The sequence below is a fragment of the Vipera ursinii genome (assembly GCF_947247035.1).
Source record: "Vipera ursinii genome assembly, chromosome: Z".
In the NCBI taxonomy this organism is placed as follows: domain Eukaryota; kingdom Metazoa; phylum Chordata; class Lepidosauria; order Squamata; family Viperidae; genus Vipera; species Vipera ursinii.
The window spans coordinates 83,666,185-83,810,363 of record NC_139517.1 but is presented as its reverse complement, the minus strand read 5'-3'; the positions used below and the strand labels follow the sequence as shown (position 1 = coordinate 83,810,363).

The window sequence follows — 144,179 nt, the reverse complement described above, 5'->3', positions numbered from 1 at the left end:
GCCCTGAGCTCTCTATAAAAGAAGTGTTTGGGGAGGGGCTGGTTGCTGAAAGCAACTTTTCCGCTTGAGAAGACAAGCTCTTGTGTTTTTGTTAACTGCGTAATTAAATCTTGGCAGAAGCCTTTTAGCCTTGGACGCTTTCCAGACTCTTCTTTTGATTAGGGGTGCGAGAAGAGGGCTGGTTCAGAACAGGATCGCTGTAGGACTATGTCAACCACAGCCGGTCTCAAGTGTGCCGTATGCTGACCTGTTAGCCAAACTAAAGATACATTTCAAGCCGAGGAGATCCGAACTCTTTTGGCGTCGTATTTTTGAAAAAAGGAACCAGAGACCGGGAGAATCAATTCAAAAATTCATTGCTGCCGTCAGGGAAGCCGCAGTACGATGCAAATACGACAATTTGGAAATACAAATTCGAGACCGAGTAGTACTGGGCTTGCGAGACGAGCAGCTGCAAAATAGAATAATCGCCAAACCCACCGGCGATTTGCAAGAAGTGCTAGACGAACTTTTAACATACGAATCCACCGGGTATCGCGACCCCCCCCCCCGTAGTAGCATGGCCGTGCCGGCCGAGATCAACCAAGAAGGCTTTGTGGACTGCGGGGAGGTGGACCAGCAATGGGAAGAAGACATCGCCGAAGTCTCCAGACGATTTGGGAAAATGGCGCCAAAACCATCCCGAAGTGAGGGGCCTGAATCAAACCGCCGTCACCAACCTGCAACACCGCAACGACAACAGATAGGGGCCCAACGACCATGGAGAGACTCCACAACGAGACCGCGCGACAATGACAACAGGTGCGGCAGCTGTGGGGGCAACCATCCCCACTCCTCTTGCCGATTTCGCACCGCCAGATGTAGAGCGTGTGGGAAGACCGGCCACATCCAGGCCATCTGCAGGAGTCGTGCACGCGACAACCGCCTTCATGAAGTCGATGTGTGGCCCGAAGGTAAGGTAACCCCTTACTATAGTGGCAAAGAGACCCCTAGACTGAGGGTTAAAATTCCAAACCGTGGGGAGGTTGCGCGTGTCAATCGCAGTAGGAAGGGAAAAAATAGCAATTTTCCAGAAGGAAAATTAAAAATCATAGTCCATTTGCAAGGGGTTCCTTGCAGAATGGAAATAGACTCAGGGGCTTCAGTGTCAATAATATCCAGTGAAACCCTTGAAAGGATTGAACAAATAAGTGGAAGGAAAATTCCACTTAGTTCAACAAAAATCCAATTAACCGATTTTCAAAAACCCCCAATAAAAATAAAAGGAAAGATTACCCTTAGCGTTAAATTTAAGGGGTTTAAGGGGTTTTTAGATTTAATAGTCACTGAGGGACAAAGGACTAGTCTAATTGGCCTTAACTGGTTCCCGGCCCTGGGCATTTGGATTGGGGGAATAAATTCAGTTATTAAAAATAAGACCCTCGAATCAGTCTGCAATGAATTTGCAGACGTATTCGATGGGTCTCTTGGTAAATACATAGGGCCCCCAATTAAATTTAATCTAGACCCGTCAGTTAAACCTATCAGGCTTAAGGCCCGAAGGGTGCCTTTCGCCCTGAAGCAAAAAATCGAGGCCGAGCTCGACAAGCTTGTAGGCCAAGGCGTCTTAGAACCAGTCGAGGGAGGTTTGTGGGAAACGCCGATCGTCACACCCCTCAAACCCAACGGGGATGTGAGGATCTGCGCTGACTACAAAGCCACCCTGAACCTCGGGATGAAAAAACATGCTTACCCGGTCCCGACGGTGAAGCAGGTCCTCGCCACGATACAGGATGGCGCCATGTTTGCCAAGCTAGACTTGGCGCATGCGTACTTGCAACTTACTGTCTCTGAAGAGGCTGCAGAAGCTCAGACGATAGTTACCCACAAGGGGGCGTTCCGAGTCCACAGACTGCAATTTGGTATTGCAGCAGCTCCAGGCATCTTTCAAGAAGTGATGGAGAGGACCTTAAAGGGCATACCTGGTGTATGCCCTTACTTTGATGATGTCTTGATAGCTGGAAAAAATGAAGAAATACTAGTAGAGCGGCTAGAACAGGTATTGGAAAGATTTAGGAGGGCTGGATTAAAACTAAAAAGGGAAAAATATTGCATTGGGGTTAAGTCCACTGATTTCTTGGGTTTCAGGATAGACAAAAATGGAATTCATCCTACCCCTGATAAAATCAAAGCAATTAAATTGGCTCCTGAACCAAGAAACAAGGCTGAACTACAAGCCTTCCTTGGCTTAGTAAACTTCTACCATACATTTGTGCCACACAAAGCTGCCATCGCAGAACCCCTCCATAGACTTTTAGATAAAAAGACCCCTTGGCAGTGGCTAAATAAACATAGAGTTAGTTTCCAAACTTTAAAGGACATTCTGTCCAGCCAGTCAACAGTAACCCATTTTATTGAAAATAAACCAATTTATTTAGCATGTGATGCTTCACCTTATGGTGTGGGGGCTGTTATCAGCCACTTAGACAACCAAGGTATACAAAAACCAATCGCATATTATTCCAGGACGCTAACCAAAGCAGAGCGGAATTATGCTCAGATAGACAGGGAAGCATTAGCAATCGTGGCAGGAGTAAAAAAGTTCCATGATTACCTTTATGGTAGGAACTTTACCATACTTACTGACCACAAACCCCTATTGGGACTGTTTACCACGGATAAACAGACACCCCAAATCATGTCACCCAGAATGCTGAGGTGGTCCATTTTCCTCTCAGCATATTCATTTTCTCTCCAATACAGACCGGGCAAGGACATGGGACATGCTGACGCCCTTAGCAGACTGCCATTAAATATCACGGAGGAAGACCCTGCCCCTGTGGGACAAATAATGTCCCTTCTGGACATTCCTGACTGGCCTTTAACCGCTAAAGATATAGCTGCGGCCACAAATAATGACCATACCCTAAAGAGAATTATGGCCTGGGTCCTGAGCGGGTGGCCAAATGCCAACCCTGATGCCAAGTACATTCCTTATTTTAGAAGAAAAGATGAATTGTCAGTTCATTTGGGATGCATACTGTGGGGAAACCGTGTGGTCATTCCAGAAATCCACAGACCCTCAATTTTATTAGAATTACATGAGGGGCACCCAGGAATTGTACGTATGAAGGCATTGGCTAGGAGCCACTTGTGGTGGCCAGGATTAGACAAAGACATTGAAGAATGCGTTTCTAATTGCTATTTGTGCCAACGTTCTAGGCCTGAGCAGCAACACACACGTACGCATAAGTGGGAGTTAGCCAAGAATCCTTGGTCCAGGATTCATATTGATTTTGCTGGACCTTTTCAAGGGTTAACCTTCCTGGTAGTAGTGGATAGTTTCTCTAGATGGCTAGAGGTGGTACCGGTCAGTTCATTAACCTCAGCTAAAACAATACAAGTATTAAGGGGCCTCTTTGCCACTCACGGGTTACCTGATGTAATTGTGTCAGATAATGGGCCCCAATTCACCTCTGTTGAATTCCAGGATTTCCTCAGGGCCAACTCGATTAAACACAAGACATCAGCACCCTTCCACCCGTCCACCAACGGCTTGGCTGAACGAAATGTGAGGACCACTAAAGACGCATTAAGGAGAATCATCCGTGGCGACTGGCACCAAAGACTGGCTGAATTCTTGCTGACCCAACATACGACCCCATGTACGGCTACCGGTAAAAGCCCAGCCGAAATGAGGTGGGGAAAGAGACTAACCACCAAATTGGACAGATTACACCCTGATAGACTTCTACCAAGTGCGGAACTGGACATGCCAAACAGATCATTCAAAGTGGGGGATTTAATCTGGGCCAGGAATTACGCACAAGGGGACAAATGGGTCCCAGGGGTGGTCACTGAAATATTGGGTCCCTTGTCTTACACTATTGAGGGGGAAGGGAATAGGATCAGCAAAAGACATATAGATCAGCTAAGAAAGAGAGCTATTGGCTGTACGCCAGTTGAAGGGGATAAAAGTATACACGGGGGAGACTTTGCATCAAGGCTTATTAATAACAACACGCCAGATAGTGGGGAAGCAGAAACGCAAAATAACCCGTCCACAGGTAACCAACAACAACATAGTCAAATTGACTGGGAAATCCCCCCTCTGAGTAGACCAGCAATAGCTGATCTTCATATACAACAACATCCACAAAGTGTTAACAGAGAAGCGGCAGAGCCAGTTAGCCAAGAGTCCAGGTCCACCAGAGTAAGCCAGCCAAGCAAACAATCAGAGAGGAATGACTCTAATATCCATAGCAATAGATACCCTTCAAGAGTCCATAGGCCACCCAAATATTTAAAGGATTATGTCCATAAGTAACATCAACTGGGGGGTAAGGGGTGTTGTGTCTGTAAATAGTTACAAACATGGAAAATACAGTAGTTGGTTGCAAAAAAGCAGGGTTTGAAGCGGGAGTTTTAGGTGCAATCATTGGTTAAAAGTAACAAGAAGCGGGAAAATAGTGTTTGATGATTGGTTACAGTTCAAACCGATATACTATAAAAGCTTGAAACATTTGACAGTTGTCAGTTGACTTATGTGTATTCAATAAACTCGTTCATTGTAAAATCACTCTGAGTCCGCGTCTATCAGAACCAAACAGAAACATTCTTCTTTTGAAACTGGCACAGGATTGCACTGTTCGTGTAGTTAGACTACAGCCTTGGAGACATTGCAGAGTAAGTGAATTTAAATCATGTCAACTAAATCTGAATGTGAATGTCTTCTTAAACTTTAATAGTTTAACAGGTTTTTTAAACATTAAACTTAAAAAATAAAATAAAATAAAACTGAAGAAAATTAACTTCCACCATAATCACATTGTTTTGTTTAGCTGTTCTATGAATTAAGAATTCTTTTTGTATTTGTATTTTTCCTTAATGATTGTATTGTTTTGTTTAGATTTATGTTTAGTTATACAGATAAAGGTGAAACTAAAATAAACAGCATATGTCAATATGTCACCTCAATAAAACAATGTATAAAAATGTCATAAAATACAATTCACAGGTACAGAATAAGTAGTACCTGGCTCAATAACAGTAACCAAGAGACGGATCTGGAAGACCTAGTGGACAACCACTTAAATAAGAGCCAGCAGTGTGCTGGAGCCATTAAAAAAAACTTAGGCTGCCTTAACAGAGGGATAGAATCAAGTTCACCTGAAGTGTTAGCACCATTTTATAATGCCTTTGTAAGATCACACCTGGAATAGTGCATCCAATTTTGGTCACTACAATATAAAAAGATGTGAAGATTCTAGAATGAGTGCAGAGAAGAGAACAATGATGATTAGAGGACTAAAGGTTAAAACATATGAAGAATGGTTGCAGGAACTGGGAATGTCTAGTTTAAGGAAGAGAAGGGATAGGGGAGTGTTCCAATATCTAAGGGGTTGCCATAAATAAGAGGGGTCAACCTGTTCTCCAAAGCACTGAAGGCAGGATGGAAACTAATCAAAGAGAGAAGCAACCTAGAACTAAGGAGAAATTTCCTGACAGTTAGAACAACTAATCAGTGGAACAACCTGCCTCTAGAAGTTGTGAATGCTCCAACACTGGAAGTTTTTAAGAAAAGATTGGACAACTGTTTGTCTGAAATGGTATATGATTTTCTGCTTGAGCAGAGGGTTGGACTGTTATTCTGTTATCTGTTAATTCAGAAAATGAGTACACGGGTTATACACAGGTTTGGCAGACAGCACCCACAGACGTGGTGGCTCAGTGGGTTAGGCCGCTGAGCTTGTCGATCAGAAGGTCGGCAGTTTGGCAGGTTGAATCCCGAGTGCCGCGTAACAGAGTGAACGCCTGTTACTCCTCCCAGCTTCTGCCAACCTAGCAGTTCGAAAGCACATAAAAATGCAAGTAGAAAAATAGGGATCACTACGGTGGGAAGGTAACAGCATTCCGTGCGCCTTTGGCATCTAGTCATGCCGGCCACATGACCACGGAGACGTCCTCGGACAAACGCTGGCTCTTTGGCTTTGAAACGGAGATGAGCACCGGCCCCTAGAGTTGGAAACGACTAGCACGCATGTGCAGGGGAACCTTTACCTTTACTTTTACCCACAGATAAAGGTGACATGATAGGAAATATTTGCAATAGATGCCTCTGAAACAATTCAATCATTTGTTATATATTAGCTTCTTAACACTTCCACTTGTTATTTTTACAAAGTAAATCAAAGCTGGGGCCAGGGAGTTTTCAGCTGTAACATACTTTACAGATGTAAGTGCATACAACTGAACAGGGAGAAACTAGTTTCCCAACTTGTTTTCTCGTGGTGTCTATGGATATTAACTAGTGAGCAGGTGTGGAAAAAGTCAATATGATAGCTATGAATATTCAAATGAAGTTCCATCTCATTGTTACATGTCTCTCATACATAGCACATGTAAAAAAGAGAGTAGAGAGCTTCTTCTGCATGTCACAATCACCCTCTTGTTTTTACTATTAACACAACTAATGGTTTTCTCTCCACCCTCTGCCTTGAAAATACCACCTAGACAATGAGGGCAGTGGGTGATAAATGAGTAAATTATGCCCTGGTATTGATGGGAAGGATTGTCCCAGATTCATGGGTATCTTTTTTTGAGAACAGTGTTCTGTGGACAAAAAAATGGCTCATCTCAGTTTTTAAGACTGTTGCTTCCCTTTGTACCACAAATGGACAATCCATGTATCATTTTTGGAAAGTTGGAAGCACCGCTGTGACAAAGACTCTTTGGGATTTTTGTCCCCACTTGTGCAGTTTTATGCCTTTAAATCTCAAGTCATGGCATATGGGAATGATCTTGGAAGATTGGGAGAAGAGATGCTGCCTGGGGAACAGTCAAATAAGGAACATAGTCCCCAGCTTCATAGTGGGCAGAGCAAAAGACTCTGCTGGAACCTTCTCTAAGGAATCAGACTGTTAAAGTAATGGTGGGAGAACTGTATTTTCAAATTTACAAGATCAATGTCAGCTTTAACAAATAAACTGGACAGGAAACATGACCAGATAATATAGCTTTACTGTAAAGTAGAATTAGCTTAACAGAATTTGCAAGTCTGAAGGTACAATTCTCCTTTTATCAGCTTTACTCAATAATTTAGGAAAGGTCTATCTATCCTGATCTCTTGATTCACCCATTATGCACTTGTGAACTATGTCACCTCATATCTGGCATTTCTCTAGGCAACAACTCTTCACCCCATTTCCCAAGGTCGTTTCCATTGCACTGCATTTTCCAGTGGCCAGGTAAACTTTGATACATTCAGTTAGTAATAAAGCTGTCAATCATTTAGCTTACCACAAGACTATTTTTTGTTCTGTTGCATAAGGTTAATACAATATCCTTTCTGAAATTTGCTGCTGCTGCTACTGCAGAATCTACAAATGGTATAAGACAGACATGTAAAACACAAGGCCTGGGGGCCGGATCCGGCCTGTGAAGTGGTTTCATGTGGCCTGCAAAGCCATCCTGGAAACAGTGAGGGAACGGCCCCCTCTGCCTTGGCCCTGGCCCAGAGACCCTCCTTCTGCCAGAGATCCTCAGATTTGTCCCACTCCTGCCCAGGCCCCCATAGGCACCCTTGATGCCAATGATGTAGAGCTGGCCATGCCCACCCAGTAGGCCATACACACTCTAGCCACGCCCACCCAGTAGGCCACGCCCACCCTGGCCATACCCGCCCGGCCCTCTGAGGGCAACCGCAATGCTGATGCGGCCCTCAATGAAATTGAGTTTGACACCCCTGGTATAAGAGATCTTGCCCAGCTTCATAAGGATTGGCAGGAGCACAAAATAGGGGCTGGATTTTAAATTAATCTGAAACAATTAACATAATTGTATTTAGAATGGAAAATGCAATCGCAAAATCAATTTTAGTATAGTATTTATTTTCAGTTTAGACAGATTTATAAGAAATAAACCTGCCCATCCATCTAGTTCTTAGTATGTGAGCTTTATTTGTTTAAAGTTTGTTCAGTGTTGTCACACATTTTATGCACTAACAAGGGTACACAATACCCCAACACTTAACAGTTGTGTTCTTTCATTTCAACCTGTTCTGGTTTGTGCTTAAATTGTAAGCCGGCCTGAGTCTTCGGAGAAGGGTGGGATATAAATGGGATTAAAATAAATAAAATAAATAAATGAACAGAATGCAAAGGCCCAGATAACAACCAGATGGCAGCAAAGAGAAAATTCTAACTCCTTGCTACTATCTAATGATCATCTAGATTCTTGAAGTACAAGACTGTAGCACTAGTTCAAAGGCAACAACTCAGGCAAATTTCTATGACCTCTAGCAAAATAACCACGTTAATCTGTAGTAGAATCAGAAAAAGACTTTTCAACACTGAACAGACTTTAAACAAATAAGTGCATTCTATAAAGTTCACATGCTAAGAACTAGACGGATGGGCAAATTTATTTATTATAAGCACATCTGTCTTAAAAATTAAGACAGACTTGCATGCAGAGCAGCAGGCAGTGGATAGCTCAGGCTGTATGCAATGACCCATTTTGAAAAACCACATTTCAGTTTTTGGCGGGGGGGGGGAGACAAGGAGCTCTGATTCCAGACCTCCCCTTTTTTCTCTCCTAACTAGCTGCTTGATGGATACAGCTTTTTGGTTCTCTCTCTCTCTCCCTCCCTCCCTCCCCCCCTCTTTAAAAAGACTGCCATTTCCTCTCTAGGAAATCTATCTTGCAACCTTGCAATGGCCTTCTGCCACCATGTACAGATCTTCCTTGGCTTCTTAGTTACCTGTGAATTTGATCACTATTAGTCAGTTGTACCATTGATTACAGAAGCCAGTGCTTTTATCTTTAAATAGGGATAGTTCGTTGCAATACACTTTCAATGAAATCTAGCAGGTAGACACATTTTAAATATTATAAAATTTCTTAATAACTATGGGTGACTCAGACCAAAAGCAATAGAGGCCAACTGGAAAATTAAACGTGTAATAATAAAGCCAAGTGAAGTAAGAGGGGACTCCATAGCCTCGTCCCAAGATGCTTTTTTCCTGACCAAAAGAGTTTGGCTTACTACACAAATTTTATCAGGGGGAAAAAGAGATGTTCTTGGCAGTTGAGATTACTTGGGCCTCACATGAAAAAGGTGAATACGTTGGAAGCTCTGCATGTTTTCTCTGTTGCAGAAATTTCACCTTTTATATTGAAATATCATGGGATGACAGTTGCTAAAAAAATAAATCCTAATTTGTTATAGGAAAATATTCTCAGGAAGCTGAGATATCTTATGCATTATGAGTGTCAGAGTATACTGACTGTCAGTATCCAGAAAAATTACTCTTCTAGAGACTAGAAATGTAACTCCTCAATAAATTCTGCTTAAGAATAGGTACCAGTAGAATAGATAGAGCTAATAGGCAATGTTTTGAAAGCTGAAATGTAAAAAAGCTTCAATACCTTGAATTCTTGGAAATCTTGTTTGCTGTGATCCTTAGATGTCCTTTTGAAATTCCCCCATGGAATAATGCTCAAACCCAGGCTGATTTCTTCCTGTTCTCTGGTTTCTCTGTCTTTGTAATGAGCTTTACTATACAGTGGTGTTAATTTTCAAATAATTAAGGTAAAGGTAAAGGTTCCCCCGCACATGCGTGCTAGTCGTTTCCAACTTTAGGGGCCGGTGCTCATCTCCGTTTCAAAGCCAAAGAGCCAGCGCTTGTCTGAGGACGTCTCTGTGGTCATGTGGCTGGCATGACTAGATGCCAAAGGCGCACGGAACGCTGTTACCTTCCCACCGTAGTGGTCCCTATTTTTCTACTTGCATTTTTACGTGCTTTCGAACTGCTAGGTTGGCAGAAGCTGTGACGAGTAACAGGCACTCACACTGTTACGCAGCACTCAGGATTCGACCCACCAAACTGCCGACCATCTGATCAACAAGCTCAGCAGCCTAACCCACTGAGCTACCACATCCCTTTGAGCCACCACATCCCTTTTCAAATAATTACCTGGCACTAAAATTGATAGACCCCTTCATGGATTACTGCCTTGTCGTGGCAAAGGGGCTTGCATAATTAAATGAAGCTATGAGCTATGCCGTGCAGGGCCACCCAAGATAGACAGGTCATAGCAGAGAGTTCTGACAAAACGTGACCCACTGGAGAAGGAAATGGCAACCCACTCCAGTATCTTTGCCATGAAAACCCTGTGGACAGTACCAAAAGGCAAAACGATATGATGCTGAAAGATGAGCCCCTCAGGTCGGAAGGTGCCCAATATGCTACTGGGGAAGAGCAGAGGGCTAGTACTAGTAGCGCCAGAAAGAATGAAGCGACTGGGCCAAAGCCGAAAGGACGCTCAGCAGTGGATGTGTCTGGTGGTGAAAGGAAAGTCTGATGCTGTAAAGATTTTTTCTCCATAGGAACCTGGAATGTAAGATCTATGAATCAAGGAAAGCTGGACGTGGTCAAACAAGAGATGACAAGACTGAACATCGACATCTTAGGTATCAGCAAACTAAAATGGACAGGAATGGGTGAATTTAATTCAGATGACCATCAGGTATACTACTGCGGGCAAGAATCCCTCAGAAGAAATGGAGTAGCCTTCATAATCAATAAAAGAGTAGGAAAAGCAATACTGGGATACAATCCTCAAAATGACAGAATGATCTCAGTTTGAATCCAAGGCAAACCATTCAATATCACAGTAGTCCAAGTCTATGCCCCAACCACCAGTGCTGAAGAGGATGAAATTGACCAGTTCTATGAAGCCCTACAGCAACTTATAGAACTAACACCAAAAAATGATGTTCTTATCATCATGGGGGATTGGAATGCTAAAGTAGGAAGCCAAAAGATAACCGGAATAACAGGCAAGTTTGGCCTTGGAGTACAAAATGAAGCAGGGCACAGGCTGATAGAATTTTGTCAAGAGAATACGATGGTGATAGGTAACACTCTTTTCCAACAACCCAAGAGACGGCTCTACACATGGACATCAGCAGATGGTCAACACAGAAATCAGATTGACTATGTGCTCTGCAGCGAAAGATGGAGAAGCTCTATACAGTCAGTAAAAACAAGACCAGGAGCTGACTGTGGCTCAGACCATGAGCTTCTCATTGCAAAGTTTAGGCTTAAACTGAAGAAAGTAGGGAAAAGCACTAGGCCACTCAGGTATGAATTAAACCATATCCCTGTTGAATATACAGTAGAGGTGACAAATAGTTTTAAGGAATTAGATCTGATAGACATAGTGCCTGAAGAACTATGGACAGAGGTTCGCAACTGTTCTGTACCAGCCTGCTACCGGCCCTGCAGAAAAGGCAGGGACAACCCCTTTACAAACGGCAAGAGGCTGGAATTACGCCTGCCAAATTTATAGCTACAAAAACAAACAAGACACGAACCAAGAAACAGGAGCTTTAAGAAACAGGAACTATCCAAGCGGTTGCCTTCAGCAAACCAGCCCTCCCCACACATTCCCCTTATATAGAGTTCAGAGCGTGGCTTCTCTCTGCCTCCTTCCGAGAAGCCCCATTGCCTTCCTCTGTTTACTCCTAATTGACTGCCTCCTGCGTCGGGCGTCCTTGAACAGGGCCAGGTGTGGGACATCTTCATCCACGCTGTCAGGCTCACACAGCTGGGTCTCCGTGGTGACCAAGTGGGAGGGGCCTGGCTGAGGGCTCTCATCAGCAAGATCTTCAACTCCCTCAGCAAGGTCTTCAACACCCCCCTCCTCCTCCTCTGAGTCGTCTGACCCAACTGCCGAACCCACAGGCTGACCCTGAATCACAACAGCAACATTGTACAAGAGGTATCAACTAAAACCATCCCAAAGAAAAAGAAATGCAAGAAAGCAAAATGGCTCTCTGAGGAAGCTTTGCAAATAGCTGAGGAAAGGAGGGAAGCGAAAGGCAAGGGAGAAAAAGAAAGATACACCCAATTGAATGCAGAATTCCAAAGAATAGCTAGAAGAGATAAGAATGCCTTCTTAAATGAACAGTGCAAAGAAATAGAAGAAAACAATAGAATAGGGAGGACCAGAGATCTTTTCAAGAAAATTGGAGAGATGAACGGAATGTTTAATGCAAAAATGGGCATGATAAAGGACCAAAATGGCAGGGACCTAACAGAAGCAGAAGAGATTAAGAAGAGGTGGCAAAATTACACAGAAGAACTATACAAGAATGAGCTTCACATCCCTGATAATCACAATGAGGTGGTCACTGACCTCGAGCCAGACATCCTAGAATGTGAAGTGAAGTGGGCCTTAGAAAAGCTGAGCAACAACAAAGCTAGTGGAGGTGACAGTATTCCAGCTGAGCTATTCAAAATCTTAAAAGACGATGCAGTAAAAGTGCTACACTCAATTTGCCAGCAAATTTGGAAAACTCAACAGTGGCCACAGGATTGGAAAAGATCAGTTTACATTCCAATTCCAAAGAAAGGCAGTGCCAAAGAATGTTCAAACTATCGCACCATCGCACTCATTTCTCATGCTAGTAAAGTTATGCTTAAAATCCTACAAGCTAGACTCCACCAGTATGTGGATCGAGAACTACCAGAAGTACAGGTAGGATTTCGAAGAGGCAGAGGAACTAAAGATTAAATTGCCAACCTACACTGGATCATGGAGAAAGCTAGGGAGTTCCAGAAAAACATCTACTTCTTCTTCATTGACTATGCTAAAGCCTTTGATTGTGTGGATCATAACAAACTGTGGCAAGTTCTTAAAGAGATGGGCGTACCAGACCATCTTATTTGTCTCTTGAGAAACTTATATGTGGGCCAAGAAGCAACAGTGAGAACTGGACACAGAACCACTGATTGGTTCAAAATTGGGAAAGGAGTCCAGCAAGGCTGTATACTGTCGCCCTGCCTATTTAACTTACAGTATATGCAGAGCACATCATGAGAAAGGCAGGGCTAAATGAATCAAAAGTTGGAATTAAGATTGCCGGAAGAAATATCAACAACCTAAGATATGCAGATGATACCACTCTAATGGCAGAAAGTGAAGAAGAACTAAAGAGCCTCTTGCTGTGGGTAAAGAAGGAGAGTGCAAAATTTGGGTTGAAACTTAACATTAAGAAAACCAAGATCGTGGCATCCGGCCCTCTCAATTTCTGGCAAATAGATGGGGAAGAAATGGAGGTAGTGACAGATTTTATTTTCCTGGGCTCCAAGATCACTGCAGATGGAGACTGTAGCCAAGAAATTAAAAGACGCTTGCTCCTGGGGAGGAAAGCCATGGCAAATCTAGACAGCACACTAAAAAGCAGAGACATCACCCTGTCAACAAAAGTGTGTATAGTCAAGGCTATGGTCTTCCTGGTTGCAATGTATGGCAGTGAAAGCTGGACCATAAAAAAGGCTGAGCGCCAAAGAATTGAGGCCTTTGAGCTATGGTGCTGGAGAAGACTCCTGCGAGTCCCTTGGACTGCAAGGTGATCAAACCGGTCAGTTCTAGAGGAGATGAACCCTGACTGGTCTTTAGAAGGCCAGATCCTGAAGCTAAAACTCAAATACTTTGGCCACCTAATGAGAAGGAAGGACTCACTGGAGAAGAGCCTAAAGCTGGGAAAGATTGAGGGCAATAGAAGAAGGGGACGACAGAGAATGAGGTGGCTGGATGGAGTCACTGAAGCAGTAGGCATGAGGTTAAAGGGACTCCAGAAGATGGTAGAGGACAGGAAGGCCTGGAGGAACATTGTCCATAGGGTCGCGATGGGTCGGACTCGACTTCGCAGCTAACAATAACAACTAGAATAGATTTGAAAGGGCAGTAGATAGGTACCATGCACATATCACACGTGCTTCTGATTTGTTGTGTCCAGATAATAATCCTGGCTTGGGTAGCTTCATTTGAGAGCCTTCAGCTAAGTCAAGTTAGAGAAGTTTATACTAAAACTTGGGAAAATAAAATACAAACTAATACAAACTAATATAAAGTAAGGAAGAAAAAAGAAAAGAAAGCAAAGAGAAGGCAAAAGGTGCAAGAAAAAAAGTTGAAAATTTTTATAAAATTTATCTCTTTAAGATCACAACACAATGTAAATTTCAACCCTTTTAACTCTAGAAATGCCTATGTCTGAAACATGGCTACTTTTCCCACAATACCTCAGAGAATAGGTTGCAATCAAACTAATCAATGTCCTTTCCAGAGCTTTAAAGATGATTTACATCACCAGGTTCTAGGCATATGAACCATCTTTTAAGAGTATGTCTGTCATTTGGGGGAGAAATGTTTCTCATTCAATTAATTAGTACTAAAGCAATGTTTCAGCAAAACTTTGGACCCAAATTCCTGGCACCCTTCCAAAAGAATTCCATTAACCATATCAAAGTTATCTGAGGAATATAAGATTAGCTTTGGTTGTTTTCACATAGTGCATTAAACCACAAACCAGCCAATCAAATTTAGCAGCCTAGGTGGTTAGTTTATAATTCAAAGCAAAGTATGAAGTCAGACAATGGGGTTAATTGAATAAAACATAAATAGGTTAATCATTTAAAATCTGTGCTTCAAATACAGCCATTCTCTGTTCTCAAAATCAGACTTGAAGCTGTATTAAATGAACATTAATAATAACCAGCATCACCCAAGGAACTTAGTCTTACATCTGTTTGTTAAGCTAATTGGAAATATTCATGACCTACCAAGTTTTATTCTTATTCTTGAGATTGAAAGTCTTGTCTTTTCAAGAGAGAAGTCACATTTGCAAAAAGATCAGCTGTGATTGTGGGATGGTAGTTGTTGTAGGTCAGTCTAGTCAAATGGAGAATCTTGATTTTCATCAATTCATTCAAGAGTAGCCAGAGGTCTCATACAGAGAAAGAGAACAGTACAAGATGTAGAAAAAGACAGAAACTGCTACAGAATTGTTGCATCTTCAATGTTCATCACAGAATATCTCTGTAAAGATCTCTTATTATCTATAAATAAGATGAATTTAACTATGTATAAATATATCTATCTAGTTAGTTAAATATAAAGATAGAAACTGCTACAGTATTGTAGCAAATATATTATATTATCTATAAAAAGATAAATATACAGATAAAGATAGAAATAGCTACAATATTATAGCAAAGCTGCCAATATTAAGTGAAGCAACAAGGCCATTTCTTACATTAATAAAATTATATGCCTATGGAAAAGAGATTTTGGAAGAATGGAACAATGAGAGGAAGAAAGAAGGTAGACACTTTCTAAGAAACTTGCAGACCAATTAAGGAACCTTGTGGTTGAATTGGGCTCATGGGCTAAGCAAGGCTTCTTCAGAGCAGGAATAAATCATACCATGCATCCAAGCATATTATGACACTGATTCGCAGCAAGTCTTTCAGGTTTAAGCTTGCTGCATTTTTCAGGAAGTTCTAACCACAATGTTACAATGCTCAATTTATGTACATAAATGTAGAAACTATTTGGGTGAGTATACCTGGATTTATCCTATATAAGATCTCTCCTCACATCAATTGAATATATATGATAATTGATTTTAATTTTCTAATTGTATCCACTATTTATCCTGTCACACAAAAAGTGGCACTATGATGCAACCTTCTGCATAACCATGAATGAAATAAGAGCTAAACATGATCACTGTTTTCCCCAATGCTTGGATAAATGTAAAATGATTCTTACTGTGAAAAAGCTAAAAAAAAATAAGGGCAATGATGAAGAGCTTTGCTGGTCATTTTAATGAAACGAGTACAGTAAAAGGTAAACTGTAGACTATAGAGGGTAAAGGGTAGTTCAGGATATTTAACAAAGAAATCCATGCAAGAACACTGTGTATTTTTCTTTGGGGTTTAACCTATGCATCCTCAATATGGTTATAAAAGTGATGTACAACCAAGTATTTGTGTGCACAAAGCCTGGTGGTGATAGAATAAAAAATTATCTGTATTGTGCCTTGAACATGATTACACTGATCCCATACCCTCCTACTTATGTTGCTTTTCTAGATATACAAAGAAAAAGTGCTTGGATTTCTTAGCCTCTTTTGTGTTTCACTCTGACAAGCAGTGCTTTTTTTGTAAAAGAAAAAGGTGCCGGAACTCACACATGTCATAGAACCCGCCTTGCTTACCCTACAAGGTTCCATCCAAAAAAGGTGCCGGAACTCCATTCTGAACGTTCTATGAGAAAAAAAGCCCTGCTGACAAGAGTTAAATAACACTGATAGTGGACACAATAGAAAATTGTTCCAATAACCTGTTTTGACATGTTAAAAGATGTTTTAAATCCTTTATTTTTGCTCCCTTTATATCAAATATAAAGATCAAATCAGCTTGGGAAATGTTTATGGATAGTAGTATGCATTTAACTTTATTTTCCCCATCATCCTTTCATGGGTTAAATCAAAAGTGTGCACAATCAATAAATTTGTATGGGCAGGGAAAAGGCCACGAGTTAAACTTAAGATTATGCAGGATACGTGTGAAAGACGTGGTCTTAAAATGCCCAACCTTAAATTATATTATGAAGCTGCTGCATTGTCAGGGATAAGTGATTGGATCAATTTGACACAAGGGAGATTATTAAATCTTGAAGGTCACGACTTGTTATTTGGCTGGCATGCATATTTACTGTATGATAAGAAGGTAGATAATGTGTTTAAAGTGCATATTTTAAGACAGGCATTGCTGAGAGTTTGGAAGAAGTATAGACATAAGTTAGACTACAAGATACTGTTGTGGGCAATTCCGAAACATGCAATAGAAAACATAAATGTTGGCTTCAAACATGATGTGACTACGTACAAGGAGATCTTAAGTTTGGAGAGGAATGTATGGTGTTTGAAGCCGTATAATCTTTTACGAGATGAGAAGATTGTTCAAACTTGGTTTCAATATGGTCAATTATGGGCCAGGTGGAAAGAAGACCAGAAAATTGGTTTCTCAATGACTGATGAAAATTTGGTAAAGCAAATTAGAAATCAGGGTCCAGCACATGTCAAACGGATATATCTTGCATTGATAGAAATTGACTCAGAAACAGAACTTGTTAAAGATTGTATGATAAAGTGGGCTCAGAATATTCAAGAAGTTATCACAATGGACACTTGAGAAAAGATCTGGGTGAGGAACGTAAAATTTACACAAGCTCAAAATTTAAGAGAAAACTTTTACAAAATGTTTTATAGGTGGCATTTAGATCCTAAAAAGCTTGCAAGTATGTATCCGAATTATCAACCTAAATGTTGGAGATGTGGTGGCGAAGATGCAACGTATTTTCATATATGGTGGACCTGTAAAAAGGTTAAGGCTTTTTGGATTAAAATCTGGTGGAATATGCAGAAGATTTTTAAGCAAAGGATAAAGTTTTGTCCGCAATTGTTCTTATTGGGCATAATTACAGATACTACTGTTGTGGACACCAAGTTGATGTTGAATTTAATTACAGCAGCAAGACTTTTAATAGGCCAATATTGGAAGAAGGAGGAACTCCCGACTATAGAAGAATGGACTCTTAAAGTTTCTGACCTGGCCGAAATGGCAAAGATTTCGGCTTATTTGAAAGATCATTCGCAACAACGTTATATTATGGAGTGGAAAAAGTGGACTGATTATATCCAGAACAAATATGGGACTAAAAAGTTTCACTTAGCATTTGAATAAGTTTTTTTTCTTTCTTTTTTCTTTTTTATATGTAATATTAGTATTGCTTGTAGTCATTTCATATGAGCTAGAGTGCGATAGACTTAATAGTTTATTGTTGATAGCATATGGTTGTTTATGATTGTTTTTTGCTTTTATACCTTGTATTTAGCTCTGGGAAGTCGGGGAGGGGGGAGGGGGGAAGGGGGGAGGGTTAGGGAGGGCTAGGAAGGGGTGGGCAGAGGGAGGGGGGAGGGATTGTTAAAGATAAAATGTATTGTAAAACTTTTCAATAAAAAAAGTGTGCACAATTTGGAGGAAGATCTAAACACCACACTTTGCTTTTGAGTAACATGCTAATAGTCACATTCAGAAAGTAGGTGAGTGAGAGCAAAGATAATTTAATTACAATTAAATCCAATATATTTGGTATAACATTAACTTTCAATTATGTATTAACTTTTGGAGAGGCCTCTGAGAGCCATCTCTAAAGCTGAAAAATCATATGTAACTTGTACCTGTATTTTTATTGATTGATTTATCTATCAATTTGTATTCTGCCTTTTTTACTCAAACGTACAAGGGTATATTATTAGCTTAAGTGGTGTGCTTCCAAATTCAATAATTTTTGATTCAGTGAATTTTTGACCCTTCTGTGAATTCAGAAAGACTAGGATATATGTGTAGTTGTTACTGCATCTTCTGACACTTGTAAACTGTGGTCCAAAGGTCAAAGCTAATGATCCAAAATGAGATGAAAAGCTTCAGCTCAATATGACATTTAAAGTGCAGAAAGTACTTTCATATATACTTTGGTGTACTGGGACTGCCACAGGTAGAGGCAACTTGATGATTAGCTGATACTTGTCTCACAAAGAAAGACTATTCACATTTTCCATTCTTGCTTTATTTTAGGGTATTTTGAAAAATTGACAGCAAGAATACCCAACCATCCAATACCTATCTGCAAATATGGTGACATTTTCCACCTTATAAATCAACTTTTTGATTAAAGTTAGTGAAATTTCAAATAAGTATCTCCTTTGATAACATTGAAATAACGTAACCACATTTTCTTCAATATTTTAAAGGCTAGAGCACTGATTGCACTACTCAGTACAAAAGGTTCCTCTCATCTATCCATTTGTGCCTAGCAAATCCCTGGGTGCAGAGATCTTCAATCCCTGAAGCTTCTTCTGGCAATAATCATGTTTTGAAATTGACCAAAGAACAAGGAACCACCTTAGCCACGTGTCCTCAGTGCCAATGCCAAAATCCACCTTAAATTAACAGCTAGTGCTAGCACTAAAACACAGATAAAAAGGATGTGTGCAAAATCGCAGTGTAACAGGAGCAAAGTTACAATTTTGTCACCTATTTGTTTCACTAATCTGAGGAAATAGAAGCTTCCATTAATGATATACAGCTCAAAGGGTAAGTATATGTTTGGTAAGTAAGTAAATAAACACACATCTACATCTACATACATACATACATGCATGTTGTTGTTGTTAGTTGGAAGTCGTGTCCAACCCATTGCGACCCCATGGACAACGCTTCTCCAGGCCTTCCTGTCCTCTACCATCTTCTGGAGTCCATTTAAGCTCACACCTACTGCTTCAGTGACTCCATCCAGCCACCTCATTCTCTGTCATCCCTTTCTCCTATTGCCCTCAACCATTCCCAGCATTAGGTTCTTCTCCAGTGAGTCCTTCCTTCTCACTAGGTGGCCAAAGTATTTGAGTTTCAACTTCAGGATCTGGCCTTCTAAAGAGCAGTCAGGGTTGATCTCCTCTAGGAATGACCGGTTTGAATGCCTTACAGTCCAAGGGACTCGCAGGAGTCTTCTCCAGCACCATAGCTCAAAGGCCTCAATTCTTTGGCATTCAGCCTTTCTTATGGTCCAACTTTCACAGCCATGCATTGTAAACATACATACATACATACATACATACATACATACATACATACAGGCAGTGCTTTTTTTGTATAAGAAAAAGGTGCCGGAACTCACACATGTCATACAACCCGCCTTGCCTACCCTACAAGGTTCCATCCAAAAAAGGTGCCGGAACTCCGTTCTGAGCATTCTATGAGAAAAAATGCCCTGCATACAGGTTCAACTGTTGAAAAAAATCAACTGGATCAATATTTTCATCCAAAGCAGTAGAACTGATCAACTGAATGCAGTTGAAGTCCTTTCAGGGCTTTAGGATTTCCTATTTATTGTTCTTCAATAAAGACTTCAACAAAGAAAAAGTGTACCATGATTTAAGACACCATGATAAAAAAAGTGGACTGGTAGAAGTTACATTCCTATAATTTGCTTGGCATCGGTTAACTGAATAGGCTTTATTAAATTAGCCCTGTTCTGGGTTTTCATGATTATAAGTATGATTTATGATCATGATTAACCATAAACCAAACACCTTACTTCTGAGTACATCTTACAAATCTAGCTAGACTTGTATAGTATTGCACTGCAAGAGAGCTATTCTGTTTAAGAGGGCATGTTTTCATTAATATACATAGTTTCAGAATTGTTTAATTTGCACTGTGTCCACTAGAATCACAATTCCATGGAAGGACTTAAATTCTTCCAAAGTATTTTCCTCTTTACAAGAATTCAATTTTTTTCATTGTAAAGAAACACTGAGAACATAATATTTATTTCCAATTCAAACCAATATAAATGTGTTGTGCAAATGGGCCTTAATGTGTTATAGTACAGCTAAACTGATAAACAAATATACTGCAAAAATTAAATGCCATTGATCATTTGTTACTATGTTAGGTATAGAGTAGACAGAACGAAGGATGAAGAAGCTGAAAGTTGATTTACAATGGCATATGCAGAGATAATAAGGAAATATGATAATTACCAATTCTGATCTGCATAAAATACTGATGCAGGAGTGAAACAACTTGGGGTTCATGTAACAGAGAATAATTATCCTGAACTTTGAATCTACATCTTATAGTAGTTTCTGAATATCTACAACTTCTGTGCCTTGAATAAACAGAAACTAGATTTCTAGTTCATGCATATAGATGAATTCATTTTTTTAGTTACTATACCAAAAATGAAACAACAAACAAACAAACAAAAACAAATAATATACAGCTGACTTGGATAGTTCTTAATACTGAAAGCTGTGATCAGTCTTTTGCAAACAGTGTCACCTGTTTGCTTCACTAATCTGCAGGAAATAGAAGCTTCCAAAAACATATAAATCAAAAACAAAGGAAAGTGTTAATATATAAGGAGGAAAAGAAATGGGACAATGCATTTTTACCGAATATAAAGGTAATAAAATTAAGATTTTTATACTGTTAATTCCAAATGCCTGCCAGATAATATCAACACAACTTCAGACCTATAGATTTATTTTATGTATTGTATCCTGCCTTTCATTCAGATACTTAAGGCAGCATATACCGTGTTTCCCCGAAAGTAAATCCTACTCCAAAAGTAAGCCCCATCTGATTTTTCGGGGGTGGGCCTAATATAAACCCTGTCCCAAAAGTAAGCCCTAGTGCAGGGCAGGGCAGGGCAACTCGGCCCAGATCTTCCACGTGACAGCTGGAGCACTCTCCGTGCCGCTGGCCTGCCAGGACCCTTCACCAGCGGCTGCCAGTGGAACCATACTGCCCACGCCTCCACCTTTGAGCTGCTGAGCACCAGCCTGCATGCCTACTTGGTGCTGCAGGAACTGGGCTAAAGGCTGAACCTGGAGCTCTTTGGGCCCTGGTGGGTGCTGCAGCTTTCATATCAGCTGGGCACTTTTGGCTCTACTGGCTGCTCCTGCTGGATTGCCTTCCACCTGGTTGGCTGCTGCCACCGTCAGTATGAGATGAGGCAAGGAAAGTGGCAGGGGGTGGAATTGCTTCCCTCTGCCTGCCAGACACCTGCTGAAGCCGCACAGGGCAAGGTTGCTGCCACCGCCACCGCCCAGATGCCCTCGCCTCCCCCAAGAGTTTTTTTTACTAACCTGCCTTTCAGATGCATTGCGTTTTTCCATTCGCTTCTCAGCCTTCACCACGTGTTTGTAGAACAGACAAAACAAACTTCAGACTTTCTTACTTCTCACGAGATCTCAAGAAGTTAGAAAGTCTGATTGAACTTTTTTTGTTGTTTTATCAGTAGTCCCACAAACACACGGCAAAGGCCGAGAAGCAAATAAAGAAACCCAATGCAGCTGAAAGGCAGGTTAATAAAAAAAACGCTTGGGGGTGGCAAGGGCATCTGAGCAGGGGGGGCGTGGCAACCTTACCCTGCACGACTTTGGCAGGTGCCTGGCAGGCGGAGGGAAGCAACTCCACCATTTCCCACCACCTGCCTTGCCTCCTTACCTCATGGTGGTGGTGGTAGCAGCCGGCCAGCTGGCTAGAAAGTGATCCGGTGGGAGCAGCTGGTAGAGGCCAAAAGTACCCAGCTGGCATTAAAGCTTCAGTTGCCGCCCTTAGCCCAGCGCCTGCAGCACCAAGAAGGCTTGCAGGCTGGCGCTCAGCAGCCCAAAGGCAGAGGTGTGGGTGGCGGGGTTCCACTGGTGGGCAGGCAGGCAGTGGGGCAGCACTCTGGATCTGGGCCGACTCACCCTGCACCAGGCTCAGTGCCCTTTCTGCCGCCGCCCACCATGGCTGCACCGGTACCATACCTGGTCCGCCACCACGCTCTCACTGCCGCGTTGCTTGTCCGCCCTGCCCAACCCCTGCGCACTCACTGGTACTAGTATCGGCAAAAAATAAGCCCTTCTTGAAAATAAAACCTAGTGCTTACTTCAAAGCCCAAAAGAAAGTAAAGAAAAGGTCTTACTTTCTGGGAAATATGGTATATTGTTTGCGCATTCTAATTTGGATAAAACTGTGGAATGGAATGGGCTGGGAGAGAAAGATGATCCAGACTCACCTAATAAGCTTCCAGGTTTGAAAGCAAACCAGAACCTGTGTCTCCCCACACCTAATCAAAACTTAACAATTGCATCACTTTTGGAGTTTTTCCTATTTTGTAAATAAAGCATGAAAAATTAATTGCCTTGTGTACAATGTTAAAGCTAGACTAGCTAGAAGCTGTTCATATAGTTTTCCATCTTGATTCATTGTTCATTATAGTCCTCTTTGGTCCTTTTTTCTCACCAGCAATTACACATCTAAAGGAAAAGCAATGTGGCCATTCTTTCAAGCTACTCCTTCATTTAGATATCTTCGTAGACAAGACGCCAAGCTTCAGAAATATGAAATATTTTCTCCTAATAATAAAAGTTCAAAATTACATAATATATCACCTGCTTCAGAACAGCATAAAGCTCTAAATTCAGAGGAAGCAGAGCTAAAGAACAAGGCAAAAGAGAGAGCATTTGCCAGTGTTTCCTGTTATCTTACGTAACAAAAGAGTATCCATCTAAAACATGTCCAGTGATCCAAAAGAATGTTTGAACTTTCCCATTACTATAGTCCCTAACCTAATAGGTAGAACTATGGGCTCACGGGGGAGGGATCCCAGAGATGGACTCTAGGCCAGCTCTGGAAAATGAGCCTGTCCCCACCACTTTTCTTCTAACCAGAATTTTATGAAAATTTGAGCAGGGCACAGGCCAATAGCATCTCCCATTTATATACTCTGGTAAAAGGTATCCAGAAATGTTATGTATTTAATATTACCAACAACTTGTTTTGATGTGTCATCCACTTCATTAAAGGATGCAAAGTATGATCAATATAAAGGTTTAAATGTAGAGAAAAGGAATGATAATCACATCACTCTCTTTATATATAATTTCAAAATGACTTCTTGTTCTTCTTTCCAATCCAACAGAATGTTGAAATGAAAGAGGCTCACGACATTGGTGTTGCTTTCTGTCAGCAAGATGTCTCTCCAAAAACTAAATGAAGGGGACTGAATTGGTATGGTGGGAAAAGCAAAAATAATAATAAAACACTCCAGAAAGAAATTCCTTCATACTTAGGAAAAAACACCTGGGCAGCTGCTAAGAAAGTTACCTACTGCTTCATTCTAAATCCTCCTTCCTGTTTTCTCCTTTCATAGAACATATGCAGTCTGTCTTGTCCTTCCCACAAATACAGAAATATAACACAAGGATAAAACAGACACCACACATAGCAGAGAAGAAATTACTGATGCTTCTTTGGCCATTACGGCTAAAGGAATTGGAAAGAATTTCAGAAGCCATGATCTGCAAGATTTTTCTACCTTGTTACAGGTAGTCCTTGACTTACAACTGGTCATTTACTGATTATTCAAAGTTATAGCCTACTTAAAAAGGAGGAGTTATGACCTGGATCCAAGTTCTGATAGCTGCCCTCCCACCAGTCAGTGATGTACTTTAGGTGTTCAGCATTTACTCTATGGTTGTTTGCGGAATCCAATGATCACAAGATTGTGTTTTATGATGGTTTGCCGAAAATCAGGACTTTTCAGCAAAACTTCACTCATAGTGAACAACTTAATGACCTCTACAAAAACATTGTAAACAGTCACTTTACCAATCCTTTTTACAATTGTTGCAACTTATGTTTGTAATGGGCAGGCTCCATTATGGCTGTAACTTGAGAACTACCTGTATTAATCCAGTGAAATCTTAGAATAAATTATGTAATTTGGCTGAGGACTCTTGCTGACTGTCCATTAGCATGATAACTCCAAATACAATAGTGGAGCAGATCTGGTGTGCTCACTGGTGGGATTCAAATATGTGAACTGTAATGTATTGGGCCTTGTTTTGCTGATTGTACCACGTGTGGTTTTGAATGCTGAAAGGTTGCTTAAGCAAGGAGCTGGCTAACGGCTCCCAGCTCCTCAGACAACCCGTCTCCAGCGCTGCCATTGGTTGCCTCTAGGGCAGCAATAGGTTGCTTTAAACCTATTGGCCACCACCTAGAGACCAGGGTATAAATAGCTGCATTCGCAGCCCTGTTTCCCAGTTCAGTTCCTGCAAGCAAATAAAGAATGTTCCTGACTGAACTCATTCGCCTCGTTTTGTCCCTCAAGCAACGAACCCAGTACACAACATGAACAACTGGTTCTCTGTGTGGATGCTGCTTCTGGAAATCCATTCTGGGCCTGGTAAACAAAAATTAGCTACCGGTTCTCCCAAACTGGTGTGAACTGGCTGAATCCCACCACTGGGTGTGTTGGGATAAATGAGCAATAGAAAGGTTGAGTTTTTTAAAAATGGGACAGATCCAGCTGGAGCTGAGGAAAAAAAATATTTTAAAGCCCAACAGAGTTCAACAGAAGAAGCAATTGGGCAGAAATTCAGTATGTTGCCAATTGCTCCATTATTTACCCCTCCCCCGTTAGTCAAGAAAACTAGAATGGAGCTGCTCTTAAGGAGTTGGGAAGAATTCCAGAAACCATTCTTGACATGCTATCCCTGCTATGTTTTTCTCTCTCAACTCCACAATCCTTTACCTATCCCAGGGGTAGGCAACCTTGGCTCTTTTATGACTCATAGACTTCAACTCCCAGAATTTCTGAGCCAGCCTACCCCTGACCCATCCCCATCCCAATTTATACATATCAATAAAATGTACATCCATATTGGAACTCTCTAATGCAGGGGTGTCAAACTTGCAACGTCACGTGACATGTTGTGACGTATCGTGATTTTTTGCCATTGCCAGCAATGGAATGGGCACAGCTTTGGCATGATGCATCCGGCCCATGGGCCACAGTTTGACACCCCTGCTCTAATGCTACCTCACAGACATTAGTGGAAATGAAAACATGTTTGTTTTCTTTTCCCTGAACCTGCCTTCTTCACTGTATAGACTGAACAGGGTTACTTCAGCTTGTTCATAAGGCTGACAGTATACAACAAGGAGATCCAAATGTATATCATAATAGTGTGTCACACATACACATTCATAATATGTATATATTAATCCAAAGGTCTTGACAGCTAAATAAACTTCAGTTTCTCAGATTTGCAATTTAGGATGGAATATACAGTAATTCCAATTTATGGACCTTTGAAGTAAAAAAAAAATTAAATCTACTTTGTAACTGTAATTATATTGGCAAACCTTTAGTTTAAAACAAGTGTCAAACTTGCATCGTTGCTGTGTATTGGAGGGTGTATTGTATTAAGAAATAGCTGAACAGATGACAGCTAAAAGAGGCTGTACATAACTGCCGTAAGGCGTGGCTCAGCTTTTGGCGGGAAAGCCTGATTAAAGTGATTGGCTGTCAGCTCAGCAGCCAGAGTATATAAAGGGCACAGGCAGCCCATTCTGTTGCTGGTTCTTCTCTACAAATAAAGAGCTGAATTCACTGCCTGGCGTCGTCTTGTGTGTATTAACCCACTACACTTCACTGGCGACAAGGATGGGATTCTGCTTCAGAAAGAGCTGATTTAACAAAGGGCCCGCATTACTCACTGGGGGAAGAGGCATCTTCCCCAGCTACCGAGTTTAAGGGCTATCCGAAGCAGGATCTGCAGGACCAGACCAACATGGCACAATTTGGCCAGATCCAGCCATTTGACCCAAGGTGTCCCAAGAGATGGGAATCACACCTGAGTCAGGTCGAGTTCTACCTACGGGTGAACAGAATCACGGAGGACAGTATGAAGGTAGCGGCTCTAATGTGCACAAGCGGCCCAGCCGTTCACAATCTGGCCATTGGACTGTGAGCGCCAACAGCCATTGGAGCTGTTACATACAATGACCTTGTGGAAAAACTGAACAGGCATTTCAACAGAAGAATGTCTGAGCTGACCTAGCGATTACATTTTGAAAAAAGGGATCAGCGGCTGGGCGAATCAGTGGCAGATTTTATCACGGGGGTGTGACAAGCCCCCCGCCTCTGTAAATTCACAAATTTAAAAGACAGGCTTCGCGACCAGGTCATTTTTGGCCTCCAGGACAAGCGGTTACAGCAGAAACTTTGCGCCAAGCCGAACCTGACCTTCCAGGAGGTCCAGGATGAGATTGTGGCCAGAGACTTGGATGATGGTGCAGATCAGAGCGACCCTAGACCCACCACTACCGAAGGGGCCATGCACCGAGTAAATGCTATGTACGATGGGAGCAAACATTGGGATGAGACAACCGACATCGACGTGGTTCACCAAGACCAGATGCCACAACAATGGCAAGGGCACAACAGCAAAAGGACCCAGAAGAAACCAACAACACCAAAGACACAACACAAATGAACCTGCTGCAGATGTGGCACGACCCACCCCAAGTGTGCAGGCTGTGGGGGAAATCACACCTGGCTCTTTGAGCTCTCTGGCCCAGGCTGAGAATTTTAATTTTAATTTTAATTTTAATTTTAATTTTAATTTTAATTTTAATTTTAATTTTAATTTTAATTTTAATTTTAATTTTAATTTTAATTTTAATTTTAATTTTAATTTTAATTTATTGGGGTTTTTACTTTTTTTCAGGGATTGATGTAATTTTTAAAATTGTTTTTAACTTTTGTATTTCTTGTTTTAAATACCCTGTAAATCGCCCTGAGTCCTTCGGGAAAGGGCGGTATATAAATCTAATAAAATAAATAAACAAATAAATTCTCTACGGCCAAATGTTGGGCCTTGCAGGGTCGTGCCGAGGAGTTTAGTCAACATTTGGTGGACAAAATCGCTCAGATTCCGGCCTGTCTGGACTCCGACTGGGGGGAGTCTGACGGGGGGAGACAAGCGGTCTTGGGAACATTATCTGGGAAGAATTTGACCCTGTGACTCCGGAAGAGGTGGACAGGATCATGGGGAGGCAATAAACACCACGTGTTTATTGGACCCGTGCCCCTCCTGGCTTGTGTATGCAGCTTGGGAGGAGACACGAGGCTGGCTCCAGGCAGTAATAACTGCTTCTTTGAGGGAGGGTAGCTTCCCTGCTGTCTTGAAGGAGGCAGTGGTGAGGCCCCTCCTCAAGAAGCCTGCCCTGGACCTGGCTATTTTGAACAACTATCATCCAGTCTCCAAAGCGAAGGTTGTTGAGAATGTGGTGGCACATTAGCTCCCTCTGTTCCTGGAGGAAGCGGATAATCTGGACCCCTACCAATCGGGTTTTAGGCCCCGGGTACAGCACAGAGACGGCATTGGTCGCACTGGTGAATGATCTCTGGCGGGCTCGGGACAGGGGTTGTTCCTCTGTCCTAGTCCTATTAGACCTCTCAGCGGCTTTTGATATCATTGACCATGGTATCTTACTGCGGCGCTTCAGGGGGTTGGGAGTGGGTGGCACTGTTTTACAGTGGTTCTCCTCCTACCTCCTGGGTCATTCGCAGTCGGTGTTGGCAGGGGGGCAGAGGTCGGCCTCGAGGCCTCTCATTTGTGGAGTCCCTCAGGGGTCGGTCCTCTCGCCCCTCCTGTTCAACATCTATATGAAGCCGCTGGGTGAGTTCATTTGTGGTTTTGGGGTGGGGTATCATCAGTATGCTGATGATACCCAACTTTTTATTTCCACCCCAAATCAACCCAGTGATGCCCTCGCTGTGATGTCCCGGTGCCTGGAGGCGGTGAGGGTCTGGATGGGGAAGAACAGGCTTCACCTTAATCCCGACAAGACCGAGTGGCTGTACATACTGGCATCTCAGGTTACCCAGTCTATTCCATCTTTAACTATGGGGGGTGAGGTGTTACCCCCCCCCATAGATAGGGCTCGCAACTTGGGTGTCCTCCTTGATTCACAGCTCAGTTTAGAAGATCATATAGGAGCTGTGACCAGGGGGGCTTTTGCCCAGGTTCGCCTGGTGTGCCAGTTGCGGCCCTATTTGGACCGAGATGCCCTACATACAGTCACTCATGCACTTGTGACCTCTCGGATTGACTACTGCAATGCTCTTTACATGGGGCTGCCCTTGAGGACCACTCGGAGGCTCCAACTGGTGCAGAATGCAGCCGCACGAGTGGTGATGGGGGTCTCCCGATACTCCCATATAACACCTCTGCTCCGCAAGCTGCACTGGCTTCCAGTTGCCCTCCGGGTGAGATTCAAGGTGCTGGTGATGACCTATAAAGCCCTAAATGGCATGGGTCCGGATTATTTACGTGAGCACCTTCTGCCGGCGTTAACTTCTCATTGTCCTGTGCACTCCCACAGAGAGGGCCTCCTCAGGGTGCCGTTGGCCAGGGAATGCCGACTGGCGGCCCCCAGGGGAAGAGCATTCTCTGTGGGCGCGCCTTCCCTCTGGAACCAGCTCCCTGTTGAGCTCCAGACGGCTCCTGACCTTTGCTAATTTCGCCGCAACCTGAAAACTTGGTTATTTGAACTTGCCGGCCTGGACTGAGGGATTGGAATTTTAAATTTTTAGAATGTGATTTACTTGGGTTAATTTAATTTAATTTATTTTTAACTTTGTATATTGTGTTTTAACTGCCCTGTACACCGCCCCGAGTCCTTCGGGAGAAGGGTGGTATATAAATCCAATAAAACAAACAAATAAATAAATAAATTTCAAAATATATAACACCGGGGATCACCGGCGACTCACCCCAAAAATCAAATTGGATATCTGTTTACAGGGGATTCCCTGAAAGATGGAACTGGACTCCGGTTCAGCGGTCTCAGTAATTTCAAATGAGACTTTTGAACACGTGTGCAACCAGAGTCAGCGGTGGGTCAAGTTGAGTCCTTCCGATATCAAATTAGCAGATTTCCAAAGCACTCCAATTAAAATTAAGGGGGAAGCCACATTGTCCGTGGGGTTCAAGGGGTTCCGGGGGCGTTTGGATGTCCTCGTAGTTGAAGGCCGAAGGACTAATTTAGTGGGGTTAGGGTTAGGGTTAGGGTTAGGGAAAGCCTGGTTAAAGTGATTGGCTGTCAGCTCAGCAGCCAGAGTATATAAAGGGCACAGGTAGACCATTCTGTTGCTGGTTCTTCTCTACAAATAAAGAGCTGAATTCACTGCCTGGTGTCATCTTGTGTGTGTTAACCCACTACACTTCAGTTGTCATGTGACGTGTCGCGACGTATAGCGACTTTTTCCCCATTGCCAGCATGGGGTGGGCGCGGTTTTGGTGTGATGCATCCAACCCAAAGGCCGGCAGTTTGACACCCCTGTTTTAAAAGATTCAATTATGAAGGAATACCCTACCTGAGGAAATACTATCGACAGAAATGAAGCATTTAAAAAACACACACATAGTGTAACTTCTTTTTATCATCTAGATCAGGCCTCTGCAACCTGTGGCCAATCAAGCTTATACTACTCGGGGGTTTTTAAGTAATAGATTTATGGCCACCACAGTCAGTTCCAGGGCTTCTGCCCTTCCATTAGCTGCAAAACAACCAATCCATGCTTTTCTCTGCAGCCTACAAGTATTTTTAATTTATCAACTTGGCTCTTTCCTCTTGACCAGACATGTCAAACACAAGGCCCGGGGGCCAGATCCGGCCCGCGAAGTGGTTTCATGCGGCCCGCAAAGCCATCCTGGAAACAGTGAGGGAATGGCCCCAACTGTCTTGGCCCTGGCCCAGAGACCCTCCTTCTGCCAGAGACCTTCAGATCTGTCCCACTCCTGCCCGGGCCCCCATAGGCACCCTTGATGCGAACCATGTAGAGCTGGCCATGCCCACCCAGTAGGCCATATTCACTCTAACCACGCCCACCCAGTAGGCCACGCCCACCCTGGCCACACCCACCCGGCCCCCTGAGGGCAACCGCAATGCTGATGTGGCCCTCAATGAAATTGAGTTTGACACCCCTGCTCTTGACAATTATGTAGGCCTAGAAGACAAGCTTTACTTTCTAGATATCCTGGATCACTGAGGCAAATTCAGATCTCTTTTTATATTATTTCCACCCTATTAAATTGGAAAAAAAATGAAATATAAATAAAGCAAAATTAAAATACATTTGTAATAATCTAATTTTATACATATTCACTAAGAAGGTAGTTTCACTAAGTTCCATGATATTTATATGCAAGTCAATGGAGCTCCAAACCCAAAAAATAAAGGAAGTACTTATTTAACCAGCAAACCAAACTTTGGAATAATGAATTTGAAAATCCTGTCCTGAAAATGAACAGCAAGTTGTTCTTAAATCAGTCTCTTTTGATCTTAAAAAGTGAGTAATATAATAGAAAAGAAGTGTGCAAAATGGATTGGCAACTATTTCTTGCTGCTGCAGATCGAATTGGGATTGGAAAATTAGCTCACATGCTTTGGGCTTTCCATCCCCATTGACATATTTAAGTCTGAAATTCACAATATATATTACAATACATATGAGATATCCCTTGTTTAAATATATGGCCTTTTTCAGAGACAGATTCGTCTTCTGGTTTAATAAGGGTAGGCTGAGGGAAACAGCTGGACTCCATATGAAAGAAATGTTGCAGTGAATCAAATTACACAACTGTTTAAAAGCCATTTGGACTGCTGACTTTTCTCCCTTTACTCTATCCACACAAGATATGTGAGCAATATTGCTTTTATTAACTATGTAGTGCCCCTCAGTTTTAAGGCAAATTCTAAAAGGCTGTTAGAAAAAAACCTCTAAGAGTGAGCAGTTTCACAGTAGAACCAATTACTAAAGAGACGATGGACTTCCCATAATTGAGTATGTTCACAGGAAGCAAGACGGCCATCTGTTTGAGAGGCTTTAAATCGGATTCTTACATTGAGAAAGGGGTTGAACTTAATGATCTAAATTATTCTTTCCAGTTCTAGGATTCTAGGATGCTAAAGAGGTGAAACTGAAAAATGTCGATGACTTGGTATGAGCACACTATATTTTCTGCATGTAAAAAAATTCCAACTTGCTTCAGTTTGGACTTCAGTGTTAAATAAGAATATTATGTCATTTATTTTACACAAACAGAAACCCGTAAAGAAAGAAAAAGACTGTCCAGCTGAATGCATCCACTCTATTGGATCTTGCTAGCATGCCTTTTGAATGGCCTTTCCTGTTCTAGGTTGAATTAATAGTGCAATCCTATTCATGTTGACTCAGAAATAAGTAGAAAGAAGGACAAAGCCAGTGCTTTCTTTCTTCACTAACAATAATGCTGAACCTGACAATATGTGAGAAATTTCAGCTATTTATATATCTAATTAATATACCATCCATAACTTGTCTCTTACAAATAGCATATCAGTGTAACAGTTTAAAGGGAAAAAAACAAATGAAGAATTTTTTTAAATTCCATTTATATCCCGCCCTTCTCCGAAGACTCAGGACGGCTTACAAGCTTAGCAGTAGCCTTCATTCTATGTATATGCCTGCTTATTAGGGCTTTCGCCCCCCCCCAAGCGGCATTATTACAAAGTCAACTTAATTGCCCCCAACAATCTGGGTCCTCATAGGTTTCTCAGTAATACATCTGAAAATAAGACTGATTTTGTTTCAGTCTGCTGCCAATTTCAGACATGTTCATAAAAATCCCAGAATAGGATCTATAACATTATAGTTCCCCATCATAAGTTAATGATGTTATTCAATGGGTTTCAACATTATGAATATATCTGAGAAGACAAGAGCCAAGTGAGAAACATGATATAATGTGGATGTTAATAAACATTTTACTAAGATGACATGTTTTTAACAGTTTAAACAATCAAGCACTATCATTTTCTAAAACACAATGGTGCCAGAATCTACAGATTGCCATCAACAACTCTGTTTAGATTGTGACTATAGTTTCTTAATGATAGCTCTCTATTGTTTGAAGTACCAGAAACTTAAATGGTTACGAATTGCTTTATTTAAAATAAGCAATAAAGTAAAAACAAGACCCTCACCACCACTACTACAAAGATAAAGTTAAAGTAGCAGATTAAGTTAGAGGAAAAGAGTATGCGTTCTAAGTGATACAGACATGGAAAAACAGAAACATGTACAAGTCAAATCCCCGGAGAAGATAGGTGAGAGCAGACTTATTGCCTGCAAAATTGGTGTGTGTGTGTGTGTGTGTGTGTGTGTGTGTGTGTGTGTGTGTGTGTGTGTAAAAAAGAGAGTAAAGGAAAAAGATAATTTTTAAATCTGACTCACTTTCCAATATTCTATTTTACTTGGACACTTCCTTCTCCCCTCAACTTTTATGCTCTCGTCCTTACAGGTAAAAAGAAAAGAAAAAACCCGACTGTTAGGAATGTGAGTGTGGGGTGGGAGCCTCTGCTCGTCTTCCCTGTCAGACACTTCTTTTAAAGCGCACATCTCTGATTTATTATTCATGCTGCTGTTGTCATTATCATTATTTTTAAAGTCCTCTGAAGAGTACCGTGTCAAGGTGTGGAGTATTACCCGTTTGCTCCAGGAAAGGGGAGATTCGCCTCACAAGCCTGGGGGGAGGGATACCTATCCCCCTTTCCCCGTTGCTCATCTGAAAATCTTCAGGGCGCAGTTTGAGAATAGAGACATGACCCAAGGGAAACACTCTTGGGATGGGGCAGCGGTGCCTCTTTAGATACTGACCCCCTGCCCATTGATAAGTAGTACGAGAGTTGTGTTTATGTGTGTGTATGTATGTGTGGTGTGTGTATATGTATAGAGTACTAGAGTACCGATTAGCTGGATGCCCTCCCTGCTTGGCGGGGGGGGGAAGGAGGGGGGGTTGAGCCAGGCAGGGAAGCCATTGCCTGTTTAATAGTTGCTGTTGCAGCACTTCCGCTTCTCTCCCTGCGAGAGACACACGAGTGGCCAGGCCCAGCCGCACCGAGGAGGAGCAGCCAGACACAAAGGGAGAGGTATGGGGAAGGGGCACCCCATCGCCACGACCAGACACAGCTCCCCTTTCCTGGGTCACGGCTTGGTCCGGACAAGCTCTGAGGGAAAAACGGGGGAAAGCGACCCGGTGGGGCTTTGTGGTTGCCCGGGGAAAGCGAGAGATGGGAGAACGACATGGGTTGGTAAAGGAGACCGGGGGGGGGGGGGAAGGGAGGAAGGGAAAGGATTTGGGGTGATCCTTTCTGGGACGGCCAGATATCGCCCCCAGCTCAGCTGTCCCTTCGGCTGAGCGGCAAGAGGCCGGAGTGGCAGGAGAAGTGCCTCGATGTGCAGCTCTTCTTCCACCATCACCCCCACCTCCTGCTTGTGAATGGAGGCGAAAGATGGGCTGGAGAGGAAGAAATTTGGTGGGGGAGAGGACTGAAGTGAAAGAAGGGGGTCTCCGGATTGAGAAGCGGGTAGCAGGAAATGGGAGGGGGTTTCAGCAGGCAGCGAAAAGATCTGGGGGCAGGGAGTCCCGTTGGAGAAGCTGTTTTAAATTGTAGAGATACCTAAATACCCCCACACACGCCTTTCAGAAATTCCTATCGCCCTTAACACACAAATGGTGGCCGAAAGCTACAAATCTCCCACCCCTACATGCACCTCATCTCTCTTCCGATCATCCCTTCCCCCCCCCCTTTAAATTAGTAGTCATGGGTAATACACTTCCTGAGAAGTATTGTATTCCTATTCCTCATCTCGGGGTTCTAAATTTCTTTACTAATCTCCTAAAATATCGCCCTACTACCTTTACTTTTGATCAGCCTTTCTTAGTACCGCCCTCTTTCCAAATGGTAATTTCTTCTTTCTGCCTAAGCTTGTAAATAAGGATTCCCTTGCTTTCCCACCAACATTTCTTAATGCTTAAGAGGCAGTGAATTAATGTTGGTAGTGGCTTCTCTATGTGCCTGTGTCTTGGGATTGGATGTTTGGGAGAGGGGTCTTGGTAAGTCTCACTCAAATAAAAAAACTGCAAGAGGAGACTTTTAAGGAAATTATTTCGTCTCAGTAACCCTGTTTTCCCTTCCTTCCTATGTCACCCTTATTTTCCTTATCTCCCCCTCCTTTCTAGAGATGGAACTAGCACTCAATGTTATTGAAGCAGAAGCAGAGGAGACTTATTTCTTTTTCCTCTTTTAATCTATATTTCTCTGCAATGGGAGAAGAAAATGTTTCCCAAGAGTTAGAATCTTGAGACTTGTATACACAGAGAAACAGACAGTCACATACACACATGCACACGCACACACACCACACACACATGCAGTGATCAGTAATTCTCAGTTTCCCTCCCTGTTCCTTGTGGTATTTCTTCTCCAGGTTTGGGTGGAGCTATAGTGGGGGGGAACTATGTCGGATGACGATTCAAGGGCTAGCACCAGCTCTTCTTCATCTTCATCCTCCAACCAACAGACTGAGAAAGAGACAAACACACCTAAGAAGAAAGAAAGTAAAGTCAGCATGAGTAAAAATTCCAAGCTCCTTTCCACCAGCGCAAAAAGGTGAGATTGTCTTTTATCTAGAACCTTTATTTGCTGCCTTTTAAAATGTGATTTTACTCTTTTCAATATCCCTGTTTAACTCCTCTTTGTGAAAGATAACAACTTTTTCCAAATCAGAATCACCATTCCTTTAAAGGTGGATTATTTTCCTGATAACTTTCTTCTTAGCATTTGTCTATATTACTGATATGGATGTGAGAAAAGTTAAAAGCATGTGACTTGAAACCAAGAGTGTAAATTCCTGCTGACTTACTACATAGTTCTTCACCTATTTGAAGAAAGGTCTTAACATAAGGAGTGTAAAGATTGTTTTATGTTTGGTTGCTGCTTTAACATAATCAGACTATATGACAAAATATTTGCTTTTTATGAAAGGGGGACTCTGCTTTTTATTATAATGTGCATTTCAATTAGCAATTTCTGTTTTTCAAATCAATTTGAATTCAGTACATATTTTAAGACTTTCATGTAAAATATGTTTTGCTTCAATAGCAAGACTTGTCAATGTCAATTACAACTGCAAATATTTGTATTATACCACGTTTGTGGTATGATCCTTCTTATGTATGTTTGCTCTGTGACAGGAATTTGAAGCAGTATATTCACCAAGTTGCCTAATAGATCTAGTTCTCTGTATCTTGTTTCTATTATTATGATAACAGAAACAATAAAAATAAAAGAAGCAGGTTTTCATTAGGAATTTATATAGAGAAGAATAGATCGGTGTCTTGTTTGGGGAGGGAAAAAGAAGGAATATTTCATGCCTCTTTGTGTATTGCCTTGCATTTAAGTGATAAAAATATTGATTAGGAAATATTAGGAAATGTTGACTAGCTCTGTTTTGTAAATCTGCAATTTTCTTTCCCTTCTGTTAATAGGGAAACATAAAAGCAGATCAAACTAACTCCACAAAATAATGAACCTTCGTTCTTTATTGTCATAGGATTCAAAAGGAATTAGCTGACATCACCTTAGATCCACCTCCCAACTGCAGGTATGTATTGATACTTCTACAAGTTATACATTACAAGTGTGGAAATTACAATGCCATCCTATATTTTCTTCCATGTCCTGTTACTAATATTTAAGTAAGAAATATCATCTGATGGCATTATACTATATTATCGACTTTCATCCAATTCATGCAGGATAGCAGGGAAAGGCAGAATACAAAGACATCATGTCTCATATTATTAGAGTCACAGTGCTCAATCAAATTGCTATATATAATTTTTTAAAAAGACCATTTTTCGTTCTGAACAATGACACTGAAAACCTTTGTTGAAGAATTGGACTGTGTAAAATGGTTCTTTATGGGCTTTAAAATTCAGGATGTGAGTTTCAGATGTGAATTTTGTTTTTGTTTTACTGAAAAATGGTTGCATATAAAGCACATTTCCTTTTTGTCACTTTTACTTTCATAAATATTTTTAATATTGTCTTCTTTATGACAGATTTGTGAATAAAGAGGAAATATCTCTTCTATCTCTGTGCACAAAAGTAATGTGTGTTACAGAATGTAATTTTAAGGTGATCAGGGTATACCTTAAGTCCCTGTGTTATCTGTAAATAGCATATCCTGGGGATGTTGTCTTTTATAAACCAGCTCTGAGTTGTCTTTTAAAAGATTTAAACATTTTTGGAAAGTGTCTGCTGTCGCTTAATTTATCTAGCCCTTTGCATTTAGTTAGGAAGTAGTAAAATCTTTTGTTTTGAATAAGAGGTTGAGTAGATTTTCTGACTATCTCACTCTGGCACAAGAACAGAAAATATTTCTCTGATTAGTGAGGGCTGTCATGCTATGGAAACTGCACACCATTTTAATTTATGGTGGTTGTAAACATCATCTATGCCAGGGGTGTCAAACTCATGACGTCACGCGACGTATCGGAGCTTTTTTCCCATTGCCGGCAATGGGGTGGGCACGGTTTTGTCGTGACACGTCCGGCCTGCGGGCCGGCAGTTTGACACCCCTAATCTATGCTCTGCATCCAATATTGAACCATCTTCTTTCTCTTTCCAGCCCACACTTTTTGAATAAAAGTTTGTACCGAGATCTTCATGGGATACTTTCAGTAGATAACTCTGTTTAAACAGCTCATGTTTGAATCTAGTATCTTTCACATCTCTATTTTGGCAAAATATAATGATAGTAAATGTGGCTCCTTTTTCTGGGAATCATACATTTTAAAACACATGAAAATATACTTGTTTTGCTCAAGACTTTTGAGGGACAGAGATTGGCTTATGCTACAAGCAATCTAGTGATCATAAGAGTCGTATATTTATGATTATGTAAGTAAATAAAAATGTATATTATTATGAATTTTTTTCTTTTTAAATTCATTGTTCACATCAAAGAAAAGTAGTTATTATTTATACTCATAATTGTTCAAAAGAATAAGAAAAGAAATACATTTTGCAGTAATTCTGTTTTCTGATAAAGTTCTTGAGTTTTGATATAATGTAGTATAGTACAGAAAGTGTTATCTTTTTTGCATTAAACATATTAAAATTCTTTTTTATATAAATATATAGAGCAATTTTCACCAAATAACTGTTCTAGCTAGCACAGATGTCATATTAAAATGATTGGCACAAGAAATGCAACAACTGATTTAAGTACGGTACCTAATGTATAGGCCGATACTGTTAAAATTATTGTACTTATGTAACATAGGAACCAAGCTATCAAGGCTATTTCTATTGTCTCTACATCCTCTACCACCACCTATCAATTCTCAAGTTGCTTTGATTATGAGTTGGAAATAATGCTTCAGTTTCTACTTAACATATGAGGAGTAGAAATATAATTGTGATATGAGTTGATATACTAAATAAGTAAATACAATTTAAATATTTTAAATTCTAGGCTTCAAGGTAGTTCATGGCATTCAGGTGTCCTTGTCCAGGGGTTCTGAAGACTTGGGGTTAGGATTGATAAGAAAGCACAAAAGATGGCAAGTTTGTAAATACTGTTTTAGGTGAAAACTATTTCACTCAATTACAGTTAATAAGCAGAGATGTCTTGGTATCTTAATGTTAATCGTGACGGGCAACTACTTTATTTTTCAGATATCCTTTTTTGTTTAAGAAGTCTGCCAACAGACCCATATTGTTATAACTTTCTTTTTTTTTAATTCAATCATTTGGCTTCAGGCCAAGGTGGAGCATTGTCAATGACAATCTGCTTATGTTTTGTGTAGATTGTGCTTGAAAAACTAAGATTTTCCAGCTTGATCTGAATATGTGTGGTGTAAGTTAATTGTCAGGCAGAAGCAATCAAATTCACATGTAGAGTTTAAATGGGCTACTTATTATATCCCGCATATAATACAGGAATGTCCCCAGACTGCATGCCTTCTCTTGGGAACAAATAGATAAAGACCCTGAAAGTTATGGGAGAGGGGGATTAAACCTAGATCTCTTGGATTCAAGGTTATATTCCCACTTGAGCGCTCCTTCTTGCCTGGCTGGCAGCTTCCTAACATTAATGTAATGAATAGTAATGTACTAGGTTTTGGGGGTAAATTGAAGAAAATTTAAGTAATTGTCATAAAAATGACCATTGATTATAAGCTACTTTGAATAGAATCTCAGTCCTTGATTTGTAAGAAATTTGTGTCCAAATGTGATGCTTAGAAAATGGTAACTAAAATTAAAGTTTTCTGGTGAAATAGTGCTGTATAGCTATTCTGGATTGTTGTTTTTTTTCATAACAGCTTTCTCTTCCATCTCCTTCATAACATGTGACCATCTTCATTGCCCTTAGACCTCCTCCTTTGTTCTATACCTGATAATAATCTTATGGCAACTCTTTCCTTTCACATGGCAATACTTTTCAAGTGATCAAGTTTCACCTCATTTTATGGTCTCTGTTTAAATCTTGGTTTGAAATGCTCCAGATGTTGACCAAGAGCTTTTCTTTATTGACCTGGTGCTCTTTGAGACCATGTATGGAAAAACTAGAAACTGTCCATACTATAGAGACTTGTGTACATAACTATTTCAGTGCAACATATTGAACAAGTATGTATCAAAAAAACTGATGTCTGAATAGCAAATCCAGTCACCCACTAGGCCAGGGCTTTTCAATCTTTTCACCCATTGTACCACTTTTAGGTTATGGCAACATCTGAGTACCACCAGTCGCCTACCAAGGTGTCAAAAACTTGATGACCAAAAAAAGGAAAAAACTGATGAAGTACAGGTAGTCCTCGACTTACAACTGTTCGAAGTTACAATGACACTGAAAAAAGTACCCCCCAAGCCACAGCCGAGCAAGACACCTTCCTGCCCGCCTTGCAGTGCTCTTCCTCCTGTCCGAGGTTTTCATTGTTGTGAACATTTCTGTTGAGGATTGGCAGCAGGGGTGGGGTAGGGGGGTGTTTGGTTTTTATTTCCCCCCTTCTGCTGGGTGGTTGCAGCAGGTTTTGGTCACTTCATATGACCCTGGGACATTGTGACTGTCATAAATATGAATCAGTTGCCAAGCATCTGAATGTAAATCACAAGACCCTGGGGATGCTGCAACATTCCAGCTGATTGGCACTTTTTTGGGCTCAGCAGAAACACCAGGATCAGCGCCAAGCTGCAACTGGAGCCTGGCACTGATCCTGGCGTTTCCACTGAGCCCTGACAGCCCTGCAGCTCCAGCCGTCTCTTGCTCAGGCTTGTGTGGTGCTGCCACGGATTCAGCTCATTCCCCTCCCCCACTACCACTTTTCTAGGATGGTCGCACCTGCCAGGTGCCAATGTACCACAGGTGGTATCCGTACCACTGGTTGAAAAGCCCTGCACAAGGCTTTCATAAACCTTAAAAAAATAGGATAAAATAGGTTTTCATAAAGGAGGTTTGTCTGTAATCTTTTAGTATTGACAAAAGCAGTATCTTTTTTAAAATGGTATTTGTTTTATTTAAATACAAATTTTCATTAATCTGGAGGAGTTATGTTCACCTTGCACACAGCTTTCTAACTTAGAACTGACAAGTCTTTCCATTAAAGGGTGATCTACATTTCTCTTGTCAATTTATGGATTTTAAAATAGTTTCATATGCAATGGCTTACATTTAGCTATAAAGAAATGATACTGTATATATGGAATATCAATAAATGTATGCTTAAATGTTCATTAATATGGAATTTGAGAGTTGTATAAATACAGATAGTCCTCAACCTATGACCACAATTGAGCCCAAAATTTGTTGCTAAGTGAGAAATTTGTTAAGTGAGTTTTGTTCCATGTTATGACTTTTCTTGCCACATTTGTTACGTGAATCACTGCAACTGTTAAATTAGTAACTTGATTATTAAACAAATCTGGTTCCCCCCCCCCCATTGACTTTGCTTGTCAGAAGTTTGCAAAGGGGTGGTCATATGACCCCGGGACACTGCAACCATCATAAATGTAAGTCAGTTGTCAGGCATCCAAATGTAAAGCATGTGATCACGGGGGATGCTACAGTGGTCATAAGTCAGAAAAATGGTCGTAAGTCACCTTTACAGTGTTGTCATAACTTCAAATGGCCTTTAAGTGAACAACTGTAAGTCAAGGACTACCTGTACGTTTGTAATGGAAAAGTAATGAATAACGCAAGTGAAGAGTTTTTTTCCTTAAGAACTCAGTGCAAATGGCTCTATAATCCAGTCAAAAAGACTAATAATTTGAAAGTGTAATATCTATCTGAATAAAAACCCAAATCTTTTTCAGCTGTTCTCCAGATTTTTATGAATAGTACCAACATTGTTCGCAGTTCATCAGGAAATTAAATTAAATAAATAAATAAAACAGGGGTCAAAATGCATAAATAAAGCTAACACTACAGTCTTCTTCCCTATGACCTGGGAATATATTCCCTTTCATGAGATTTTTCAGTTTCAGGGGATTCTGTTGTAAATATTAGTGAAATGCAGTGCTTTTTTTGTAAAAGAAAAAGGTGCCGGAACTCACACATGTCACACAACCCGCCTTGCCTACCCTACAAGGTTCCATCCCAAAAAGGTGCCGGAACTCCATTCTGAGCATTCAATGAGAAAAAAAGCCCTGGTGATATGTATTTTCATTTTTATAAAAAAACAGCTACAAATCTTTTAACCTAAAAATAACAAATACATATTTTCTTAAGATTTAATGTTCTGTCAGGAATTAATAAACACAGAGGAATGCATAGAATCTTCTGGCTTGTAAATTATGGAAATGAAGATGGAATTTCATTAAAATAACTAAAGCCTTTTTTTTACACAAGCTTCATCCCTTTCTTATTTGTGTGTGTGTTGTCATAAGGCACATATAAAGGAACTAGGCTTTGTGTTATATTGGTGTGATCCTGTTTTCGTCATTTGACCCACATGTCCTCTGAATAAAAGTCCTTCCATGGACACTGCAGATAATCAGTATTGAACTGTACTTTGCATTAGAATTAATCCAGTCCCAAAGCTTGATTTTTTTAAAAAAAAAATATAGATAGTCCACCGGTAGTGGAAGTGTGTGCAAATCCATGTTTTAAGAGTTGAGAATTTGAAATATAGTGGGGTTTTTTTTCCTGGGAATCATATATGAATATGTTTCCATTGGTAGCTAGTAAGCTGTTTTTTTAATTCTGCATGCATTAGGCAGGAATACTCTGTAGCTCTTAAGCCAGGATGAGCATTTTGGTTTTATTCTTTTGTTTGTTAGCTAGAAAGAGAAATTTGTGATAGCCAAGTTCATTTCATGTTTGCAATATTTTGGGTGTTGTTTTTTTATTAGTGACCATGTGCGGGTTATTCCCAGGAGAAGGGCGTTCTCTGTGGGTGCGCCTGCCCTATGGAACCAACTACCCATGGAACTTAGGACTGCCCCCGACCTTCACTCATTTCGCCAGGACCTGAAAACTTGGCTCTTTGATCTGTTTGGTCCAGACTGTGGGGTTGTTAATTTAACTGGGTTTTAGATTTACTCTTGGGGCTTGAATTTAATTTAATTTAATTGTTTTAATTGATTTTAATTTTTTGTATTTCATGGTTTTAACTGCCCTGTAAACCGCCCTGAGTCCTACGGGAATAAAATAAAATAAATAAATAAATAAATAAATAAATAAATAAATAAATAAATATACAGCACTGGAGGTTTTAAGAAGAGATTGGACAACATTTATCTGAAATAGTTTAGGATCTTCTGCTTGAGCAGGGAATTGAACTAGAAGATCTCCAAGGTTCTTTCCCACTCCGTTATTCTGTTATAATTGCTGTGTCCAGTTTGTACAAGTGTTTAGTCATTTCACATCTTAGCAGTTTCATATTGCTGCATGTATCTTCAGATTAAAAAGTGGGAAGAACCCTGTTAAGTTTATTATTGCTGTATATATTCTTTAGTGGTTTCTATTTTTCTAAAAGAAGAAACAATCCATATTCCAATTTTAAAAAGTGATAATTGCAGGAAAGAATGTTTTAGGAATTTTGGGAGTCCATGGTGATTTCTTCCTTGGTTCCTAAATTGGAAATTTCCTATTATGTAATCCCTGATAATTGTGAATTCTTCTGTACACTAAATGGCATATAGCACCATTTAGTGCTATACACTAAAACATCCACTTACTATAATATTGTATTATACACTTGGTAATTTTCAGCTTGTATATATACTTCATCCTTCAGATTATACTTACTTCAAGGAAAACCACCATTTTAGCACAAGTTATGCTTAAAACAGATTGGACGGATGCATATGGGTAACAGTTTATGTATTGGTGCCTTATATATATGTTTTATTGTGGTTCCGAATGATTAATTTCAAAATTAAAGCAAAATCCAGATAATCACAATGGCTGCATTTAATCAGTATGTATTTGTCTTCCTTGGATTTCCAGACATTTTTGGAACAGAAATATTGATAGAAAAACAAAGATAAATGTAAGTTCTGATGATAGAAAATTTAGCCAATGGAAACAATTAGCTACTTGATGTCTATCTTGTTTTCTAATTCAAGTATTGTTTTAAAATATTTCAATATTCACCTCAGAGTGTTTTATAGACTTGACAATTACATAAACGTAATATTAAACGTCCTTTTTCACTTGTCATCTTACTACTTTGCATTTGATATTTGAAAATATGAGTAATACAATATCATACTTTTTTCTGTAACCAGAATGGTGGGAAGTTTGAGGGTGAAAGTTCGTTCTATGAGCTTGTGGGTTGATTTCAAAATGTTTCATTACCAGGCTAGGTAACATCTTCAGCAGAATTTAGGGGATGTCAGTGTCAGAGCTGTTTATAAGGGCTTCATGTGTGAGTGTGTCATGTGAGGGTCTGTGATTGGTCTTGTGAAGGGTCAGGTGTGAGTCATCAGTGAGTCTTGTGATGGGTCTTGTAATGGGAAGATTACATCAGGTCAGGGGAATTGTGAGGTGAACTGCTGTTGGGAGGAGAGCTTGCATGGGTTGGTTGAGGGTCAGTGATGTCTCTGGTTGGCTGTGTGTTTGATTTGGATTCTGAGGGGTTCGTAGGCTGATTGTAGGTCAATCTGTCTGTTGATGGAATTGCTTGTGGAGTGCCAGGCTTCGATGAACTCACGAGCGTGGTGGGTGGTAGCATGGCTAATGATTTTTGTGTTGCTCTAATGAAACTGGTACTGTTTGGTGTAAATGTGGGTATAGATTAAGGATTTGGGATTATGGTGTTTGACTGCCAGCCGGTGTTTGTGGAGCCTGATTTTTATTTGACGTTATGTTTCTCCCATGTAGAATTGGTTGCAATGGTTACAATTGATTTTATAGATTACATTGTTTCTTTCATCCTTATTTTTGGTTCTTTATAAATATTGTTTAATATTATTTAGCTATCTTTATGATTTGCTGATTTTTCAAAAATAGGTCCATATTGTATACATTTCAGAGCTGATAATATATTTACATATTATTCAGTACAAAGAACCCTTTACACATGTATAAAAGCAGGAATTTTGGATTTTGAAAAAAGTAGGAATAATTTTTAGTGGTGTGCTGTGATTTTCCCATCTACTGTTCAAACTATTACCATTCCTTGATCTCTTTTGGAAATAATAATGTAATAATGCTCACCTTGAGATTAGGAAGTCATGGATTGAGGGCAATCATAGCTGACTTTCTAAAGCTAGGAAAGAAAGTCTAAGAGAGTCCAGTTTATGCAAGCAACATATAGTGCTGCACTTTTTGTATTGAAGTTCAAAGATGTAGCTCTTCTAAATTGGAACTTCCTAACTATAAATGCATTGTGTTGAAAAGAACACAGAAGTTTTAACAGTTGGTGACAGGAACTGAGGAGTAGCTATTTGCCTATTTGTTTGATTGTTTGTAGCCCACCTTTATTATGGTTAAAAATTACCAAGATTTAACTCTGGTTTAGAAGACGTGAATGATGTCTTACTTAAGTTTCCATTTCTATTATAGAAGAATATAAACCTAGTACATATAATTTTGCTTTGCTTTTTAAAAATGTGGAATGTAAATAGTGCTGTTCATAAAATCCCACAGAAAATGGTGGTAGATTTTTGATTGCAGAAAAGTAAACTAATTTTTCTAATATTTTTTTCTTTCTCTGTGTAATTCCCATGATAGGAAAGATTCTGTTACAATAAAAGTGAAAAAGCATTGTTCAGAGAAATTCTAGAAATAATAAAAATCTCCCACATGGATATTAGTATAAATTCTTGTTGAAATAAAAATTATGTTTTAGGTCCAGGCTGATAAACACAGAGACATAATTATTAAATATTTTGAGAAATTTTGAAATCTTGACTGTTTTGAAGATAAGTGGGTAGTTTGTTTTTAGAAAATTGTCATTTACACTCTAAATATGTCTTAAAATCTATTTCCTGATGAGTAAACTATTATGTACAAGATATCATATTTCAAGTAATCCTGAATTAATGCTTTTCAATATAGGGAGAAAGGACAATTTGTTCTAACTGTAACAATGGTTAGAAATAGATCAACTTAAAAGGACACTAAAATTGATGTAGCCATAAGTATAATCTTAAAATGTATACAATTAGTCATTTATTCAGTTGTTTATGATCTGTTTAATTAAACCGGTGTATGAGGACTACATATTGCTTATGTTTCCTAAAATCCAGGTGTAAAACAAATGCTTTTTTTCCATATACACAATAAAAATAAATATTTAGAACTTCCTTAATTTATTTCTTTTTTCATGCTATTCAAATCATAGACTTTTACAGCTAATAATCTTGATAAGTGGAAAACTTCAGAGATGGAAATAGCTTTTTTATTTTCACAATTAAGTAGAAATTCAAGTTTAAAACAGAAATTTCCTAGACTGTTTAGAAAACTGTTTTATTTGTCCTAAACTATGTTTTGGGTAAAAAAAAATATTGATTGAGTGGATTGTATTTATATCCAGTCTTCTGTTTTCTTTAGTACATGACAACTATTTGCTTGAAACCTGTTCAGTTTCCTAAACCCTTGCTTTTTTGTTTCCAGATCATAAATGCTTTTGTTATTCAAATCTATTGATTTGAGATCATCTAAGATAAACGCAGTGGCTCAGTGGGTTAGGACGCTGAGCTTGTCGATCAGAAGGTCGGCAGTTTGGCGGGTCGAATCCCGAGTGCCGCGTAACAGAGTGAGTGCCTGTTACTCGTCCCAGCTTCTGCCAACCTAGCAGTTCGAAAGCACGTAAAAATGCAAGTAGAAAAATAGGGACCACTACGGTGGGAAGGTAACAGCGTTCCGTGCACCTTTGGCGTCTAGTCATGCCGGCCACATGACCACGGAGACGTCCTTGGACAAGCGCTGGCTCTTCGGCTTTGAAACGGAGATGAGCACCGGCCCCTAGAGTCAGAAACGACTAGCACGCATGTGTGGGGGAACCTTTACCTTTAAGATAAACATTGATCTAGAGAAGTAAACAGTTTTGTTTTAGATCTGAAAATCCCTTTTACAAACCACTTTATGCATACTCACTTCTGTTTGGATATGTATGTCTCTCAGTTTGTGGTTACTGCTTCTGCTTTGAGAGAACCTTTTAATTGTTTTCTAGTTTTACTATTATTAAGTTGCTTACCTGTGAATCTTACATAAAGATTTATGTACTATATCAAATTATGCTTCTGAGGGAATGATGTTTTTTTAAGCCAACTCCTTGAGCAATTTGTAGTTTTGCTGCTATTCATTACTTCACATACAGTATGTGATATTGCTGTAAAGGAAAAACAAGTGAAAAAGAACAGGGAATGATGGGCCCAAGAGCCTAGAGGCAAGCAGAGTATTGTGTCATATTCTAATTTCATTTCTCTGTATTTCTTGTATATTAATTCCATTGACTGCTCTTTCCATCTTCCCTTCTCCATCTATTACAGTTGGTAAAATAATCCAGTTCATTGAAAGACCAGTTGCTTTGTCAGTTGTCTTCCCAGTAATTCATAGAAGAGAGATATAGAAGTTAGAAGCTAATAATTGTCATAAAATTTGCTATTTTATAAGAATTGTTTTGCCATTTGCTATTATCAAGATAGCCCATCAAATATAGTATAGGCAGGAAATTATAGTGTTATGAAATAAAATAAACTCATGCTTATTTTATTAAGATTAATGTTTTAAGATTGTTTTGATTTGGCCTGCTTATATGATGTGTAAGGAAACAAGATCCCAATATGTACCATTTTCTCATGGCTAACCTGAGTAACTATGTACTCAGTTCTGTATGCATAACTTCCTGCTCTTAGCTCCAAGTTGTAAAGATTTCTGGTTTCTAAATGGATATGACCCTGTAATTTTCTTGGCAGTAAGTAGAAATAGCTTGCCACTGTTCTTGGAATTTTTGACTTCCTTACTAGAGCCATAGGATTTCCCTATTCAGATACTAGTTTGAACCAACCATGATTAGTTTTTTGAGATTAGCCAAGGCTGACTAATTCTACCACCGACTATAATATACCCTGAAAGGGTACCCTAAATATAATATGTTCATCTTTGTTACAGATAAGATTCCTTTTCTCCTATATGTCATGTGAAAAATTTTATTGGGCAACTAACCCCAAAAGGGTTTTACTAAGTTTCAGGATTTCAGAGTTCTTTTGGAAAAAACTTTCCACTTTATATTCTGTTAATGTATGTTTATTTCTTTCACTATTAATCTTTTATTTTAAATTATTTTTAAATTAAATGGTCAGAAATGTTTCAGTGCAAAATACTGATCTTCATCTACTTGCTATCTTTATTTTCTGGAGGGCTGTTGACCACCTGTGGACCTAGACAATTTTGGAAAATAGAAATGGTAACTGTTGTCCACTGTTTTGCTTTGAAATGTTCCCATTCACCTGAAAATAAAAATGAATAGAAAGAAAATCTCTGAACACATTTTTATTGTCTAGCAAGAGGAGAGACAACACATTTATTTGCAGTAGAGTGCATGTGATTTCTAATGTCTGTGAAATTATATATGAAAATTAGTTTTCCTTACCAAGCATGTTACTACTACTGTTTAGAGTGGGGTATTCCTTCCTTCCTTCCTTCCTTCCTTCCTTCCTTCCTTCCTTCCTTCCTTCCTTCCTTCCTTCCTTCCTATCCTGCCTTTATTTTTACAAATACCTCAAGGTAGCAAACATATCCAACACACATACACACACAAACATATCTTCCTCCTTTTGTCCCCACAACAACCCTGTGAGGTGCATTGAGCTGAGACAAAGTTACTGGCCCAAGATCACCCAGCTTGGCTTTCATGGCGAAGGCATGACTAGAATTCACTGTCTCTGGTTTTCTAGCATGATGCCTTAACCAGTTGATCGAACTGGCTTTTCTTTTTTTTTAATCCTTAAGGAAGACGGACAAAGACAGTTTGGGGCACTTTTCTTGACACTCTTGGACACTTTGAATGTGGATGATATATTTTATAATTGATCATACTATTAATGTATGCTTGTCTGAGGTAGCAGGAAGAAACGTATAGATAATTCTCAATTTACAAACATAATTGTGGCCAGAAATTTTTTCACTTGAGTAAAATGGTTATTAAGTGAGTCATGCATTCTTTTACCACCTTTTTTGCCACAGTCATGCAAATTATGCAAATTACTGTGGTTGTTAAGTGAACGTGTTTGATAAGTAAATTCAGCTTTTCCCATCGACTTTGCTTGTCAGAAGCCAGGTGAGGAGATCAAAAAGACAGTCATGTGACCCTTGGATGTTGCAAGCATTGTAAATAAATGCTGGCTACCAAGTACCTGAATTTTGATCACATGACTGAGGGTACTGTGACAGTCATAAGTACAAGGACCAGTCGTAAGGTGTTTTTTTTTTTGGCACCATTGTAACTTTGAAAGGTTCTAAAGAAATGATTGTAGGTTGAGGACTACCTGTGCACAGTTACTCATTAGGTGTAGTTTTGACAATTTGGAAATTATATAATTATATAAGGATCTTTCTTGTGCTTCTTAGAATGTTGATAATTCAGCAAAATCTAGAACGAAACATCTCTATTTAAGATTAAACAATTCTGAGCCCAGGAAATTGTTTCAAAAGTTAGAATTGAACATTGGTCATATTCCCTACACACAAAAATCTCTGTTAATTGAAACTAACTTTATTTCAGTAATATAATTTAGGAACAGAACCAAAGTCCTTGCCAACCTAACAAATACATTAAGCTCTACTTTTCCCCCTTTAGTTCTCTATGATCCCATCCACTTAAAGTTTACTTCTGCTTTCTTCAGGGTAGTGTCTCCCATCATTGATTCCACTTGCACTTTTGCAATTGAAGGTAGCCCCTCCTGATTTGGCACACTTTCATAATTTTTAATTTCATTGAGCTAACATCACAGCAGGAGTGGGGGGGAAAAAGTGCCTTGTTACAAGATCTTTGGCTTTCACTGCGTTTGGGTCTTTGTGAACTGAAAATGTTTGTTTGTTTTTTGCAATTTGTTCATTTTCATATTCTTATAATTTATCTGCAGAGAGACATTATAGCTTTCCCATTTAACATCTGAATGAATATATTGTATGCAAGCCTGAACAAGTCCTATTAAAATAAACTATTTACAACTGTTATTATTCTGTTGTACTTTTAACTAACATATTTAGTTTGAACGATTATTGATAAATATAAATAATGCTAAAATAGATTGACTGCTAATGCCAGGTAAGTGCAATGTTTGATTCCCATGTACTCATATATACAGTTTGAAATAACAATTCATATGCTAAGGGCATTCCAAGCATAAAAACTATGTAAAAACTCACCTTATAATTAATGTTGCACCTGGAAGATTGTAAAAGTTCCTAACTACAATCCAGGAATATTTTAATTGTGTCCTGCTTTGCATGGAAACATCCACATTTATCTTCAGCCATTATTTCAGGAATCCAAAAATATAGAGTGTTTTTTCTATTCTTAATAAACTGAAATGAGAACTGCCTGCTGAAACTAGTTAATAAGTTTCATGACTAAAAAAAGAGATGAATTACATTGGTGGCAAATAATAAACTATGAGATTCACCTTTCACTCATAATAAAAAGAAGTATTGATCATTCGAACAAGCTGGCCTGGTCTGATGGGATGGGGTTGGGTTTTATAAATAGTTTTAATTGTAATATGTATTAATTTTAAGGGCATAATGTTTAATGGCTTTTTAATTTTTGTATAATATTTTTATTGTGTATTGCCCTGTTCACCGCCCTGAGTCCTTCGGGAGAAGGGCGGTATAGAAATCAAATTATTAAATTAAATTAAATTAAAATATTTTTTATTCTGACCTTAGATATGCAGATCCATTTTTTTATTTCTGACCTTAGCTATGCGCATATGTTTCTCTTTTGGAAATTTATCATTGACACTGGATGCAATATGGAGGAAACAAGCCTTCTGCTTGTCTGAATTGTTTCTCTTTTTAATCACTTAGCCTGCATGGATTTATGCTACCCATTGGATAGCATCACTTAAATTTTATGATGCATACCACTGTTAATCTTACTAAATAGTTCTATTACCCCTATTTTAAAAAATCTCTTGTTTCTAAACTGGGGCATATTATCAATTGTAGCTTAGCTTACTCCACGTTATTACTGATGTTGGCAAAATTAATCTGATCTGGGTTCTTAAAATGACGAGTGCTCAAGTCTGTGAAATTGTTAGGCTTGATTATAGATGTGTTACTAATTAGATGTGGTAAATTGTTTGTAGCTTTGTTCATCTGGTGACTAAAAAAATGAAATATGTATTAAAGAAATTCCAAGGTGTTTTATAATTACTTTTACCAATAGAATTCAAGTGGGCTTTTTAATACCTGGGCTGGCAGCTCTATACTTTATGCCTTTTTTTGTGTGTGTGTCGTTTAAGAATACATTTTATTCTTTGTACTTAATAGTCAATTTGTCAAGACTTTTTATCAGGTTGACTGATAAAATTCAGTCTAACTGGGTTCTTCAGTGCAACATTTTAGTAAGAGTTGCCTTGTGGAATCTATACATTGTAAAAGATTTGAACTCAAGATAATTTGGTGATTTATGGCTTCCTGAGAGATGTCAGTTAATTGGTTGCTGCAAATGATATTTTCTCTATTTTAATTGGTTTGCCTTTCCTGCTTACTAGGTATGGCTGGATCAGGCACCTGACTGAGTGGTAAACCATATCTTCCTCCATTGGTCCATTGATGGTCCATTTATTTGAATGTAAAGCTTCTAGGGAATCTCAGGCTCTCCTGCTATTGGTATGGTCTATAATTTCCTAGCTCCTAGTCAAATATATGATTTGTATTGAAGGGATAGATGGATAGAAATTACTTGAAATCCTGATACTTCTTTTTACATTTGTGTTCCTTAATTCTTTGATGCAACTGAGAGGCAGTTTGGTCTAAGGATTAAGATACTAGAACTGTGAGTTCTACTTCCACTTTAGCCATGAAAGCCAGCTGGGTGATCTTGGGCCAGTTACTCTCAGGTGAACTCAACTCACAGGGTTGTTGTTGTGGGAAAAAATAAGAAGGAGGTGTGTTCCCTTTGTTCACCATCTTGAGTTATTTGTGAACATAGTAAAGGCAGGAAATAATAAATAAAACTGGTACCTGTTTGCCCTTTATATATAATTCTGTTAATTTTGTAGACAAACTTTAGTTCTGTTTTGGGCAATGTGCAGTCTTTTAGTTCGTATAGAATTCTTTATGGTGTTCTTTATGATCTTTATGGTTTGTGGTCATTATGATGCCTAGTTTTGAAATGTTTGCTGGCATGCTCTGATGTCCTTTTTATATATGAAACTCTTATTGTAATAATAAGCCTGAGTTTGCAGACTACTGTCACTTTGTTTAATGATAGGGTACCAAGAAATTAGAGTGTTTGCTTTCTCAATTTTTACAGTAAATTGATACCTGGACAAGTGGAATTAAGGATTTAAAAACATGTTCAATTTGTTTTTCTTTTAAGATAACAAATGTGTGATCTTATTCTATTAAATAAGCGTGATAAACTAATTTTGAAGTTTCCAAGAAAGTACTTACAATGTCAAAGAGTTTGAAATCTTTGGTCTTGACTTTATTAAGGCTATTTTATGGATACTAGTATGAGGAATGTAATGACTTGAGTTTCAGTGAGTTTGTATAGTAAATGGTGATATGCTCAGATTCACTTCATTTCTTCGCTGATAAGATTAATTCACTTTATTTCAAATTGACATAATGCTAAGCATGCTGAGTTGGCTCATGGTTTTTATTTTTATTTTTTTTATTACCCATGTTTGTAAAATCAGTGAAGAGGCAGTGTGGCTTCTCAGGTTTTTAAAGTAAGAGTGAATTAGGAAATGTGTGACTTCAAAGTCACACTCCCTGGAGAATTCAGGGCTAAACTAAAGTTTGGTTTCCCTTTAGCCCAGGGGTCAGCAACCTGAAACAGTGAAAGAGCCACTTGGAACCGGTTTCCTCACAAAAGGAAAAACTGGGAGCCGCAAAAAATGTGTGCGCATGCGAGTACATGCGCGCATGTGCAGAACAGGGTTTGACTGAAGAGTGGAGCCAAGGCGAGATATGCACCTACCCTGCATATTTGAATTGATTGGTTGAACTTTTTTAGTCCCACTTTTTTTTTTTTTTTTTTTTGGACTGCACATGGCAGAGGACTGGGAGCCGCAGGAGACGGCTGAAAGAGCCGCATGTGGCTCCGGAGCCGCGGGTTGCAGACCTGTGCTTTAGCCATACTCAGTCTGGTGCCTTAAATGTATTCTTAGTGTTCATTACCTCCATTACTGCCAACATGGAAGCTGTAAGTTTGCAACAGAACACGTATACAATTTGAGATTTGTTTTTTTTTATGTAAAGCAATCAGCCATTATCTTATACTATGCTTCTGGGTTTTTTTCTCTCCCCATCCCCTGTTTTAAATAAAAGTGAGTCATTCAGTAACTATGTTTAGTGAGTTAAAAAACTTTCCCTAATGGGAAAATTTACTATGACAAAATTATTGTTTCTTTCTTGGATTTAAAAAATTTAAATGCAAGGAGTGAATAGCCTACTATACATATTTGGGTAGCACAGGGAGCTCTTTATAGTTGCAAAAATAAATCTTAACAGGATCTAACCTTTTTATAACTTCTAAGCCAGGTTGTATGTGTGTTTCTATGCTATATGTCTAAGCGACATATCTGATTGCTGAGTATCTGTAAGACTTCACTTTTAAATTATCATTATACTACCTTTCTGCCATCTTTTCTTAATTCAGATGCTTTGTCGACAATATGGCTATGATGTGTTGTGTTATTTTCAGATTGATTTGGTTTACCTGTTATGCTTATAATTAGAGCACTACCAGAGCTCATGGTAAGTGAACATTTGCCATGGCACTGGTATGGGGAAAAATGCATCTCTATCTATTTCTGTTTGCTGACTCTGCTACCTATTAGGTGGCATCCCTACCTATTAGTGAAATGATGCAAAAGCGACTAGACACCTACCATGAAAAATGAACAATTTTAAATTCCCATTTAGACAGGATAGGTTTTTAAATGGGGCAAAGGATGGATAAATTATTTCTTCAGTGACTCAAAATATTGTTTATCCCTTTTAATGTCCTTTCACCTCCATGCATTTTTATCTCTTTTTTAATATTCTGAAGGAATAGAATAGAATAGAATAGAATAGAATAGAATAGAATAGAATAGAATAGAATCTTTATTGTCACTTTAAAGGTACATCAATCAGCATTCATTAAAAAGAAATTGCATTCAGCTCTCAAAAAAATCATTACGCATATACCCACATACACATATATGACACAGAGAAACATCACAATCTAGTTCATATGTATACATGGTAAAAAAAGAATTCAATGAATTTACAAGAAGGATGGCATAAGGAACTAACTTGTTACAGAATCTAGTAGTACTGCTATAAATACTTTGAAACCTCCACCCAGAGGGGAACAACAGAAACAAACCATGAAGTGGGTGTGTGGAGACTGTAATAATGCTCCAAGCTCTAAGCACATAGTATTATAAGCAGTATCTTGAATAATGAGAAGCGAGCTTCCTATAATCATCTTAGCTGTCCTTACCACTCTCTGTATGGGCCTATATCTGAGGCACTGCTATCGCCAAACCAAACAGTGATACAGTTCATTAAAATGCTCTCAGTTGTGCCTCTGTAAAAAGTGGCCAGGACAGAAGGAAAAAGTTATGCTTTCCTCATCCAGGAAATGCAAACGCTGGTTTGCATGCTTCACTATGGATAGTGTATGAAGAGACAAAGTCGGAATGCTAGTTATCTGCACCCCTAGGTATTTAATACTATTGACCACCTCCACAGCTGCAGCCTTGATACAAAGTGGAGTATGACTATGCCAGCTCTTTCTAAAATCAATAATGATCTTTTTAAAAAATATTCAAAACCAGGTTATTTCACCAGTCCACCAAAACCTTTACCTCCTCTCTATAAGAATCTTCGTTATCATCCAAATGATTCATAGCAGATTTGGCACAGCAGTCATGGGTCATCAAGGTGAACAGTAATGGACTCAAAACACAGCCCTGTGGGGAGCTAGTACTCAAAAAGATGAAATTGGAAACTTTCTTTCCAACTCACACAAATTGAGGCCTATCAGTAAGGAAGTCAAGTTATGTTTCACCACTCTGGGGATCAAAGAATTTGTTCTTCCTTAGCAAAGTTTTTTTTTAAAGTTTGGTCATATAGAAAAAGAAATATATCTAAATACATCCTAGATACCAGTATTTAACTTCCTAAGAGCATAGTAGTGCACATATGTAATTTGATATATATACTGTAAATAAATAATGTTTTTGCACTAATAACTTCCCTTCAATTGTTTATAGGCAACCTATAAGGATTAATTTGGATGTTCTAGTAATTTATTCTTGGAAGTGATTAATGCTTCCTTAAAGAATGCTATGCATTACTCTATCAAAGTGGAATTGAATAAATTAAGATTTTTTGTTTTGACAATTAGTGTAAAAGAACTGACATTCTTAAGAAACAGGTATTAGTGGATTGGATAGTTAAAGAAAATAGAAATCTTTAAATCCTACTGCTTGCAGCATTTTTTTAAAAAACCTACTGGGAGACAATGCAGCTTGTGGCATAATGGTGTTATATGGATGTAATGAAAAATTATCAAAATTTTGAACCATCTGAAAATTCCAAATGCTGATCACACAGCTCCATACAAGGATATTGCATTAATCCAAGTGAAAGATGATTAAAGTATGATTCACTATAACAAAGTATCCTAATCCAGAAATGGATATAATTTGTACCCAAGATAAACCTATACAGAAAACCTCCCATCGTCACAGATGCCACCTGCTTTTCAAGCAGAAGCAAGAAACTAGGAGGATCCCCAGATTGTACATGAATTTTGAGGAAATTCACTCCCATGTAGAGTTAAAGGTGAAAAATTACAGAACCGGAAGGGCTTAAAAGACCACAGTGATTCCAGTCTTGCCAGGGTTAGAACAGAAGCCCCATCCAGACCCTCAGTATCTCCAGGTACTCGGAAACCATCTTCACAGTATTGCTTGGTTGATCCAGGGAGAAGATGTTGTGATCAGTCCGCATGAATATTGAACTCATACAATATGATTTGAATATTCATACAACATTACCTTCTGATGCACCAGCCAGAATATCTATTCACTATTTCTAACTTTACATAGCTATCTTTTTAGTCTGCTAATGGAGAAGTTTGTATAGTTCAGTAGCTTGGTGTTTTTCCAGGCCATTAAATGACAAAGGTTTTTCTTTTTCATGTCATCTTTAAGTTACTGTGTAACATGATTAAATCTATTGTGGTCATGAGTCAAGGACTACCTGTACTGAGATACTGCTGGAAAAATACCGTTCTTTCACCCCATTTATCACACAGATGCATGTAGAACTTCAACAAATATATATAGATGGTGAAGTTCTACGTGCATCTGGATGATAGAAGGGGTGAAAGATGGGCATTCTTCCAGTAGCATCTCAGTACAGGTAGTCCTCAACTTACAACTACAATTGAGCCTAATCTTTCTGTTCCTAAATGAGACATCTTTAAATGAATTTTGTGTCATTTTACTATCTTTCTTGCCACAATTGTTAAGTGAATCACTGCAGTCATTAAGTTAGTAACACGGTTGTTAAGTGAATGTGGCTTTCCCATTGACTTTACTTGTCAGAAGGTCACAAAAGGTGATCACATGACCCTGTGTTTGTCTGTGTCCGAATGATTATTTATGTATACATGTGTACCCCGAAGAACTATTGCCTTCTTTTTCTCATTTTTCTATCTTATCTTCTAAAAGAGGTTTCTATAAAAAATCTATTAAGTAGGAAAGGAAAAACAGCTGTACAGTACTTTTTTTATTCATAGTGCTAGGAATACTCGGAAAGTATTGTGCCAATATTATTCCATAATATTATTGCGGTTATTGATAGTTTTGACATTTCTATGTGCAAGAGAACGAATACAGTATAGGTTTTTAGTAGTGAAGAGTAAGAAAACATCAGAGAAGAATAGCATATTCCACAGAATGATTGTGCAAGTAGACACGGGGTCAGATCCTTTTCCTCAGGCTTTTATACGTTACAGCAGACATGTCAAACACAAGGCCCGGGGGCCGGATCCGGCCCGCAAAGTGGTTTTATGTGGCCCACGAAGCCATCCTGGAAACAGTGAGGGAATGGCCCCCACTGCCAAGGCCCTGGCCCAGAGACCCTCCTCCTGCCAGAGACCGTCAGATCTGTCCCACTCCTGCCCAGGCCCCCATGGGCACCCTTGATGCGAACGTTGTAGAGCTGGCCACGCCCACCCAGTAGGCCACACCCACCCTGGCCACGCCCACCCAGTAGGCCACACCCACCCTGGCCATACCCACCCGGCCCCTTGAGGGCAGCCACAATGCTGATGCGGCCCTCAATGAAATTGAGTTTGACACCCCTGCTTTACAGCATGTCCAGGACACATTGCTGTATTGAGCGCTGCTCTTGTGAGGATTCAGTAAGAATCTACACAATTAAAAGGACATGCATGTTGGCCATATTATATGGGATTAATAAGAATAGAAATCTATTTTGTTTTAAATATGCCAATTTATATATCAGTTCTTTAGGAAATTTAAATAGGATATTTCATATGAAATACTACAATATATTATGAATGTATTGGTTTATCAAATCCAAGATACTTCATTTAATTGTATATCAGACTTTCAACTTTAGTCAATTTTTCTAATTTATCAATGAAAGCTAGTCTTCAGAGTTAAACATTTGTTTTTGCATTTTATGTGTGTTATCTTGTGTTTCAGGTTATATTACTTGTTTTCAGTGCTTTCTTAAAGCAATTCCAAACTTTCCTTGGAAGCACATTATTACATTTGTTTTGCGATTTTCTCACATGTGATACCATTCTCAGGCAGATAATTATCATTTTTAAGCTGTCATATGGAAAGGGCACCAGGTTAGGGAGGCTAATTTATAAAATTCCATATGTTCCTTTCTAAATTGTTACTAGCCAGGAAGTGTCCATGCAAACTGTGTGCAAAATCCTATAAAAATCGCTTGTACAATGTTGAGCAAAATCCTAAAAATTAAAAACAAATTAGTGGAATTTAGGGAAACAGGAAATGTAACAGTTCACTAAAATACACTATGTGGGAGCCACTGTGTTCTGAAACAAATATGATGAAAACAGGTACTTTTTAGTGTGAGTAGCAGCTACCTCTAGAGGTTTCATTACATCGCACTTAACATTATGAAATTAATTGTCCAGAGCACACAAATATATAGGGTGAAGTAATAATTGTTTTTAAGAGATACTATTGTTGAAGTTCATTTACAGTTTTAAAATGTACAAATCCAATTCTGAGGAAGAGTGCATCTACTTGAATTGTGGGAAGTATTAAAAATATCAGAGAGAAACTTTAAAAGAGCAAAGGCAGAAACAGCAAAGATTGTGTAGCCTGTCTTTCCAGTTCTGTTTCGTTCTTTATAGTATCAGGGTCACACTTTATGTAAAAGTGGAACAGTTAAAACAGCGACCAAAGACCAAAGCATTTGATTTCTATAAGAGGTCAAGAGTTTGCAGTCATTTGATAGTAAATTTTCTATAATATGAACATTTGCTTTTCCTTCCTCAGACAAAAAAAGAAAATAGCTCCATTATTACCAATATATTTGACTGGGGTAGAAAAGAAGAAGAAAGAGAAAATGCTTTTACTATTAATTGTAAGAGGAATATTGACTCTGAACTCCGACATTGGCTAATCATCAGTCAAGTGTTCCTAATTGCATGTATATTCTTTTAAACTGGTTTCTTTTATAAATGTTGAAAGGAATTTATAAAGTTCCTTAACAAATTAACTTGTTATTTTAATATTTAACAGAGGTTTGTACTGCCCTGAAGGAGTTATTTTAAAATACTACCCTTGCTACAGAATGGTTTCTTGTCAATCTTTTTAGTCAATAGTCTAAGTCGGGATAAGGCAGTTAAATTCCATGTATAATTATTTGAAAGCTCTTAACTGAATTCAGTGGAGCATTGCCTACTAATCACTATTCTCTTTTTAATACTCAAATATTGAATTCAGACTAAAGAATATCAGATCAATGGGATGCAAAATAAACATGTGTGCATGCATTTTATTGAGTAGCATTGTATATAGCTTATTGTGGCACATTTTCTGTGTAGCCTTAAAATTTTGTGCCTCTCCGTATGTTTACCTTGTGCTAACATTAGTTAATTGGACTAATTTAATAGTGATATTTGTTAGTGATATATATCATAAATATATTGTGTCAAGATAGACCCATTTTCATATTTTAAATATAAAAGAGGAAGAGTGCTTAAATGTAGACCTAATTATATTTACTTGTATTTTGGATTGGGGCTAGTGTGTTATATAGTCTAAGTTTGCTTAATTTAGCTAAGACTGAAATCAATAGGATAAATTAAGATAAGAAAATAGCTTTTTCAATTTTATTTGTGTTAGTGTAATCTCTGTTAGTTGTCAACGCAGGCTGATTAAGATGCAAGTACACAATTGTTCAACAAGTTTATCATATCACTTCTTGTGACCAGAAGATGCATAGCAGTATACTTTCGAAAGGGATCTTTCTGCTGCTGGAAATTAAAACATCTCTGATATGCTTATCTTATTAAGCAAATAAAGAGATTGCATTTTCCCCAAAGGCTGTTTATTTTTAACAATTGACAGGGTTACATTGTATGTTACATTGTGGAATCATGCATCAGTTTTACAGAAATGCTAATTGATTAAAATGATAATAATAAATCACTGAGCATTAGTATTTTACTTTGAAATCCAGTGTCAGTAAAAACATTGGATCCAGCTGACCTTACCAAACTAGATAGACTTATATTTGGATTATTTATTTTAACATTTTTAGTAAAAAGTTGCTGAGAAATTTGTGATTTAGAATGGATTAATTTCTACAGCACACTGATTGTTGGAAGGGAACTTAGGACCTACAGAAAACATGGGCTGGCTGAAAGAAACCACATTCGAACAAAAAAGTTACCTTTCACAGGTTTGACTATCAAATTACTTTTTCTAGTGATCATGATGGATAAGGACAATATGATATGCATTTGCTTATTAATTCTTCAAGAACAGCTGAATCCCTTTTCTAAATTGTAACAATATTTCATATCTTCTGCTTCTCTTTTCGGAGATTTTAAATGCCACTACTTGAGCTCATTACTTCTATACAATTTCAGCATAACAATATTTTGTGTTATTTTTGTGAGTACATTATGTTTGAGTGTAAGAGTTTTTTGTCTCCTGATAGGATTCTGAGGAATGCACTGTTAACTGTATGTAAAAAAGTTCAATAAGCAATTGCTATATAAGTGCAAAATTTGTTTCTTACGCAATAAAATCAGCCAGAATGAATGACCAGAGAATCTACTTTTTATGAGTTACCATATCACAGAATCCACATCAGCTACATTTTAAAACCTCAGTTGTTGTCACCTTCTCTATGTTGCTTTAAGACATTTTCCCTGTGGCCAATTCATCAATTTAACTTAATCTTGACAATAAAGAACAACACGGCATTATGAAATGAAAATGGACAAAATGTTGTTCCACTCCATGTTCCATTGTACACTGGATTGATTGGTTTATTTCTTATCTGCTACTAAAGCACAGCAGTCTTAGAGTTTTGGGGTTATTTTTTGTATTTTGAGGGCTATTCTACTTGTGTGTTTGTTTTTATAGGGGATGAAGCTGCAGCTGTTGCTACAATTTATTTAACCAAAAAGTAGTAATGAAGAAAATGTTGCTTATCACTTTTTTTCTAGCAATATAGAAAAAGATTGTAATATAAAATGATCTTGACTCCTACATGACCGTACATTGATTTGCCAGTTTCTTTCCTTTAAATTAATGAAGCTTGAAATGTTTGACTACTAAAACAAAATATAATAAAAGCTCAAATATATTTACTCAATTCAAATGTAAGAAGAAATACCACTGATGAATAATAACACTTTTCCTAGTTCTAGCCTGTCAAAGAATTGTTAACTTGCGTTGTTGAAATCTTCCAAAAAGGGCATAAGACATGCAGTATCATTGACACATAGACCCAGGCTTTGGTCTGAACTTTCCAGTAAGCAGTTCCTTTTTTTGTTTTTTCCTTTAATTTCAGAGATTATACTTTCCTTTTAAATATTACTAGTTGAGCAGCAGAGAGAAAAATATAAACATTAAGCTTAACCCCCCCCCCCCAATGCTCATGTTTTCTAATCAAACAAATTAATAAAAGGCAATGGTAGGGACTTTCACCAATCTGTGGCTTGAGTATCTCATAATAAAAATATAAATATTAGATAATGCAATAATAACATAAAAATGCCATTTTAAAAAAAAGAAGATCAAGCCTCTTTTACGTCAGATTATTTTATGAGGGAACATGAAAGGAGAAGTGATAATTGAGTATTCAAAATAAAGACTATAATATTCATGCTTTATTACCTGCACATACAAATTCTGACTTAAACAATCTATACGTTAAGGAAATTAATGTATTAGAGAAATCAGAAAATCTTCCTAAAAGTTACAAGCTCTACACAGATCATGTAATAACTTTAAAGAAGTATAAGCTGTTCAACTCTCCCTCTCCCTCCCTCTCTCTTTACTATAATTGACACCTTTAGAGTTTTTTATAACATATGTAACAGTTTAATAATCATGTGGAAGTATATTTAACTTACTTATTAAGACTAAAGATTCTACATTTGTCTTTCCACAGGCTTGTCATTTATCTAGATCATTGATATAGACCTCCTAAATCATTGATATATACCTTCTTTAAAATGTTCATAAGTTGCATAAATGTCAGTTGGGAGTGGTGAAGCTAAGAAGCAATAATATATACTCTAACTCAAGGGTGTCAAACTGCCGGCCCATGGGCCGATTTCATCAAACCGAAGCCGCGCTTAGCCCATTGCTGGAAATGCAAAAAGGGTCCTGATACGTCACAACACATGATGTGGCTAGTTTGACACCCGTGCTCTAACTCCATACTAAAGTTGGGAAGTTGAGAAACTTCATCTCTCCTCTTCTCTATTTTCAGCCCTCTTGGAAGAGAGGAAGGGTTTTGAGTAGTTACTATATAGTTGATAATTGCATGAAAATTGCAGACAGAATATGTGTATATTATAAACCTTTACTAATTGGGTCTTTGTTATTTGTTGATTAATGCTATATTTCAAATAATATTTCTTTATTTTTATTTTTAATTGAAACTTAATGATGTTAACAAAAAACACATTTCCTTTTCCATTATTTTTCTCCATACATGCTTTTAATATTTTGCAGTGCTATTGTCTGCAGTGCTATTGCTATTTCCTATAGTTGATAGGAAAACTAAACTGACCTTTACCAAAGAGATTGGCATTTTAACAAAGTATTTTTAATGTGTTTCGTATCAATAGCCAACTCTTCCTTATAGATAAGGAATGATCTGAGGCAACCCTAAAGAAGCGCTTAAGAGACACATAAACATATGATTGGCCTATGTACCATCATATGTTCAGTTTCATCAGTTTCTTGGTTACTTCTGGTTTGTTGTTTTATTTTATTGTGTTGTAAACTTGTATATTACCTCTTAATGACCAAAATGAATTGCTTAGATTGGAGCAATCAAACTAGCACACACTGATAATTCTAATTGGGATACAACATTTTTCAGTAACACTTAGCAATATAATTTTTAAAGGAGAAAAATGAAAAATTCATGCAGAAAAATTCACGCATGTGATTAAGAATAATTAACTTCCTTTTTTTTACTATGAATTCCAGTTGACAGTTCTAGTTTGCACACTCTAATTCTAAATTGCTTTTTCAGAATTCTATCCTAGGAGAGCTTTCTAATGCAACTTGAGGTAATAATTGTATTTTAGCAGTGTAGTAATCCTGTTTAGATAATTCCTTAGACTCAGAGCTGAAAATATTCAATAGAGCTATTTGTAAATTTGCAGGTTAGCTGTGGTATTGTTTGTCTGAACAGATCATGTAAATCAAGTAACATTACAATAATAACATTTTCAAAACATCGAGTAAAGCATTTAAAAAGTATGTATCTAGCCCGTGTGCTGATTGAAATAATTGGTATTCTGAGGAGTAAAAAACTTCTTAAAGTATATTCCTAGGTTAATTTTGTTGAAATTTGGATAATATATTTTGCAGGAAAAAAGTTTCTAGTTGTCTCAACTTTATTCATAACATTTGCTATGGTTATCATCTCCATTTACCACTCCCACTTTTATTATTATTATTATAAAACTTTTATTCATAAAACATAAAACTCAGTCAACTGAACACTCAAATTGACTGGCACTAATGGTTGACACGGGCTGCTGCCAGCATCCTTGGTATCAACCAGGTATCTCCTTAAAATGTAAGATGTTCCGAGTAGCACAGTTTTTTGTAGCTTTGCTGGAGTTATTGCACAAAGTTGCAATTTCTTGATGTGTTTTGTAAAGTTTTTGGACATAGTTCCCAGTGCCCCGATGACAATGGGTATCACTGTTACGTGTTTCATCCATAATCGCTCAGTTTCGATGGCCAGGTCGCGGTATTTCGTAATTTTTTTCAGTTCTTTTTCTTCGACTCTGGCATCTCCTGGTACAGTGATATCAATCAGCTGTACACTTCAGTTCTCTACAACTGTGATATTTGGCATGTTGTGTTCCAAATGGCGATCTGTCTGTATTCGGAAGTCCCACAAGATCTTCACCCTCTCATTCTCGACAACTTTTTCCACCCTATGTTCCCACGACTTTTCGGACATAGGCAAGCCGTATTTTTTACACAATGCCCACTGGATTAGTTTAGCAACTCGGTCATGTCTAGCTTTGTAATCAGTTCGTGCAATTTTGCTGCGCTCACTTATTAAATGTGAAACAGTTTCAGCTTTGTTGTTGCAAAGTTGGCAATTTGGATTGTCAGTAGATTTTTGTATCTTCGCTTTCATGGCATTAGTTTGTAGTGCTTGTTCTTGAGCAGCCAGTATTAAGCCTTCTGTTTCTTTCTTGATGGTTCCCATCTTAAGCCATGCCCATGTCATATTATTATTACTATTATTGCTAAGTAAGTTTTTGATCTAATTGGTATCTGAATGGAGTTTTACATGTTAGTTTGTTACATCATGAAATGTAACTATAAATAATTTCTCAGTATTATTCGGCATTTGGCTTTTTGTTGCAATTCTAGGGGTGGCCTAACTTTTGTGCCCATCTGGGAGAAAATATATATTGCATCATCTATAACCTGAGAAAATAATTAACTGCTAATTAGGTACCTTAGAATCTAAAGTAGTAATTTTGCAACTTATTTCAATACGCTAATAAGCAAGGCTTCTGTTTCTAGTGCAATGTGTACATAGTTCAAGCAAAGCTGCTGAGGCAAATTGTCCTCTTGGGAATGTCATGCTATGTTTCAATTTTGAAGAGTTTTCTTCCCTTTCTCCCCTCAAATGAATATTGATGTATTTTCCCTCTTGAGTCTAACTTAGACCTTTTTTCTTGTAGTTTCACACATAAATGTAATTATTTCATTTCATGACTCATATGAAAATATCATGATCTATTACTGATAACCTTCACTGATAAAGTTTAGAATATAATAGAACAGAAAATGTGTTAGCAAACCCACTGTCAATACTCTTTAATGTGTTTTTTAAATCGGAACTATGACACCCACCTTTATATAGGAACGAAGACCTGCCGACGTTTGGGGAGGTTTGGGGAGGCGCCCAAACCTCCCTAAACGTCGGCAGGTCTGCGCGGAGGAAAGGAGACCTGGGGAGGTTTGGGGAGGTGCCCAAACCTCCCCAAACGTCGGCAGGAGGAACGGAGACCTGCCGACGTTTGGGGAGGTTTGGGGAGGCGCCCAAACCTCCCCAAACGTCGGCAGGTCTCCGTTCCTCCGCGCCCTGCCTGCCTGCTTCTTTCCGCTGCGGAAAGAAGCAGGCAGGCAGGGCGCGGAGGAACGGAGACCTGCCGACGTTTGGGGAGGTTTGGGGAGGTGCGCGCGCACCTCCCCAAACCTCCCCAAACTTCGGCAGGTCTTGGACGGCGGTGGCTTGGGAGAGGTGCGCGCGATCCCGGAAGCACCAAAGCCTCGGCCGCGCACAAGTCCTCGGTAAGTTTTTTTGTTGACTGGAGTGGGCTGAAAAATTCGGCTTATACTCAAGTATATACGGTAACCATTCATTTGCTCTTTGAGATTAGAACAAGTTTCTGTTAGATAGTGGGAAAGATAGTTATAAATAAATGGTTTATAGATCAAAGCTAAACATTCTGAAATTGTGATGGAAACATACAGGGATGTAGTATAAAAAGACAAGAAATATTTAATATTGCACAAGCTGTATAAGCATTTGAAATGTGGATTTACAGACAGCTGTTACATATAAGCTGGGTTGACAAGATCAGAAATGAGGAGGTGATAAGCTGCCTGGGAAAGCCAAGGGAAATCATCAAAACAGTTAAAAAAGAAAAGTTAGAATATTTCAGACATGTGATGCGACGTCCAGAAAAATACGGCATACTCCATTTAATCCTCCAGGGAAAGATTGAAGGCAAACGAGGTCCAGGCAGAAGAAGAACATCATGGCTTCAAAATCTAAGGGACTGGTTTGGACAAAACTCAGCAGCACTTTTTTATGTCGCTGCTGATAAAAACAGGGTTGCCAATATGATCGCCAATGTCCAATAATGGATATGGCACAAGAAGAAGAAAAAGAAGAAGCTGTATAAGCAAAGTAAGGAAGCAAAACTAAATGAATCCAAGATTCCTCCTTAACCTGCATTTTTTGTTAAATTTCCACTTCAATCTTCTCCCTAAATTGCTCTCTGTCTGCCTTGCTTTTATATCATTTTTTTTTACCTTCAGCATCACCACAGATAGCAGCTTTCTGTGAGACATAATCAATGTGGGCTGCTAGTTGTTGATCACTATCTTACAGTATTTGTCAGGACCCACCTCAATCCACATCTTAGGAAATAAGAACTCTTGGGTGCAAGTTTAGTCCAAAAGGAAAACGTTTACTAGGATGGAATCGATTGTGGCAATACAAGACAGAATCTAACAAAGTTACATTTCAATCCTATATAAAGCATTCCCATTTCAGTCCCTCCCCTCATCCATTTGGTCAGGCTCCCATCATTTGCTTAGGTGTCAGGCCCTTTCATGGGAAAGGGAACTCTCCTTGTTTTTATTGTTATTGCTTCTTCCTTTTTCAGTTGTAAATGAAGATGTGATCCAGATCCCCCTCTCCACCTCCCTCCCCCAGTTCAAACATTTCCCTGTTGTTTGAAGATCGCCTTAAGTAACCATCCTCTCCCCCCCCTTCGGAGAGATGGCAGAATCCCCAGAATAAGCACAATGTTCTACCTATACATTTATGAAATATGATATAAATGGATTCTGACAGTATTAATTTTATAATGAATATGTTTATAGGAATTGAGTTACTTTTCATAAATATTTAAGTCTTATTAAAGCTAAACACTGTCAACTTTTTTGTTTATGTTTAATTTGCAGTGCTGGCCCAAAAGGTGATAATATCTATGAATGGAGATCAACAATTTTAGGACCTCCAGGTTCAGTGTACGAGGGTGGTGTTTTCTTCCTGGACATCACATTTACACCAGAATATCCCTTCAAGCCTCCAAAGGTAAGAAATGCACCACATGGTCTATTTAGCTTTTAATGCATAACTTTATGCATCAACATTTTATATACTATTCAGTATAATTTAATTCCCCTTATTATTTAATATTTTTCCTTTCTACAAATGTAGCTCTTTACCTAATGGGTAAGCACTATAGGGATGCCTGAAGCATATACTATAATAATTGTGCAATGAGTTGCACTTGCAGAAATCTCTGTCTGGAGTAGTTAAGGATAGCTATTAAGATCATCATAGAATCATAAGTTGAAAGGGATCTTGGAAATCTTCTGCTGCAATCTTCTGCCCAGACCAGAAATCCTTATAACATGCCGGACAAAGGGCTGCCCAACCTTTGCTTGAAAACCTTCAATAGAGCACCCAGCATCCAGGAGGTAGACTGTCCCTTTGCTTAATAGCTGTCATATCCAGGAAATCCATCTGTATTTTGAACTTGAATTCTGAATGGATATAATAGATTGGGTAACCAGTTGTTATCAATATAAATGTTTCTGTTGATTGTACCTATGATAGTTCAGTATTGCTATAGTTTAAATTATAGATTTATAAAAAGAAATACTGTAAAAGCACAACTTTGTGGTTTTTACATAAATTATTTTTGTAAATATTGTCAAAATCATGAGTTTTGTTGGCTTTCAAATTGCAACCATCCATGGATTTAATTTTTTAAAAACATTTATACACTGGCTTTTCATCTGTTACGATCTACAAGGGAGTTTATTAAAAAATGGAAAATTAAATCACATAAAAGCATAATAGACTACCTAAGAACCAGCAATAATATCCTACCCAATAATCTAGAGTAAAAAGGATAGCAATTGCCTTTTTTTTATAAACATTACTTAATTTATTAGAGTTTTGCTTTCTGAGTCTTATTAATGAGATAATTAAGCATATGTCCCTAAAAAGGAGCTTCACAATGACATGCTAGCATCTTATCTAAATAAGCAGCAGACTCTTGTATGTCCTGATGCCCATGAAATTGAAAAGATTATAATGTATCAAAATGGAGCAACTGTCATTGATTATTATTCTTACCATTTACTTATCACATCATGCAGTCAATGAAATCAATCAAGTCATAGACCAGCATAGAGTGGCCTTCCCTAAAACCAACTTGCTTCTCTGCATGTATGTTGTCTTGTTTCAGCCAGTTCTGGAATTTCCATTGTTTTTGTAGAGTGTGATAATTGTATTGAGGGGACTGAAACCTATTACATCAGACAAAGTAAGGTTCAACCAAAAAAGAATTCTTGGAGAGCACAACATTAACATATTTGAGATAATAAGAATATCAGGTAATACAAAAGTTATTCTTTTCCTAGGCTAGAAAGACCATTGTATTTGTACCAAATACCTGGTTTTTCTTCTATTCGTATCTTATAGAAGTACCACTTTTATTTTTTTTTATTTTTTTTTAATTCCATTTATATCCCGCCCTTCTCCGAAGACTCAGGGCGGCTTACAAAGTTAGCAGTAGCCTTCATCCTATGTATATGCCTGCTTATTAGGGCTTTCACACACACCCCAAGTGGCATTATTACAAAGTCAGCTTAATTGCCCCCAACAATCTGGGTCCTCATTTTACCTACCTCGGAAGGATGGAAGGCTGAGTCAACCTTGAGCCTGGTGGGATGCGAACCTGCACTGATTGCAGGCAGCTGGTGTTACTTAAGGAGGCATCAGCCCACTGCTCCACCAAGGCTCTTTATTTTGCCCATTATGACCTAATATTTATTTAATGCAATCTTGTATGCTAATTTATCCAGTCTTATTTCAAAAGTTTTGTCATTTGAGGATCCATTTAAAGCAGACAAGAACTGTTTGATATTTTTGTTACAAAATAGAAGCAGTACCTTGTTATTCTTGAGTATCTTTTTATTCTTTTATTCAATTACTTTCAAATTCATGCATGGAATTATTGTGATAATTTGAATCATGTCCTTCATTTGTCAGAAACCAATGGATTTACAAGTTGCTTTATGGATTATAAAATCATTGTGTTTGTAAATTTTGTACCTCCTTAATTGTGATTGAAAATACATTTATGTAGTGAAATATCTTCAGAAAACAAAAACTAGGAATTTAGCTAAAATTGTAGGGCCCAGATGCTTTAGGGAACTCAATGGCACAGCATCTGAAATCTTCGTATCCTTAATAGATAGAGCAGATAAAGTGAAACCATTCAGATAAAAATATTATAAAAGTTACATAATATTCATAGTTACATAAAATGAAGTGGAATATTCAATTTTGCCAGAAAGTCCAGTTTTTTAAAAAAATGTAAAATTTATTCCTTATGATTTAAGGAAGAATTTAATACATTAGAAAATCTTATTTGATATCTGTTGGATCTCTGAAAGAAAGTTGTAAAAAGTGGAACATTAGATTTACTTGTGCTCATACTACAGAATATCAGAGAGCTCTTTAATTCATTTGATTTGTTTTTGTCCATCCACAATTCTGTTTTGGTTCAAAGTCGTGGCAAATGTTACCACAATTTTGATAATATAATGACATAAATGTAACATTAAATTATATTTCTAAAATAAGGAATTTGTAATTTTATTAAGAGCTTTAGTTCTTAGATAAATGTAAAGAAAATTATTGTTCTGATAAGGAATGGATTCCAGATATTAGTATGTTATATATTTTTCAAAAATCTTACTCTAAAAATTGAAAGATAAAGCAGTATATTTCTATATAATTTAGTTTTGAGAAGCTTAAGGATTCAATCTCATACTGGTACAAATGGATATTATGTGGATCTTTTTTAATTAGTTTTTTTCTTCCTTTCCGTTACGTTTAATTAGTACAACATATGTAGGGTTTTTTATTGTATTTGCTTTTTTATTGGTGATATTGCTATTGTACTTGTTAGTACAATAACATTTTTAAAACACTTACTTCTGTTGTTAGTATGATGATTCTGAAATTCTGATACTTTGTCTATAATGTTATAGGGGTTTTTTTCCAAGTAGCAAATTCTTGGCAATACCTTCTCCATAGAAAATAGATTTTCTTCCAGAGTCCTTTTACCTGAACTTTTTAAGAAAATAGAATCAGATTACTGAATTGTTTTCCCCTTTTAGAATCACCTCCAAGATTTCTAAAAGAGACTTTCTCTTTCTTATTCATGATATGCTTGATTAGTAAGACTAATTAATTTATCATTAATAACAGAAGAATGCCCAGCTAAAGATACATTTCCTTATTTTGTGCTTAAAGTTATCACTCCTACAGTATTACCATTTTAAAATCTTGGATGATAATGTCTGTTATTATTGGACCCTAAACTCTTTATTTTTCAGAAAGATTGTCAAAGGGATTTTATTTCAAACTTTTGATCACTAAAGTATTTTGGTGCCTATCAACTTTATGGTTTTGTGATTGTTTCTAACTAAAAACATAGGAAAAAACATAGAAATATTCATTTTGTATTGGCCTGTCTAGGTATGCTGTCTGAAGTTATGTAGATTGAAGCAGTTTACTGTTAATAAATAAATAACATTTAACCTAGTATTAGTAGTTGGGCTTTGTTTTGGTTTAATATTAAGCATTAGATTGACATTTGTATTCTTTTTTTCACTTTAACAAAACTCTTCAAATCTTCCTCATTCCTGGTTGTCAAATTGGTATTATCAGCATAACTGGGGTCGTTGATGCTTCTCTAGCTATTTTAAATTCCAATTTCCTGTAGTCAAATATTGTTCAAAAAGTGTTCTGCCTATAAGTTAAATATAGTGATAGTATACAACCATGGTACCCTCCATTTCTAACCCTAAACTATTTAGTTGTGCCATTATTTTATTCTATTATTCTTTTCTATTCTTCGTCATCATCTAAGTTCTTCAATAGGCAGATGATTGAATTCCCACTTTAAATGCTGTTCACAATTTGTTGTGTTCTATGGTCCATTTTTGTTTTATTGATTATTGAAAGGTTCTTTACATGTCTTTTTGGAATTGTCTTGCTTTTCCATCTGATGTTAGTGATGTGATCTTAAGAATCTTTGCAGCCTGGATCCTCAGGATGAGCACTGTTTCCTGCATTAGAAAAAGACATCAATTTTCTCTAATTCTGTTTTCTACTACACTGGCCATTGCCATTTATCACAGAACTTTGGAAAGCAATCCAAGGGGAAGAGAATCCAGCAAATTATTATCTCCCCATTTCCTTTTCCCAGGCTTCCTTTCTAGGAATTAGTCTGGATGCAATCATTTATTCAAAATGAATAATTGTTTTTACTAAATCAGACTTAAAACATTCTAGCTTTCTTCTTAAAAGTTATTGTTTTAATTATATTTCAGTATATTTTAATCTTTCCATAATAGTCCAATGAGGCTATTTACTTGGAATAAGATACTAATGAAAAACTTACCATGTTTCTCCAAAAGTAAGACCCACCCTGAAAATAAGCCCTAGCTTGATTTTTTGGGGTGGGGCTAATATAAACCCTACCCACAAATTAGCCCAGGGATGGGCGTGGCCAGTCTCCCTCTGGGCGAAAATTGTTTGGGCGCCCATGGGGCATTTGGGGCAGCTTCACCCCCTCCCTCACCTGCCACACCTCGTGGCAGCAGCACAGCATGGTAAGCCATGCAGCCTCCTGCTGTGAACAGCTGCGAATGGCCACTGAAGTGGGCCAGTGGCCACGTGGGCTCCTGCTTAATGGGGTGTTGGTGCCACCACCACGAGGTGAGGCAGGTGTCAGAAAAAAAATAAAACATCCTCTGAAAGTAGGACCTACTGCCTCTTGGAGGATGGATATATATATATATATATATATATATATATATATATATATATATATATATATATATATATATATATATATATAAAATTACTGGATCTTATTTTGGGGGAAACACAGTAGCTATCACTTCCATAAACATGAAAGTATGTACACTGTGCCATCAAATTACACTAAAGCTTTCTGATACAGAGTTTAGAAATCACAATAATATTCCATATTGCTGTAAATTGTTGCTTAGAAGAGATCATATACAGTAAGTTACTCTTTCAGAAACTTTTGTCTCATAATTCTCCTACTTCCTGAAGGAAATGTTTTTAGACTTTACCTATTTTTAACAATTAAAAAACAGAAGAGCAATAAAATTATTAACTGAGGAAAGTATTGGGTGCATGTCTTCTAAACTAGTTTTTGGTATTGAGGACATACCATTCTTTCAAGGTAAACTATCAAATATCATAAAGAAAATAACAATCTATCAACTATGTGGAATACTTGGAAATTCAGAAAAACTTTGTAGTAGACTCACATAACTACAGACACCACACCCCTACCCTCAACTCTATAGGGAATGACTAGTTGTGCTAACACAGTGCTTAAACAGGAGAATGGGCAAGTTTGGCAAATTGTGTAATAAGTCACAAACATTCTTGACTAATGTGTACCTCCTGTCATTCATAAATATTTTTGTACTCATCACTAAGTACATAGACATAGTACATTGCATTCTGATAAAGAGAAGAATGTTATCACAGAAAATGCCTTGATCTTTTTTAACGCATCAGTATCTTTCTTCTCCTTTTGTGTTTTTGTTTAAAATATTATTTGAATCTGTTAGGCATATGGTGTTAGCCTACAATGTTGGGTTGAAAATATATTAACCATGATTTTATGTCTTTAAGATGTAAATTGGCCAATGGGTGTGTAAGTGTTCTCATGGCCATAAGAGGGAGCTAGTAACGTAGCTTCTTTCTCTCTCTGAATTCACTGCTCTCTACTGTTACTGTTTTTGCTCTGTTACCTGAACTGTGTATTGACCTCTGGACCGGTAAGAAGACTTTGTATTTTGGATTGCTACTTGGACTGTTTATTTTTGACTGTGCATTTTTGTTTTTACACCACCTCAAAGTAAAATACTTTTTGCTTTTACAACTCAGTGTACTCCTGTGTGTGACTCTTACTGCTCTTAGTACCCTTCCTTGTCTGTGCAACTCTTTGGTAGCACAAGGAGACCTCTGCACAACAAATTCCTTAACAGAATCAATATCATACTATCTTGTTTGTCTATTGCTAGACTAAAATTATGCAAATTAATTTGAGAATGATATTAGAATGCTATGTTTTACCCTTTTTCCTCTATCAAATCAAATTCAGACATTTGTGTTCTGCCTCTAATTCTTACAGATGTTTGCCTATGGTCCTTTCCAAATATAACAATCATCATGTTTACAACAATCACCAGTAAAAAAAAAATGCATTTACTGTATTTTGCATGTTCAACAGTCACTGGTATTTAGTGTTAGACACTGACAGTTTATTGCCACAATTTTAGCTACAACTTATATACAGTAAAAATGATCTTGTTTATATACTTCTTCTTCCAAATTAGATTCAAATGACCAAAATACAATTTCAGTAGAGAATCTTGTATCATACCATCCCAAATGTACAATTCAAAGTTCATTAGTAGTATGCTCTTCAACCGCATGGAAACCTGGATGGTGTATCCATTCTTGCTCCACTTGATTTCTCTTTTAATACCATCAGTCATGGATGGTATCTTTCTGGAACAGCTTAGACTGGTAGTGGAAGGTCATGGTGCTCTTCTGGTTTGCCTCCTTTCTTCAAGACTATTTCCAGTCAATGTTGATCAGGAATGAGAGGTAAAACACTTGACTCCTGCATTGTGAGTCCCTCAAGAGTTGGTGCTTTCTCTACTCCTGTTTAACATCTACATGAAACTGCTGGATGAGAGCATCTGTCACAATGGGATACAATATCATCAATATGCTGACGATACTGAATTGTACGTCTCTGCCATGGTGATGCTACAATCTCCCTTTCTCAGTGCATTGAGGTCGTTGAAGTCTGGATGGGAAGCAACAGGTTAAAACTGAACCCTGACAAGACAGACTGCTTTTGGATTTGGAGCTTCTTGGTTCTTAGAGAATTACCATCAGACAGAACTGATGCATAATCTGGAGTTTCTCCTGGACTCACACAACTCTTGCTCAAGAAGCAGTTAGCAGTCATGACCAGAAGGGCCTTTGCACCAATGTGTATTGAGTGCCATTCCTCTACAAATGGGCCTTTCTCACAGTTATCCATGCCTGGTCATCTCCTATTTGGTTTATTGTGTTGCACTGCCCTTGAAGAGCATCTGTAAGCTACAGTTGACTCAAAATGCAGCAGCCTGCAAGTCCAAATTTGCACATAGGTCACATTTTCAGGAGCTGCGCTGGTTGCCAGTTTGCTTCTGGGTGCAGTTGAAAGTGCTGGTTATCAGTTTTAGACCTTGGGTCCAGGATATTTGATGGGCTGCCTTTTCCCACTTGTATCTATCAGTGCACTGGAGCAAGAAAGCAGGGCATGTTGTGGGTCCCAACTATCAAGAAAGTACATCTGGTAGGATCTTGGAAAAGGGCCTTCCCTCATTTTGAAACTTCATTCCTCCAGAGATATTATTGGCCCCACCTTGTTTTTTTTTCTGCAAGGCCTAAGAAGACATACTTTTATCAGTGGGCTTGGGGATTCCATTTGGAGCCAATCAAGTAGATTGTCTGATTCTATTGTTCTTACCACAGAATTGGGAGGTGGGAGTTCGTTGTGAATTTTTAACTGGATTTTTCATGTCGTATCCTGCCCAGAGTCACAAATCAAAAGTGTAAACAAACACAATTATTTATATGCAAACAAACATACAAATAATTGACCTGCCCTTTCTTTGCAAGGAAAACTGGTAGTGGGGTGCTTTACTTGCATTCCAAATCCTTAGGATTTTTTTTACAGTGGTGTTGTAAATGTAAAGAGTGTGTTGAATTTCTGTAATTGTCCTCCACTAATCAAAAACAGACATACATAGAGTTTAATGATGAGAAAAACCATCTTTCATTCATCCTGCATACCTTTTCCTACCTTCTTTGCTCTTCTTTCCCCATCACATTCCTTATCATAACAGGTATGTGCTGAATACATTAAAGTCAGTGCAATATTTTTCATAAGAACTGATATCTATGCCTCCTGTAGAAGATTTGGGCTAAAGTGTTTGATAATTGGTCCCTTGAGGAAGAATTATGGCAAATCTAAGCACTGTGCATCAGAAATGTAACAAGAAATGTTCTCTTAATCAGTACTTGTAGAAAAGATTACTAATTTCTGCCTTGATAAAGTACCTATCTTTAGAAAGTGGATGTTGCCTAAGTATCCTGCCTAAAGTTGTGAAGAAAATTAGCAATAAATTAATGCTGTAATAAATTTCATCACCTTCTAAGTCTGTGTAATTCTCATGTAATGCAAACAGTGGACACAGAATGGCAGTGGTTCACCATAAATTAAAATGCTCAGCTTTTTTTCTTGTATAATGGCTAGTTGAAAAGAAAGTATAATTTTTTTAGAATAAAATTTAGAAATTATGAAATTAAAGCCTAAAATATAATTGCATTATTTGGTGTAACATTCAGATTCATGAACTGGGAAAATAAGAAATAGCCAAAGTTTTGTACAAGTTAAATCAGTCTCAAAAAGACCAATTAAGGAATGTAATCAAATATAAGATGAATTTTTAAGAATTTCCTCATTATCTGTTGCATATATACATATCTTCTGTCAGCTCAAGAGCAATATTGGATATCATCAGCGACCACATTGCAAAAGTAGGCAATGTGAGATCCATTTTTTTTAAAATTATTGTAAGCTTAAATGGATGTTTTAAGTCACTGAGAGGTTTGAGACAAGCATTTTGTCCTTTAATCTAGCTAATCTCAAAAAGTACAAAACTGGGGCAAAGGTTTGGCTTCTTCATTCAGGAGTTGAGCCATGGGAACCTACAAAGGTTACTTGGTAGAATACATGAAGCATTCTGACCACTAGAAAGTGAACTTTTGCATCATTATATGAAAATCAGATGCAGCAAATTGAACTTCAGTAATATTGACTAGTTTAACTCAGATTAACATCTGAGGATTTTTAAACATTATTGTAAACCCTAGAAAAGCCTTCAATTGATGAAATTAATAAGTGGGGTTTAGTCTTTTGAAATTAAAAGAGAAAAATTATTCGTGAAAATCTGTGGCAGAATGAGAAACAATAGAAAATTGTCTCATGCTAGATTAGTAATTTATCAAAAATTGGAAATTATCCATAAATGGGTTTAGACAAAATCAGCACTTTATATCTGTTGTAGGAAATGCTTGGATCTGAATGAAAAGATGAGAATGAACACAATTTCCTTACGTTTTTTTAAAAAACTTTTCTCACATAGGTTACCTTTCGAACAAGAATCTATCACTGCAACATTAACAGTCAAGGAGTGATCTGTTTGGATATATTAAAAGATAACTGGAGTCCAGCATTAACTATTTCTAAAGTTCTTCTTTCAATTTGCTCACTTCTCACAGACTGTAATCCTGGTAAGTAGGGTCAAAACGAGGGATAAGGGACTGAGAACAGGATCCATGCAGAGATAAATCCATATGCCAAAATCATGAGGAGTTTTTATATTGATTTCTGATAACTAGTACAGGAACATCTCCTACAAGAAGAGTGGCTGCCCTCTAGCATTGCATTCTTTAAGTTTAAAGTATTTAAGAATGTATTGATCAGGAGACGGCAACAGACCTTTTCTAGCACCAAGCAACTCATATTTTTATATAGAATTGAAAATATTTTCTTTTGATTAGAACAGTGCTTTTCAACCAGTGGTACGGGTACCACCTGTGGTACATTGGCACCTGGCAGGTGCTACATGACCTTCCTAAAAAAGTAGCGGGGGAGGGGAATGAGCTGAACCGGTGGCAGCACCGCACAAGCCTGAGTGAGACACGGCTGGAGCTGCAGGGCTGCCAGGGCTGAGCGAAAGCGCCAGTATCAGCGCCAGGCTCCAGCTGGAGTTCGGCGCTGATACTGGCGCTTCTGCTGAGCCCAAAAGAAGCGCCAATCAGTTGGAATGTTCGAGCATCTCCAGGGTCTTGTGATTTACATTCAGATGCTTGGTAACTGATTCATATTTATGATGGTCACAGTGTCCCAGGCTCATGTGAAGTGACCAAAACCTGCTGCAAGCACCCAGCAGACAGCGGAAATAAAAACCAAACACCCCCACCCCACCTCCGCTGGCAATCCTCAACAGGAATGCTCACAACAATGAAAACCTTGGACAGGAGGAAGAGTGCAGCCAGGCAGGCAGTCAGGTGTCTTGCTCAGCTGTAGCTTGGGGGCACTTTTTTCAGTGCCATTGTAACTTTGAACAGTCACTAAGCGAACTGTTGTAAGTTGAGGACTACCTGTAGTTCATCACTTTTTTCCTTTTTTTTTTTTTTGGTCATCAAGTTTTTGACACCTTGCTAGGTGACTGGTGGTACTCAGATGTTGCCATATCCTCAAAGTGGTACAATAGGTGAAATGTTGAAAAGCCCTGAATTAGAAGAGATTCAGCAGAAATATTAACACATGCATTTCTGTATTATAATTGCTTTCCATAGGTTTCTTTATCATCACTGGCTGACCTTCTTTTCCTTGTCCAGCCTTACATTAGGCTAGTCTGTCAACCCATAGGTTTTCCTATACTGTTCTAGCTGCTTCTTGCTAAGGGCCCATCTCCCAAACACAATACACAGGGAGAATCCAATCAAATATGTCTGTGCAAGCAGTCCTTGCTTAATGAGGGTAATTTGAACTGGCAACTCTATAGTTGTAAAGCCCTTCATATGATCATGCCAATTTATAACAGCAGTTGCGGCAGTCCCTGTTGCCATTGTTAAGTGAATCTCACAAGATAAGTTTCCAACTCCATTTTTTGAGTACGGGTTCCCCTCAGGACTATGTCTTGAGTCTTTTACTATTCACCTCGGTGACCCATGATTGCTATGCCAAATCTGCTATGAATCATATTGTAAAGTATGCAGATGACATGGCAGTGGTAGGTCTTATCTGGGACCACAGTGAAGATGCTTATAGAGAAGAGGTGAAGGCTGTGGTGGACCGATGCAATAAAAGTAACCTGGTTCTGAATATTAATAAAGGAGATCATTGTAGATTTTAGGAAGAGCCGACATAGCCATACTCCACTCTGTATCAATGCTGCAGTTGTGGAGGTGATCAGCAACAGATAACTGTATCAATGCTGCAGTTGTGGGAGGTGATCTGAGGGTGCAGATAACTAACAATCTGACTTGGTCTGTCCACACATCATCCTTAGTGACGTGTGCAAACCAGTGCCTGCATTTCCTGCATCAGATGAGAGCATTTTTTGCCATTTTTATGCAGAGTATATTGGAGGTGGTTACTCTTTGAGAGCTGTTATGTAATAAAATCTCATTTTAATGTATGCTGAATAATGTACATTTAAAGTGACAATAGTTATTATTCTATTCTAATTGCAGTGTGTTGTGACAATAGAGTTATTATTCTATTCTAATTGCAGTGTGTTGTGATCATGTGATCGCCATTGCAACCTTCTGCAACTTCCCCATTGATTTTGCTTGTCAGAAGCCAGCAGTGAATTATCACAAATCATAATCGTATGACTGTAGGATGCTATGACTGTCACAATTGCAAGCTGACTGCCAAGCACCTAAATCATGATTACATGATCACAAGAATCCTGTAACAGCCACAACTATGAGGAATAATCATATGTTTCCTTCTTCATCTATGTCAGACATGTCAAACACAAGGCCCGGGGGCCGGATTCGGCCCGCAAAGTGGTTTCATGTGGCCCGCGAAGCCATCCTGGAAACAGTGAGGGAACGGCCCCCACTGCTTTGGCCCTGGCCCACCTTCTGCCAGAGATCCTCAGATCTGTCCCACTCCTGCCCAGGCCCCCATAGGCACCCTTGATGCCAACGATGTAGAGCTGGCCACGCCCACCCAGTAGGCCATATGCACTCTAGCCATGCCCACCCAGTAGGCCACGCCCACCATGGCCAAACCCAACTGGCCCCCTGAGGGCAACCACAATGCTGATGCGGCCCTCAATGAAATTGAGTTTGACACCCCTGATCTATGTCATAACTTTGAGTGGTCCCTGAACATGGATTATCTGTCCTGTCTTGAAGAACAGTAAATTCAAAACAAAACTCAAACAGAATTGTTATTGGTTAGAATGCCATGTATATTCCATTGCATTGACATAACTTCCAAAAATTAATTTTAAAAAACTACAAAATGAAGTTTTTCAAAATCCAGTGATGGAAAAGTGACTTTCTCATTTCCACAAAATTAATAAGAAATGGAATATCCCCATTGATGGTGTTTACACTGAAGGATTACAGTCTTTGTGAGTCATCATTATCTCCAGATTTGCTGTTGTGAGACATATTTTAAAGGACTGACAGAAATGTATTGTATCTATGGAAACACCAGTTGTCCAGCAAGTACCATTATTGTAATAGGTCTTTGATGTGTACGGGCCTAACAGAGATGCAGTGTTGTTAACTACTGTATGATTGCCAACAGTTTCAGCAAGCATGGCTTTTGTTGAAAAAGCACTGTGAAGTCTAGTGGAAAAGAATAAAGGTTTGCCTTTGCCAACATCTGGAAGACCAGATTCCCCTTCCCATTCTTGGCCTGAATGGAAAATGAACTTTTTTTTAAAATCCCATTTATATCCCGCCCTTCTCCGAAGACTCAGGGCGGCTTACAATCTAAGCACAAATCAATGTACTTAGCAATGTACTTAAATTCTAAAATTGTAATTAAAGTCACAAAAATATTTTTCATTAAAGCAATGTTCTAGGAGTCTTCATCATATCTGATCTATTACATTTGTTTTATTTATTTTGCAGCTGATCCCCTTGTTGGAAGTATTGCAACTCAGTATATGACTAACAGAGCAGAGCACGACAGAATGGCCAGACAGTGGACCAAGAGATACGCAACATAAACTGGATTTTTGTCATATCTTTGTGTTAAATCATCTGTGACAGAAAGAGCTGCTTATGATTTTGAAGGGGTGGGACAGGGAAGGGGAGAAACTGAAAAAGAGTAGGGTATTTCTATAACAGAATTTATTCAGTCTTTTATTTCCTGAAATTTTGTTGTTGTTACTTAAGGTATCTTGCTACAGTAGACAGCTAGAATAGGACTAGCATATTTTAAGACTGTCATTAGTTCAGCAATAGTAGCTCTGCTATAGCACCAAGAAGAATGTAAACTAATCTGGCAATTGGATGAGGGTGGGAAAGAATGTTTGGTTGCGATAGATAAAAAATAATAATAAAACAGCTTAATTTATGGGTACATCTATTTGGCATTTCTGTAAAATTTCTTGCAAGAAGCCTTGCAACTTAATTTTCTTTTAGCTTGGTTTTATTTGTAAAACAATATTGGGAATATTTTCCCTAGGGGAGGTGGGAGAGTTTCATATTTAACACATCTTTTACAAGTCTACCCTTTCATTAAGTTCAGATATAGGGGTACAGCTAGATTGTTGTCTCCCCTAGCATAGGAAAAATAGTTTGTGGATTCATTTTTCTATGCCAAGTTACCTTTGTGAAAATAAAGGTTTTAACTGGACTTGGAGCAACCTGTAGTGAAATACCTTAAGCTGTTTAACTGTAAGGCGTGGAATAGGAGTTACTCAGTGGATTGGTTGTATGTTGTGGGCTATCTAAGTCTGCATTTGTTACTGTGCTAATAAAAATATGTACAAACCCCCTACTGATACTTCTTTCTGGAATACATCTATGTTGGTTGTGTGTAACACAGTGGTCCCCAACATTTTTGGCTCCAGGGACCAGTTTTGGAACAAAATTGTCTTCCATGGACTGGAAGAGTGGGTGGTTTCGCATGTGCAACCTAGATCCCATGTATGCATAGATGAAGCTTCACTCAGCCTGGTTCCCAAAACTGGTTCAGTAGCAGTCCAGAACCTGGGGGCTGGGGACCCCGGTATAACAGACAATATAATCTATTCCTGATAATCATACAAAAAACAAGAAATAGTTTCCAGGTCACATAATAAAAAGTTACATGAAAAGACTTTAACAGGTTATGAAATTAAATCCTGGGCGAGAAGGCAGACTTAGTTACCTATCCAAAAATCTGTTATTTTTTGCAAGTTGGATCATCTCCTAAGCATTTAAAGCTAGAGTTTCCCTAGCTGTTCAACATTAGAGCTATTTATTGTGATTTCAGGCCATTGTTGCTTGACATGTTTGGAAGAGGAATGGGAATAGTTTTTCCCTTTTGTCTTGGTATCCATCTCTACTAAAGTGCAAGCATATTCAATATCTCTATCAAAAAAGTTCCTTTTTTCGTTAAATAGTGCCCAAAATATTATCTGAAGTGAACATAATTCAAATTGACTTTCACTTAATAGTAATTGAAGCAGGACAATTCACTAGTGGCCCAGAATGAATAATTCTATAAAATTCATGTTAACTGTGCTTCTTATGATGCTACAATTAAACACTGCCATTCTACAAAATGCACTGAAGGACAACTTATGAGTACACTATATAAACAGATGAGAGCCATTTCAATGTGCAATGTAAATAGAATGAAGTCAGAATCTGTATTCAATCTGTAATTTAAACTAGATATTTCACCCATGCTTTTTTGTTAAATTCTCAAAAGCTTCATTTAAATTAAAAAAAAATGTGCTTAAAATATACATTAGGCCTTAAAATATTTTATTCCTTGATAGAAAGAAAAGAAACTTTGATAAATTTCTATACTGCATATTTTGAGAAATTTCAATCCAATTAGCCACCCACTTTCTTAATTGAATTTTGTATCCTTGAGAATTGTAATGAAAATTGTGAAAATACAAATCTAACTACAGATTCCTTTTAGAAGTGGGTGAGAACTTGTTATATTGTGATAGTATAAAGCCATCACAACTCCAGAATAGCCCTTTTGAATTGTTCAGTCTAGCACTGTCTTGATTTGTTGGGGACTACAGTTCCTAAAACATCCAGCCAGTGGGATTAGCCATATCAATTAGGAATTCTGGAGAAATTTTGACCTAGGTTTGTGATTAGTTGCTCAAATCATCTTTATGTGATGCAGAATATAGCTATGAAGAAAAGTATAGTTAGGAATGCTACTACTTCTTTTTCTAGGGAAGCTCAACTTGTACCTATCTTCATGTTATTTTTGTAAAAAGATCTTTCCACTTCCCTAGGTTTAAATTCTGTATTCATTTGCTTTTATGTCAGTGTACTATTTTTAAGGCACGTAATTGCATAGCAACAATGAATACAATTGAAATAAGAGGTAGGTTGCTTAGAGCTAAAACTGGATGGAGCAATCCTTTCCCATAGTAATGCTCTTTTTTGACTGTACAGACTTAATATATTACTACTGGCTGATTTCAGCTGATATGTTAAGCCATAAATCATAGTTTATGGAATGCCTAGGTCAAACAAAACACTAAGCCAGAATCAAATACTCTTAACATAGTTCTGTGCTTTTCAATCACAGTAACTTTGAGATTTATGTATACTGGGAAATTCCACAAGTTACAAACCCACGCTTCTTAAAGTTGCTGAAAGTGAGAAGCCCTGCTATACCCTTTTAAATGAACCAAGTTACTATTTTTTTTCTGATGCTGTCCTATCCTTTTCATGAAGCTGCTGTCACTGTACAGGGACAGATATTTGTGGGCTTTGACATTGGGGAATGGGATCAAAATTTTCCCCATGTATGTATGAAGTGATTGGAAATTATTTTTTCTTTCTTTAGCCCAATTTCTAGCAATGCTAATAATCACTGTTTTGCAGTACCTGAGATGAATGGCTACTTGATGATAGATACAAATAACAGTGGTTCATCCAAAAGCATCGGTGCTAGCAATATTAGCATACTATAATAAAGGTAATGAAGGTGAAATGTTTATGCTTCACTCAATTCTGTTAGCTTCTCTCTTTCACAAGTTATTTCTCAAAGTCGTAGCACAATGAATAAAGCTATACAATGTATGATCAAAAGAAACAACTTTTTCACCTTGTTCTTTCATTTTTTAATCTGAAATGCCCTTAGATTTTTTGGTAAGTAGTAAGTGAAGTGGCAATATTCCCAATGACTTTAGAATGGCCATTCTAAAAAAAAGGTTTTCTTTCTTTTTTCTACACTCAAGTATTCTCCAGCTTACATTCCCTGAACATATAATTGAATACAGACAACCATGATTATTTCAGTATTTTTATGAAGTGATTTCAGATGCCATTCTCTTCCTGATTTGTGAGAGCTGCTTTGCTCGCTCTAGAAATGAACAACTCTGGAAATGCAAAAGCCGCAGCAGATTCTTGGCCCAGTGGGAAGCATAAGAGCTTTCAGTAATCTTTCTTATTGAATTTGAGTCTCCGACGGGAGAAAGAAAACGTCGATTTGTTCTGTGATTGGTAAAGTTTGCTTGCTAACACCACAAAGGGCTCCATCATTGTCCTTCTGTCCGTTATTGTCACTTCCCATAACTTCACTGTCTCAATCCTAGCCCACTGTTGTGCAACTTCACTCTGTACTTGTCTTTCCTCCAAAAGGTCAGTTTTATTACCCAAAACAATAATTGGCCACTGCAAAGAAGAAATATAACAATCAAAATATTTATATTATTGGGAAGGGAGAGAGACTGGGATCCCCTCTTCCCTACAATTTAGACAGCTGCTATTATTCCAGTAGTCGATCATGCAAAATTCAAACAGATCCATGAGCTGAATAAATAATCCATGAGCTGAATAAATAATCCTTTAGCTCCTTGTAGATGCACTAAAATTTACTTGGTAATCATTAAAATCTTAGTGACATTTCCTGTATTTTATTACTGTTATTTAAAGCATTTACATCTCTATATATTTTAAAACCATTTGTTCCTATAAAGAAGATAACACCTATTTATCCGTTGACCAGAATAAAACAATAAAACAATTATTATACAAGCAATAAAATATATTCTAAAAAGATAGCCACCATTACTGTAGAACAGAATTTAGAAGTGGGCCCAACTTCAAGATACTTGAAAAACTCTGCTTTTAAAAAGAAAGTCAGAGCCAGGCTTAATTAAATGTAGAACAATCCCATTAGATTCAAGAGGTTTCAAATGAATAACTTGGTATCATTAATGTTAATATATTTATTTTAACCATGATTATATCTAGATCCTGCAGAGGGGTATGGAACTTACAGCTCTTGAGATATGCTGAATTGCAATATCCAGTATTGCCAATGAGAAAAGATGCTAGGAAATCTAGCCACCTGATTCAACAGAATCTGCTATCTGCTATTCTTCAGAATAACGACTATGCAAACTAATACTTTTGTTATATAGGCCATCATTTGAGAAAAACTACAAGCACCAGCAATAGCAGTCAGTTATTGTCAGATAAATACCACGGTCATGAATACTATTTCTTTTTCTCCCTTCCAAAGGAAAGATGCTATATATCTGTACCACATGTGGTACTTTGCCACATGGCAGGTGGTAGTGATTGCTAGCCAAGTGTAGCAGGGGAGGGGAATGAACCTAAGTGAGCCAAGCCTGAGGGAAAGGGAGAGGCAGCTGCAGCTACAGCTGCAGTACAGTCTGGGCTCAGCAGAAGCCCCAGGATCCCCGGCAGGGCTCCAGCTGATTGGCGCTTCCAGAAGCAGCTCAGAGCTGGAGGTGAACTGAAGAAAAAAAAGGGAGGGAGAGAGAGGAGAGGCTATAAAAGAACGTGGTTTGGGTGGGGGAAGGGGAAAAAGACAGCAGAAAAGGTTTAATACCTTTAAACAAATGTAATTAGTTTTACCCCCTTTAATTGAGTCAATCTGTGGCTTTTAGAAAGTTTTCTTTGAAAGTAAACTGGCTTAATTTAAAGCTAAAGTTTTTTGCAATTCCCGGAGCCTTTCTGTTTGGGATAGCAACATTGTGGCACGTAACATGCCTAAGGCAGCTTAAAGAGGGGGGAAAACGGAGTTTGTATTTCTTTATTTTTTTGCTTTGCACTTGATTACTGTGTCTTTAAAGGTATAGGGAAGGGATTAGGGGGTGCATTCTGTGGAAGAGCTCAGAAGGGCCAGCTCAGGAGTCTACAAATTTAGAAATAAGTCCTGTGGACTTCAACTCCCAGAATTCCTCACCCAGCCATGAGAGCTGAGGAATTCTGGGAGTTGAAGTCTACAAGTCTTAAAAGTGCCAAGTTTGAAGACCCCTGAACTTCAAACTTGGCACTTTTAAGATTTGTATACTTCAACTCCCAGAATTCCTCAGTGGTAGTGGTGCATATTAATAAACATGGATAAATTCACCATACATTTGTCAGTGCAAGGGGAAAGTGATTCAGCAAAGGAACAGCCACCAAAGAAATTAAAACTGGTACTGTTTTCTTATTAGATTATAGAATAAAATACAAAAGCAAATAGTAGGACACAGTGGGGAGGAAAAACGGGGAAAGTGAGGGGGAGAAGGGAAAAAGAACAGTTCCTCTTTTGCAGTAGAAGGAAGCATTACTGTTGAACCTCAAGTTTTTACTTTTCCATAAAATTATAAACTAGCCATTTCTATAACAACAAATGAATCTAATCAGTAAAGTTTTTGACACCTTGCTAAGCACTGGTGGTACTCAAATATTGTCATGTCCTAAAAGTGGTACAATCTGTGAAAAGGTTGAAAAGCCCTGCAGTAGAGGGTTAGTTAAACACATAGCTCCAAATCCAGCACACAGGTGAGTGTGAATTGTTCAGAGAATGATCAGAGGGAGACGGCAGGCTGGGTTCCAAATGTTTTATTCGCTTCAGCTCCGGACAGCTGACAAGCGGAGAAACCCTTGCTTTTATAGCAAACTGTCAACTGTTACAACGAATCAGGGAACCATATTCTCCCACCTCAAGGGCAGCGACCAATAGCCTGTCGGTAGCTTTGACGGCTCCTGGGCAATTGCGCTTGCACGGCTTGGCAGGGGAATCCGTCAGCTGGCTGGCTTGCTGGCTAAGGGGAGGTGTGTTTAGAAGCCAGCATTCTGACAGCTCGCGGCTGTCAGCTGGGCCGGTTCTCGCGCCTGCGTAATTGCTTTAGGCAGCCTTTTTGACAGCTGTCACTGTCAATGGCTGCTGCCGGCCTGTGCGCGTGCGCGATTTCTTCTGGCAGCCTTTTGACAGCTGTCATCTGTCAATGGCAGCCGCGTTAGGGATTCCCTGGTTGTTCTCGGGTTGGGAGGTTGACCTTGTAATGTCAGTATGTAACACCCCTTTCCCCCCCCCTGGTTTGAACCCCTTAATATATACTTTAACTGAACTGATACAGAAACATTTTAAACAGAGCCGTTGAGTGTCGGCGTGCTTCCAGCCCATTCAAAGTCCGCGAGGTAGGCGGGAGGCCGTCTGGTCCTGTTGAAGCGGCGGAGGAGGGGGCCCTCCTCTTCTGCCGGTGTTTCCTCTGGAGGTGGTGGAGGTGGGAATTGTAAGTCCTGGGATGTTTGCGGTACGCCGGGGTTGTCGCCACTGGACGGTTCGGAATCCCCAGGAGGTGGGCCCAGGGGGAGGTTGGGAAGTGACCTGGGTCGGAGTTGGTCTGTGTGTCTGCGGAGGGTAAGTCCCCTTCCGATGTCTATCCTGTAGGATAAGGGGCCAGTTTGATCCAGGATGACCCCCTGGATCCATTTATCCTTTCCCCCATAGTCCCTGGTCCAGACAATTTGTCCTTGGGCAAATATCCTGGGTGGGGGGTTGCTGACTTCCTCGGCTGCCGGTCTGTCCGGGTGAAGTCTGTCAAGTCTTCTCACCAGCCGGTGGCCCCAGCACATTTCGGCAGGGGATTTCCCGGTGGTGGAGCAGGGCGTAGTGTGGTGAGCCAGGAGGAACTGAGCTAGGCGGCGGTGCCAGTCTCCCACAATGATCTTCCGGAGGGCATCTTTGGTGGCCCTCACCATAACCTCTGCAAGACCGTTAGATGAAGGGTGGAAGGGGGCCAACGTGGCATGCCTAATATAGTTGTTCCTCGTAAAGATCTGAAATTCACGAGAGGTAAATTGAGGCCCGTTGTCGGAGATTAGTACATCGGGGAGGCAATGTGTTGCGAAGATTCCCCTGAGAGCCTGAATGTTGGCAGATGTTGTTGTGCTGGAAACCGGGAGAACCTCCAACCACTTAGAATAACTATCCACTACGATGAGGAAAACCTGTCCCTGGAAGGGGCCAGCAAAATCAATGTGGACGCGGGACCAAGGATTCCGGGTGGTTTTCCACTTGTGAATAGGGGCCTGGGGTTGTACTGGTCGGGACTGCTGGCATAAATAGCAGCCTGCTACGTGAGTTTCGATGTCCTTATCGATTGTCGGCCACCAAACGTAACTACGTGCCAAGGCTTTCATCTTTACGATGCCAGGGTGCCCATCGTGTAATGTGTGTAGGACTTTGGGTCTGTGCATGGGCGGCACTATCACTCTGTAGCCCCAGAGTATACAGCCTAAGTGAGAGGTTAACTCATTTCGTCTTGTGAAATACGGTTGGAAATCAGGGCCTGGGCTAACAGACTGCCACCCGGAAGATACCCATGCCAGTACCCTGCTGAGGGTTTTGTCTTTGCCAGTTGCGGCAGCGATATCCTTTGCTGTCAAGGGGCACTCTTGGAGCTCTTGGATGGCTAAGATGTGACCAGCCGAAGCTGGGTCAGGGTCTACTTGGGGTAGGGGCAGCCTGCTGAGGCCGTCTGCGTGGCTCATTTCCCAGCCCAGTTTGTAAATTAATTGGTAGGAATAAGCTGAGAGGAACGTTGTCAACCGCAGCATTCGAGGGGACAATATTTGGGGAGTTTGACGGTCCCAGGTGAATAGCCCAAGCAATGGCTTATGGTCCGTGAATATAGTGAATGGCCAGCCATAAAGATAATCGTGGAATTTTTTAATGCCCGCCACGATGGCCAGTGCCTCTTTGTCGATCTGGGCATAGTTCCTTTCAGCTTTGGAGAGGGTCCTCGAATAATAAGCAACCGGCGCCTGTGTCCCGTCGCTTAGGAGGTGGCTCAAAACTGCTCCAATCCCATATGGGGACGCGTCACATGCTATGCAGAGGGGTTTATCTTCCTTGTAATGGGAAATGGCTGTGTTGTTTGACAGCATCTGTTTCAGTTTTTTTAAACTATTGTCGTGGACTGTTGTCCACTGCCATAATGCCCCTTTGTCTAGTAACCTATGCAGAGGTTCTGCTATTGTTGCCTTCCTGGGTAGGAAGGCGTGATAAATTTCAAGAGCCCCAGGAATGCTTGGAGGTCTGTCTTGTTTTTAGGGGTCGGGGCAGCCTTGATAGCTAGGATTTTTGAATTTGTGGGGTGGATTCCCTGTGAATCTATTCTATAGCCCAAGAACTCCGTGGAAGGGACTCCTATGGAGCATTTTTCACGTTTGAGTTTTAATCCTGCTCTGCGGAATCTGGTTAGCACTTCGTGCAGTCTGGCTGCTAAAGTGCTCTCGGAATCCCCTGCGATGAGGACGTCATCGAAGTAGGGGCAAACCCCTGGGATTCCTTTCAGGGTTCTCTCCATGACTTCCTGGAAAATGCCAGGAGCCACTGAAATTCCGAATTGGAGACGGGTCACCCTGAAAGCCCCTCAGTGTGTGACGATGGTTTGGGCATCAGCTGTTTCCCTACCGACAGGGAACTGGAGGAACGCATGTGCCAGATCGAGTTTTGCAAAAATGGAGCCTGAACCAATTTCTGACAGGACGTCCTTAACTGCAGGGACCGGCTAAGCGTGGGGGTTCAATGCGCGGTTGAGGGTCGCTTTGTAATCTGTGCAGATCCTCACGTCCCCATTTGGCTTGACCGGCGTGACTATTGGGGTCTCCCAGGTCCCACTGTCAGTGGGTTCCAGGACCCCTAGGGTGACTAGGCGGTCCAATTCACTGTCAATCTTTTGTTTTAGGGCAAAGGGGACCCTTCTGGCTTTGATTCTGATAGGACCGATCTCAGGTTTGAGCTTGAGATCTATGGGGGGGCCTGTGTACCTGCCTAATGTCCCATCGAAAACATCAGCGAACATTTTGCAGACGTTTTCCAGGGTCTGAGACTGGAAGCGGTTCATTCCTTCTATGCGGATGCCCAGAGCCTCGAACCAGCCCAGGCTGATGAGGCTGGCCCTGGGTCCTTCCGTGATCTGAGCTAAGAGGTGTCCTTGAAATTTTTTGAATCCTACTCTTAACTTTGCCTGCCCCTTTAAGCTTTTGGGAGCGCCTTGAAAGTCAGCAAGTAAGATTCGGGAAGGCTGTAGGGGAATGCGGCACTTGCACTTAAAACTGATTTTCTGGAGAGTGTCCCAGGATAGGATAGAGACGGAGGACCCTGAGTCCACTTCCATCTTGCATGGGACCCCCTGGATCTCAACCCAGATCTTAATTTTAGCTTGTAGGTGATGGGTGGCACAGGGCTTCTGGCTGGAGAGGATGGATAGTACAGTTTTTTGGGGTGGGCGGGAAAACTTAGTCCTACCTGATGGAATTTCCTCAAGTTTGTGGAGGGTCTCCCAGTTTTGGCTGCGGCACACGGAGCAGATATGCCCGGTCTTCCCGCATCCATGGCACTTGGCGTTTCTGAATCGGCAAGTGGCTTTGGCGTGGGCCCCGCTGCAGCTGGCGCACCTGGCCCTGGTGTCTGCAGGGATGGTTTTTTGGCTGGCGCCTCCTGGCTTGGTCGGTCTGCGGTTCCCCTTGCGGCTGGCGGCCATTCTGTTGAATCGGGGAATGATCGCGTCTACACCAGAATCGTCCTCTGGGGCCTTGGTGCCAGGCTCCCTGGCCTGATGGACTGAACCGCTGGGGCTGCCTCCAAATACCGAGGAGTCTTCGCGATGGCTATCTTCGTACGCCATGATCTCCAACGTGAGCTCCGCGAGGTCCATTTTGGGTTTTGCCACCAGCTTCCATTGAAGCCGCTCATTTTGAAGGCCGGCGATGATCTGGTCTCTGACTCAGTCCTCCAGATCCGGGAATTGGCATCTGTGGGCAGCGTGGCGAACCCCCGCGATGAATGTGGTGGGTGACTCGCCTGGTTGCTGTCGACGGCGAGCGAAGTGGAGCCGCCAGTACAATTCTGACCGTCTGGGCATAAAACGCTTGCTGAGGCATTCAGTCAGCTCAGCATATGGTATCTTGGCGACCGGGTCCGGGCTGCAGAGTCCTACGGCGATGTCATAGACGGCCGGTTCACTGAGGCAGAGTAGTGCCATGGCCTTGTGGCGATCTTCCGTTATCTTGTTCACAACGAGGTACTCCTCAACCTGCCCCCAGTGCGACTCCCACCCCTCAGGGTGTCGGACGTCGAACTCTCTGATATGTCCGAGGTTTGCCATAGCCTGGGTCTGCGGTACCGTTCGAGCGAGTAGAAGGGTTTTCCTTGCCCTCAGCCAGTGACTTCAGCAGTGACTTGAGCGGCTGGAGGAGTATGGAACTCCTTCTAGCCGTGACTTAGCTCAGTGACTAGCTCTGTTGTACTGGGATCCCACTGTCGTTGCCAGGTGAATGGTTCGGAGAATGATCAGAGGGAGACGGCAGGCTGGGTTCCAAACGTTTTATTCGCTTCAGCTCCGGACAGCTGACAAGCGGAGAAACCCTTGCTTTTATAGCGAACTGTCAACTGTTACAATGAATCAGGGAACCGTATTCTCCCGCCTCAAGGGCAGCGACCAATAGCCTGTCGGTATCTTTGACGGCTCCCGGGCAATTGAGCTTGCGCGGCTTGGCAGGGGAATCCGTCATCTGGCTGGCTTGCTGGCTAAGGGGAGGTGTGTTTAGAAGCCGGCGATCTGACAGCTCGCGGCTGTCAGCTGGGCCGGTTCTCATGCCTGCATAATTGCTTTAGGCAGCCTTTTTGACAGCTGTCACTTTCAATGGCTGCTGCCGTCCTGTGCGCGTGCGCGATTTCTTCCGGCAGCCTTTTGACAGCTGTCATCTGTCAACGGCTGCCGCGTTAGGGATTCCCTGGTTGTTCTCGGGTCGGGAGGTTGACCTTGTAATGTCAGTATGTAACAGAGTGAATGTGTTTTATACATTCAGTTCTATTAGCTACCAATATTTAAACACAGGACTGTATTTTGGTTGCTTTTAGAAATATGTTAACAGTAGAGAAAAAGACCAGTTTGGTCTAGTGATTGCAGCATCATAGTGGAAACTATTTTGAGTTCTAGGCATGAAAGCTGTCTGAGTGACTTTGAGCCAGGCACTCTCTCTCAGGAGTATTAGGTAACTTTGAATTATTTATGAAAATAAGAAAGTGGCGGTTAAAAACTCACTATGGTCAAAAAACGTATTCTATTGTTAGGTGGAGCAGCTATAATAAATTTAAACAAATTTAAATAAGAATTCTGTAAACAGGATCTATGATGAGGCAATTAGAAAAGAAGCTTTATATTGATGTGGTTATTATTTGCAGAGACATGAGAAAAATGTCTATATTTGTCATTCATTCAAAAAATAAGAACTATTAATTTAACGTTGGCAAAAGAGAATATTACTGGAAGAACAGAAAATCATGCAAATCCATTATATGGACTATAGAATTATAGAAATTGTTATTGTTTTTTAAATACTACCAGACTATACAATGTTTATCAAATATTAAGGAGATTATGTTAAAAATCAATAAAATATATTTTTAAAAAACAATTGCCTAAGGAAATTATAATTTAAAATATTTTGAAATATCAGTCTTGGAACAGACTGAGTGAGAAGGAGAAACAACAGCAGCAGTAACTTCTTATTTAGGACTTCTGTATAAAAGGGAAATTAGGTAGTTTTTACCTTTTCTGACAGAAGAAAGGTAGAAATTAACAGATCCCAATTACAAAACACCGAAAATCTACTGTCTTCTTAAGAGTCTCAAGACAGAATTAAAGTCAGATAGTCCTCTACTTTCAACAACTGAGTCCAAAATTTCTGTTGCTAAATGAATTTTGCCCCATTTTATGACCTTTCTTGCCACAGTTGTTAAGTAAATCACTGTAGCTGTTAATTTACCGTAGTTGCATGGTTAAGTGAATTTGGCTTTCCTGTTAACTTTGCTTGCGAGAAGGTTATACATTGCATCATAAATATGAATCAGTTGCCAAGCATCCAAATTCTGGTCATATAACCATAGGGATGCTGCAATGGTCATAAGTGAAGAATGTCATAAGCATTTTTTTCGGAGTCACTCAAACTTTTAACAGTCACTAAACAAATAGTTGAAAGTTGAGGACTACTGTATACTTTTTAAATAACTTACTATAATGCTACATTCAGCTCATGAAATCAGCAAGCCAAAATATTACACAAATATTTCCTTTGCAACACCTAATGCTATGTAACTGTACCCACCTGAAAACTTGTTTTAGATGGTCCCAGATGAGTTTCTCTGCCTGTGTGCATTTTGTCAAAAACATTTAATCTCACTGGAAGTTCAATTCTACAATTTATTAAAAGTAAGTGTGTGTGTGTGAAATCACTCAGTGAGGCAAGATAGAGAATCTTTGTAGCTAATACTTAGGGCACTTTCACCTTAAAGACTCACATAGAAATACTCCAAATTATGACCTGGATTTTGTCTAAATCAAATTGCCTCTTATGACAAGCAGTAGGACTAAGTCACCTATCCATTTCCAATAGTAGTATCATGGTTATTTATTTATTTATTTATTTATTTATTTATTTTATTACATTTCTATACCGCCCTTTCCTGAAGGACTCAGGGCGGTTTACAGGGTAATTAAAAAACCGAAATACAAAAGTTAAAACAGATTTAAAAAGAAAAAATTATATGTGCCCCTGTCAAATAAAACCCCAGTTAAAATAAGATTGATCCTCAGCCTGGGCCAGAGAGCTCGAAGAGCCAGGTCTTCAGGCCCCGGCAGAATGAACGGAGGTCGGGGGCAGTCCTCAGCTCCACTGGCTGCTGGTTCCAAAGGGCAGGCGCCCCCACTGAGAAGGCCCTATCCCTGGGTGTTGCCCACCAGCAATCTCTTACCGGTGGGACCCTGAGAAGACCCTCCCTGTGGGAGCGCACTGGACGAAGGGAACTTGATGCTGGCAGCAGGTGTTCCCTCAGATATCCCGGACCCAAGCCTCAGAAGAAATGGACTCCCTCCCTCAGAAGAAATGGACTCCCTCCATTTCTTCTGAGGGAGATTCTTCTAAAGAGATTGAGAGGCAGAAGGGTCAGGAAAGAAGAGAAAGCAAAAGAAAACCTGTTCAGTAAGAAGGAGTCTACTTAGACAATACTGTACGTCATCCATGCCAAGCAACTCTTTATAGTGAGAAGTGAAGGTGCTTCCCTTTCTTTGACCTTCAACCTATAATTTCTGACACATTCAAAATAGCATGATAACTAATAAGCAGTCTGGAAAATAGTTTAAATAATAAGCTCATATAGCTTTATGGAACAAATACTAATAATAGTGCAAATAGATTGAAAAAAAATAAAAGGAACAGTCTTTTACCTCTTTCTTTTCTCTAAACTTGTCAATCTCCTTTTTGAGCCACTTAACTTTCTGAAAAGATTCCAGACTATTTACAGCATACACTAGAATGAAGCCATCTGCCATATAATAATAATGTTTTGGGAAATCATCCTCTTCTTGCAGTCCTTGGGTGTCATACAAACGTAATTGTTCTTTTAGTCCTCGATCTGTTTCAGCCACAGCGATATATACATCTTCCATATTTCTGCTGTACTCTTCACCTATTTTTGTTTGAAATAAAGAGCAACCATTTCTTGGGGGGGGGGAAAATTCTAACATTGATGTTTTACACAAGCTATAGCTTGGTTCAGGAAAATGCCTACAAGGAATATCTAATTCTTTAGATCTTCTTAGTTTGCATTTTGTGAAAAATGTAATTAACCTATACTGACTACTGCAAATATGTTACATGGATCATTTTACATCTATTACCATCAGGCAGAATTTATTAATCATTAAAGTGGCAGTTATGTTAGACCAGACATGTCAAACACAAGGCCCGGGGACCGGATGCGGCCTGCGAAGTGGTTTCATGTGGTCCGCGAAGCCATCCTGGAAACAGTAAGGGAACGGCCCCCGCTGTCTTGGCCTCGGCCCAGGCTAGCCAGGAGCTAATGTACAATTTCGTGGTGGTCATCTATGCTGAAATACATTCAGTCTTAGCTCCACAAGGCCATCTGGAAACAGCGAGGCACCGGCCTGTGCCATGTCGGCACTGCCCCCTTGGCGCATGCTGGGGAGGTATCACCCTTTGTGAGGAATGAAGAAATGCACAATTGCTTGGAAGTGGCCAGCACATGGTCCTGCCTACTTTGGGCAGGCTAGGGGTTGGGGCAGCGTTGTGCTTCTCTTCAGATTCATGCCACCTGGCTCAGCCTCTTGGCACTGTGAGTAGAGCACCCTGCTACCTGCCAAAACCGGGCAGGCTAGGGGCTGGGCAGCATTGCATAGGTAACATCAACTCTCACGCTGCTCATGGCATCCCCTCCCATAGAGCCCACCAAGCTGGATATGTGAAGTAGGCGAGGGCCATGTGCTGGCCATTTCCAGGCAATGGTGCATTTCTTCATTCCTCACGAAGGATGACATACCCAGCTGTGTTTCTTGCCTGTTTTTCTCCCTCATCTCAAATATTTTCCCACCACTCTGTTGTTTGAAGGAAGGAAGGAAGGAGAGGGAAGGTCTGAGGGAAGTCCTACCTTAGTCCTGCCCTGCTGTCCTTTCACCATCCCCTTGCCCACGCCTCCTGGCCTATGCTGGGGGGGTCTCCCTATTGCTAAGGAAGCTTTGGATACAAAGCCAGGTCTCATCACACGGAGAGGGAATGGGCCTCCCTCTTGATTTTGCCCTTGTACCCATCATGAGCAACCTGGCTAAGGAGAACAAGCACAGCAGCAGCATTGAGGAGGAGATAAATGCAGCTGGGCACCCCCTTGGGGAAGTGGGGCTGGGCTTAGTGCCGTGGGTGCTTGAGGGCTGGGCTAGGCATTTGATCTCCGTGCCACCGTCCAGTCCCCCCCATGGCCTAAGGGGAACAGTGAGGCTCCTCCAGTGGACCATGCCTTGGCACTTCCCTGGTCCCATCTCCTTCTGCCAGAGACCCTCAGATCTGTCCCACTCCTGCCCAAGCCCCCATAGGCACCCTTGACACAAATGATGTAGAGCTGGCCATGCCCACCCAGTAGGCCATACGCACTCCAGCCATGCCCACCCAGTACACCACGCCCACCCTGGCCACACCCAGCTGCCCCCCCCCGAGGGCAACCGCAATGCTGATGCGGCCCTCAATGAAATTGAGTTTGACACCCCTGTGTTAGACAATAAAAAATAGGCACCTCTCTTACCAATAGTGTGATTACCATACAGAACTTGTTCCAAGATGGCCGTCTTTCCCACTGAACACATTCCACAAACCACCACTTTGAAGCCCTTTCCCATCTTCTTTCAGATTAGAAATCCAGAACCTATAGACCACCCAGAATAGAAGTTATTTTTCTCATTTCATGGTTTAAAGATAAAAGTATGCTATTGCTCTATATAACTGAACTGAGTCGATTCCTTTTTAAATTACATGACAACTCTCCTTAGAACTTAAGATTTATCCATATTTCTGGAGGAACCTGTAAAAGGTTTCTAGAACTATTTTTTTCCATTTACAAAATATAAGCTGCTTTGCAAAAAATTAATGAAACTGGAAGTTATTTTTTTTCTAAAGATCAACAAATAAAAGGATTTTAAATAAAAGGGATGTTAAATATGAAAGAATTATTCTGTATTTCACTTTAACACGATGAACTTCGAATTCTGGAATAAAATTCGAATTTAATTTAAAACAAGAACTCAGCCATCACCTTCCCATCCAGCCCATTTCATAGACCGTACGAAATAAACCATCAAGATGAAAGTGTATTTCTAAAGCATTCTATCATTAATAGTAATTAAAGCAGTCCCAAAGTGTGATTAAGGAGAATCTTTTCTAGGATAATTTCCACATCTAGATGCCTTTAAATCAACATAACTTGCAAAGAACGAGTAGCCAAGTCACAGTGATCAATTTCATCCCATTGCGTGAAAGTCCACGCTCTAATATCATGTCTTCCCCATGAACTACATTTCCCAGCAAGCATCTGACCGCGGAGTCTTTCCTGCCCTTCTCTGTTGCAAAGCATTTTGGGAGAGAGGCCTCTTCCTTTCCGGTTTCGAGCGCTTTCTGGTAAGGTGGCTTGGGCGATTTCTGCGGACGGTGTATCCATTATCATCCTGCAGTCTGGAGGCTTTTTGCACCAATTTTGCTGCGGATTCTTACGGATCGAGGTTTGGGGAGAGAGGACGATTATGTTTTGGCAGCTGTGAAAGAAAAAGAAGGGTTTTTAGGGTCTGGTTGGCAGGATGGTGTCTTGGGCCTTATGCTACCGGGCGACATGGTCAAGTGAAAAAAGATGGAAGGATGAGAATGGAAACGAAAATAAATCTTCGAAATGCTTGGCTCCTCTGGCATCGGCGCTTTTCTTACAGCTCAGAATTATGGTGAAAATCGAGCGATGACCGACCATGCCGTCTTTGCTCAGTGCAAACCTCTGCGGGGTGGGGGGTGGGGAGGAAGGAACTCGTAAGTAGTAGAGCAGACTTATTAATTTGCTCACACACGCGCACCTCTTCCTCCTATCGTGTCCCAGGAACAACCCTGTGAGGTGGATTGGGCTAATAGAGAGTGATTGGCCCAAAGTCACCCAGCTGGCTTTAATGGCTGAGGCGGTATTTGAGCTGAAGGTTTCCTGCTTTCTAGGCTGTTGCCTTAACCATTAGGCTCCTGCACGAAACCTGAGTTTCATTCAGTGGTTTTTCTATTCAAATCTGACTGATAGTCAAGAGGAGGGGACTGCTGTGAGAGTTCATGAGAATAAAAAATAGAACTGAAATAGAAAATTAAGAATAACTCCCAAATTGGCAGACTTGTTTTAAGGCTTTTTTTTAGATAGTGCCGGTAAATGATGTAAAATATTCCTCCTTGCAATATTTAGGTAGCTGCTGTCAGAAAAGGTTATCCATGCAATTGGTACAAAGCAGTAACTTACGTTTTTGAATAAAGCTAAAACCTATAAAATTTAAGAAAAAATTCTACCTTGGTAAAAACAGACTTACGTATATGATACATATGTATTCACGTGTTTTGTGTGTATGGTGTATATATAGTAAGCAGTAACTGATTGAAATTGTATCGTAGACATTGGCTTCAGAAGCTGATAGAAGAAGGCAAAAGTTATGACATGCAAAGCAAGGGGGGCGGTTGACACATTTATCTGTAGGACTGAAATTAAAATCATTTTTATGAGTATGTGCCTTCTTACCAGCACATTAGCAGGAAAAAAAACATGGCATCCAAAGAATAATGGCATATTTTTTATGGATTTACTTACTAGTTAGTTTCATGGAGTTTTTATTTTTAGATACTTAAGAGCATTATTCTTTTAAAAGAGTCCTTTTTAGTACATGCCTTAAAGTAATATGATGTAACATAATTCTGTATTTTCTTTAGTAGGTAAGTCATAATGGGTGCCTACAAGTATATCCAAGAACTATGGAGGAAGAAGCAGTCTGATGTAATGCGTTTCCTCCTGCGTGTCCGTTGCTGGCAATATCGCCAGTTATCGGCACTTCATCGAGCTCCTCGCCCAACCAGACCAGACAAAGCCCGCAGGCTGGGATATAAAGCCAAGCAAGGTAATGGGAATATTTAAAAAGTTTTCTTGCTCTATATGTTTTATTGCATGCTTACTACATACATGGAGAGAAAAAAACCTGATCTGATACAATGCTCACTACAGGGATTATTATTATAAATTAACTGGCACCTAGCTATACATCCAGAGGATAAACTGCAGGAAACATCTGAAAAGTCAAGTTGATGGAAAGGAAACTTAAGTAAAACAGCAAATCTTAAGATTTTCTTTTGTCTGTATTATGTGAATAATTTCTGGTTGGGGTTTTTTTTTTGTGCTGTAAATCATCTTGAGATAACAAAATGGACATATGTGGATCAAAAATACGGAATAGCCAGATGTTATTTTTTCTGTTGTAGGTTATGTCATCTATCGCATCAGAGTTCGTCGTGGTGGTCGTAAACGTCCAGTTCCTAAGGGTGCTACTTATGGAAAGCCTGTGCATCATGGTGTGAACCAGCTGAAATTTGCCCGGAGTCTGCAGTCTGTAGCAGAAGTAAGTAAATCTGGAGAAGAACCATGTGAAATTTTAGAAGTCTGTGATCTATAGCATAGTATATATATTATAAATTATACTATAGTAATATTACAATGTAATGTAGTCTAGCATGTATTAAAACTACTAAGTTCAAGTAATGAAAATATTCCTAAGTGATTAATAGTGATGGTGTAGTGTTTCTAATACTAGGTAGAATGTCTCTTTTATTTATAAACAATACTGTGATAAATAACTGTATATAGCAGTACAGAAATAAATTGGAAATAAGATTAGAAATGGATTTAATTAAGTCAATTATTGGTGGGTTGAATTAGATTTTAAGGATTATCTGTATTCCTTATTTTTTCAGGAAACATAGTTAATTTAAATGCTATGTTATCATAGCTCACATGCGAACTCTCCCCTAAACGCAAAATTCTGGCTTGTGGGCAAACCAATATGTTTTTAATTATACAGAAAACCACATTGAGCAAATGAATGTTTGTGGGAGGCTGACATTATTGAAGCAGCATTGTTTAGGAATGATAGTTAATAGTGAGAATAGCTATTACTAATATCTGAGTAAAGCAACTGATCAAAGCATAGCACCTGTGGAATCAAAATATTCAGAGCTGGGAAAACATGAGAGATGGCCACTGAGAAAATGAAATACATGTAAAGAAAGGAAATATTAAATTACCTGTAAGTACTTTAGTCTTTAAATGCTGTTTCTTTTACGTCACGTTTTTCAATCTGATTTCACTTGTATGCTATATATAGGTACAGATACATATATTTAAACTTTTATTTTCTAGGAGCGTGCTGGCCGACACTGTGGAGCCTTAAGAGTGCTGAATTCTTACTGGGTGGGTGAGGATTCCACATACAAGTTCTTTGAGGTCATTCTGATTGATCCTTTCCACAAAGCTATCAGGCGCAATCCAGATACGCAATGGATCACCAAACCAGTTCACAAACACAGAGAGATGCGTGGGCTGACCTCCGCTGGCAGGAAGAGCCGTGGCCTTGGCAAAGGCCACAAGTTCCATCACACAATCGGTGGATCGCGTCGTGCTGCATGGAGACGACATAATACTTTGCAGCTTCATCGTTATCGCTGATCCTTTTCATGGAGACAGCATAACACTTTGCAGCTTCATCATCGCTGATCCTTTTGATTTTGAATTTATCACAATAAAAAGTCAGATTTTACATTTACATTGTTTTGTGTAGTCATTGAGGTGAAATTGGAATAAAGAGGTTGAATTAAAGGGTTCTCACAACTGCTTCTCATCAATAAATGTGTTGAATATGCAACAGAAACTCGCTTGTTTTTATTTTAATAATTTTGATTCTAAATTTTGAAAAAAGTTGAAAATAAAATCTGCATGAATTGGGGGGGGGGGGGGAAATGCCATGTAAGCAAATAGCAAATTTTGGAATTAAGTTTAAATTATTCCAAAAGTGATTAATGAAGATTGATATAAATTTACGTCATTAGAGGTTCAGCTCTATTTTGTAATAATTTTCTGGAAGTGGAACGATTAAATATACTTTGTTCACAATGTTTTGTGAGTAGACATTAAAAATGATTAGTCAAAAGTGGTTTCATAATGTGCCACATCACGTTTAACATTACTTGCTCCTAAGCCAATAATTCATCCTTCAATTTTAATAATCTAGTCACAGTTGCAGTCACAAAATGGTGAGTCCCTTTAAATACAGGTAGTCATTGACTTATAACCACAATTGAGCCCAACATTTCTGTTGTTAATCAAGACATTTAAGTGAATTTTATCCTATTTTATGATCTTTCTTGCCACAGTTGTTAAATTAATCAGTGCAACTGTTAAGTTACACAGTTAAGTGAATTTGGCTTCCCCCATTGACTTAATGTTGCCAGAAAGATGCGAAAAGTGATCTCATAATCCAGGGACACTGACACTCATAAATATGAGTCAGTTGCCAAGCATCTGAATTTTGATCATATGACTATGGGGATGCTGCCAAAGGTGAAAAATGGTCATAACTCACTTTTTTCAGGGCCATTCAATGAACATAAGTTGAGAACTACCTGTATTTAAATAGAATGTTTTAGTTAAGTAGATTATTATGTAGGTGCTTTCCCTAAATTACATCTCATAACTCCCATTATTTTTCCCAAAATAGTTCACCTAATTCCAAAACAAAAATCTAAAAACCATATTGTATTTAACTTATTGACAAATGAGGAAGGGCCAAGATGTCCCCATCCATTTGCACGGAGAACAAAATGAACAATTAGAAAATAATACCTAAAGAGCATAGTTTGTACAGGCCATCTATACTTTCCAGCTGCCCCAACACAAACAAAAGCAGCAAATTACTTGGTTACATAACAGAAAACAAATCTCATTAAAAAGGAATTGGGCAAATATCTTGGGATCGTGCTACACATGTTTTCTTGTTTCTAAGTTCTGCCTTTATACATGCTGAGATAGGTAGTTTATAAAAGCTGCACAAATATTCTACATTAATCAAATATACTTTTCTATAAAACTTCCTTCTAAGGTTTTCTTTTTCCTAAGCAAACTTAAAATTTAAGGTTTGATTTATTAGATGTCTTGTAGCAAATTAGGATTTCACACACAAAATTATGTACTCAAGCTTCAATTATATTTTCAGGATTACAAGTTTTATATAGTTTATAACAAAAAAATGCAGCTTAGTCTGACAGTTATAACACACAAGAACTTATAGCTTCTAGAATTTACTAATTCCATGCTAGATTCCACTATGTTAACATAAATTGATGTTGGGAAATTATCTTTTTTTTTGTAAAAGTTTTTATTGTTTTTTCCCCCTACATTCAATAACAATTTATCAACAAATATGCTGTCTGAGATTACATTAGCTAATACATATTTAATTCCTAATCCTTTATTCATTCCTCTAGCCATCAATAAAATAAGTCCCAAATCTGATAATATTCCGTTTCTTCTTTTTCTTTCAGTCTCATAGTCAGTCTACCCTTCTCTGCACATTCTAGTATTTTTATTATTTCTTCATCTGATGGTATTCCTTCATTTTTCCAGTATTGTGCAAATATAATTCTTGCCGCTTTTGTGACATGCAAAATCAAATATATACTTTATTTGTTAGTCTTTTCTGGCATTATACCTGTCGTGGAAAAAACCCAATGGAAAAGACAAGAGACAGCACAAACCAATAATTCTTACTTTAAGATTCAGAGGTTTATTTTTTCTAATAATTTGGAACATAGCAAGCAAAATAACACATCATCACATACATTAATAACCCATTGCAATGAGGACCAAATGGTTATAGCAAATTCCAATAGGACAGCTATAGGCCAATGGCAAATCAATCAGGTCCAGTCCCAACCTTTTATACCTTTTCTTGTTCTAAGACTGTAGTCAGACGGTTTGCTGACTTCTGCTGACTTTTGCTGACCTCTTACCCTCTGCTGACCTACTTTCCACATATACTTTCTGCTGAACATAACTTTCCACATATACCCATGTACATTGCAGCCCACATCCATCAGCTACTTTCAGTTCCCTATTTCTCCCATGGTTATAATGCTCATGTTCCAAATATACATAAACCTATCTACTTTGCAATTTCATATTGCACAGATTACAAATAGTATGTTTGTATTGTGAAACAGTATAAAGTTCAAGTCAAAGTTTTGTTTTAAATCAATACTGTGGGGCCTATCATAGGTTTGCTCCAGCCTCATCTTGTTATATGAGGAGGAGGCTATATTTTCATCTCCCACAGTCCCTAGTTCTTGTCCGTAAGGATAACACAAAACATAAGCAAAAAGATAAGATTAGAGGGATTCTGGGGTAAAGGGTCTACAATAACTCCAGAGGGGTATGTAAAGAAAGTATTTCATTGGGAAACACATACAACCTCAATAGGTTTAAGACTCATAATAAGAAAATAAGGTAAAAGGTAAAGGTTCCCCCGCACATGTGTGCTAGTCGTTTCCAACTCTAGGGGCCGGTGCTTATCTCCATTTCAAAGCCGAAGAGCCAGTGCTTGTCCAAGGACATCTCTGTGGTCATGTGGCCAGTATGACTAGACGCCAAAGGCGCACGGAACACTGTTACCTTCCCACTGTAGTGGTCTCTATTTTTCTACTTGCATTTTTACGTGCGCTTTCGAACTGCTAGGTTGGCAGAAGCTGGGACAAGTAACAGGCGCTCACTCTGTTATGCAGCACTCGGGATTCGACCCGCCAAATTGCCGACCTTCTGATCGACAAGCTCAGCATCCTAACCCACTGAGCCACCGCGTCCCTGCAATAAGAAAATACAAATGCCAATAAACAACAACACAACTACAGTCCATAGAGCAGGCATGAGGTATTTCCTGATGCAGATCATTTCCTTCATGGGCCTGTGGACTTCCATTGTGTTGGACAAGGTGGTATGAAGTTTTTCAATCATCTGAGGATGGCAAATTAGAGTTCACTTGGTGTTGGTGCTGTCTGGGCTGGAGATTGCATGCTGGTGGGGAGCAGAGGTTACTAGCACTTGCTCTCCTTTTGGGCAAAGCTTCAATCTTTGCCTAGATGCAGTCAGGTGATTGGGGCTTGATATCTTCCTCGCCTGGGGGTGGTACTTTCTTGCAGTGCAAAACATGCATCCAGGAAGCCCGATGATACTTCACAGCAATGTTGGTGGTCAATAGAATCTGGAATGGTCCTTTTCAAAGAGGAGCTAAACAATTCTTGCTGAAATACTTTAGTCAGAACCTGATCACCAATCTTCAAGGCATAACAAAGATGTAGTGGTTCCTTGGGTGGAGCAGTCCTCAGGGAAGCTGAAATATCTCAAACAAAATCTTTATAGGCGGGAACAGGGAAAGGGGAAGAAGGTAGAAGGAGAGGGAGGGGAAAATATTGTGACAGGAGCAGGGCTGCTTGCCACTGGCATGACTTGCACTGGTCTCCCATGAATGACAGTCCATGAAAGCATTGATGAAAACTTTGCAGTAGTCCAGCACTGCATCCTTCGACATGTGGATTTCTTGTAGAGAAGCTGACAGTCTCATAAACCTCACAGATACAAACAAAATAGACACAGAATAACAGATTTTTCCCTTACTTACTAGTTTACTCCCCTTTTTCTAAGTTTCTCTGCTGCCATGTGTGAACCATGACCCAGTTCCTGGTACCATAGGACAAGCATTTTAACTTTATTTCTGTACTTCCTCTCCTTGCAGTTTTGGCTGATATTCAACTGCTAGCTGCCTACCTAATATTAAAGCAGCTTGACATTTTCCATTTAGTATATTTTAAGCTGTTACTTTAAAGCAACAAAAATGCCATGTTCTATTAAGTGTGTTTCCTTAATATTGTACTTTAGTTTGCAATGTAAGAATTTTAGCACACTGATCTTCAATGTCCCAAATCATACTGCAAGTTCAAACAGCCCATTTCCCCTCTTTTTTTTAAGAAAAGCAGTTCAATATTGTAACCAAGCAAAAATTAAATTGAAAGAAACCGCACCCCCTTTTCCTTCCTGCCCTCCCTCAATCTTTTAAGGCAGAAAGTCCACAAGCGAAAAGAAAGAAATAGCAACTAGCAAAGGAGATGGAAACGTTGTAAAAATGGTTAAAAGATTCCACAGAAAGTTCACATGAATGGAGGCAGCATCTGAGTCAGTGTGTTTTGCCGCTAAAGCTTCTGAGAGATTTATGCAGGGCTGAAAGGCATGAAAGCAGGATCCCCTTCCAGACTGGGAACTTCCCATTGCTTAGCAAAAAGCCGTAGAAGAGATCGAAAGCAAATAGCCTCGTAAAGAAAGTAAAGGTAAATGCATGAATTGTTGTTGTTATACGACTCCACATCCATTCATGCCAAAAAATGTTTGTGGTAATGCTTATGTTATTTCTCAACCCACCATACCCACCTTCTTTTAAGGCAGAAAGCCCATAAGTAACAAATAGCAAAAAGGGCAGAAAGAATTGTTTGAAAGACTACGCAGAATTTCCACCCCCTATTTCCATTCAGCATTCCTCTAACTAGTTATCCCTTTTCTTTTTCTTTCTCCTAAGTAAATCACATGCTTTTTTCCCTTTCTCCCTGTCATAAGTCCTGCCCAGCTCCGAACAAGTGCCCCTGACACTAGTGATGTTGAGCTGGCCATGCCCACCCAGGAGACCACGCCCATGCCAGCCATACCCACCCAGTGGGCCACGCCCATCCGGCACCTGACGATAAATAAGTGGGGTTTGGGTTGCAGTTTGGGCACTCGGTCTCAAAAAGGTTCGCCACTACGGCTATATGTTATTGATGACATCTTGTGGCGAAACTTGGTACAGCAAGTAAATCTTTTTCCTGTTGTGAGAGCTGACTGAATAACAGAGCTGTCCTTGACATTACTTTTAAAGATAAGTGTGGGAACACCTGGCACTGAAAACAACTCTTTTGGAGGTGGATAATCATTGACTTTTATTAAAATAGCCTCCATGGAAGATTTAGCTGCAAACAACGAAATGGATGAATATATCTCACCCTTGATTATAAACTGATACTGGACACGATTTTGGCAATGACAGAGCAAATTAAAGCCAAACTGCAAGAAAAATCTGACAACTTAAAGCCACCAAATCAAATTCTGACTTTAAATGAGGAAATGACAATCCAAAAGGAAATAGAAGAAGTGGAAACTAACAATAAAATAGGAGATTTCAAAGAACAACAAATGTAACCTACAGAGAACATTAAAGTCCAAATTTCAATGTCAATTACAAAACTTACAACTCAAAAAGCAATAACACCTGAAGAAAGCAATACTAAGAGTGAAGACACTAAAGGCCTTCAAATACACTTTGTTGAGAATTCAGCTATTCAAAAGACAACCATAACACCAGCTACTACTTTCTATCTAATCCAGATGGAATTGGAAGAAGAAAAAGACGACTGATCTAATGACAACTATATTACATCAATCATCAAAAAGTGAACTATTAAAACAAAACTTCAGTGGTTACAAAGGGGACACTTTCTTTGGAAAACTGACATTGGGATACGCTCCCTGGATTCAAATAAGGGGTATAGAAAGAAAGGGAGATACATTTGAGAATTTAAAGACGCCAAAAGGGAAGCCTGATTGGCACAAAAGGAAGGCAAGAGTTAGATTTAAAAAAACTGAACTTGTTCCTTTTTTGGGATTCCTGAAGATAGAGTATAAAATATCTTTTAATGGATTAAGGGGAATCTCTAAAAAATATAACTGATTTTACATTTAGGTTTTAGATCTGTAAGGGAAAACAAAATTAAACTTTTAGAATATAATTCTGAACTATATTATAGAATTTGGAATGATATATCAAAAGATAGTATTTTAACAATTGATGTACGGTTAAGATGACATAGAATATATTACTTGTAATGATATAGATAGAAACTCATTTTGTATTTAATTTTTAAAAGAAAGTTATTAGAATCGATATATATTATAGAATTTGGAAAGATATAATATAAGATATTTTGATATAAGTGGTGAATTGTTAAGATAATAAATAGATGATATTGGTAAAAAATAAGAATGTTTTGAAATGAATAATGTAAGTTTTGTAGACAGGATAATTGCTTTTTTGAAAGAGGGAAATGTGGGTCACCCCAAAGTAAGCTTTCTTTCATTTAGTATAGGCTACCTTAGATTACTTCATTGCAATTGGGTAAAACCTAAAAACAGGATATTGATATGTATTAGTGAAAATATATTGAAAATTCTTTTAATTGACTAGGTCACAATTAGAAACGTATTAATTTGACTAATTTGACTTTATTATAACTAAGGGAAGTGGAGAGGGAATTTTTGTTGATGTAACCTGAGCTATGTACAAATAACTTGTTATTTGATATTGCTTACTTTTGATTACCCAACCACCGTAGTTTCACAAATATTTGAATGTAAATAATATAAAATTAATAAAAATTATAATAAAAAAATTATACTTTTTAGTTTTTCATCAGAAGTTAATGTCTTATCAAACACAGTTTGTTCCTTGTAAAATCCATACATCTTTATCACATCTAGCTTGCATTTGTAAATGAGCCCACCATGTTAGATTGATACCATTTCTTTTCAGTCCTGCCATTTCTCCAAATTGTTCTATCTTTCCCAATAGTTTAGGAATCCTCTCCAAAGGTTCTTCTAAAATAAATACCAAATAATCAGCAAATGCTTGCAATTTATATGTTTTGCTGATTATTTCTAGTCCTTTAATTTCTATATTTTGTCTAATATTTCTATTTAAAACTTCCAGAGTGAAAATAAATAACAATGGAGATAATGGACATCCTTGCCTTGTGCCTTTTCTTATCTTAAAGTTCTCGGTATAGTCTCCATTCACAATCAATTTTGCTGTTTGTTTATGGTATATTGTTTTTATCATGTTTATAAAGTTCTGTTCAAAGTCCATTATTTGTAATTACTGAATCATAAATTGCCAGGAAACATTATCAAATGCTTTTTGGCCATTTAGAAATATTAGTGCCAATTGTTTCCCTGGGTGCAATTCAAAATATTCCAATACATCCATTATCACTCTTAAATTATTTTTAATTGGTCTCTTTGGCAAAAAACCATTTTGGTCTGAATGTAGAAATTCAGTTAAGAATCTTTTCAGTCTCTTTGCCATTATTTGGTGCATAGATTACTACTAACAATGTTTGCTTTTGATGTAAGTATATTTCTACCATCACAATTCTTCTGGACAAAACATTTTAGAATCTATTGTCTCTTTAATATATGCAGAAACACCTCTTTTTTCTGTTGTGCTGATGCATAATAAAGTTTCCCAATTTTGGGGTATTCCAACAGCTTATAATATTATTTTTTTATATGTGTCTCTTGCAAAAAATTTATACCTATATTTAATTTCTGTAGTTTTCTAAAAAAAAATTCTTTTTGATGGGGAGTTTAGTCCATTTATATTTACTGAAAAAATTCCATTTTCTTTCTCCATTTCAATTATTTGTATTTAGGTCTAGTCGATCTCATGATCCTCTGTTCTCTGGCAGTTTCTTCACTCTCTTGATCAAATTTCTCTGTTCTCCTGTTTGTATAATTACTTCTTCAGTTGCTTCTTCTCTTTGTTTCTGTTCTGTTCTCTCCTCTTGTCGATGTTGCAATTCTTCATCTAAGAATGTTTGATTTCTTTCATCAAAATCCTCTGCTTTCCAAACTGAATCCAATGGTATTTTGTATTATTCCAGTTGATTAAAATCCCTTCTGGCATTAACCATCTAAAATTTATGCCTTTTGCAATCAGCTTTGTAGTTAAGAAATGATATTGTCTTCAAGTATCTCTTACTCTCTTAGGTATCTGCTTTAAGATCACAATTTCTTTATTTTTGTATTATAATGGTTCGTCTCTAACTTTTCCCAGTATTTCATCTCTTGTTGTTTTCTTTATAAATCTTACACGCACTTCTCTACGTATTTCGCTAGTTTGTATTTCCTTGCATAGCTTGAATTCATTTGAAATATACTGCTCAAAAAATAAAGGGAACACTTAAACAACATAATGTACTGTATTTCATAGTAGGATGTCTTATCTTGTGTTCCCTTTATTTTTTTGAGCAGTATATTTCATCTATCTCCACTTGCATCTCTGCTCTGTCTGCTTTCAAAGCCTCTGCCAGGAGATCAATAATCCCAATTACTATATTTTCTTCTCTGTCTTCAAGAATATTTTGAAATCTTAAGTAGTGTTCCGCTTTCTCCATTTCTAAGATCGCCACCGCTCCTTCTAGATTTTGATTTGCTTGTTCTAATTTTTCATTTTCTTGTATTAGTATTTCCATTTTTTGTCAATATGATCTGATTTATTTTCCATTTTCTGAATTCTTTGTTCATTTTTAACAATCATTTGGTGGTGGACTTCAAATTGTGTCTTTATGTCTGAGATTTGTTCGTTTAATTTATCAAAGTTACTTTTTGTCTCTTCATGATTTTTTGTATTGATTCTTGAATTATTTTTAATGTAGTTTGCATCTCATTTTGAGCGGTGCTTATTTTCTCATACTGCAATATTGTTTCAATAGATCCCTGAGTTGTTAGGCTAGATGTTCCAACAGAGGGTGCAGAGGAAGTCTTTTTCAGAAGTCTGGTGAGATTTGATGTACTCATTTTTCAAACCAACTATCTTAGGTCAAAATCTAAACTGTAAAAGGAGCCAACTACTTTAGGATAAATTCAATATCTCAGGGAGAAAAAACAAAATAAAACAAGGGAAAAAGGGAAAAAAAGCCAACTATCTTAGGCTAAAATCCAACCAAAAAGAACGAGCCAACTACTTTAGGCCAAATCCACATCCTCCAGTTGAGTCTCAGATGTAAAATGCCCGCTGCCTCCAAGTAAGTCCTGTTTTGATTATATCCAGAGTCAACAAATATAATTTTAGAAAATCTTTTCACTTGTAAACTCACACAACAGGTTTATATCAGGTGTTGTTTCAAGGTCAAACACTTTCAGATTCTTTTATTATTTAGTGTTGCTGTAGTATCCTGTTTTACCACTAGATGTCCTCATACAGTGTTTTGTCAATATCTGGTTTTGAAAGATTATTGCAAAGTTTTTCTTTTAAAATTCTTTATAGGTTATTTACCCTAGAAGTTATATATCTTTTCTTTTCACATCTTGTAGATTAAGTAGTCTTTCTTTGAGTCAGTCTTAATTCAATTTTTAAGAGTTGTTTTGTATTCCTTAAAATCCTTCCCCTTTCTGTAGTTGCTCACCGCTTTTAACTCTCTTCTCCCCTAGTCATTCTGGGGTCTTTACTTTATAGCTCTTCCCAATCAGGGGATCAACATTTTTAAGTCCAAAAGGGGAAAAGGAAGGAGAGCAGGCTCACCCAGTTTCAGCACACTGTTGACAATCAGCTGTTTGGCAGAGCACCGCAGCTCCTCACTTTTCTTCTGGCTGGCGATGACTTGGGCTGTCTGGACTTACCAGGCAGCCTTTCCTCCATCCTTTTAGAGCAGACATGTCAAACACAAGGCCTGGCGGCCGGATCCGGCCCGCAAAGTGGTTTCATGTGGCCCATGAAGCCATCCTGGAAACAGTGAGGGGACGGCCCCCACTGCCTTGGCCCTGGCCCAGAGACCCTCCTTCTGTCAGAGACCCTCAGATCTGTCCCACTCCTGCCCAGGCCCCCATAGGCACCCTCAATACGAATGATGTAGAGCTGGCCACGCCCACCCAGTAGGCCATACGCACTCTAGCTATGCCCACCCAGTAGGCCATGCCCACCCTGGCCATACCCATCCGGCCCCTTGAGGGCAACCGCAATGCTGATGTGGCCCTCAATGAAATTGAGTTTGACACCCCTGTTTTAGAGGGTTTCTTCAGTCCGTCTGGATCGACCGCCGTCTGGTCTGGACTCCTGAGGCATCCTTCCTTCTCCGTTGCCCCTCCAGGGCAACTTTCCGACTCCTTGGGGTTGCCGGGCAGAATGAAATCAGGCTAAGAAGTCGGAGCCCCAGCTTCTTCCACCCATTTCATCAAATGCCAAACCAGAACTCCGGGAAATTATCTTTCTATACTAAATTGATCTCTATACTAAAAATCTCTATTACAGATTGTATTATTTTATGAAAATGCAGAAAAACAATTCAGTTGCACCAATTTATAAAACAAATCATTTCCATTGCTTGAAAACTAAGGAAGTCTATATTTAATGTAGAGGAATAATGTTTCACATCTAAGACTAACAATAAGGTAGGATATTAAAAGCAGCACAGTGGCAGAAAAAGATATATCCAGAATAACTTAACAACTGTATACTCCACCTAACATGATTGTGACATATTCAGTGTTTAAAATACAATCTTTTTCTATATTGCATTTTTATTATTAAAATATTCATTTTCCTTTTATGCAGAAAACTGCATAGGCCAAAGCTGCAATGCTCATATGTATAAGTTGCCAAAGCTTTCATTAAATATTTCTAATAAATCATATAATTTTAATCTTGCTTAATGTTTGATAATATATTAATAAAATCAAAGTACCTTTAATGAAGAGCTGAATAGAATATGGGACATGCCCAATCATTAGAAAATATACAGACTTGTTAAATCAATTGCAGAAATCCTTCTGCCTGATCATTTTCAGTTGAGGATTCAACATTATATAATAAAAATGAATTATAACTTAAAATTTGATAGCAACTTTTTAATATAAAGGGGATCAGTTTTATTCAGCATATAATCAGGTTCAAAATAATTCAAATAACTAGCTATTGTAAGATAAACTTTTATACCTCATTTGTTTAAGTTATTATTCTTGATATACTGGTTGGGCATCAGCATTTTAGCAAGCCACAAAAGTACCCAAGAATCATGAATCCAAGAATATATTCCCATTTCAAACTGATGAAAACAGCAATTTTTATGAGATAGTTTTCTTGTAATTTTCTTGACTTGAACATAAGAACTGAAATAGTGTCTATTGTGTACATAATAACAAACCCTGCTCAAACATCAAAGAAATGTACAAAAAAAGAAAAAAGAAAAATAGTACTTATGTTGATCAGTACTTTTACAATGCCTGCAAGCCATGACTTGCAAAATGTAATGGCTGAGTTCACACATACTATAATTTAAAAACAAAGTATATTTTGATCTAATGCAATTGTACCCATGTCCATCTGTTTCATATGCTTCACTTACATTTCCAAGCATAGGCAACAACATGCAATGAAATGTAAACGGTTATATCACTGTTGTTAGGCATGCTTATATTTGAAATTAGTGATAAATTTCCAGACTGCCAACCAAAAGAGAATGAAATGGACTATGGTGTGCAGATCTTGCTGGTAAAGCAATTTTTTTTCTGAACTGTTTTACGTGACACAACAATGAAGAACAAGTATCAGTTGATAAGACAAATAACCTGTCACTGCATGACTTTTTATTTAATTCAGTTGGCAATATATCTTCATTTGGATTTTTTTAAAAAAGTAGGGACATACAAAACTGAATTACTGTCTGTCCTAGATTTTATGAGAATATATGAGAATTTTCTATTTTTCTTCTGGAATGTGTGGATCCACATCATCATCAAGTCAGTGAATTTTGAACACAACTAAAAATACATATATCATTTGTAAATATATTAGTGACATGATTGCCTTGGTATATGTTAATTTATCTTAATATTACTTACTAATTTTACTAAATTTGAGCTGTGATGCCAGTTATTATTTTTACCAATGAATAAGTGATACGTTATAAAAAAAATTGTCAAATCTGATTTCTGGTCATTTGTTTTTTTTCTAGAAGATAGTACACCTATTTATAAAGGTGTGCTAACTTATAGCATACCTTTAAAATCTTCATTAATTTTTTTAAATCAAACTCAGCAAAGTTAGCAGCAGTTTAGTGCATTACAATTCTAATTCTAATTGGATCAGTTTGAACAAATATAATTATTTAACATACATAATAGTTCGGCTAAACATAGGAATAGCAATACTGCTATATAGTGCTTTACAGCACTCACTAAGTGGTTTACAAAGTCAGCATATTGTTCCCAATAATCTGAGTCCTCATTTTACCAACCTCAGAAAGATGGAAGGCTGAATCAACCTTGAGCAGCTCACAATCAAACTCCGGGAATGAGCAGTGAGTTAGCCTGCAGTACTGCATTCTAACCACTGCACCACCACAGCTCTACATAAAGTAAATATGTTTGGTATTGAATTAACAATACATCAATCAATGATGACTTTTGTTCAGAGTTATTATTTGGGTGAGAAAGGTTTATTTTCAGGAATTTCAGCTTCTGTGAATATACAGTATAATTCAGATACAGGATGTGCTCAATTAATAACTACAATTGAATCCAAAATTGCTGTTACTTAAGCAAGACAATTGTTAAGTCAGTTTTGACCCATTTGACCTTTTAACATCTATTGTTACAGAATCAATCAGCAATGTTAATGTAATGCACAGATAAAGAGGATTCCTAACCTGATGTTGTACTGAGCCTATCAATTCTTTAAACCAGCCCTGCCTTTATATTCCTTAATATTGCAAGTTTACATTTTAATATTTAGTAAAATGTTAGATATACAAATGGAATATTACATGAATGCATTTTTATATATTTTTGTTTGGTCAAAAAGACTCAAAGGCTGGTCAATTATATTAGTAATATGATTTTGCCTTCTCTTGACAGAGGAAGATAACTAAATGCAGAATATTCACATTCTAATTATCAATTGCTAAAAAGTTTAAAAACTGTCAGATTTTAATGTACTGTATCTTTCAAATATAGAGACCACCCATCTCACACAGAGATCAATATTAAAAGATATAAAACCCATAGCATCCCAATAGTCCCATATTACACCCCTCCTGCGTGAGCTGCATTGGTTACCGGTTGCTCTCCGGGTGAGATTTAAGGTGCTGGTTCTTACCTATAAAGCCCTTCATGGCTTAGGCCCGGGATACCTGCAGGATCGTCTGCTGCCAGGAACGACTTCCCATCGCCCTGTGTGCTCACACAGAGAGGACCTCCTCAGGGTGCCGTCGGCCAGACAATGTCGGCTGGCGACCCCCAGGGGGAGGGCCTTCTCTGTGGGGGCACCTGCCCTGTGGAATCAGCTCCCCGTGGAGCTCCAGATGGCCCCAGACCTCCGGTTCTTCCGTCGTGACCTCAAGACACTTCTTTTCCAAAAGGCCGACCTGGACTGATGATAAGGGGTTTTAATATGGTTTTAACGTCTTATTGGTTTTAGTTGGGGTGAGGTATAGTTTAATTTCCTCTTAATATTTGTATCTTATTTGTATTTTATTGTTGTTAGCCGCCCTGAGTCCTTCGGGAGATAGGACGGCATATAAGTCCCAATAAATAAATAAATAGACCTCACCACTATGTTTAAGGAAAGGGACCAAATTGACCTGTTGTTCTCCAGAATCTTAGGATTGTGTCAAATGACAAAAAATCCCATCCTAGTTCCTATCTTGTTACCAGGGACATAGCTGGGAAAATAGTAATAGACAATCTCTAGAAATATAACTATGTTAACCACATAACTAACATTTTGTTATGAAGCAAATTATAATTAAATACTAGTTTTCATATGCAAACAAGGTAACTTCTAAAAATAAGATACCTTATATAAATTTAGAAATATTCTGCCATTAATGGCACACAAGTAACTTTGAGTTTTAAAAGGAAGGCTATGCTAATAGCAAGAGTGGAGTCAGGATTTTTCTCAGAAAAATTAAGATAATAGTTAGGTTTGTTTCAGTTGGACTCTTCAAATATTAATCAGTAATTGATAAACTAAAAGAATGAAAGCTTTGCTCAGACTAGTTTTGCTTTATTCAGATCCCTCCACAAGCATAAATCAAACAAGAAGAATTGCAAAATAATTGGTGCAAGGGATCTGCATTCTATTTCGCTGAACCCAGAATAAACCCTGGAAACAAATGCATATCCAGACAAAGAATATTAATTCCTTTGTTCTATGAGGCAGCACAAATTTGCTCAGCCTCTGTATCTGATCACTACTCTGCTAAGCTAGTTAAGCTAGTCAGTCTAGCTATTCTAACAATCTGCAAGTACAAACTAAGATTCAGTGGTTAGTTGATTTACTCTGATGAGAAAAACATCCATAAGCATTGTCCCTAATACTTGTATGGAGTAAATTCCAAGGCTAGTGAGGAAGACAAACCTGTTGGATTTAGCCTTCTAATTGAGCCTGATCTGAGGAAGTACTGTATGGCAATGGAGAATGTCCAGAAAAGTTTTACTTGCAAGGAACATTGCTAATAATACAATTGATATGTGAATAATTAATTAGTGAAGATAACAAATTGTATTTCTACTGCAAATCTTTCTTGTCAGTGAAGTAAGTCATTTTGTAACGATACTATGACAGAGAGATGACAAAGTACTTAATTGAATTGAAAGAATGACACCTTTTTAATGTTCTAAAAATGGTATCTTGCAATCCACACACAAAAAGTTCATTAAGAACCCATGCGGGTTGTTCTTTAACCAAGCACACTTTAATCAAGCACAATAGCCAACTCAATGCCTCTGAAGTGCTTACAAGACAGAGAAATACCCCTTGCTATCAACATTTCTCTTCAGCTGGCATTTAAGCAGGCACTGCTGTCACTAGACGATCTGGTGACCAGCATTCTAAGAGAACTTCTTTCTCCCTGTCTACTGTCTTCATACCAAGTGTGACTTTATTCACCTCAATCGTGTTCCACCTTGTCTTTTCACTATTTCAGCCCACAATAGTCCTTTCTATGTAAAGAGTTTAAGTGCACTTTGCCCTCATTTTCTAGTTCTGTTGTATTATATGCCTTTTCATACCCAATATGTTGTGTTATATGCCTTTTCATACCCAATATACCCTTTTCATACTGCTAAGCTTGTAAGCCGCCCTGAGTCTTCGGAGAAAGGCGGGATATAAATGGAATTAAAATAAAAAATAAATAAATAAAAATATGGCAAGCATAACTATAAAGGAATGCCAACATCCTTACATTTGTAAAAGGACATTTTTCAATCTTTGCGGTTTTATTTGTTACTCTTTCTTAATTATCTCTAACGATTTGCCCTAGTGCCTACTGTGTTAACATCTTCACTATGCTCTCCACTATGATCCCAATATCTTTTTCTCCATTAATTTCAGACAGCTCACTGTACATAAGAAGTTAGGAAGGGAATGTTCTAAATCTTAAATGTAGATTATATGTAATCAATATTTGCCATTTGTTTGACTATTGACTCAATTGAAAGAAATCTCTCATTTTTTACTACCTTGAAAAATACTTATCTGCTTATTTGGTCAGCTCGCTGCATTTCCTTAAACCAAGATAGTTTATGAGTGGCTGGATGGAGTCACTGAAGCAGTAGGCGTGAGCTTAAATGGACTCCAGAAGATGGTAGAGGACAGGAAGGCCTGGAGGAACATTGTCCATAGGGTCGCGATGGGTCGGACACGACTTTGCAACTAACAACAACAAAGGTATTGGTTCAAAGGCACCTTTTTGGTTGCAAAAAATGTCTATTACTAACATTTCCAACATTACTAACACAAAGTACAGAATTAGATACAAATGGGAATGGCATAATACAAGCTTAATAATTTTATTATGTGTTAACATTAACATGATTTTTTATGCTTATCCAATATCCAATTTTTATTCTATTGGTATATTGTTTAATAAGAGATGGTGGGTATCAGTAAGTATCTTCAAACAATGTTTCTTTCTTAAATTGTTTTATTATATTATTATAAAACAGAAGTGATATTTTATATTATTTAGGAATAGTGGTGTTTATACCATATTGACTAGAGATTATTAACTCTTATGTTAAACTTAAACTTTGAAAGATAAAAAGAAGTTTGTATAATATTAGCTATCTTTTCTAAAACTCAATGTTAAAGAAAATGTTGCTTCAAAGCTAATGTAGCATTAATAAACAACTGCAAAATATTTCAGTCTGAATAGAACAGAACAGAACAGAGCTGGAAGGGACGTTGGAGATCTTCTAGTCCAGCCCCCAGATCAAGCAGGACAACCTATACCACCTCAGACAAGTGATTGTCTAGCTTTTGTTTGTTATACAATAAAGGTTTTCTGTCTTAAGCTTAATGCTGTATGTTACTTATTATTTATAACAAGGAAGTTTCTTCATCTAAATGTGACTTAACCATATAAGGCTTTTGAAGACATGAAATACCTCTGGATATTTCTTTCTAACTTAATTTGTTTAGATCCAGACCATATCCATGAAAGCCTGTATAACAAATATATTAGGTTTTATGATGAAGAGAGCCTTGGTAGAGCAGTGGGCTAATGCCTCCTTAAGTAACACCAGCTGCCTGCAATTAGTGCAGGTTTGCATCCCACCAGGCTCAAGGTTGACTCAGCCTTCCATCCTTCCGAGGTAGGTAAAATGAGGACCCAGATTGTTGGGGGCAATTAAGCTGACTTTGTAATAATGCCGCTTGGGTGTGTGTGTGTGAAAGCCCTAATAAGCAGGCATATACATAGAATGAAGGCTACTGCTAAGCTTGTAAGCCGCCCTGAGTCTTTGGAGAAGGGCAGGATATAAATGGAATTAAAATAAAAAAAATTAAAAAATCATATTTATCCTAAGGATCAAGGTCAAGACAGGTGATTATTCCTGCCTTTTGGTGTGTACCCATAGGTGAAACTTTATTAGAGATAAGTGTGGCCCGATAAAATAATTGTTAAGGATAGACAGCTCTGTCCAAAATCAAGTGATAATTACCATAAGGCTAGTCCCAAAGGTGCTTTTCCAAAAGGCAACTGGGCTTCCTTGGTTTTTTTCTTCCTGAAAACGTTTCGCTTCTCAGCCAAGAAGCTTCTTCAGTTTTGAAGAACAGAACTGAAGCTTCTTGAATGAGAAGCAAAACCTTTTCAAGTAAGCCCAGTTATCTTTTAGAAAAGCACCATTGGGACAATCATGACATGGGTGATTGAGAATCTCCATAGATATTTACCATAATGCTACAGTACAGTTACCCAAGAAGCTGAGAGCACTGAGATTTCCTTTCTGACCCAGGGAAGAAGTCCAAAATTCAAGGAAATGTCAAAGTCAGCCATCTTCCGGCTCAGCGCGGTTAGAATAGGGACAGAAACCCGCAAGCCCGCTTCTCTGTTCTTTTGGTATAGCTCAGGGGTAGGCAACCTCGGCTCTTTTATGACTCATGGACTTCAACTCCCAGAATTCTCAGGAGTTGAAGTCCATGAGTCATAAAAGAGCCGAGGTTGCCTACCCTTGTTACAGCTCAAGACCCACAGATTCGCCTCACCACGCGGAGTTACACGTGAGAACGGCTTGTTCTTTCTAACGTCCCCTCCCTTCGGCCTCCCGAGAAAAAAGGAACTGTGTTACTAGGTGAAATACGCCCGAGCGGCAACGCAGAAGGGAACGAGGCGCAAGTAGGGGAAGGAAAGGAAGGATGGCAGCGCAGAAGCACGTGGGTCAGAGCTGTACTCCCTTTGACTCTTCTTGCTTTGTTAAGGGGTGGAGGAAACATCCGCAGCAGCCCTGGCAGGGAGCCAGCTCAGCAAGAAACTTCCTCAGGAAGGCTCGGCGGCGGCTTCTGCGGCCGCTCTTTCGTCTCCTCCCGCCTAACAACGCACGAGGCAGCTCCACGCACAGGGCAGGCGGGTGTACCTCCCAGGAGCACAGCTGCCGCACTGGTTCATTCTGCATCCGCACGCAGGTGGAAGGCACAGGAAAGGGACCCAGAAAGAGGCGCCCCCCCCCGCCGCACCGCGCGCCCCGGCAGCCCTTCAAGACTGCCACCAGGGACGCACCGGGGTGGGCTTAAGTCGGCGGCTCAGGAGGCTTTCTCAAGGGCCAGCCGCAATCCCACCCGCTTCCTTCTTCTTTGAAAAAAAATCACAGCCCTCGGCATCACGTTCTTGGAAGAGAAGAAGGGCAGGCATGGAGTTGAGTGTCGGTAAGTAGGTTCTTTATTGGGACGAAACTCCGCAACCGTAATTGCTCAGAAAGTGGGGGTGGGGACATGGCGTTTGCCCAAGGGGATAATTAGAGCAAGAGAGTTTGGGCAGATGGAGTTTTGTACTTTAAGCAACTGCTTTTACTAAGAATGGTCGTTTCGGCCAGTGTCTTGATCCTAAATTGCTAAGCACATTGATTTGTGCTTAAATTGTAAGCCGCCCTGAGTCTTCGGAGAAGGGTGGGATATAAATGGGATTAAAATAAATAAAATAAAAATAAATAAATGATTCGAAGGTCGTCTTATTAGTTTATTGTCGTGTTTCTGTTCCAAAAGCAAAGGAACACAGAATTAAGACCTGTAGCTTCTACACCTGTAGAGTGGGGGATGGCTGAAGCGGCTGGTGAGGTTTGTGCTGACTGAAAGGGAAGACCGTGGCTTAGGAATGAGAGGTTACAAACTAGTGGGGTCGGGAGCAAAGGGGTGGGAGAAGAAACGGCTGTCAGTACATTCAGGGGGAAAAACGCGTCATGGGAATGGAGGGTTGGCGGAAAAAAACCCTTTCTTGGAGCTTCGAACTTTTTCCTTGGGATCGCAAGGCTACGATACTTTACAGAGAGATCAATCTGGGCATTTGGCATTGCGGACAGGTTTGGGCTTGCCGCCGCTCCCTCTTCCCCACAGTTGCTGCCCCTGTTTGCTACCGTTTGTTTTCTTTCCATGGCCTCACATGGACTGGCCGGCTGAGCCATGTGCGCCCTTTTGTTTACGTTTAGTGCCAGGCGCGCCCTCATTGGCTCTGGCTTGCTCAGATGCGCAGATTGCATAATTGCGCTGGGCGGTCTTGCTGGGGGACCGTGTGGACTGACACGTGTAAGCAGCTGGAGGCCGTTGTTTTGGTGACCTACATCCAGGCTCAGCAGGCAAGGGACACGTGGGGGTGGGGTGGGGAGGCAGTGGAGACGATTCATTCAGCCACGCCCGTCATCTCTTCTCACTCCACCACAAGTGGTGATTTGTACTCGGTGAATAGAAGGAGTTGCTCTGCATACAAAGGATCTGAAGGCGACCGTTTCCGCTTGGAATTGGGAGGGATTATGCCTGGAACCACGGAATGCTTGACCGTTGACCAGATGTACTCAATTGCTGGGCAGAATTTGATCACTTTTGGTCTCAGTGATGGAGGACTAGTAGCTTTATTTTGGTTAACTGCACATTTCCTAAGTAGATTTCAACAGGAGCTTGATCAATTGAATTTAGAAAACCAGGGATAGGATCAAGAGATGTTACCTAGTGTGGTAATGAAACCGCTGCAAGCAAATAACCCAAGCTCAGAGAGCACCAAGGACTCCACAATAAAGATACTGCTCAGTGGTGTATTTTGGCAGTGGTGTACTTTTCTGTTTTCTTTGTTCTGAGTGAACCAGTGTTATCCTATATACTTGTTTATATGTAGAATTTGACAATATATTAATTGTGCCCACATTGGTCTACAATTCCTGTAATTTGTAGATAACACTGAAGGAAGTTTAATTCAAGAGGGTTAAATGGTGCCTGATTCTGTAACTTCTTGGTTGTATATAGAATTGCTACAATTTTAATACAGTGATATCAAAAAGTTACAGAATAACAGAATTGGAAGGGACCTTGGAAGTCTTCTAGTCCAACCCCCTACTTAAGCAGGAGACCATATACCAGGGGTCAGCAACCTGAAACAGTGAAAGAGCCACTCAGAACCGGTTCCTTCACAAAAGGGAAAACTGGGAGCCGCAAAAAATGTGTGCACATGCGCGTACATGCACACATGCGCAGAACAGGGTTTGACTGAAGAGTAGAGCCAAGTCGAGATATGCACCTACCCTGCATATTTGAATTGATTGGTTGAACTTTTTTAGTCCCACTTTTTTTTTTTTTGGACTGCACATGGCAGAGGACTGGGAGCCGCAGAGGATGGCTGAAAGAGCCGCATGCGGCTCCGGAGCCGCGGGTTGCAGACCTGTGCCATATACCATTTCAGATGAATGACTGGCCAGTCTCTCAAAACCTCCAGTGATGAAGCACCCACAACTTCTGAAGGCAGGCTGTTCCACTGATTCATTGTTCTAACTGTCAGGAAATTTCTCCTGATGGTTCTAAGTTTTCTCTCTCTTTGTTGATCTTTCATTCCTTGTCTTACTCTTAGGTGCTTTGGAGAATTGGTTGACCCCCTCTTCTCTGTGAGCGACCCTCATATATTGAAAGATTGCTATCACATTAAGTTCAGTGGGCTGTTTTCAGAGAAAAGTGTAGATAAATACTGCTAAATATCTTCCTGGTTCTGAAAAAAAAACCTGAAGCTCAGAGATACTGCAAACTGTTTTTATTTAAAAAGAAGAAGAGTTATCAAAATTTAAAGAAGAAAGAACATAGGGGAAGCTTGATAATGTTGTCACTAACTATGTGATGTTACTGTATTTTTCTGAAAAACTAAAGCAGTTATTTCCCAACTTACTTCATTCATTCAGGACTTGTACAGGCCTCCTGTCTCCTAATGATTCTAGAAAACTCACAACATTCTATAAAAAAATGGTTAAAAACAAAAGTACCCTTTCCCCAGGTGCCAGACCAAACATTCTCCCAGCTCAACCCCCCTACCTTAGCCTAATGCTTGGGGGAACAACCAGGTCTGCACAGCCGTTCAGAAGGCCAAAATGAAGCCCTAGGTCAGGGGTAGGCAACCTTGGCTCTTTTATGACTTGTGGACTTCAACTCTCAGAAGAGCCTTGGTGGAGCAGTGGGCTAATGCCTCCTTAAGTAACACCAGCTGCCTGCAATTAGTGCAGGTTCGAGTCCCACCAGGCTCAAGGTTGACTCAGCCTTCCATCCTTCCGAGGTAGGTAAAATGAGGACCCAGATTGTTGGGGGCAATAAGCTGACTTTGTAATAATGCCGCTTGGGGGGGTGTGTGAAAGCCCTAATAAGCAGGCATATACATAGAATGAAGGCTACTGCTAAGCTTGTAAGCCGCCCTGAATCTTCGGAGAAGGGCGGGATATAAATGGAATTAAAAAAAAAAAATAGAATTCCTGAGCCAGCCATGCTGACTCAGGAATTCTGGAAGTCCACGAGTCATAAAATAGCCAAGGTTGCCTACCCCTGCCCTAAGTCATTGAATTTACTCTTACTATAGATCTATTTTTGCAATGTATGGCAGTGAAAGTTGGACTATAAGAAAGGCTGAGCGCCAAAGAATTGAGGCCTTTGAACTATGGTGCTGGAGAAGACTCCTGTGAGTCCCTTGGACTGCAAGGCGATCAAACCGGTCAGTCCTAGAGGAGATCAATCCTGACTGCTCTTTAGAAGGCCAGATCCTGAAGCTAAAACTCAAATACTTTGGCCACCTAATGAGAAGGAAGGACTCCCTGGAGAAGAGCCTAATGCTGGGAAAGATCGAGGGCAATAGAAGAAGGGGACGACAGAGAATGAGGTGGCTGGATGGAGTCACTGAAGCAGTAGGCGTGAGCTTAAATGGAATCCAGAAGATGGTAGAAGACAGGAAGGCCTGGAGGAATGTTGTCCATAGGGTCGCGATGGGTCGGACACGACTTCGCAGCTAACAACAACAACAACAATAGATCTATTTGAGCAGACAGGTATAGTTATTTTTTTTATTGAAGTGTAGTTGATGTAAAGATAGTACTCAGACTTTGTTCATAGTTTCTACTCACATTTACTCTCATGTAAATGTGTCCACCATTTTTGTATATTTATATCCATCCACTCTAGAATTAGATTTACTTGAAAGCATTTTCAGTAGTTTTGAAATATATCACAATTTTGCTTATACCTCCTTCTAGGACAGAAAGCATTTCCAGTTATTTGTACTTTTTCTTATGTGTGTATGCCCATGTGATAGGAATCCAGTCATCACTGAGATCTCACTCTCACATGGACTAGGAACTGTGGCATTTGTAATGTAACAGGTTGGAGGATGGCAGCGGAACAATTTTTTCTGATGACTGAGCTTATGCAATAGATGAAATCAGGTGGTATAACATGTATAGATAGACTCCAGAGACTTGCATAACTGAATTGGGCAGTTTGCCTAAGACTGTGAGAATTTGAATGATTTTTTTTATTTATTTATGAAAGACTGGATAGCGGAGGGAATGGTTCTCTTCCTCCCAATTCAGTAATTGTAGAAAGTACAGGTGTGTAGTGACTGTGTGTAATTGCTCAAAATAACTGGCTCCAAGCGTCTATCACACAAGTTGACAAAATTGCAAACATAATGGAATTTAACAGAATATATATATATATTCTGAGGTTTTCGCGGCTGTTTGTATGTAGATCTTTGGTCATTCGGGTTTTTCCCCATGTAGAATTGGAGGTATCAGGGCAACGTTTCAACGAAATCTCATCCATTCTGATGGGGTGGAGGTGTGCCCCCACCCAATCAGAGCACACCTCCACCCCATCAGAACACAGCCAAGGCTCCACCCACAGAACACACCCCCTCTGGCAGTTTAAAAAAGAGGAAAAAACAGCCACTATCACACACTTCTCCCAGAAGAACGAAGCTGAAGTCACCAGCCTGAGGATGACGGATGAGATTTCGTCGAAACGTTGCCCTGATACCTCCAATTCTATGTGGGGAAAAAACCAAATGACCAAATACACACACACACACACACACACACACACACACACACACACACACACACATATATATATATATATATATGTGTGTGTGTGTGTGTGTGTGTGTGTGTGTATGTGTATATGTATATGTATATGTATATGCACATACATACATACATATATATATACATATACTGCCTGTAGATGTATGTATGTGTATATATATATATATATATATATATATATATATATATATATATATATATATATACACATGTTTTCTGAGGTTTTCGCGGGTGTTTGTATGTGGATCTTTGGTCATTCGGATTTTCCCCCGCGTAGAACTAAAGGTCGAAACGTTGCTCCTACACCTTTAGTTCTACGCGGGGAAAAACCCGTATGACCAAAGATCCACATATATACATACATATATACATACACACATACATACATATATATATACATACATACACACACACACACACACACATATTAAATATTTGTTAAGCATTCAGAATACACTTACTTAGTCCCAGACACGGGACAAATCTTATTTCCTGTTTCAGCCTAGCCCAAGGCCATCTACAGGCAGTAGCCACATCAGTGGCAGCTCATATTTGTGTAAATTTTTTGGCTTGCTAACAAAGAATAAAGGGAGACCGATATGATCATTTCAATGAGAACAAATACGTTTTTAAACAATACTAATACTAAAAATAATAATAATACCATATAATTAAAACTAATAAAAATTCCGCTATAATAAACTATTAATAATAACAATCTAAAATTTACCCATAAGCTAAACGGAACTTTTTGGTCCCATATTTATTCTGAATATAATCTATCCATCTTCTCCAGACCGAAATGTATCTTTCTTGTGAATGATCCTTCAGATAAGCAGAAATCTTAGCCGTTTCTGCTAAATTTGACACTTTAAACGTCCATTCTTCTATAGTAGGCAAACTATCCTTCTTCCAATATTGCCCTACCAATAACCTTGCAGCTGTTATCAAATTCAACATCAAGTTAGTTTCTTTAGTATCACAATCTATAATAACACCCAATAAAAATAGTTGTGGGGTAAACTTTATCTTTCTCTTAAAAATCTTTTGAACATTCCACCAAATTTTAATCCAAAAAGCTTTTATATTTCTACAAGTCCACCAGATATGAAAATAAGTGGCATCCAAACTGCCACATCTCCAACATGAAAATTTGGTAAAACAGATCAAAGATCAAAATTGAGTGCATATAAAGAGAATTTACAATGCTTTAATAGAATTGGATTCGGAATGGAATTAGATTGTATGGTAAAGTGGACTCAAAATATTCAAGAAACGATCCCATTGGATATATGGGAGGTAATTTGGGTTAGAAATGTAAAATTTACCCAGGCCCAAAATTTAAGAGAAAATTTTTATAAAATGTTTTATAGATGGCATTTGGATCCTAAAAAGTTGTCTTGTATGTATCCTAATTTACAGCCCAAATGTTGGAGATGTGGCAGTTTGGATGCCACTTACATCTGATTTTGCAAGGTGATATTTTGATGATTAAAAAAGGTTTTTTTAAAAAAGATAAGTAGAATGTCTTTTGGTCCTGTAGTGATAAACATGTAATAGAAAAATATAAGAAAAAGAACATAAAAAGGTTGCTGGATCATAGTCTGTTTTGCTTCTAGTAAGGTAAATTCCTTTTGGCTAGGAAGGAACGTAGTGCTGAGAAGTTCACTCTCATTCTAATAGAATAAAAACAATTTATAACTGATAGAATAGCCCAGAATATAGCTGCTTTGTTTATTAGTTGGCAAGATTTTTCTTGACTAATTAACTATTTATTTATTAAGTCTGGGTGGCATTTATAAAATGAAACAATTTAGAACACAATAATGCAGAGACTACAGCTAGTGCTTAGTTTTCGTCTATAATTGGGACCAGAATTTCTATTGCTAAGCAAAGCAAGTGAGCCGCGCCTGATTTTACTACATTTTATTTGTTATGGTTGTTAAGTAAATCACTGCAGTTGATAAATGAATCATGGGTTATTAAGCAAATCCAACTTCCGCCATACATTTCGCTTGTCAGAAGCTGGCTGGGAAGGGTTGCAAGTGGCAGCCATTCTGATACATGCTGCCACCATCGTAAATACAGTTGGTTGCCAGGCATCCAAAATTAGATCACCTAACTGTGGGTGTGTTGCAAATGGTTATATAAATATGACCGATTCTGCCACCTTTTTCAGTGTCATTTTAATTTCAAATGATCATCAAATGAATGATTGTAAGTTGAGGGCTATTATTTGGAAAACAAACTCTGTTTCTTGGATGGCATCAGATAAAGTTGTCTAATTGATGGGATCCAAAGCATACTATTTCTGGTTGATCATGTAGGATGAGGAAGCTATGGAAGACAACCCCACAAATAATCAGCCTCTATGTCACAAGGACTAGCCCTTCTCACATTTTATGGTGAACAAATGTCATTTATACATTGTTTAAAGTACTGTATTTTTTTAGTTTTTTGTCCTATCTTCCTTTTACTACCATGTATAATCCTGAAGTATGTTCTATAAAAGAGAGGTAGTTGCTTTTATGTGTTTCCTTGACATCATTCATAGTTTTAAAACACTTCGTTTGTCTTGCCTTTTTCCTGAATTAATTACATGTTTCTCCTTGTAAAGAAAGGCCATTAATCACTTTAGTTTTCTGAACATCACTGTGATAATAGTTTTAAAAGATTTGCACCATATGAAGGGGGCACGATGGGGGTCAAAGACACTGAGCTCGTCAGCTGGAAAGCTGACCGCCTGGACTCAAGGCCAGTCTGCTGTGTAATGGCATGAGCTCCTGTTACTTGCCCTGCTCCTTCCCAGTTTGAAAGCATGTAAATGCAGGTAGATAAATAGGTACCTCTTTGGTGGGAAGGTAACAGTTTTCCATGTGCCTCGGTGTATAGTGATGACCATAGAAATGTCTTCGGACAGTGCTGGCACCCTTGGTTAAGAAACAGAGGAGCACCTCCCGCTAAAGTAAGATATGACTTCATCTTTACCGTTTACCTTATGGTACCACAACATGTATGTGTATTTATGTGCCATCCATATAAAATAATATTTTACAATAGAGAAAAATAGCAAAGGTTGGATTATGTAAAATCATTACAGTATATTGACCATTTTATTTGTGCTTCTTTGTTCATAATATTTTCTAAAGTGAAATTTTGCCATGTTGCTACAAACGGAGCTATTAAACCATTATCATCAATCTGAAGAATTTGTAAATACATAAATGAAGTTGGACTTTTTTCCTCCATTGTATTTCATAGGTGAATAAGCAAGGTTATTTCTCAGTTGCCAATTTTTCCTCACTATCCTAATTAATTTGATGTCAGCATTATTGTTTACGAGTATCAAATAGCAGTTTTCTCGCTGTTGATGTGCATTTACTGTGAAAATGTTTCCTACTTTTCCTCAATGCTCTTTTTTATGTATTTATTTTTTATGCATAGATTGCTGAGCCTCTTGAGGAGGTTTGAAATTATTTGTATGTTTTAACTCTGGGATTGTGTGAGTATATTACAGAATGCTTTTCTATAAAGAGATGGCTTACAGCCATCAGGTGCTGAATCATAATAATTATATTCCTCTGTATTCTTATCTTCTAATCCAATTGTTTAAGGGTACTGTGGTATTTACATAAGATTAATTATGGTAAGTGAACGTGGTTTAACTTTTACATGTCCATAATGTACTTGTATGTAGAATATTAAGGAAAAACCGCACAAAATATTAAGTACATTAGTATCAGAATTCTGTTTCAAGTCAAATTAAACAGTTGTTTTTGTAGAGTGCACATTTACTATTTGACAGAGTATTCTTGTTTTCCCCCCCAATATACTGGAAATAATATTCCACTTTAAAAAAATCATATTGTTTGGCACAAAACACTAATGATAGGTGAGCATCACCAATGTACCATATCATTTCCTGGTTTGGTAATTCCATTCTTAAAATGTAAGATGTAATTTTTATTGTAGTCTGATTCTGTTAAATTCACTGCAAATAATGGGGTTATGTATAAAATCAGCACACATCCCTGGGTAAGCACACAGATTAAAACTCTGTTCTGCAAATTTAGAAATCATCCTTTGTTTCTTATCCTATAACAGAGGCATAGCGTGGGGGGTGCAGGGGGGGCCGGCCGCACCGGGTGCAACATCTGGGGGGGGGCGCTCGCACTCACAGCTCTCTGCCCCTGCCTGGCTCACTCACTCTCTCTCTCACTGCAGTGCTAGCTGTGCGAATCCGAGCCACCGCCGACTGTGGAGGGGGGGGTGCCAGGCGTGCGGTGCGGTGCGGAGAGAGAGCGAGGGACTATCTGGGGGAGGGACAGTACAGCGGCCGGGTGCTTGCTCCGGGTGCTGACAACCCACGCTACGCCACTGTCCTATAATTCTTATTAATGTTATTTTTTGAAATTATTCTCCCTCTGAAGATCTTTTGTGAAGGGTACTTGAAATGTAAGAGTATCAGTGGGAAAGTTATTGAGGCTGGGATCTTATTCATGGCTATCTCTTACTAAGCCTTTCCAAGTGCTCTGGAATTTTTTTTTTTTACTGTTATACATAAATAACTGTTGTAAGGCTAAAAGTGCAAACATTTCCCTATTTCATTTGTAATGAAATAAAATTAGTCCATTTGACATACATGGTATTCATTTTTTCCTTCCTAACATTTTTCGTAATAATGCCACCGTTCGGTGCTATTAAAGTCTGAGCTCAGTAATTTCATAACATCAAAACATCATAGATAGTGGAGACATCAAGACAAGTTAACTTGTTACATGCAAAATTCAATTAGGCCCAATCTGCGTGATAAGTTGTAGCTTAATGGCGGTCAGTATGTGATGATTGTAACACTATGGAACGCTTATTTATTTATTTTATTTTAATCCCATTTATATCCCGCCCTTCTCCGAAGACTCAGGGCGGCTTTAAAAAAAATCTATCCACAACTGGGTCTATGGGCTTGAATGCATGTTTTTCTTTTCTTTTTTTTTATTGAAAAGTTTTTCAATACATTTTATCTTTAACAATCCCTCCCCCCCACCCCCCACCCAACCCTTCCTAGCCCTCCCTAACCCTCCCCCCTCCCCTTCCCCCCTCCCCCCTCCCCGACTTCCCAGAGCTAAATACAAGGTATAAAGGTAAAAACAATCATAAACAACCATATGCTAACAACAATAAACTATTAAGTCTATCACACTCTAGCTCATATGAAATGACTACAAGCATGCATGTTTTTCTTATCTCCTACTTTTTGCTGTATATTAGAGAGCACACAGATCAAATAGGTGAAAGTTATTTAATATTGGGTCACTTCTAAGATAGAATACTAATCTTTATTTTTCATGCAAAATGCTATGAATGTAAGTTCTTAGATTGCACTTCCCAAATTTTTCTCATTATCGGCCCTGATAACTATTTCAGTCATTAATTTGGCCTACTTCTAGAGCAAACTTAAAGTAATTATTCTATAGTTTTTGTATTCCCTGCTAAATCGGTTTTTTTTTAAATAGGGAAACAGTAATGTCATATGTCCAATCAATCATGCATAGATGCAGTCTTAATGCCCATGTTAAATGTTGCATTTTGACTTGCATTTCATTTTTTTCTTGTACACAACAGCATTTGTTTCAATACCACTCTTAGAATATTGCTATCTTTCCCATATAAATATCTAAAATATCATCATTCCTTAATTCAGTTTCATCTCACATCATTTTAATTACTTTTGTTTTTAATTTCATTCACTCTGCTGGAAGACCCTTGTTTGGCCTTTTTCACCTTCCAAAGTAATTGCTTATTTCTACCAAGGCCAACTGCAATATTTGGACTGTTGTAAATTTATATCACTCAGCATATATAAAAAGTTTTAATGTATTTTAGGAGTTACTCTTCCGGAGGGTCCTTTAGTCATTGTATGACTTGGAAAACTTGTAAACTGACTGTCCAAGCTCTAGGCTTTTTTAAATGTTCATTGTTGCTGAAAGCTATACTGTTATTTTATAAACTTATGTTTATTGACTTTGTGTCTCAGTGGCTTATCATACCTGCTAGCTAATAGATATGAAAAATCAAATTGCAATATTTCGGATTCACCACTGACTATTTTCTTGTGTCTTCAAAAACAAAAGCAACCTAAACTTCATTTGTTTGTTTTTCTCTGAGCACCTTCTCTTGGTTAGGGCGATGTAATTGAATTTATTTATTTATTATTTATTTATTATTTGGATTTATATACCGCCCCTCTCCTGAAGTACTCGGGGCGGTGTACAGGGCAATTAAAACACTATATACAACACATAATATACAAAAATTAAAATAAATTAAACCAAGTAGCCCTAAACAATAAAACACGTTCTAAAATGTAAAATTTTAAATTTTAAATCTAAACTCCCAGTCCCTCAGTCCAGGCCGGCAAGTTCAAATAGCCAAGTCTTCAGGTCGCGGCAGAAAGAGCAAAGGTCGGGAGCCATCCGGAGCTCAACAGGGAGCTGATTCTAGAGGGCAGGCACGCCCACAGAGAATGCTCTCCCCCTGGGGGCCGCCAGTCGACATTCCCTGACCGACGGCACCCTGAGGAGGCCCTCTCTGTGGGAGCGCACAGGACGATGGGAAGTTAACGCCAGCAAAAGGTACTCCCGTAAATAATCTGGACCCATGCCATTTAGGGCTTTATAGGTCATCACCAGCACCTTGAATTTGAATCTTGAGCTTCAGATGATGAAGTAGATGCTGTTTTCTGAAATCAAACATTTCAAATAATGTTATAAGAGGAGGGGAAGGGGAAGATGACGCCTGACTACAGATAATAGCTGTACTCCTATGTTCTTTTCCAGGAAGTGTAATTGCTTACATCAGCTCTTCAAGCTCAGCATCTAGCCCTGCTTCCTGTCACAGTGAAACCTCAGACAACAGTTTTCAGTCCTCTTCTTCCCCTGTACCACCATCACCAAATAGTTCCTCCTCTGAGGGGAGCTGTAATAGCAAGAGTAAAGAGGGCTCTGATAGAAGATCAAACAGTGTCCAATTAGAGAATCACACTAAGGCAAATCAATCAAGTGGCACCTCAACAGCAAAAAGTCATAATGGATTTGCAAGTAAGTGTTATTAGTCTTTTACAAAACACTCGTTTCTGCTATCACGTTTCTCAGCTCCTTTCATTTTTCTATAATTTACAGTTTCTCCTTTTTTCTTCCCATGGTTAGCTGTTATGATCAAACTGCTACTCACTTGTTGATAATTGAAACTTTCCAAATGCTGACTTTCAGGTACTCTCTGGTTGAACCTTTGTTAGACATACCCATATAACGTTGTAATGTAAAAGAGAGACTAACAAGAGGAGGAACTTGTGACATCTGAATTGATCCTTAGATTATCCATTTTAGGTATAAGATAGATATATCTATATATATCTATACTGCTAAGCTTGTAAGCCGCCCTGAGTCTTCGGAGAAGGGCGGGATATAAATGGAATTAAAATAAAAAATAAATAAATATCTGAAGCTTGGCAGCAGTGGCCTGTAGCATGCAGTATTAAATCTTCAGGATTTAACCCTCCATTCTTCTAGTTAAAACTGGAGTTCTGATGCTCCAAACTGTCATATTGTCGTTCATATTCCTGTTCCATAGTTAGACTGAGACCAACAGGCCCATGGTCCACAATTAAATTGGAAAAATGAGAAATTGAGAAATGTTTACCAAGAAACCGCAGTCTGGAAATCTCCCTATTTAAAATGCTTACAGCACAGCGTTTTAGAATTGAGATTTTGGAATCACCCAGGTTCGCTACTGAAAGAATATATAAGTTCAGATTGAGAAAAAGGGTATTTCTGAATCAAAGTAAAATAAGTTTACCCATGTAACATGATCACGCACACTTTGAAAATAATTTAGAACTGATTGTGACCTCATATAAGCACAAAACCTCTATTAGGTTTACCCTGCTCTAAGGAGCATTTATTATGGTTAATGTTACCTTTAAAACTGGTAGTAGTGTACAGAAGCTTGAAAAACAAGGAACTGATTTAAAACATAGCAGAAGAGCACTGCACTTGCACAAGACCCAAAACATTTCTGAATCATTTACCAAGTGTGCACAAAACACGAGACTATTTCAGAGTATCTTATTTGCTTGTCTGCAGATTCCTAAGCTCCCAGTAACTGGTGACTGCTGCACTTAATTGCTGTACTTCTTAGTTTGGAGACACCAGCCTTTGAAGCTGGAACCTCTTAGGATTGCCGCACATTTGTTCTGGAATTGCACATTCATTCCCACCCTAATAAAGCTTTTATTAGATACAGTTAGCCCTAGTTTACTGATAGCCTTCAATGGTGAGCATTTCAAATTAAGAGTTGAAAAAAGAGTTTTGCAACCAATCCTCACATTTATGCCATCGCATCTATCTGTGGTCACATGACCACCATTCAGGCACTTTGCAGGTGCCACACATTTACGATTATTGTAGCTCTTGCACTGATTGCCATTTACAAGTTTCACAATAAGCAGACTCAATGGAGAACGTGGTAGTAAAATTGCAAGTTATGATCACATGGAGTGGCAGTTGATAGCACTTAATTGATTTACTTAATTAAGTGATTGACTTTGTGAGGCAAGCAGAAGTGTTATACGTTTGGTGTGGTCATATGATTTTCCACTTGGGAGTTATTGCAAGTCCAGTTGTAGTTGATAAGCCAAAAACATGCCACTATATTAACACAAAACTCAAACAATGATACTTCAGTACAATATTTTTGTGACTATCGGGTTTCAACTTCTGAAATGTTAAAACGTGTATTATATTTTATTATTTATTAATTTAACACATATAGCTGCCAATCCTATAACCAATTCATTATTAGTGGTGTCAGGAGTATTAGGGAAAACTTTACATTTAAACATTTCTTTTTCTATCTAACAGTATTTGAATGCCCTTTGTACAAATCACTTAAATGAACATCTCTGTTTTTTCTGATTATTTAAGTATTGCCAATTTTAATAATAACTTATTAATTTAATACTTTTTGCACTGCCTAATATTTTAATCTCAGAAAACAAACTTTAGTTGGTTTATTACTCAGAGAATTAAATTCCATGATCAAAAGTGGAATTGTTGATTCCCGGAACCTATTTGCAACATGTTAATCAGTAATGATATTTCATCAGTTCATAAATCAGCATTAGATACATTTTCATTCTTTTGTTTCACCCCATCACATGCTGAAACATTTGTGTTTACTTGATAAACCTACTGCCTTGTTTCTGAACAAAGGAAATTTTCAGATGGCATTTAAATCTAATAAAATTGTGCTATTATTGTAGATCAGGGGTGTCAAACTGATGGCCCACGGGTGGGATGCGTCATCTGGAAGCCGCACCCACCCCATTGCTGGCAATGGCAAAACCATCCCAATATGTTGCGCGACGTCATGTGACGTTGCGAGTTTGACATGTCTGTTGTAGGTGATACAGGGTAACATTTCAGTTACATAGAACAGATGTATCAGTTTTTATTTGTCCTAAACAATGCTATTTTTATACAGTCAGCATTAGTTAATAATTAACACAGATTTAACAGCAAGACTCTTTTACACCTTAAAATTTTAGATGCAGTTTGGAGGGCACGTTTGGCAATGGGATTTATTTCAAAGGCAATCTGCCCAGATTTCCTAGAGTGCTTTTTTCTAGAGTTATACAACATTATATTTTAAAAGCTATACAGCTTAATCTTTTGCTGACTCCTATATTAAAATATTTTTATCATTCTTTGAGACGTATATAATAATGACCCAAGAAAGCAGGTGTACAGAACTATATTCCTTTACATTACATTACATAACAAATCAAACCTATCCGTGCTTCATTTTCCATGTTACTACTGTTTTCATACTGTTGCATTTTTAGAATTTAATGGCATGGTCTTGCTGTGTAAAGTCTGTGGAGATGTTGCTTCAGGATTTCACTATGGGGTCCATGCCTGTGAAGGCTGCAAGGTAATTTTTCTAATATAAATGGCTTAAGAATAAATATAAATTTAGGAATGAGTATAATTGTTGCTGATTACCTGAAATATAGTCTGTGTTTTATTTGCTAAATTGCCAAATTTAAAATATTTTCATTTTCTTCTAAATAAGTATAATCAGCAAGGCTAAGGGTAATATTCTTTCAAGTTTTACATGAATTTTTTGTGTGTATTTTATTCCATTGTTTTTAATCACAACACAATTTCATAAGCCTTATTTAATTTGAAGATTAAACATGCAAGATTGTGTTCATATAATATAATTGGGAGCCTGTTCGCCAAAAAAAACCCCACCAACTAAAACAATTGCTTATTTTTTCAGGGTTTCTTTAGAAGAAGCATTCAGCAAAATATCCAATATAAGAAGTGCCTGAAGAGTAACAACTGCTGTGTAATGAGAATGAATAGAAACAGGTGTCAGCAGTGCCGATTCAAAAAATGTTTGTCAGTAGGAATGTCAAGAGATGGTATGTTTCTATATTGAGCAGTGACCTTCAAAAGGTGAATTGTTGTACGTTTTGTGTTTAATTCAAATGAAAGTTTTATAAAAATGGTGATAAAGTAGAGGTTAACATTGTGCTCTGCTTCCAATTGCACCGTAACCAAGTATGGAAATGATGCTGGAACATGAAATATGTTCCTACAAGAACTTGTAATCCCAGTGTAACTTGTAATCCCACCTGCTGCCGGCGTCAACTTCCCTCCGCCCTGTGCGCTCCCACAGAGAGGGCCTCCTCAGGGTGCCTCCGGTCAGAGAATGTCGGCTGGTGGCCCCCAGGGGGAGGGCCTTCTCTGTGGGCGCTCCGGCTTTATGGAACCAGCTGCCGGTCGAGCTCCGGACGGCACCGGACCTTCGCTCCTTTCGACGCGGTCTGAAGACCCATTTATTTGAACAAGCTGGCCTGGCCTGATGGGGGATGTTAGGGTTTTTAATGGGGTTTTTATACTGTTATTGTTTTTATCTGGGCGATTATTTAATTCCTTTTAATTTTTGTATTCTCTATTTATATGTGCCCTGTTCACCGCCCTGAGTCCTTCGGGAGAAGGGCGGTATACAAATTCAATAAAAGTAAAAAGTAAAGTAAGTGAGCATTTGTGAATGCAGGTGGTCCTCTACTTACAAGAGTTTGTTTAATGACTGTTCAAAGTTGCACTAACACTGAAAAAAGTGACATGACTATTTTTCACACATACAACCATTGTGATGTCCCCATGGCTGCATGATCAAAATTTAGACTTTTGGCAACTGGTTCATATTTATGATGGTTACAGCATCTCAGAGTCATATGATCACCTTTTGTGAAGTTCTGACAAGCAAAGTCAATGGGAAAGTCATATTCATTTAACAACTGTGTGACTTGACAACTGCAGTGATTCATTTAGCAACTGTGATTATAAAGATCATAAAACAGAGCAAAATTTATTTAACAACTTGCTTAGCAACAGAAATTTTAGATTCGGTTGTGGTTGTAAGTCTACCTGTTAAAAGCAATGAGCTTGTATTCGTGGTATCAAGAGTATCCATGATGGAGGGAATAAGCAGTATGCAAGGCTATATTCACAAAGGGCTCTAAACCATGTTTGTGAAGGGAATAATTACATCTTCAACTTGTATAATTGAAGAATGGGCTGTCAGGATCCCTTATATGTTTACATGTTAGATACGTGGCCATCCACGTCTGTGATTTTAAAATAATGAAAACAAAAATCTGTCCAACTCATAAATCTAAGACTAAGTGTTGCATCTCCAGACACATTACCTTAATGTGTTGTAGTGTACAATAAAGCCACTTCCAATGCAATGTAAAAAGGCTAAAACATTTCAATATAATATATTGATTAAAGAAAACAGCAAATGAAAGTCACTAATATTTATAGTTTTTATTTAGTTAATTCATCAGAAAATGTATAAGGGATCTTAATCATCAAGGAAAAATATAGGAGATTCTTTTAGACTTTATCACAGATTCTTGACTTTACTATTTATCAATCACTGGAAACAATGCAAATTTCCAAACAGAGTTTTCTAAGAGGATAATTTTCAAGGAAGAAAATTCAAACTGACTAGTACTTTGGCTAACTTTATAAGCTGTTTTTCCTGAAATATATATACTTCCAATTTAGGCTGAGCCGTAAGAAAATTAGCCTGGGATCCGGTAAATTAGTTAGGTTAACCTAGATCTGACTTTTTGTTTTTTTTAGAGCAATGTTGCTCAAATAAGATTACTTTTTACAATGTGTGAACTTCAACTCTCAAAACTCCCTAGCTAGCCAATTTTGGGAGTTGAAGTCTATACAGCTTAAAGTTGCCAACTTTGAGGAATACTGATTTAGAGGAATGATCTAGTTAGTACAGGGCTGTGAAACTGCTGGCCCACAGGCCAGTTGCATCATACGGAGGCTGTGCTCACCCCAGCTCCGGCAATGCAAAAAAAGTCGTGTTACATCATGACACGTCATGTGATGTGGCAAGTTTGATACCTGTGATCTAGTAAATGGGAAGCATCATACTATTGTTAATTAATCATGGCCTGGTAACTTAACTTTATTAATTGAATCAAGGAGATACTAGTCTAAACTAACCACACTGGCTGGTTTGCTTCATATATAGAATCACAAAGTAACTAGTGTTTTAGCTAAATTGGTTGTGCAAGACCAGCAAATTAAGGAACTAAAAAAAATTATAGGGCAAATACATTTGCAATCTTAAAGGTAAAGGTAAAGTTTCCCCCGCACATACATGCTAGTCATTTCCAACTCTAGGGGCCGGTGCTCATCTCCGTTTCAAAGCTGAAGAGCCGGTGCTTGTCCGAGGACGTCTCCGTGGTCATGTGGCCGGCATGACTAGGGTTTCTAATATTACTTTGTCCATGTCTGCCCTTTTTGGATATCATCATTGCTCACAAACTGGTTTTCATTTCTCTCAAGCCAAAGTATCTCAGTACAGTCAGTCTGCCACTTTCGGATAAATTTTTGTTATTCTTTGAATTTTTAGTAAATATAATCACAATACTTTCCAAACTGTGAGTAGCCCTGGTTACTACATTTTCCCTGTTTTCATTCCAAGTTGTGTATTCCAAGTTGTGTCTTTCTGCTCTTTTTTCCTTAGTCATGAAAACAGTGCTTACATTCCTGCCTGCATTGTTGAGAAGAAAAATTGCTTATCTATTCTTATTTTATTAATTATTTCAATGCTTTATTAATAACACAGCTTTCTGGACAACCTAAGCTATATTAATAAAAGAAAACAACATGAGAATAAAGTACAAAAAACAATATAGGGAAAGGAAAGAGAGAATATTTATAAAACTCAGCATCTTTTCCAATAGCCCTTTCTGTCCAGAAGCAGCATAAATGTACAATTTGCTTTTAGAAAGAAAAAGAATTATAAAAATTTTGCTCACTCTCTTCATTACAATGGAAAGTGCTGCGTGGGCTGTGTATAAATTCTCTTCCATTCCATGTGGTATTTCATATTTGAGAAAAATGCATCTTCAGAATTTAGAGTCCCAGAAATAGTTGAGTAGTCTTTTGGTCCTTGGTCACAATTAGATTCTCTGTTTAATCAATAGTATGATTTCTTAAGGAAGAATGCAGTGGCATGCTTATTAGAATTTGATGTAATGTAAAACTAAAGGCTCTGTCTGTCTTCCTTATAGCTGTTCGATTTGGCCGAATTCCTAAACGGGAGAAGCAGAGGATGCTAATTGAAATGCAAAGTGCCATGAAAACCATGATGAATACGCAGTTCAGTGATCACTTGCCCACTGAAGCATTAAAAGATAGCCAAGAAGTATTGCTCTTAGTGCCTCAGGAACAGCTGAACTCCAAACTACAGCAAGAAGAAACGACCAAAAGGCCCTCTTCTCCTTCTCCCCTTCCTCCTCCACTATGTCCTGCTCTTCTTCTGCCCTCTGATATCGTCAAGGAAGAAGTGATTGGCATGGTGACTAGTGCCCACAAAGATACATTTATGTACAATCAGGAACAACCAGAAGAAAGTACCACTGTTGTGCAGCATCCAAATGGGGGAAAAAATCTTAAATACTTGGAGCAATTCAATTCTGGTGGTGAAGCTGATCATGGTAGCATAAACAGTATGCTTCAAAATGGGAATGTTAAACATTTCAATGGACAGTATAAAGGGCAAAACAATATGCACTATCCATGTGGGTATAATCTTTGCTTCCATTCTATGAACTTCGCCAATGGCTTTGCCACAAAAGGGTTTAATAAAATGCTCGAAAATGGATTTTCTTCCATTGAATCTCTGAATGCCTATTCCTGCAGCACTGGAGGCAGAATGCATCTGGTATTACAACTATTAAATACTATTCTTTAGTTGTCATAAGCTTAAATTAGTCACATAGTCCTGGGAACAATAAGGCGGTAGAGTGTAAAGGTAGTCCTCTAGATACAACCAGTCACTTAGCGACTGTTTGAAGTTACAACATCTCTCGCAATAATTTGCCTTTTCGACTGACCACAAGGACACTGCAGTGTTGACCCCTCTCCACTCTTCCCCCCTGGCCTTATGCCTACTTCCCACCCCATATCTGCCACTGATTGCACCACTGTACTACTCAGTGTTGCTAGACCACTTGGCTTCACCATAGATGCAGGCACTATTTTCCGAGCAGCCGTAATGAAACAGTCCCCTAATCACCTGTGCAAGTGGCTTCCCTCGCACTGGTTTCTTTCCCTACAGTGGAAGCAGTTGCCCCAGATTTTGCTGGGGTTGGATTTAACCCCCTGCCTGCACCACTCAGGGCCCAGTTTCTACCTATCTACAGTAGCCAGGAACTTCATCCCACTATCCAAGGGGCTACCAGTTCAAAAGAAAGATAAATTCTGCCAGAGTCTACATGGGGTGGGAAGAGCTTTAAGAAAGGAAAGTCAGAAGACACATTCACACACATACACCTCAAGCATTCCTTCTTGCAATGTCTGAAGGAAGGCATATGTCTCTCTGTGTGTGCTGCCCCCTGAAAGAAACTTTTATCCTCTCCTTCCATTAAAGAAAGGAACAAGAATGTTTAGAAGTTCTCTTCCAAAGAAAAGCTCTAAATGCCTGGGAGACTCCAAAGATGTAAAGCAGCCAACTTCTTCACAAAGCCCTGAACATCTGGGAATCTTCAGCCCAGCTCTCTTGACTTCAGTTGCTTTGCATGCCAACTGAACTTCGCAATTTCCTTTTTCCCATGAAGTCATCCAGCCTGGCCCTTTAAGAAGAGGAAGATAAAATTGCTAAAACCAGCCCTCAGCTCTAGCATCTTAACATGCCCCTTTTCTCATGCTCCTGGACAGGGTTGGCATATTGCTGCTGGCTTCATAGAGAATAAAAGCTGCCTTCCCTTTTCCAAAGCTCTTCTCTGAATGTGGCTCCTAAGGCCGATAGTTATAAACAGTGCTTTTTTTGTAAAAGAAAAAGGTGCCGGAACTCACACATGTCATACAACCCACCTTGCCTACTCTACAAGGTTCCATCCAAAAAAGGTGCCGGAACTCCGTTCTGGGCGTTCTATGAGGAAAAAAGCCCTGGTTATAAGACATTTCAGCTTGACTTGCATGGGTTAAAACCATCAAGCACAATTCACAATTCCTAGCAGAGATTGGCTTCAAATGGAAAAAGCCGTTTCCATTGAAAGGGAAGCAACCATGCCCAGAGAAGAGTTTGCAGAAAAAGAAGAAAAGCATGCTAAACTTTTGCTTTTTGAATGGGGGCTTTGGGAGGCTGTCTTCTTTTTGCAGAGCCTTAAAAAAAGAGTTCAGCTCTTTTTTCTCTCTCTCTATGAAGCCAGCTCCAGTGGTTATAATGTGAACCCCACAATCCTTAAGCACATCCATTTAGCCCTCTTTTCTGGAAACTGGAAGTAAATATCCATTCCTAGCCAAAAAATAAAGGCATGTGACTCTGGGACACTGCAAACAGCCATCAGTGCAGGCCAGTTGCTAAATGTCCTAAATGTGACCGTGTAAATGGAGGGGGAGGCGTCATTAGAATTTCAAATCTATATCATAACTACCTTTTTCTGGATTCCTCGTAAATCCGAACAGTTGCTAAGTGATCAGTTGTAGTTTGAGGACTCCCTGTAGTTGGAATATGAACACAGTTGAAGAACATTTCTATATATGAAGACGCTTTAGGATGGAGAAACGCCTTCCCTCATATGTGCTTTTTTAAAACAAATACCTATGAATTCAATTGGGGGGGGAAACAAATGTTAACTAATTACTAATTGTAGTGTGACTTTCTGTGGAAGTATACGTCATTTAAGCAAACCAACTGAATAGTGATCACTCCCATAGCAATTTCACTTGGAAGCTGAGAGTACAACATTCTTTGATTCTTTTACATTCTTTGATTCTTTTACACTATTTGTGCTGTATTTTTCAAATGGCATAGAAATTAAGAGAAGAAATGTGCATGCCAGTGATTCAAACATTTTAAGCCTTAACAGTTTTTTTTTATCTCTTTAGGTGAAGTGAAAAATATTTAAGATTACAGAATGTACTTACAGTCACAAGGTCATATAATTTGTTCTGGTTAGTCAATAGGGTTGTAATTGCCTACCAATTGCACTAGATGGAAATAAAATTATCACAGCCATTCAAAAATTGTAATGCAAGGATGCTCTGCCAATGTAGGTTTGCAAGTATAAAATATCATGGGAAATGGATTTTAAAGTAGATGCTCATACTTAATTTTCTTTTCTAAGAAAGATTTTATTATGCACAAGAAGAAACTTAATTTTAATTAGACACTAATATTTTTGAAACATACTCACTAGCATTTTTAATTATGAACTGTTTTAATTATAAATAATTGTGTTATATTTGAAGACATTGCCAGTTTCATAGTTTTTGAAAAGGAAGGCGTTCAGAATAGCATTTTCATTTTATATATGTTTAAATATCCAGGTTTGCCCAATGAACAAGACTCCTTTTGTGGATCCAAATATGTCTGGTCAGGAAGTCTGGGAAGAATTTTCTATGAGCTTTACCCCCGCAGTAAAGGAAGTAGTGGAATTTGCCAAGCGTGTTCCAGGTTTCCGAGATCTTTCCCAACATGACCAAGTAAATCTTCTGAAGGCTGGAACCTTTGAGGTGAACATTTCCTTTTTGTTTCTTCTTCTTCCATCAGTCAAAATTGATAAAATGAGTGCAGTTACTTTGGTACACTTGGCATATATCTGCTGTAGTTATTGGGGAAATCTGGCAAAATTTGCCTCTTTATGTAATTACAGATTGTATATTTTACTTGGAAATTTCATCCTGTCTCCTCACTCATTTTGAAAAGCACTCGCCTTTTTTTTGCTGTATCCAAATTGGTATCTCTGTGTAGCATCTGCCAAGTGAGCTTCCCTGGCTGGTGATATCTATTGCCTAAAGCGCAGGTGGGGAACTATAGCCCTTTTATGACTTGTGGACTTCAACTCCCAGAATTCCTGAGCCAGCCATGCTGAGTCATGCTGGCTCAGGAATTCTGGGAATTGAAGTCCACAAGTTATAAAGGGGCCATAATTTCCTTCCTCTAGTCTAAAGGGACCTACACTTCTGTCCGCAATTGAAATCCAGTGCTTCCTGATTATATTCAGTCTTGCCTTTTAGAAAAGAGTCACACTGAACACGAGAAAACTTGCATTTAAGAAGTGCCAATTATCATCTTGTTTTGCCTCATCTTTCCTTTTCTGAGGAAAGAGATTGCTTTTGAGCTGTGTTACTTTAAAAAAGTTTTAAATATTGGTGCTAAGTAACATTCTCAATCCCTTTCAAGGCTGTGTGGAATGGAGGTCAGCTTACACCAGTGTTTTTGACTGCCCCCCTGTGGAATGCCTCTCACTTCAACGGCAATAAAGTTTTAGAAGATATAGCATTTTAATTCAGAACCATTTTCATATCCTCAATATAACAGTCACTTTTTGTGAGATGGGCAGCTGTATAAATTTGATAAATAAATAATATGCCAATAAAAATATCAAAGCCAAGTGAGGATGTCTCCATAACCCCAAACTCTAAATATTTTTTTTTACATATAACCTGGCCTGTTTCTAAATTATATAAATAGTTGCTTGGATTTTTTTTTAAAAGCTTGAGATTAATCATGTCTTCAGTAAATTGTAAGAAAGCCCTTTTAAACAAATAAACAGAGGATATAAATTATATAGGATAGTAATCATTTTGTGTTTGGACTATTTTAGAATTAAATCTTCAGGATATATCTCACTACTTCATTACTAATAGTTGGAGAGAAGAGAACCAGGATATTGAAGGTCTGGGAAGTAAAATCCCAGAAGGCAGTAGTTTAGATCACTTCCCTTTAATTTTAAGACAAATCACCAAGAATTGACCTTGGCTCAGAGAAGACTTTATCTTCAATTTTATGAGCTGTCAAACTTTGAAGATTCTATATGAACTGAGTATAGATTTACATACGAGCTTTTCTCCCTAAATTTTCTTTTGACTAGGTACTAATGGTACGGTTTGCATCCCTATTTGATGCAAAAGATCGTACTGTCACTTTTCTTAGTGGAAAGAAGTATAGTTTGGATGATCTACGTACCATGGGAGCTGGTGATCTGCTGAACTCCATGTTTGAGTTTAGTGAAAAGCTAAATTCACTGAACCTTAGTGATGAAGAAATGAGTTTGTTTACAGCGGTGGTGCTTGTATCTGCTGGTAAGAAAACAAAATGAACCTTTATATGTAGCAAAAAATAAAATATCTTTTGTCTTTCACAATATATGAAATCTGGTTTGGGGCTTGGACTCCCCTTCTCTCCCTCCCCTGGGTTTCTTCACACTGTTTAACAAATAAGATTATATATGAAATTTACCTTATAGTATTTTTTGGAGGTGCCTCATTAACGGTTCTGTTCTTGTTCCTTTTATACAGTTGGTTTGCATGAAAAGGGAGGAGAGGCAGATTTTTTTCAGCTGTAGCTACATTTGGGACTGTTTTGGGGGTTAGCAAAGAGCACACATGCTGCTATTTTTCAGTAATGATGCAATATTTCTACTTTATTAGGGATGCATTGTTATTTTTCAGCTGCTTTTACATATGTAAGATTTTTGGTGAGATTTTATTTGCAGCTCACTTTTAGTTCCATATTCTTTCTCTTGTGAACTTCTAAAGACAATATACTATTGAATTTTAAAATAAAATATATCCTGTGGGGTGGGGAGATTACACTGTTTGCCTGTTCTGATCCATATTGCAATAGGAAATGTAATTTTGAATTGTCATGCAGTCTGATCTATGATAATTAGTTGTAGTTACTGAAGTAAAAAAAATATTTTTGCACCTACCAAGGACAATATTTTTTCTAAGTCCACTTACCATGAATTCTTTATCATGCAAAGGAACATAATTTTTCATTGTGGAATAAATCATAAATATAATATAGGAGGGGAGTGGACAGCCTAACACCTGCCCTCTTACTCTTCTGGGTGGCAAAGAAGAGTATTCTGAAGTCACACTCACGGAAATAAACACCGTAGAAAATCCTAATTTGTTAAGACTCTTCCATCTTCCATTCCTGATTATGTTAGGATCCTTACCTAGTACCCTGCGCATTCCTGTTAGCTGTACACTCTAGCCACACAATTCTATTGTTCTTTTCCACAATAGAATATTGTCAGAACCTTGTTTTACTTTACTGCAACTCTGATCTCTGAGATGTTCTAATATGTGTGTATTTGTTACTCTGCTCAAAAAGATAAGTAAAGATTCCTCTACATATCCAAGCTATTGGATCACAATTTCAGTTGTCATTATCTCCAGAATGTATTTGCCTACCTTAGGGTGCCCTTCCATCCTTCATTATAAATTAAGGACCTAAGATGTTAATTTATATAGGCCTTGAGCTGTAGCAGTTGTGATTTACCTAGTTTAAATATCATTTTCTAACTTAAATGCTTTGATGAATACCTCCGTACTTCAGTGGCGTAGCATGGGGGGTGCAGGAGGGAGCGGCCGCACCGGGCGCAACATCTGGGGGGGCGCTTGCACTTGCAGCTCTCTGCCCCTGCCTGGCTCATTCACTCTCTCTCACTGCAGTGCTGGCTGTGCGAATCCGATCCGAGCCACCGGGTCGCCACCCACTGTGGGGGGGGGGTGCCAGGCATGCGGTGTGGAGAGAGAGCGAGGGACTATCTGGGGGAGGGACAGTGCAGCGGCCACCCAGCGGGTTAGGGGGTGCAAATTACTTGCCTTGCCCCGGGTGCTGACAACCCACGCTACGCCACTGCCGTACTTTGCAGAAGTTTATACAGTGTATGTTGCAATATATGTTGCAAACCAATAACTGTCTCCCTCCCATTGTTTATCTTTTATTTAGAACGATCAGGAATAGAGAATGTCAATTCTGTGGAAGCACTGCAAGAAACACTGATCCGTGCACTCAGGACTTTGATCACAAAAAATCATCCAAATGAAGCCTCTATATTTACAAAACTACTTTTGAAATTGCCTGACCTGCGTTCCTTAAATAACATGCATTCTGAAGAACTTCTAGCCTTTAAAGTTCATCCATAGGCTTTTACCTCTTACTTATATACTGTACTTGATTTACCTAAAATTGATTGTTTTTATTTTGTGCTAAAATATTTGTTTATAATTGTACATGCTTCTGTGAAAGATTTGCATAATAGTGAAATGACCTCTTACCATGTAGTAAATGTGTCAGGTTGAACCTTACTTCACCGCTGACAAAATGGCCACAGATTTCTTCTTGATTATCCAATACTGCCCCCCTTGCACACTAAATGTTATAGATGCTGACTTCTTTGTCTTTACAGAAAAGATCATTTAATTATCCTAAAGAGAAATACACAGTGGCTACAAATGGAAAGCAGCACTTTAAATGAAGCTAGACTACATTGGTCCAACTCATCCTTAAGTAGATACTTTGCTATATGAGACAGTTTTTAAAAACTGTTTCTGATTTCACTATGAATAGTTTATAAAAGAATCAGTTTAGTATAAAACTATACATTCAGCTTTGTACATGTTTATATGTGAATATGCATGCACATACACACATAATGTGAACAGAGATGGTTGCATTATTACTTTATAATCTTCATGTACATACATAATTACATAAGTATGTAAATATAAATAAACTTCACAATATTTTCAGCTGTGAAGAAGTTAAAGGACTACCCATATGAATGCATTTGGTTCTGTACAGTTGAAGTAAGTATATTAAGAGTTTAGAGATTCCCAAATTAGTATGTTGATATGCTGAACTTGTTAATTTTGAACACTTAAAACAATAAAAGTGAAGAGATAAATAGGTTATTGAAAATGTGGGGCTTTTTTCCTAAAATTCTTTGCCTTTAATATTGTATGCATCTACAGTGTAGGCATGTAAAGTTGATATCACCCTTGCTAGTTTTTCTGTAAATTTTTCATGGAGAATCATGAAAAGTGTCCAGAAAACTATGTTATACATTCATTGCAGATTGGGTGTTCTGTGAATCATTTGCGCTACATATATATGCAAATTGAATGCTACATAATCAGTCTTGTAACATTAGTGGGACTTTTAAAGTCAGTTTTGTTACATCTCCAAAGCTTTTTCAAAACTGATCTAGGTTGTCTGATGTCTGTGAAGTTCTGTTAATTTCATGACTTTTAAATGCCGGTAACACATTCCTAAGCAAGGATTTACTGTATTTTGTGTTGCATTTTTTAAATTTATATATTAATTGCTTCATGTTGTTCACAGTGTGAAAATATTTTAGTTGGATCAAAGTACAACTATGTCAGTATCAAACTGTGAGATTTTTCAAAGGATGACTTTTGAAAATACATTGATATTTCATGTAGTTATTTAATACTTAACACATCTTGAATTTTCCATAACTTTTTGGGAAAATTTACAATATCATAGTTGATACATAATTTTTTAGGCCAATGCATCACTAATTGTAAAAATATTTGTTTGCAATCTTATTATATAGCATTATTATTTTATTTAAATTAATTTCTGTGACCTTGCTAGACATCAAAGTCCTATTTTGTTTAATTCAAGCAACTATTGGGATATATTTTCACTGTCATAATTTGATCTCTTTAAAAAATGCTCAATTGCAAGTTACAATTTTTTTTTGGGGGGGGGGTGTAATTATTATTTTTAAAATAGTTACCAAATATCAAAATCCCAAAGACAGGCTTGTCATTTCCCATCATTTTTTTTAAATGGAGGCAAATTACTTGATTCTAGATTTCTAACAGGCAATGTTTTTCTCTGGAAGGAAAGTGTTGCTTGAACCTTTGTGAACAATTACGTTTCAAAGAACCAATTCCCCAAATACATATATAGGTTAGCAAAATATCCCATAAAATAAACTTGTACAATTTCAACTTAAGCTTGATCTTATTCACTGAAGAAGAAACCTTCAGTTTCTTGAGAAACAAGATGTAGATTTGAATTCAACTTTTGTCTGAAGTCTGGAACCTTAGGTGTAGTACTGATATTATGCTATAGAATAATATCAGTACTACACCCTTTGTCTTGACAGAATAATGGGAACAAGTGTCTATAGAGGTTCTCAACCATTCAGATCATGGCTTTTCCAAAGATGCTTTTCCAAAAGGCAACTGGATTTTCTTGTGTCCCCCCCCCCCGAAAATGTTTCACTTCTCATCGAAGAACTGAAGAAGCTTCTTGGACAAGAAGCAAAACATTTTCAAGGGGGAAAAAAACAAAGTCCAGTTGCCTTTTGGAAAAGCATCTTGGAACAATGGGAGCAGTGACTTTTATCAATATTCATACAATAACAAAGATGAACATGGTGACAAACCATTGCATAATAGCCCCTGACTTTTGCCAAATACTATGTGCAGGTGGAAGAACAGTCTTTATGTCAAAAATGACATAAGGTTTAAGCTTCTGAATTTTAAAGAAGCTGTGTAATGTGAACTGCTTTACTGTGGTCACTGGTTATATGCTGCTTAAAGTACTGAGAATTATGTCAAACTTTTGAATACTGTTGATGGGCATTGCTGAGGAAATACAAAAATGTACTGTATGAGATAAAATAATTTTTTTAAAAAAGAATGGCTTTACTTGTTTAAAAAGATTAAATATGGGCATTATGATGGCAAAGCATTTTTCTTATGATTGTGTGTCCTCATTTTCAAAATTATAACTGAAACCTGAAGAAGGGAGATCCTATCTCTTGGACTAATGACTTGTGAATTTTGATTATTTAGAACATTTATTTATTTAATATACATCTACAATATAGCACTATCCATACAGTTCCTTCCTAAAACATTTTTCATTAAATCAATATAAATTAAAGGAGAAGCAGTAAAAAACATAGCATTCAGATAGGAAAGGCCTGAGCAAACAACATTTCAACAGGTTTTATTCTCCAGTATTAATATCCCATGTCAAATCTGACCGAATCTAGGCAGATGACAGACAAAACATTTAAGTGTAAAAAAGGAAGCATAAAGGAGAAGCA

General features: G+C 38.6%; 4 protein-coding genes across 6 annotated transcripts; 3 read left to right on the top strand and 1 right to left on the bottom strand.

Annotated features, from left to right (window-relative positions):
- The first annotated feature begins 33,146 nt into the window (after nt 1-33,146).
- On the top strand, nt 33,147-79,045 carry UBE2E1 (ubiquitin conjugating enzyme E2 E1). The gene is made up of 6 exons (XM_083376166.1): nt 33,147-33,224; nt 34,567-34,748; nt 35,692-35,742; nt 65,277-65,409; nt 74,658-74,805; nt 78,181-79,045. Exons 2-6 carry the CDS (start codon nt 34,597-34,599, stop codon nt 78,276-78,278), a joined length of 582 nt encoding a protein of 193 aa, XP_083232292.1. The 5' UTR covers nt 33,147-33,224; nt 34,567-34,596; the 3' UTR covers nt 78,279-79,045.
- Nucleotides 79,046-81,615: 2,570 nt separating this feature from the next.
- Nucleotides 81,616-93,734, bottom strand: NKIRAS1 (NFKB inhibitor interacting Ras like 1; the record flags this gene model as incomplete). Its single annotated transcript, XM_083376667.1, has 3 exons — nt 81,616-81,912; nt 91,776-92,017; nt 93,641-93,734. 3 exons carry the CDS (start codon nt 93,732-93,734, stop codon nt 81,673-81,675), a joined length of 576 nt encoding a protein of 191 aa, XP_083232793.1. The 3' UTR covers nt 81,616-81,672.
- Nucleotides 93,735-94,467: 733 nt separating this feature from the next.
- On the top strand, nt 94,468-97,714 carry RPL15 (ribosomal protein L15). 3 transcript variants are annotated; one of them, XM_083376110.1, is made up of 4 exons: nt 94,468-94,509; nt 95,833-96,017; nt 96,376-96,512; nt 97,310-97,714. In XM_083376110.1, exons 2-4 carry the CDS (start codon nt 95,846-95,848, stop codon nt 97,613-97,615), a joined length of 615 nt encoding a protein of 204 aa, XP_083232236.1. In that variant the 5' UTR covers nt 94,468-94,509; nt 95,833-95,845; the 3' UTR covers nt 97,616-97,714. The 3 variants fall into 3 exon arrangements, with proteins under 3 accessions (XP_083232236.1, XP_083232237.1, XP_083232238.1); XM_083376111.1 differs by having other exon boundaries at nt 94,486-94,610; XM_083376112.1 differs by having other exon boundaries at nt 94,495-94,514; nt 95,841-96,017.
- A 17,744-nt stretch (nt 97,715-115,458) lies between these two features.
- On the top strand, nt 115,459-143,810 carry NR1D2 (nuclear receptor subfamily 1 group D member 2). Its single transcript, XM_083376143.1, has 8 exons — nt 115,459-115,994; nt 127,516-127,776; nt 130,581-130,669; nt 131,021-131,165; nt 134,358-135,010; nt 137,620-137,805; nt 139,167-139,377; nt 141,038-143,810. Exons 1-8 carry the CDS (start codon nt 115,979-115,981, stop codon nt 141,232-141,234), a joined length of 1,758 nt encoding a protein of 585 aa, XP_083232269.1. The 5' UTR covers nt 115,459-115,978; the 3' UTR covers nt 141,235-143,810.
- The last annotated feature ends 369 nt before the right edge of the window (nt 143,811-144,179 follow it).

Excerpts from the sequence above, each read along its gene's own strand:
- UBE2E1 (XM_083376166.1), top strand. The coding sequence starts at position 34,597 with ATGTCGGATGACGATTCAAGGGCTAGCACCAGCTCTTCTTCATCTTCA. Across the intron at positions 34,749-35,691 it reads CTTTCCACCAGCGCAAAAAG|GATTCAAAAGGAATTAGCTG; the intron begins GTGAGATTGTCT and ends TTATTGTCATAG. Across the intron at positions 65,410-74,657 it reads ATCCCTTCAAGCCTCCAAAG|GTTACCTTTCGAACAAGAAT; the intron begins GTAAGAAATGCA and ends TTTCTCACATAG.
- RPL15 (XM_083376110.1), top strand. The coding sequence starts at position 95,846 with ATGGGTGCCTACAAGTATATCCAAGAACTATGGAGGAAGAAGCAGTCT. Across the intron at positions 96,018-96,375 it reads GGGATATAAAGCCAAGCAAG|GTTATGTCATCTATCGCATC; the intron begins GTAATGGGAATA and ends TTTCTGTTGTAG. Across the intron at positions 96,513-97,309 it reads GTCTGCAGTCTGTAGCAGAA|GAGCGTGCTGGCCGACACTG; the intron begins GTAAGTAAATCT and ends TTTATTTTCTAG.
- NR1D2 (XM_083376143.1), top strand. Across the intron at positions 135,011-137,619 it reads CTGGAGGCAGAATGCATCTG|GTTTGCCCAATGAACAAGAC; the intron begins GTATTACAACTA and ends TTAAATATCCAG. Across the intron at positions 137,806-139,166 it reads TGAAGGCTGGAACCTTTGAG|GTACTAATGGTACGGTTTGC; the intron begins GTGAACATTTCC and ends TCTTTTGACTAG.